A 144,179-nucleotide genomic window follows, 5' to 3' on the forward strand; every position below is an offset into this window, starting at 1 on the left:
AGCAAGTCAAAAAAAAAAAAAAAAACCTCATCTAATTGATGATATACAGTATCCCTGATAAACAAAGCATGACATAATCAATGCAACAGAATAAAACTGGCAATATCACAGTATCAGAAAAAGAATGTTGTGTGCAAAGCAATGGGATTTATAACTGGGTAATTAGGGAAAATATTTTAATAATTGGAACATCAAGAAAGTCATCACTTTTACACAAAAAGTATAAAACACATGTTAAAGATGACATATTAACTCAATATGTCAAGAGAAAAATTGGTCACTTACTGCTTTGGAAGTAAAAAAAAAATGTATAGCAGAATAAATCCTCTCTCATTGATTATTCAGATTCAGATGATAAGTCTAAAGCATTTTAATTCAATTCATTATATCCTGTCACTGACTATACAGTTATAAGATTCAATTAGATTAGAAACTCCTCAAAGTCAGGAATTGAGTATCTAGTGAAGAACTTTTGGTAAATACGGAAGTAGTATATATGATGACTTAAAAATCAGTAGGCACTCAATAAGGGCTTTCAGGCTTCCCTGGACCCCCTTTCTGAAGACTCTGACAGGGCCTCTGCCCTGGCCCCTGGGCAATACATTGACTGACACCCAGCAATGGGTGGACCAGCTCAATGAGGACCAGCAGTAAGACAATCAGGGAGCTGGGCATGTCATCCAGCTATGTGGAGTGGCTAAAAGTCAGGTCCCTGCTAGTCAGGGCCTGAGAAAACATGGCCCACCAGAGAAGGGAATGACAAACCACTTCCATAGTCTTGCCTTGAGAGCTCCATGAACATAATGAAAAGGCAAATAACAACAATACTGCATGGGAACCTAAAACATTACATCCATGAATCAAGGTAAATTGGATGGGATCAAGCAGGAGATGACAAGAGTGAACATTGACATCTTAGGAATCAGTGAACTAAAATGGACAAGAATGGGCGAATTTAATTCAGATGGCCATTACATCTGCTACTGTGGGCAAGAATCCCTTAGGAGAAATGAACTAGCCCTCATAGTCAACAAGAGTCCAAAAAAGTGTACTTGGATGCAATCTCAAAAATGACAGAATAATTTGGTTTGTTTCTGAGGCAACCAGTCAACACTGAATAAATAGATTCTGCTTTAGGCAATTTATGTTCATAAGCTTGAGCCAATACTCCAGAACTTGGTTTCACATAGAAATTTTTGAATTTTACATTCAATTTTTCAAATGGTATTTCTATATAAATGCATAAAATATCTGCATTTAAGTATCTATCTAAGTATCTATCCCCATGCTTACCAGCATACCTCATTGCAAGTATCTATGTGCCAGGTTCCAATTAGCACTGATAAGATACACAGGAGTTTAGCTCTGTAGCTCACTTAGCAAATAGTGCACATACCATAGTCCAGAAGGCTTTGAATAAGTATTTGCCAAAGAGTGCAACACATTTTACAAAGCAATATAACTTGTGGAAAATCACTAGCCCCAGGACAGAATACGATTTCCATCCCTCTGTGATCCATATTTATTTGCAGTGGAGAGTTGTACATTGATCTGTTGTGCAGTGAATCTCTGTCTCTTTGGCCACTATTGATTTCAATTTACCCAATAAGCAAAGTTCACAGACTTAGTTTTAAATGGGTTGAAAGTATATGGACTGCCAAAGAATAACTATTTATCAAGGGAGCCCTGGAGTCATTGGATGAAATTTATTTGCCGGTTGCCTGGCACAGTCGACTACACCTATCAGAGTTAGACGATTATAGGAATGTTTCAACTGAATAAGCTCCTTAATTCCTCCTCCTATTCTAATGCTCCAAGCAACTTCAAGCCATCTACTCTTAACTCTTTTAAACAATCAGGTATCTGTACCTTCTTACTATGTGTAACAAACTGAACTAACAGTCAAAAGAGGGGTCCTAATGACAGCCATTAAGTTACTTTGAGCCTCAGAATATCTGCATGCCACTTTGTTCCAATTTCTTCATCTGTACAATGTATATGGCAGCAGCTGTTCTTTTCAAACTTACCATCATCCTCATCTTCCTCTACTTTACAGGGAAACACTGGAGATAATTGGGGGGAAAATGGACTCTATGTCCTAGCAGGCAGTTATTTCAGTGGCTCTGTTAAGAACATAAAGGGCTCCTGCACTCCTTCTGTAGATTCTTTTAATGTCACATTTGAGCACCCCTTTCAGATGGTAAAAGCATCTGCTTGCAATTCAGGAGACCCGGGTTCAATCCCTGGGTGGGGAAGATCTTCTGGGGAAGGAAATGGCAACCCACTCTGGTACTCTTGCCTGGAAAATTCCATGGATGGAGGAGCCTGGTGGGCTACAGTTCATGGGGTCACAAAGAGTTGGACACAACTGAGCGACTTCACTTTCACTTCCTTAACCAAATATCTCTAATATCTAATAACAAAAATAGGGAGTTGTACTAACTTTAAAGTTATAAGTTTTAGTTCCTAACTTTCTGATCAGAAGATCAGCTCTTCTGATGCTGGTCAGTTCCCACTTGCCATCTACCTTTCCAAATGAACTTAGGGTGCCACTCTCAAACAGAATCAAAGATAAATTCAGCCTGTCTCTGTTCCTTGCCTTTGTACCTCTGCCCAAATCTAGCCTACTTACATTTCACCATTTCTCCCACTGCAATGCCCCGTAAGTCTGACTTCTCTTAATGTCACATATGTCTTCTTTGACCCTTATTATTTAAAAAAATTATCACAGAGATATAAGTAATCACTCCTATATCTCATTATTGACAGAATTATCTTTTAAAACACCAAACTAATTATGTCATTCTCCTCCTCACAAGCCTCCAGTGGCTTCTCACCACTTACAAAGTCCAAAATCATCAGAATGTCAAATAAAGCCCTTCAACATCTGGCATATCTCTTAGATGATATTATTGTTGCTATTTAGTTGCTAAGTCATGTCTGACTCTTTTGTGACCTCATGAACTAGAGCCTACCAGGATCCACTGTCCATGAGATTTTCTGGGCAAGAATACTGCACTGGATTGCCATTTCCTTCTCCTTCCTGACCCAGGAATCAAACCCATGTTTCCTGTATTGGCAGGTGGATTCTTTACCTCTGAGCCATCAGAGAAACCCCACTCTCTCACCTACACTCTCAAAATGACTGAATTCTAGTTATACTTCACTACTCACTCACATAGGTTCGGTCTCCCTAGAAGAAGACTTCTGGATGGGGTGGAGATGTAATTTGGAAGGTGGTGCCAGAATGCACCAGATGGAGATGTGAACTGAAAATGCCAAGAGAAAAAAGTCAGAGTATGCTAATGAGTGATTACCATATGGGCTTATATGTGCACAATTCCTCACAGATTCTCAGTGACCATATGGAGCACACCTCAGAACTATTCTACCCAAAAGGCAAGGACCCTGTGATATTCATCCTTTAACTTCCACCTGTCATATTTTGAGGGCAGTTACAGAGTGCATTAACTCCTTGATACTTCCAGCCTGCAGGCTGAGGACACGCTTGTGGCCAGCCTTCGGGCAGAACTGAAATGCTAGCCAGGACACCAAGAGTAGCGGTAACACGCATAAATCTGCAAATACGCCTGTTCCTTCCTAGCTCTGCCATGCTTTTCTGTCTGTTCATCTTTAACACTGTTTTCTCTATCTGAAGTGCCTTTGCCCTACTTCTTCTCCAGGTAAGAAAGTCTACATCCCTGAAGAAGATGAAGAAGAAGACGACTTTTCACATGTACCAGGCTTGCTGGACTTTGTCTCCTGGGCTGCATAAGATTCTATACAGACTTGTGGCAGAACAGTAGCTTCATATCTATAAATACATTCTTACTTCCATCCCTTCCCTGATCAGTCTCATCTCCCATGTTTGCATTAGTAACAAGTCCTTCACTTTGATTGCATTTCCTCTAACAGAAAGCTTCAGGGTACAGATGCAGAGCATAGAGCTCTAATGGCCTTGGGAGAATATTCAGTTCAATCTTTCATCTCACAGATGAGACGTGTCTTGGTCAGTTTGTGCTCCTATTACAGAATACTATAGACTGAGCGTCTTAAACAACAAAAAGTTTTTTTTCATTGTTTTGAAGGCTGGGCAATCTAAGACCCAGGTGCAGGCCAGTTTGGTTCCTAAAGAGAGCTGTCTTCGTGGTTTACAAAAGGGCATCTTCTCACTGTGTCCTCACATGATGGAGAAAGATTGTCCTTCTCATGTCTCTTATAGCAGGGTCTTTCATTTTTTGCAGTACAGAGAGGCTGAAAATTTTCTCCAAACATAGAAAATCCTTTTTGCTTAATGATCCTATTTTAAAGTTCTCTCTTTTTTCACATTTTTACTGTAAACAAGAGAAACCAAGCCACTCCAACATTTAGCATGGAAACCTAGCTAAGTATGCATTTCATCTTTCCCAAATTCTATCTTTCACAAAATACTAGAACATGAGCACAATTTCTTTGCCACTTTCTGCGTTGCACAATTACACGTTCCTCATTTTCATCTGAGACCACATCAGAATGACATTTATAATCCATTTTCATATGTGATTATTTATGTTAAGATCCAAGGAAGAGGAAATTTGGTCTATATCTCTCCTGTATCCTTTCCAGGCTCTCACCAGTATCACCCTTAAAATTCTCTTTACAACAATCTCACCTTCTTCTAGAATGCACTCAAAACTCATCCAGCTTCTATTAGCCCATTCTGTTTCACCTTTTTAGGTATTTGTTACCCTAAACCGAATGGCTTAAACAAGCATTTGTTTCTCATCATTCTGGGGGCTGGAAGTTGAAGTCAGTATGTCAGCATGGTCAGTTTCTTGATGCATTTCACTCCCTGGTTTACAGACAGCCGTCTTATCTCTTTGTGTTTTCATGATAGAAAGACAGCTAGCCAGTTATCTGGGCTCTTCTTACAAAGGTATCAATCTCATTCATGAGAACTCCATCCTCATGTTCTAGTTACCTCCCAACAACCTAATTCTAAATGCTATGTTGGGATTAAGATTCAACATATGAATTGGGGAGGAGCACAGACATGCAGCACACTGCACATGCCTACCTGGATGCCTATTAACCCCAGTCCTAATTCTGTCTCATCAATAACCCTGCCATCCTTCTCTGATACACTTCCCATATGACGGTATGTTTTATTTATATCATATATTTACTGTATACTGCATATTTGCTGTACAATGTGCCATCTCTTGCTAAGTAAGGAAGCTGCTTAAGATTTAATCTTTGTTTTAAATATATTTAGATCCCTATAGTATCTTACACATGTTTTCTGAATAAATTAATGGATAAATGAACACAAAAGTGAATGAAGAGCAAAAAGAAACCAACCCTCTGCAACTGAGAAAATTAGACATTGTAAACTGAGCGTACTCTTACTTCAGAGATGAGTAACAATTTCACATAAAACTAGTGTCCCTTATAAGAATATAGGTATATAATTCTAAGGTGATTCTCAAACTAATCTTCAAGTAATTTCTGGATGTTTTAATGACTCGATGCAATGGATAGTATTTTTCCTTCCACCATGAGGATAGATAGTACCTGAAAAAAGACGACTTGGTACATTTCTTCCTTCACCCTGGGGTCATACAAATTGGGAGAAAAACAAGCACAAGGCTGATATCAAACATAGTTAAAGTGCTTACTTAAAGTTTTTTGAAGTACTTTTATTGTTACTATTATAATACTGAGCTTAGAGTTCATAATAGTATTTTGGTTTTCCTATTTGCTGTGTAACAAACTCCAGTAGAACACTGAGATACAATAAGCAGAGAGGTCTAAAGCATAAGTTTTAGAAAAGTTAAAGGAAAAATAATCCTGTCTTTTGATACAGCAATGGTAAGAAAATAGAAATAGCTATTTATTTCTGACAGTATGAAGCATTTGAGTCAGTAGATATACTTTGCTTTCTTCCTTTTTATATTTCTTCAAATCTTTAATGATTTTTTTAAGCTTAAAGAAATGTCCCTCATCTATATTATACCTAATCATTGAGAAACTTTCTTTTTGGAAATGATCATTTTTAAGCTTAATTGTATGCTGTGTATTTATTTAAGAATAATTGTCTTCACTCACATCAATGATAAGTATTTCTCTCTGCTTTAAAAAAGTAAAATAGGCTTTTTATACTATTGAGGATATTTCTAGCTTAAAAATCATTGTTTGAAGGGTAAAAAAAAGCTTCTGGAATCTACTTAAGAAGTATAAATAGGAAATAAAATTTGCTAATGATTGAGGGGCTGTTAGCAAATGTGATGCTGCAGATGAAAAACTTTTCAGGGATTTTTTGGGGTGCTTTATCTATTGCTATGAAAGTAAATAATATGCACCAAAAATTCTGCTATTTCATGGAAGTATTATGTCTCAAGACACTTTTACTTAGGGCATTTGTAGAAATACACTTCTTTAACTTGTAAATTGAAAAGTTTCCACTGGAGAGAAGCAGTTGCTAGCCAAATCCAAACATTAATCTTATGCAGAATAACAAACAGTGATGACAATAGCAAAAATATGAGAACAAAAATTTCAATGCTTTTGTAACTTATCTTTAAAATTCAAAGTGTCCCAAACCACAGGACACTTTAGTTGCAATTTAGAAACTGTTGGATGTTGTTTTAGTTCTTTCAGGCAAGCATAACTTAGTATATCAAAGGGTATCCTCAGGGTCTACATGAGTTTTAATGAACTCATAGGAGAAATAATAGAAAAACATTGAGCTTGATCTATTCCCCAAGTGACTTTCAAGAGTTAGAGCAAAGTGTCAATAATTCAAAGGCCACAGCCTTCTGGGAGTCTCTTTGTTCAGGAAAAGACACACCCTGCTGGCTCAATTTTTGGTATTCTCTTTCTCACTAAAAATTCAGCAGTCTTAATTTCTGAAATCAAATTAATATGTTAGTTTCAAACAAAATGAAGAAACTTCATGCAACAAAAATAGAAAAGCAAAACAAAATTTAATTCTTTTTCCAGAAGCACTTATATAGACATATTCATGGGTATGAATGTGGTCTTTGGGAATAATAACCTGAAATTATATATTTTAGAATCATTACCTGATACTATCCCTAGAAAGAAGTTTCTTCCAAAATATATAATATGTATTTCTCTTAAATCTGCAACATTTCAATTTGCTAAGGAGTGAAGTTTTTAATAGTGTGAAAAATTAGAAAGAAAAGCATTTGATCTTGCTTACTCAGCAAAATTTGGCCGGGGGGGGGAAAATTATGTTGAAAATTGAAAAGTCAATGGTAATCACAGACTTTTCTCATCTTTAATTAGGAAATGGGATAAGTATCTTATTCTGTTGCTATTATATCAACAATATTTGATATTTTGATTTGCAAAATATGGATGCGATTACTGCCCAACTTGTATCCACATCTCTTTCAATATAATTTCGCAGATCTTCTCATCAAGAAATTAGTTTTCCTAGTACTTAGCCTGCCTTATGAATTTTCTTAGCTAGTTGAATGTGGCAAAACTGTTATGTGTCAGTTCTAAGCCTAAGCCTTTTTCTGTACCTTTGTATGCAGTCTTGATCAGCTGCTATATGAAAAACCAGAGCTAGTCTCCTAGCTGATGAGAGACAAGAGCATTCATCACCTGGGTTGTTTTGGGTTGTCAGCTAGTCAACCACCTGAAATGTTAGTGAGACCATGCTAGACCAACCAGCCAACCTGCCAGCAAAATGCAGAAATACACAAGCAATCCTAGCAGGGACTGGCTGATCTGGGTCAGATGAGCAGATCTGTTGCCAGAGCTGCTCCAGATCTTTTGGCTCAAAACTCATCAACTCCCCACCTTTAGCAGGAGTGTCCTTGCTCAAAATCTGCCAACCCCATCACCACCTTTAGAAAGAGTGAGCATAAATCTTTAAGTTAAAATGTTTCAGAGATAAGAAAGAAATCTGGGCTGGGATAGGACCTGAGCAGGGTCCATATGACTTAATTTGGTAACAGATTCATCTAGTTAACACTCACTTGTGAACAAACTAAATGGTTATATTATTTTTTAACTGAATTTTTCATATAATTTTTTTTTCAAAATGTGTGCCATGTTGTGTTGGCTTCTGCTATATAGCAATACAAATCAGCCATTATACATACATCCCCTCGCCTCTTCCCTCTCTTGCATCCCCCATCCTGTCCCTCCAGCTCATCACAGAGCGCCAGACTGGGCTCCTGTGCTGCACAGCAACCTCTCACCAGCTATCTATCCTACACCTGATAGTGTATACATGTTAATGCTACTTTCTCCATTCGTCCCACTCACTCCCTCCCTCACTGTATCCCATATGTGCATTCTCTACATCTGAGTCTCCACTCCTTTCCTACAAATGGGTTCATCAGTACCATCTTTCTAGATTCTGTACATATGTGTTAATATACTATATTTGTTTTTCTTTTTCTGACTTACTTCACTCTGTAAAACAGGCTCTAGGTTCATCCACCTCACTAGAACTGACTCAAATGCATTCTTTTTATGGCTGAGTAATATTCCATCATAAATATGTACTACATCTTCTTTACCATTCATCTGTAAAGCCACTAAATTAGTTTGCTTTGTCACAGTGAAAAGGAAAATTCATGTATCATTAGAAAACTTTATTCATTTTATTGAGGCAGGAGATAAATGGGCAGGAGATAGATAGATAGGCTGAACAATTTCTCCCCTGTGGACAGAAACTCCATAATAGCAGAAACTCCATAAAAGCAGGATGATGGAAGAGGCTGAGCCCTGCCCATATAATGGATGAAAGACCACATATTCCTCATCCTTCCAACTACACATGCACAGAAAGTCTCCTTGGAGGTCAAAAAGTATAGGTGACATCACCTCATAGTAAGTGATGCCAGCTAACTGCATATGCCTCTTCACTAGACTCCATCTTGGCTAAAAGCTATGAATGCACGCATGGGGGGACCCTGAGATACACCAAATATGGACTCATAGCCAGGCAAGTCAAAGTGATTGGCCAAAGGAAACCCGGAAGAAATGCCCCATAAAAGTGATTCAAACCACCACCAGAGTGTGACTCTCTCTGAGTCCACCCATGTGTCTATCTATAAGTACTGTACTCTTTTTCTTCCTAATAAGTATTTGTTGTACTACTTTCTGTCTTTGTGGGAATTCTTTTCCACAAAGCTGAAGGACTGGAGCCTTGCCACTGACCACTGGTTGACTGGCCAGTATTCGGTGCTCCTACCTCTGTGACCCAACTTCAATCACTGGCAGTAAGCTCTCATTTAGAGTCTAGCTGAACAAAATTAAGAAAAATATTCCAGTGAAGACATTTATGTTCCAGCTGCTCAAGGTACCTCACTGTATAGTGAAGTAAAAATACAAATTGTTATAAGAACACAAATCTAGAGCTCCTTCTAGTTCTGAATATATGTATGAATGGGTTAGGGGATGAAGTAATACACAAGGATGGGCTCTCTTGTCTCTGCAGTGCTTTTCTCCAATTTCCAGAGATAGTGGGGCAGGGAGTAAGGAAAGGATGAAATTCCAAAGCTTGTTTGTTCCCTGTGCAGATAGAAGTTGATCCAAAGTAAAAGCCTCTTTTACATGCTTTGCAAAACAATGGAAATCAGGTAGGATTCGCACAAGGAAATAATGTGGTTGGTTCAGGGGTTCATAAAATACTCCCATGTGGTTTAGGACATGCTTCCCCCAAATATAGCACCTTGGCACATTGAGTATTTTGAGCTGAAAGAGTTTGAGAACACAGCAGATGGGTGGAGGTCACTCTATCTTCACCTTCCCTGCTTCCCCCTAAGGAGGTCATAAAGATTCCTCTGTCTCCCCCTAAGCAAGTCATAACACTCTTCTGTGATGGGTACCCTCCTCAAACCCAGAAGAGAAGAACAGCCTTCTCTCTGAAGAAATGGACCCTGAGAAGTATTTGAACAAACAGGCCTTGCCAAATTCCCCCCAATTTGTTACACTTCTATCCTGCCCTATCACATTTCCTTCTCCAGGACTGTATATTCAGCACCACTCAGATTTAACCATCTCTTTGAGTTTTTCTTTCTTTAAAGTGGCTCCTATGTTACAAAAAAACAAATATTAATCAAATGTTTATGTTTTTCTCCTTAATCTATTAATCTTTATTTCTCAGTATAACTTTCAGATCTAGCCAGAGACTATAAGAGAATTAGAAATAAATTTAAAGAAAAAAAAACTTTTTTCCTCCCCTAATAATTCTTTTCTAAAAAGATTATTTCTTTTAATATTCACTGCCAGTAGGAGCCAAAGAGAGCAGTGGATGTTGAAGGTGAAATTGTTCACAGTAGATGGACAAATTTTATAAACCCAGATATTGGAGGGAAAAAATCTGGAGAAGATTCCAAGTTCAAGTTATGATACTTGGGCAGCCCCAGGAGTTTGTACCTTCTAAAAGAGAAGGCATTGTTCAAATATTGTAGTATTATTCTCAGTTTACATGGAAACTAAGGCTCAAAGCCGTAAAGCAATTTACTAACAGTTCCTGCATCATAAATTTCAAACACTGCAATCTAAGCAACAATCTCCTATACTTCCAAACAAGGTTTTTTAAGAAAATAGAGCTTCAAAGCTAGTGTAGAATATCTTCTTTGCCAACCTAATTCCTTGAGTCTGATATAAAACCCCTTCTTAGGAATGGAAAAACGTGGCTGTAATTTTATTGTCAATCTATTTGCATTGAAAAATAATATAGGCAATTGGCATCCTTGTTACACAGATCCTCCAAAAAATTGCAGCCATCCTTAATTTCTCTGAGAGGAAAAACAGAAGGTACTGCTACTAGAATTTTTTATTAATATTTTAGCATTTATACCAATGTAGTCACAGCCCTCAAAAAAGATTTTTTAATTTGTAGGTTCTATCAGCTGGAGGCATATTGTCTCTCAAACCTGTGGTTTATAATTTGCACAATCCTTTATTGGGCTGAATCTCAGGAGCTTGAATGATGGAGACATTGTTACACAAAGACGCTCAGGACCTCATAATGTCAAAGCTTCATTTCATTGCTCCCAAAAGTATTAGTGCATATATTTAAAATTTTCATTTATCACAGGGAAATTTAAAATTGATTCATAAAAAATCAAAATTTTCAAGATTTCAAAGGATAGGAAAATTTTAAGCATAACATTTTACTTCTTAAATGCTGTTTTTCCTCCTCTGATTCTGCCACCTCTGTCTATGTTATCTACTTATTGAAATTTTGTGCCCATCTTATGGGTTTATTGATCAATTAACACTCACGGCATTTTGGGGGATCTGTATATACTAGCCACAGATTTTTTCTATGCAGTAAGCATTGTTTACATATGAATTGTAAATTTATCCAACTAATTTGTTGAAATAATTCCAATGAAACTGTGAAGACTAAGGATACTCAAAATTTATAGTTTAGAGTCCAAAGTAAAATAGATTTTCATCTATTATATAGACAGGATTTCATCAATCTTATCTACAAGTGTTTATATGGATATATTTCCTAAAACTGTATAAGTGTTACATTTTTACTCTTTGGCAATATGATGTTACCAAGAAATTGCCTTTTCTTCTGTTACTGTTCTGTCTGTCATCTTCATATATGCTTAGTCCTTACCAGTCTCTTGCATTATTTCATTTTGCTCTGTTTTTTTTTTCCCCTTTCATTTTCCTTGGTATATCAATGTCTTAGCGTAGTGCAAATGAAATACCATATTTTATTGCTGTCAATTTACTGTGGTGTTTTGTAGTTTGGTTGTGTATTAAAATATAATCATACTAAAAAAATTAAGTGAAATATAAGACATTAGAGGACTTCCATATCCAATTAGTAAATCTTTAAATTATAAAGTAAATTATACCCTGAAATAAAAATTAAAGAATAGCAGTATTTATGAGTCTTTGTTATTGGATTAGCATCTTTTTTTGTAATTTTTTGTTTGTGCTTAGCTCATTTATTTCATCATCATTCCAAAATATATTATCATTTTCCTGACAAGAGATTGACAAATGAAAATTGGATAGGCTTAATTTTTCTGGAAAAAATGAACATCTTAATAAATATCTGTGTCATACTGTCATAGTAGCTACATTTACAAAACAAGTGCATTTCCTTGAGAATTGAAATTATATTTTTTGTTGCACACACCCTCAGTCATGTCTCACTCTTGTGACCCCATGCACTGCAGCCCATCAGGCTCCTCTGTCCATGGGATTTTCCAGGCAAGAATACTGGAGTGGGTTGCCATTTCCTACTAAATGGTATCTTCTCAACCCAGGGATTGAACTCACACTGACAGGTGGATTCTTTAACACTGAGCTATTACTGTTTGTTAGGTGTTGGTAATCAGTACCAAGTTGTCTGCTAATAAATTCTAGTTGATAAAGACCAGGGAAATTGACAGAAATAAAATCATGATAAAGACAATACTAAAGTCCCAACATGGGTTTTCTCATATTTCCAAGGAGTTTGTAAAAAGATATTTATTGAACATCTTCTTTATTCAAGTACTATGCTAGGGATACAGGGACAATAAGACACAGCTCAAGAAGCTCTAAACCTTAGACAGATATATAAGTAACGACTCGATGAAACAGAATGTTCAAAGTGCCATTGGAGAGGGACAAGAGGAATTATCCAGCCTGTAAAACTTTTTACTGCTTCATGACTTAATTCCCTTTGTGTGCTTTGGATATGATATGCTTCACCTACCTCATGAATGTTTTTGCAAGCTGATCCCAAAAACACATTGATAAAGCTCTGAAATTTGCTACTTGTGTCTGAAAAGAGGAAGTCCCCAGTGGGAATCAGAGTCTAGAATTCAAACTACAAAACCCTGATGAAGAGAGTGGAACTTACAAAGTAATGGAAGAGATAGATAATGCATAAGCACAGGCTACCTTATCTCCATTTTAAGGAGGCAGCACGGGCCTCCTTCCTTTCCTAGAGACCCGTGAGTCAAGAAAATAGAGTGAAAGGCCAGAGTTCTATCTAGTTTCTATGCTGCTAAAATCAAGATCCACAGTATATGACTTTTTGTATAGCCATTCTCTGCAAATACGATAGAACCCATGTGTGATCAGCACAAAGAAAGGAGCTTGCCGAATCCTTTCTCCAAAAACAGCAACAATCAAGCTTGACAAAACTGTCACAACCATTTCAACACTCTGGAAATCAACCAAAGTCTTAGGGAAAAAACAAAAACTTATTCCAAGAAAAACTACTAAACCTATGGCAGAAACAGTGACAGTCTATAGATAGCCTTCTTGAGCAAAACTTCGCCAATAACCTTGTCCCGGGTTGGTCACTGCAATAGTTCTGTAATATGGCAGGACAAGTCGTGAGAACCAGCCACTTCAATGCCAGCAGGGGCTCACTAGGTTTGAAGCAGAAATTAGAAAAACTGCACATTCAGGCACACAGGCATAAAGCAGTAGGAATTTTAGTAACAGACAGGGAAAGAGGTTGCAGCACCAGTTGGGCCAAGCAATGGAATGACAGACTAGCCAGGTGTTCAATGGGAAGATAAGGGATGGGTTCGACGTAGGGAACCTTGATAAGTATCCACACACACCTGGCGGTCTGGAAACTGTGCTCATGTGCAAGGCTATACGTGCACAGTCGAGTGCAGAGAGGTCCCCAGCCATCCACTAATCCCTGGCTGAGCATGATGCCATGTGCACATGCAGGACCCCATGGAAAGCAAAAGCCTGAGATTGCAATACACTCGCAAGCCCACCTGCAGATTCACATAAAGATTCCATGAAGATGATGAAAGGGTTACTGTCTCAAGGTATTTGAATACAACCTCTATTTAATCATTGGCTGAGTAACTTCCAAGGAGTAACCACTAGGAAGTTAAGCCTTAAAATGACAAAAAAAATTTTTTGAGCAGAAACATTAACAGATGCATTTTGAGGGAGAAACAAACTATACAGATTTAGTTCAAGCAAGTAAGTAAGGAAAGCTTAATAGAATCCAGACTTGCTATATTATCTAGAATGTTATTTTTTTTTCAATTATGAGAGACATACAAATAAACAGGAATGTGTGGATAAAAATGTTGATTTGGCAAAGATTTTAATGTAACTATAAATATACTCAAAGAAATTAAAGAACTTCTTAACAGTTTATTTATAGTACACATTCTATATAATTCACCCACTTTAAGTGTATAATTCAGCGAGTTTTGGTAGATTCACAATGGTAATGTACAACCATTACACAGTCGATTTTAGAACATTTTCATTGCCTCATAAAGAAATGCTGTATTGTATATAAAAAGCCATTTGTTCTCTACTTCATCCTCCAGTTCCAAGGAATGACTAACCTATTTTCTATATCTATGTGTGTTCAGTCATTTCAGTTGTGTCCAACTCTTTGTGACCCTATAGACTGTAGCCTGTCAGGCTCCTCTGTCCATGGGATTCTCCAGCAAGAATACTCAGGTGTGTTTCCATGCCCTCTTACAGGGGATCTTCCCAAACTAGGTATCTAACCCATGTCTCCTATGTTTCCTGCATTGGCAGGCGGGTTCTTTACCACCAGTGCAACCTGGGAAGCCCTTCTGTATCTACAGATTTGCCTATATGAATAAAATCATACAATACCTTTTCTGCACAGCTGCTTTTACTTAGCATAATTTTTTCAGGGCATCTATGCTGCTCCATGTATCTCTTCATTCCCTTATGCTCAAATAGTATTCCATTTTATGTCCAGACATATTATGTTTGTCAGTTCATCAGTTGATGTACATTGGGATTAATTTCATCTTTTGGTTATTATGAATAGTACTGCTATATTCATCTACAAGCTTTTGTGTGTATATATGTCAACATTTCTTTGGGGTATAGGCCTAGTGTGTTGTTGCTATAATTCTGTTTAACTGTTTGAGGAACTCCCAGACTGCTTTCCAAAGTGGTTGCATCACATTACTTTCCCATCAGCAGTATTCAAGGGTTCAGATTTCTCCACATCTTTACCAACACTATTTCTTATCTTTTTGATCCTAGCCACCCTAATGTATGATGTGGTATCTCACTGTAGTTTTCATTTGCATTTCCCTGATGGCTAATCATGTCAAATATCTTTTCATGATCATATTGCCCATTTCAATATCTTCTTTGGTAAAATGCCTATATAGAACCTCTGCCTAGTTTAAAACTTTTGATCACTGTTCAGTTATATGAGTCTTTGTATAATCTAAAATAAGTGCTTATCAGATATCTGATTTGCAGTTAATTTTTTCCCTCTGTGGGTTGTCCTTCCAGGTTCTTGATGGTGTAATTTTAAGCAGAAAAGCTTAATTTCAATGAAGCCAAATTTATATATTTTTTGTTTATTCTGCTTTTGGTGTCATATCTAAGAATCCGTGGCCAAATCCAAAGTCATGAAAATTTACCCCTAAATTTTCTTCTAAGTGTTGTGTAGATTTAACTATTATACTTAGATCTTAGGTTCATTTGTTTTTTGCATATACTGCAAGGTAAGAATTGACTTTTTTTGACATGTGTATATCCCATTGTTCCAGTATCTTTCCTTGAAATACTTTCTAAAAATCTATTAAATGGTCTTGGTAACCTTCTTTTAAAAAAAAAAATGCCTGCAGATGTATGGTTTATTTCTGGACTCACAACATCAATGTATATCCTTATGTCAATACCAGAATTTTACTTTATATTAAGTTTTGAAATTGGGAAGTGAGAGTACTCCAAGTTTGGTCTCCTTCATTAAGATTTTTTCAGCTTTTTTGAGTCCCTGGTAATCCATATGAAATTTTGGAATTATCTGGGTAATATCTACAAAGAAGTCATCTGGGATTCTGATGCAAATTGTACGGAAGCTGTAGTTCAATGTGGGAAGTATTTCTATCCTAACAATATTAAGCTTACAAATCCATTAACATATTATCTCAATTATTTTGATCTTCTAAAATTTCCCACACCAATGTTTGGTAGTTATTGAAGAGTATACTTTTTATACTTCTTTTGTTAAATGTATTCTTACTTTTGATGTCATTGTAAATTGAATTAGAATTGTTTGCTTAGTATCATCTTGAAATGTCCTTACAACTATAGAGAATATTATACATTCTGAATATGGATCTTGTATTCTACAAACCTGCTGAACTTGTTTATTAACTCAAAGTTTTTTAATTGTTCTTCAGGAATTTTTATATACATATTTCTATCATCTGCAAACAGAAATAATTTTCTTCTTCCTTTCCAGTAGAGATGCCTTTCTTTCTTTCTGTTTTTAACCTAATTGCCCTGGCCAGACCTTCTAGAATAAGGATGAATCCAAGTGGAGAGTGCAGGCATTCTTGTCTTGCTCCTTTCTCTTAGAGGAAAGCATTTAGTCTTTAAGAATTAGGGATGATAATTGTTTCAGCTTTTTTCTGAGTTGTCCTCTATCAGGTTGTTGTTATCTAGCTGCTAAGTTGTGTCCTGCTCTTTGAGACTCCATGGACTATAACCCTCTATACTCTGTCCACGGGATTTGCCAGGCAATACTACTGAGTGGGTTGCCACTTTCCTTTTGAGGGGATCTTCCTGACTCAGGGATCAAACCCACATCTCCTATATTGGCAGGTGGATTCTTTACCACTGAGACACCCAATAAGCCACATTAGGTTATTGTTGTTGTTCACTCACTCAGTCATGTCCGACTCTTTGTGACCCCATGGATTGCAGCATGCCAGGCTTCCAGGTCCTTCACCATCTCCCAGAGTTTGCACACACACATGTCCATTGAATGCCATCCAACCATCTCTGTCATCCTCTTCTACTACCTTCAGTCTTTCCCAGCTTCAGGGTCTTTTCCATTGAGTCAACTCTTCACATCAGGTGACCAAAATATTGGAGCTTCAGCTTCAGCATCAGCCCTACCGATGAATATTCAGTGTTGATTACAAAGATAATAAAACCAAAGTAAGGTCATTTGTTTATCTGTGATTGCAGAGACTCTGGCATAGGATTATAAACTGTTATAATGAGCAGACAAAGGATTTGTGGAGAATATTTTCATCTATATAGGCACATGGTGGTGATGGTGATTTAGTCACTAAGTCATGTCTAACTCTTGTGACCCCATGGACTGTAGCCCTCCAGGCTCCTCTGTCCATGGGATTCTCCAGGCAAGACTACTGGAATGTTTCGCCATTTCCTTCTCAGGTTGAGGAAGTACCTTCTACTCCTAGATTTATTGAGTATTTTATTATGAACGGAGATTAGATTTTGTCAGGTAGGTTGAAAGAATGGCAAAAAATATACAACACAAATTATAAGTTTAACAGAGCTGAAATGCCAGACTAATATCAGACAAAATAACCTTTAATACAGAAAAATGTATATTACTAAAGGCCAATTAATAGTGATAAAGTATTATTTCATTAGGGAAACTTAATAATATAAGCATTAAAAAGAATCCCATATACATGAAACAAAAATTGATATAATTGAAATAAGCAGTAGGCAATTCAATAATAATAGTTAGAGACTTTAATCTGAGTTTCAATAACTGATAGAACAGAAAGATAGAAAATAAGTAAGGATAAGGTCAGCTGACCTAACTGACATCTATAAGAATACTACACACAATACCAGTACTCTTGCCTTGAAAATCCCATGAATGGAGGAGCCTGGGAGGCTACCGTCCATGGGGTCACAAAGAGTCAGACACGATTGAGTGACTTCACTTTCACTTTCACACATAGTAAGAGCAAAATATACATTCTTTTCAGTGAATGTGAACCTTCCTGGGAAAGAACATGTAACAGTCCATTAAAAAAGTTTCAATAAATTTAAAATGATTGTAAAATACAAAATACATTCTCCAACCACAACAGAATTAGAAGCAATAAAAGAATTTTGAGAGATCTCTAAGCATTTGGAAACTAACTGTAAATAATACATGTCACAGATGAAATCACAAGTATAACTAATTGAAATGAAAACACAACAGATTAAAATTTGCATGATGCAACCAAAACATATTTCTTAGAGAGAAATATGTAGAAACCCCTATATTAGCAAAATAGAATGATCACAAGTCAATAACCAAAGATCCCACTTTAAGAAACTACAAAAAGTACAAAAACAGAACCCAAAGCAAATAGAAAATGAAAGTGATAGAGATTAGAAACCAAATAGGTTAAATAAAAGCAGGAAAACAGTGGATTTTAAAAATGAATCAAATAAACCAATTTTATTTTGAAAAGATGATCAAAATTAATACATTATACATAGAATGGCCAAAAAAACAGAAAGACACAAATTAGCAATATCAGGAATGCATTTGGACCCTCACACTGCACCATACACAAACACTAACCCAGAATGTACTCTACACCTAAATATAAAATCTAAAACTATAAAATGACTAGAAGAAAACATCACAGAAAAATCCTTGAGAACTTCAGCAAATAGTTATTGGATATAACACCAAAATATGGTCCATTAAGAAAGACTATCAATGAATGAATTTCATCAAAATTGAAAATACCTGCACTTCAAAATACATTAGTAAAAAAACAACAACAACAAAATCAACGCCTGGAAAAAAACTATATACAAATCATATATCTGATAAAGAACTTGTATTCAGAATATTAAAAAAAAAACACCCTTACAAATAAATAATTACCTAATAGAAAAGTAGAAGAATTGCATAAACATTTCATCAAACAAAATATAATAATGGAAAATAAACACATTAACAAATGACCAACATTATTAATTACCAAGGAAGTGCAATTAAGGGTACACTGAGATAACACTCCATATCCACTGCTGCTGCTGCTAAGTCACTTGAGTCGTGTCCGACTCTGTGCAACCCCATAGACAGCAGCCCACCAGGCTCCCCTGTCCCTGGGATTCTCCAGGCAAGAACACTGGAGTGGGTTGCCATTTCCTTCTCCAATGACTGAAAGTGAAAAGTGAAAGTGAAGTTGCTCAGTCGTGTCCGACCCTCAGCAACCCCGTGGACTGCAGCCTTCCAGGCTCCTGCATCCATGGGATTTTCCAGACAAGAGTACTGGAGTTGGGTGCCATTGCCTTCTCCACCATATCCACTAGAATGACCATAATCAAAACGACAAACTATATAAGGTGCAAGTGAGGATGATGGAAACCAGAATCCACACACTTTGTTGGTGGCAGTGTCAAATGTTAGAAGCACTTTAGAAAACAATTTAGCAGTACAGCAGACAGGTCCTAAAGTGGTCCCAAATAATTCCCACCTCCTAATAGTAATCACCTCCCCTTGAGTCTGGGTATGACAGGTGCTATGCCTCTAACCAATAAAACATGGCAAAGGAATATTACTTCCACGATTATATTTTCTAATACCGTAACTACTGTCTTGCTAGCAGATTCTCTCTCTTGCTGACTTTGATGAAGTGAGCTGCTATATTGTGAGCTGTCCTACAGAGAACCCACATGGCAAAGAAGTAAATATATCTTCTCATGGATAGAAAGCAACAAAATGAGACCATCAGTCCAACAACCCGTAAGGAAATAAATTCAGCCAAGAACCACAGGAGCTTGGATGCAGATTCTTTCTCAACTGAGATTTGAGGTAAGACCACAGTTAGTACCTTGACTATAGCCTTGTGAGAGACCCTGAGCCAGAGGACCCATTTAAAGCAAGCCCAGACTCCTGACTCAAAAAACAATAAGATAATAAATATGTGCTTTTTTTTTAGCTACCAAGTTTACAGTCTATTTTTACACAGCAAAATATAACTAATACAGGCCATTTCTTAAAGCTAAACTTAACTTACTATACAACCTAGCAATTTCAATCCCAGTATATGTTCAGGAAAAATGAAAACATATGTCCACACAACTATTTATATGCATTGATTCTTAGCAGCATTATTGTCACAGCATAGAACTGGTAATAATTCAACTCTTCATCAACTAGCGACCAGATAAAATATGATCTATCAATTCTATAGAATCCTAGTCACCAATTAAAATGAACTGTAGTGCAACATGAATGAACCTCAAAAACGTTAAGCTAAGTAAAAGACACGGAGAAGGAGATGGCAACCCACTCCAGTATTCTTGCCTGGAGAATTTCAAGGACAGAGGAGCCCAGAGGGCTTTAGACCATGGGGTTGCAAAGAATCAGACACAACTGAGTGACAAACACACATTCAAAACATTAAGCTAAGTGAAGGAAGACACATACATTTGATTCCTTTCATATGAAATACTCATAAAAGTAAATCTTATAAAACAGAAAGTTCTCTAGTTGACTGGGGCTGGAGATGAGAGTCAAGCTTAACTACATATAGATTGACAGGAGGGATCTTTGGGGTGATGGAGTGTTCTAAAAATGGATTGTACTGATGGTTACCCAACTATGAATTATTAAAAATCACTTAATTGTGCACTTAACAGTGGATGAAACTTATGGTATGTCAGTTATACTTCAATAAAGTGTTTCTTTTAATCCTGATGGAGATCTTACCTTAGAAAGAATTATTTTTACTCCCTGGTCCCTGCAATATTAGTCAGTCAGTTCAATCGCTCAGTAGTGTCCAACTCTTTGTGACCCCATGAATCGCAGCACATCAGGCCTCCCTGTCCATCACCAACTCCCGGAGTTTACTCAAACTCACGTCCATCAAGTTGGTGATGCCATCCAGCCATCTCATCCTCCGTCGTTCCCTTTTCCTCCTGCCCCCAAACCCTCCCAGCATCAGAGTCTTTTCCAATGAGTCAACTCTTTGCATGAGATGGCCAAAGTACTGGAGCTTCAGCTTTAGCATCATTCCTTCCAAAGAAATCCCAGGGCTGATCTCCTTTAGAATGGACTGGTTGGATCTCCTTGCAGTCCAAGGGACTCTCAAGAGTCTTCAACACCACAGTTCAAAAGCATCAATTCTTCGGCACTTAGCCTTCTTCACAGTCCAAATCTCACATCCATACATGACCACTGGAAAAACCATAGCCTTGACTAGACGGACCTTTGTTGGCAAAGTAATATCTCTGCTTTTGAATATGCTATCTAGGTAGCCCCATATAAAAACCCACAGATTACCCTCACCAAACCATCAAAAACTTGCCTAGACAAAACTGACTCCCCTCAGACTGTGGCTTCTCTGAACAATTAAAAGGAGGAACATCAAAGTAACAAAGCTACACACCTTGATGGAAAGAGGGAACTTATGAACTGGGTCTTAAAGAAAAACTAGTCACTTCACTCCAGTACTCTTGCCTGGAAAATTCCATGGACGGAGGAGCCTGGTAGGCTGCAGTCGATGGGGTCGCTAAGGGTCAGACATGACTGAGCGACTTCACTTTCACTTTCACTTTCATGCACTAGAGAAGGAAATGGCAACTCACTCCAGTGTTCTTGCCTGGAGAATCCCAGGGGTGGGGGAGCCTGGTGGGCTGCCGTTTATGGGATTGCATAGAGTTGGACACGACTGAAGTGACTTAGCAGCAGCAGCAGCAGCAAGAATTTTAGAGCCTGAAAGGAAGACAATTGTAAGTAAAAGAAAAAACAGAAGCAGGAAAGAACCAGATATGTTTGCAGAAGACTGCTTCCCAGGTGGCGCTAGCAGTAAAGAGCCCGCCTGCCAATGCAGGAGACATAAGAGACTCAGGTTAAACCCCTGGGTTGGGAAGTTCCCCTGGAGGAGGGCATGGCTCCAGTGAACACACTCCAGTATTCTTGTCTGGAGAATCTAATGGACAGAGGAGCCTGGCGGGCAACAGTCCATGGGGGAGCAAAGATTCAGACACGACTGAAGCCACTAAGCACACATAGCGCACAAGGTGTTTGTTTTAGTTGAAATGTTTCAGAAGGAAGAAAATCTGAAGATGAGAACAATAGGATTCTTAATGTGAGTTAGTCTTTTCAGATAGACTCTCTGTGATCATCATTATCATCATCTCCATCATTCAGTGAACACTAAGAATGTGCACACATAATGTTAAAATATAGAGATGAAACATGCAACATGTATGTCCTATAGGCATAAACATTTTTAAATGGTAAAATTATAAATGAGAAAATACAAATATTTTCAGAGAGGATTCCATCAGATTTCTGCTCATTCCCCTAGCATGGACAGGGAGGAAAATGATGAAAGAAATCTAAGCTATTTTATCTTCTCTAAAAAGTTTTCTCTATTCCAGAAACTAGAGGAGCAAAGAAGTGCACAGTGATCTGACTACTCCCGTGGTTTTTTTTCCTCTCTTTTTTTTTTTTTTTTTACTTTATTTTACCTTGCAATACTGTATTGGTTTTGCCATACATTGAACCCTAAACTGAAACAGATGCATGGCGGCCCTGGGCTGCATGCACCTCCCAGGTCTAAGCCGCTTAGGTTCAGGCAAACTCTTTCTAGGAGGCCACCATCACCCTAATACCAAAACCTGACAAAGATGCCACAAAAAAAGAAAACTACAGGCCAATATCACTGATGAACATAGATGAAAAAATCCTTAACAAAATTCTAGCAATCGGAATCCAACAACACATTAAAAAGATCATACACCATGACCAAGTGGGCTTTATCCCAGGGATGCAAGGATTCTTCAATATCTGCAAATCAATCAATGTAATACACCACATTAACAAATTGGAAAATAAAAGCCATATGACTATCTCAATAGAGGCAGAGAAAGCTTTTGACAAAATTCAACATCTATGTATGATAAAAATTCTCCAGAAAGCAGGAATAGAAGGAACATACCTCAACATAATAAAAGCTACATATGACAAACCCACAGCGAACATTATCCTCAATGATGAAAAATTGAAAGCATTTCCCCTAAAGTCAGGAACAAGACAAGGGTGACCACTTTCACCGCTACTATTCAACATAGTTCTGGAAGTTTTGGCCACAGCAATCAGAGCAGAAAAAGAAATAAAAGGAACCCAAATTGGGAAAGAAGAAGTAAAGCTATCACTGTTTGCAGATGACATGATCCTCTACATAGAAAACCCTAAAGACTCCACCACAAAATTACTAGAGCTCATCAATGAATACAGTAAAGTTGCAGGAGCTAAAATCAACTCACAGAAATCCCTTGCATTCCTATACACTAATAATGAGAAAATAAAAGAGAAATTAAGGAAACAATTCCATTCACCATTGCAATGAAAAGAATAAAATACTTAGGAATATATCTACCTAAAGAAACTAAAGACCTATTTATAGAAAACTATAAAACACTGGGTAAAGAAATCAAAGAGGACACTAATAGATGGAGAAATATACCATGTTCATGGATCAGAAGAATCAATATAGTGAAAACGAGTATACCACCCAAAGCAATCTATAGATTCCATGTAATCCCTATCAAGCTACCAACGGTTTTTTCACAGAGCTAGAACAAATAATTTCAGAATTTGTATGCAAATACAAAAAACCTCTAAGAGCCAAAGCAATCTTGAGAAAGAAGAATGGAACTGGAGGAATCAACCTGCCTGACTTCAGGCTCTGCTACAAAGCCACAGTCATCAAGACAGTATGGTACTGGCACAAAGACAGAAATATAGATCAATGGAACAAAATAGAAAGCCCAGAGATAAATCCACACACATATGGACACCTTATCTTTGACAAAGAAGGCAAGAATATACAATGGATTAAAAACAATCTCTTTAACAAGTGGTGCTGCGAAAACTGGTCAACCACTTGTAAAAGAATGAAACTAGAACACTTTCTAACACCATACACAAAAATAAACTCAAAATGGATCAAAGATCTAAACGTAAGATGAGAAACTATAAAACTCCTAGAGGAGAACATAGGCAAAACACTCTTCGACATAAATCACAGCAGGATCCTCTATGACCCACCTCCCAGAATACTGGAAATAAAAGCAAAAATAAACAAATGGGACCTAATTAAAATTAAAAGCTTCTGCACAACAAAGGAAACTATAAGCAAGGTGAAAAGACAGCCTTCGGAATGGGAGAAAATAGCAAATGAAGCAACTGACAACTAATCTCAAAAATATACAAGTAATTCCTGCAGCTCAATTCCAGAAAAATAAACGACCCAATCAAAAAATGGGCCAAAGAACTAAACAGGCATTTCTCCAAATAAGACATACAGATGGCTAACAAACACATGAAAAGATGCTCAACATCACTCATTATCAGAGAAATGCAAATCAAAACCACAATGAGGTACCATTTAATGCCAGTCAGAATGGCTATGATCCAAAAGTCTACAAGCAATAAATGCTGGAGAGGGTGTGGAGAAAAGGGAACCCTCTTAATACTGTTGGTGGGAATGCAAACGAGTACAGCCACTTTGGAGAACAGTGTGGAGATTCCTTAAAAAACTGGAAATAGAACTGCCTTATGACCCAGCAATCCCACTGCTGGGCATACACACAGAGGAAACCAGAATGGAAAGAGACACATGTTCCCCAATGTTCATTGCAGCACTGTTTATAATAGCCAGGACATGGAAGCAACCCAGATGTCCATCAGCAGATGAATGGATAAGAAAGCTGTTGCACATATACACAATGGAGTATTATTCAGCCATTAAAAAGATTACATTTGAATCAGTTATAATGAGGTGGATGGAACTGGAGCCGATTATTTAGAGTGAAGTAAGCCAGAAAGAAAAACACCAATACAGTATATTAATGCATATATATGGAATTTAGAAAGATGGTAATGATAACCCTGTATGAGAGACAGCAAGAGACACAGATGTATAGAACAGTCTTTTGGACTCAGAGGGAGAGGGAGAGGGTGGCATGATTTGGGAGAATGCCATTGAAACATGTATAATATCATATATGAAACGAATCACCAGTCCAGGTTCGATGCATGATACTGGATGCTTGGGGCTGTTGCACTGGGATGACCCAGAGGGATGGTACAGGGAGGGAGGAGGGAGGGGTATTCCGGATGGGGAACACATATATACCGGTGGTAGATTCATGTTGATGTATGACAAAACCAATAAAATATTGTAAAGTAATTAACCTCCAATTAAAATAAATAAATTTATATTAAAAAATAATAAATAAATAAACAATAAAAAGCTAAAAAAAAAAAAGATGCATGCTGTAAGATCAGAGATTCCAGTTCTAATTACTAACTTTGCCAGCCTATATTTCTAAAGCACTTTCTCAGAAGCACTGATAATGGCTGGTAAAATATACACTACCATTCCAGGCAACAGAGCAAGAGAAACCTAGTAAGAAAGCAGGTAGAGGGCATTCCATGCTTTATGGATAAACAAAATTATCATATTTTTCACAAAGTCATGGTGAGAAAAGGACAGCTATTTTTCAACCTTTAAAAGGAGAAGCTTACAGTTCCCTTTATACTTTGTCTCTTTATACTTTGCAGAAGATACAATGATAATGAGTACATTTCCTTGGAGCTACAATCAGTTGCTGAAATAAAGACTAAGCTAAAGTATCCTTTGCTTCCTATCCTGATGTCACTGATACCAGGGCAAGTCTTATGTTCTAGCCAGGGTTTCATTACTTTCCATTAGCAGTCAATATACCAAACACATGCTTTTAGAAGTCCATGAATTATTTTAAGAATTCATCTGTGTCAAGAAGATTAGGTAATTTCAAAGGAGATGAGTGTCATGCATCTATAACAAAAGCTACCCTTTGATTATTAAACCTAACTACAGCAATGCATGTAGGAATTAGACCTGCCTGAAATACACAATTCAAAATGAAGAAAGGTAACAAGAGCTCCAGTGAAAGTCACTTATAGCTCTTTTCAAAAAACTTTTCAAGCATTTGAAAGAGATTCCAAAATTCTCACTAGCACTAATTGGCTTCTACACAGATACAAACACACACACACAGAGACATAGTCCATCTTGGTTAACTACTATAAAGGCACTAGAAAGTTTTGTTCTGCAGTGTTATAATGCCATAGAGTGAATAAGTCAAACTTAAAGAAAGAACACTGAGAAAGGCTGTGAAAGTGACATTCAACTTGAGGGCCACGGGGGAGCGATAATATCAAGTAAGTAAGCTTGTGTGCTAGATAGGCTCACAACTGCTGCCAGATTACTTTTCAAGTTTTGGTTACTTAAGGAATTTTCCCAGGCAATCTTTTCTTTTCAGCTCATCCTCACTCATCTAATTCAGCTCTGCTAATTAAAATTTGCTCAAATTATTTTAAATAGATACACACTCCTGCCTTAATTATTCTAGATAGAAATATGACAGGAGGTGGGTCACTTTGGGATTTCTGATAGTCCTGGCTCTGAATGGAAATACTACCAACCTTATCTCATGTATAAGAGAATGGAGGGGAAATGGGTTCCAGAGATTCCGAATCATGTTCCAAATGGAACTATGATTATGTTAGCATAAAAATAATCAGTGCACATTTTCCTCTAAATAGTCAAATAGTATAAACAATTTTATTTAAAAATCTTTATTTAGTTTTGCCTTGCCACGCGACATGTGGGATCTTAGTTCTCCAACCAGGGTTTGAACACCTGCCCCCTGCAGTGGAAGCATGGAGTCTTAACCACTGGACTGCCAGGGAAGTCAAAGTAGCAACAATTTTGAAAAAAAAAGAAGAAGGTTTGGGCTTAAAGTAAAATGCCATAACTTCTTGTTCCATAGATTATTTCTGCACTCAGAACTGACTTGGACTAAATTATGTCATATACATGGTTTGACAGCACACTCTGAACAGGCAACTTGTTAATTGTGTGGAGGGTAGAGAACTGAGGATGTCCTCAATAAAACCTTCTGCTGTTGTCCATGCTCCTATCTCCCAGAGAGCCACTGGACTCAACTGAATAGATGATATTGATTCTTGATTTTTATTAGCAGAGATCAGAGTATTTCAATTACTTCTTATCAGAACTGAACTTCCACTGACAAACATTTAATCTGATGTAGAGCTATGCAAAGACAATTTTTATCTGTTTGCTTATTTTCTTAAGTTTCTAAAATTTTATCTTCATTAAGACAGCCCCAGGATACAAGATGGCTGGATGGCATCACTGACTCGATGGACGTGAGTTTGAGTGAACTCCAGGAGTTGGTGATGGACAGGGAGGCCTGGCGTGCTGCAATTCACAGGGCCACAAAGAGTCAGACATGATTGAGCGACTGAACTGAGCTGAAGGATACAAGAACCATCACACTACATTAGTAAAGGACAAGAAAATCAAGGTACAATGATTAAAATATATGAACTTAGCTAAAGGATATTTTATTTCTATCTTAATTCATTTATCATTTGGGATCTTGTAGCAGTTTTAAAGTATACATGAATGTTGGCCACACAGAGCATTTAATGCAGACAATGAGAATGCGTCTCATCTGAGGTAATTATAGGAGCTTAGCTATGCATATAGTGGAGAAAAATTACTAGCAGTATAGCAAAAACCATCCTTATGGATCATGACTAAGGGCCTGGAATTCAAAGAATACCACTAGAAAGTTCTGCTTCATCATTTTGGGCACTATGCTAGGACAAAACTCAAAATGCTCAAACTTGACTGAGCTTTGTCTGAGTTCCTGCAAGACTAGGTTCAGGAAGAGGTTCTGAGAGGCAGGAGCCACCTCACTAATATTTTTCTCTTTCATTTCTTGAATGATTATTTTTTGAGCATCTATTAAGTTAAAGGTTTTGAGGGATACAGGGATAAATGAGACTTAGTCCTTGAGCACCTGGGCTGTACCTTTTTGTGGTAAGAATATTCTAACTTACCTCCTACATACTCTGCTCCCTCATAATAACGTTTCAGAATATTTTTCACTTTAATTGGAGCTTATTCATGTCATTAACAATAAATCATTGACCCCCTACTTTCCAATAGCCCAGTAATTATCTTAAATTTTGAACCTCGGTGTCAGCTCATTATAACTACATTGTATACATGTCAATGCCTGTCTTTGGAACAAAGGAAAGATTTAAAATATAGATAGGATCTATGAAATGGTAAACTACTCCAGTGTTCTTCCTGGAGAATCCCAGGGATGGGGAAGCCTGGTGGGCTGCCATCTATGGGGTCGGACAGAGTTGGACATAGCTATGAAAAGAAGGGAAGCAAAAAGCAATGGAGAAAAGGAAATATATAAGCATCTGAATGCAGAGTTCCAAAGAATAGCAAGGAGAGATAAGAAAGCCTTCCTCAGTGATCAATGCAAAGAAATAGAGGAAAACAACAGAAAGGGAAAAACTAGAGATCTCTTCAAGAAAATTAAAGATACCAAGAGAACATTTCATGAAAAGATGGGCTTGATAAAGGACAGAAATGATATGGACCTAACAGAAGAGAAGATATTAAGAAAAGGTGGCAAGAATACACAGAAGAACTGTACAAAAAAGATCTTCACAACCCAGATAATCACGATGGTGTGATCACTCACCTAGAGCCAGACATCCTGGAATGTGAAGTCAAATGAGCCTTAGAAAGCATCACTACGAACAAAGCTAGTGGAGGTGATGGAATTCCAGTTGAGCTACTTCAAATCCTGAAAGATGATGCTGTGAAAGTGCTGCACTCAATATGCCAGCAAGTTTGGAAAACTCAACAGTGGCCACAGGACTGGAAAAGGTCAGTTTTCATTCCAATCCCAAACAAAGGCAATGCCAAAGAATGCTCAAACTATTGCACAATTGCACTCATCTCACATACTAGTAAAGTAATGCTCAAAATTCTCCAAACCAGACTTCAGTGAACTGTGAACTTCCAGATGTTCAAGCTGGATTTAAAAGGCAGAGGAACCAGAGATCAAATTGCCAACATCTGCTGGATCATCAAAAAGCAACAGAGTTCCAGAAAAATATCTATTTCTGCTTTATTGACTATGCCAATGCCTTTGACTGTGTGGATCACAATCAACTGTGGAAAATTCTGAAAGAGATGGGAATACCAGACCACCGGACCTGCCTCTTGAGAAATCTGTGTGCAGGTCAGGAAGCAACAGTTAGAACTGGACATGGAACAACAGACTGGTTCCAAATAAGAAAAGGAGTTACATCAAGGCTGTATATTGTCACTCTGCTTATTTAACTTCTATCCAGAGTACATCATGAGAAATGCTAGGCTGGAAGAAACACAAGCTGGAATCAAGATTGCTGAGAGAAATATCAATAACCTCAGATATGCAGATGACACCACCCTTATGGCAGAAAGTGAAGAGGAATTAAAAAGCCTCTTGATGAAAGTGAAAGAGGAGAGTGAAAAAGTTGGCTTAAAGCTCAACATTGAGAAAACGAAGATCATGGCATCTGGTCCCATCACTTCATGGGAACTAGATGGGGAAACAGTGGAAACAGTGTCAGGTTTTATTTGGGGGGGCTTCAAAATCACTGCAGATGGTGATTGCAGCCATGAAATTAAAAGATGCTTACTCCTTGGAAGGAAAGTTATTACCAACCTAGATAGCATATTCAAAAGCAGAGACATTACTTTGCCAACAAAGGTCCATCTAGTCAAGGCTATGGTTTTTCCAGTGGTCATATATGGATGTGAGAGTTTGACTGTGAAGAAAGCTGAGTGTCAAAGAATTGATGCTTTTGAACTGTGATGTTGGAGAAGACTCTTGAGAGTCCCATGGACTGCAAGGGGATCCAACTAGTTCATCCTAAAGGAGATGTGTCCTGGGTGTTCATTGCAAGGACTGATGCTAAAGCTGAAACTCCAATACTTCAGCCACCTCATACAAAGAGTTTACTCATTGGAAAAGACCCTAATGCTGGGAGGGATTGGGGTAGGAAGAGAAGGGGATGACAGAGGATGAGATGGCTGGATGGCATCACCAACTCAACGGACATGAGTTTGGGTAAACTCTGGGAGTTGGTGATGGACAGGGAGGCATGATGTGCTGTGATTCATGGGGTCGTGAAGAGTCGGACATGACTGAGCAACTGAACTGAACTGAACTGAAGCGACTTAGAGGCAGCAGCAGCAGCACCACACCCAAGAAGCCCAATACTGTTATGAAAGCAGAAAAGAAGTATATTAAAACCTTAATGTCTGCTTAAGGCTAGTTCACATGCCAGTACTAACATGCCAGTACTAACATACCTGTACTTACATACATACACACACACACACACACACACGTATATACACATATATAAAACAGACTTTAACTGATTATGGGGAATTTTTTTTAGAAGAGAAAGGGGTGTGTGAATATGTTACACAGCAGAAAAGAATTTAGAGAAGTTGATTGTATGACCACAATTCCAGAAACTCAGGGAGCCTATATTCTCTATGCATTACCTACATTTCCACAAAGTTGGTTGGTACCATAGGAATTACTTTCTCTTTTTTAGTTCCACTGACATTTTGTATTGAGTTGGCCAAGAAGTTCATTCAGGTTTTTGGCCCGTCTTACAGAAAAACCTTAATAAACTGTTTGACCAACCCAATAACATTGAGGCAACTGCTTATCCTAACTGGCTAGGAAGTAAATTTGTAAGCCATTTTATGACTTTAATGGAACTAAGTGAAGAGCAACACACAAAGCCTCCTTCCGTGCCACTTGACATCAAGGATGTTTGGAACTGGCCTATACAGAGGTGAGAATGGCACTCAAGAAAGTAGAGGATGGGAATCCATGTCTCATCAGCAGCCAGTTGAAAAGAACCTACCTGGAAATGACTTGGAGATATTTAGGAAGTCATCCTCTGAAAACTTATGGCAAGTGAACACAGGTTTCACAAGATAAGAATGAAATTATAGAATTTTGATACTGTATTCAGATTTAATTCTCTAGAATTGAGATCCATACCTCCAAAAAAGTCCAATAAAAGCTATCAGAGATATTCTATTAAACATAGTAAATTGCAGATAAACTGTCGTTTCAGCTTACTTCAGAAACTTCACTAAAATTACAGTAAAGGAACTAAAAGTATAAATAGAAAAGGAGAATGAACTAAAGAGTAGAGAGCATGCAAGACAGGTCACCAAAATTTTGCAAGATGGACAATAAAAGAATAACAATTGACTTAGGCAAAATTGTGCTGTCTAGAGCTGTATATAGAATTCAATTGGTGGGTCAAATGGTAAAGAATTTACGTGCAACACAAGAGACCTGGGTTCAATTCCTGAGTTTTGTATAGGGAGCAGCAAGCTGATTCATCTATAGAATCTCAGAGACATTCAGGATTTGGAATCAAAAGGCATATATATGTCAACATGATACAAGAAGCTGGTATCAGATATTATTTGAAATTCTAGTTAGACTTTAAAGCCCTGCACCCATACCCAAGCAAGACAAAACTATTCCTCCCCAACTCCTGAAGGGAATGATAAGATGTAGATCTGGAAAACTGAACTATGGAGGCTTCAGAATTAGTGACAATGGGCATAGGCAAGTTCATGGAAAAGGCCCCTAACTGACAAGAAAGGGAATATATGAAATTCTTCATGATGAATGATGAGGCATCCCAACTCTCCTCTACCCACCCACCACCACCCATCTTCATTCACCTTAGTTCCAGGGACACTGGTGGCCAGGCAGGAAACTAGAAGTTTCTTCTTTGGAGAAAACTGAAATCTCCATAGAGAAGAGAGGGAAGAAAAGAAGGGAATGAAAACATTTCCTGATGCTTCTGATGATATTTAGACCCAAAGATATCTGTTCAGTAACTTACGCATGCTATGTATAATTAATGTCAATCCTACCTATCTTATCTTCTCAGCCAAACTATAAGTTTCACAAGTTCAGAGGCCATTTCTCAATCTTCTGTAAAACAGTTATTTTATTAAAGTATCCATTCAGAGCTAATTGTGTTCATCAAAATCTGTCTCTTTTCACTGAGCACAATTTCTACGTACAAATGGAATAAGGCTTTCCAAATGATATGAAAGAAATGATCTCCATTATTTAGAGGGTTCTTCTGCCCTTTTTGATTATCTTCTATGGAAACCAGGGAACACAGATTGTTGTGTGTGGTTGGGGAGATGATACTTTATTTGTCCTCTGGTGCATTAACATTATCCAGAACTCTAGTAGTAAAGTGACTGCTTCAGCCTAACCTGTTGCCATATCCATACTGTTTCTAATTCCTATATAAAAACAAAGCTCCCATGATTATGGAATTCCTTGCACTTTAAGAAACAATAACATTGGAGTCTATGTATTTTGATGCAAATATAAGTGTAAACACACACACATACACATAGATACTGAAGTTCGCCTCTTGAGGCCTAATCAAAATCATCCTTTTCAAGTATATTCTCACTGATATAAATCTCAGTCCTAGCTACATACAGCATTTTAGATTCTTTGATGCAAACCAAGGTTTGAGTCAGTTTTCCATTTTAGTAAGTAGAAACAATTAGTTCAACCCTTGATATCAAACCCAAAATGTACTTTTTACAACTAAGCAACAGGATTGCTTAAAAAAAGTTTCACTGGGCACATTTCCAAAAATAGTTCATTTTTTAAGTACCAAGGTGATGATATCTCAAAGTTGAATTGTGTGTTGATTCTTTTTTTTTTTAATTAATTTATTTATTTTTTGTGTGTGTGAAGCTTTTTTTTGTTTGTTTGTTTTTTTATTTTTTTAGTTTTAAAATCTTTAACTCTTACATGTGTTCCCAAACATGAACCCCCCTCCCACCTCCCTCCGCATAACATCTCTGTGGGTCATCCCCATGCACCAGCCCCAAGCATGCTGTATCCTGCGTCAGACATAGACTAGCGATTCAATTCTTACATGATAGTATACATGATAGAATGCCATTCTCCCATATCATCCCACCCTCTCCCTCTCCCTCTGAGTCCAAAAGTCCGTTATAGACAGCTGCGTCTTTTTTCCTGTCTTGCATACAGGGTCGTCATTGCCATCTTTCTAAATTCCATATATATGTGTTAGTATACTGTATTGGTGTTTTTCTTTCTGGCTTACCTCACTCTGTATAATCGGCTCCAGTTTCGTCCATCTCATCAGAACTGATTCAAATGAATTCTTTTTAATGGCTGAGTAATACTCCATTGTGTATATGTACCCCAGCTTTCTTATCCATTCATCTGCTGATGGACATCTAGGTTGTTTCCATGTCCTGGCTATTATAAACAGTGCTGCGATGAACATTGGGGTACATGTGTCTCTTTCAATTCTGGTTTCCTCGGTGTGTATGCCCAGCAGTGGGATTGCTGGGTCATAAGGGAGTTCTATTTGCAATTTTTTAAGGAATCTCCACACTGTTCTCCATGGTGGCTGTACTAGTTTGCATTCCCACCAATAGAGTAGGAGGGTTCCCTTTTCTCCACACCCTCTCCAGCATTTATTGCTTGCAGATTTTTGGATCGCAGCCATTCTGACTGGTGTGAAGTGGTACTTCATTGTGGTTTTGATTTGCATTTCTCTGATAATGAGTGATGTTGAGCATCTTTTCATGTGTTTTTAGCCATCTGTATGTCTTCTTTGGAGAAATGTCTATTTAGTTCTTTGGCCCATTTTTTGATTGGGTTGTTTATTTTTCTGGAATTGAGCTGCATAAGTTGCTTGTATATTTTTGAGATTAGTTGTTTGTCAGTTGCTTCATTTGCTATTATTTTCTCCCATTCAGAAGGCTGTCTTTTCACCTTGCTGATATTTTCCTTTGTTGTGCAGAAGCTTTTAATTTTAATTAGATCCCATTTGTTTATTTTTGCTTTTATTTCCAGAATTCTGGGAGGTGGATCATAGAGGATCCTACTGTGATTTATGTCTGAGAGTGTTTTGCCTATGTTCTCCTCTAGGAGTTTTATAGTTTCTGGTCTTACATGTGTGTTGATTCTTAACATATTCTAAAGCCCTGTAATACCTGGATAAATATGTTGCCTAGTTCCTCAAGCTTTAATTATATTCCCTTTTAAAAAAACTAATCCCTTGGATGACCATTATATCTAGTACCATGGGCAAGAATCCCTTAGAAGAAACGGAGTAGCCCTCATAGTCAACAAAAGAGTCTGAAATGTAGTACTTGAGTACAATCTCAAAAATGACTGAATGATCTCAGTTCATTTCCAAGGCAAACAATTCAACATCACAGAATGCCAAGTCTATGCTCCAACCACAAATGCTGAAGAAGCTGAAGTTGACAGGTTCTATGAAGATCTACAAGACCTTCTAAAACTGACATGCCCCCCAAAAATGTTCTTTTCCTAATAGGGGATTGGAATGCAAAAGTAGGAAGTCAAGAGATATACCTGGAGTAACAGGCAAGTTTGGCCTTGGAGTACAAAATGAAGCAGGGCAAAGGCTAACAGAGTTTTGCCAAGAGAACACAGTGTTCACAGCGAACACCTTCTTCCAACAACACAAGAGATAACTGTACACATGGATATCATCAGATGGTCAATACCAAAATCAGATTGATTATATTCTTTGCAGCCAAAGACAGAGAAACTCTATACAGTCACAAAAACAAGACCAGGGGATGACTGTGGCTCAACTTACGAACTCGTTATTGCAAAATTAAGACTTAAATTGAAGAAAGTAGAGAAAACTACTAGTCCATTCAGGTATGACTTAAATAAAATACATATGATTATACAAGAGAAGTGACAAATAGATTCAAGGGATTAGATTGGACAGACAAAGTGCCTGAAGAACTACGGATGGACGTTCATAACATTGTACAGGAGTCAGACATGACTTAGCAACTGAACAACAACTTTTTTGAGCTGGAAGCATAAATAATTAAAATAAAAACATGCCCACTTATATGAATTAGCAGTAGTCCTCACAATGTGAAAATAAGCAAGTTAGCATTTGCTATATATGGCTCTTAATTTTTTTATTATATACTTTTTTATTTCCCATATAAGCATATTTATTGCTTATAATTTTTCTTACAGATAAAGGGAAGAGATGCTATAGGTTACCCACAGTAGACTATGTGTTGTAGAATTTTCAGTTTGTGAATCACTGGTGATGAGTCCCTGTGCTGGGAGACTGTATAAAAGTGATGAACTGGAAATAATAATTAACTAGTAAGTCAGCTTAATTTTAAGCTAAGCTGAAGATTCTGCATCAGAATCAAAAAGACTTCACATTCAAGTAACAGATTACATATCACTGTATTAACATGCTCCTAGCATCTAGCATCTGGCATATATTAATACTAGTTGAATGAATGAAAAGTTAATGTTTTAATTTTATTTCCGCATCAGACAATCAGCTTGCTCTACCGTTCCTATTTGAGAACACAGTTGAGAATAAATGTCCTTCTGTGCCAATAAGCACCCTACAGAGTTCCTTCTCCTTTACCCAGTAATATGTCATTATTGGGAAAGGAGCACAACTCAGCTACATATACCTAAAGGTCCAGGCTAGAAAAGAGAGGAGAATGATAAAAGAGAGGAGATCAATGATAAAACAAAAATAAGCCAATGGAAACAAGAAAATTTCTTGTTGGATGGCTATGGCTGCATCTGTGCTTTGTCTTTGGAAAGGAATTTATCTATGCATTGTGGAATTTTACCTGGAAGCAGTAGAATGATAAACCCCACCAGCAATAATGCACTGAGGCCCTAGTTTGTGCCAAGAACTGCATTAGAGGTTTTATATAAATCTCTCATTCAATCCTCACACAGATTCTGTTTTTAAAAAGCCTAGCTTCTTCTGTTTGCTGGTCTCTTTAGTGTCTGCCCTGACACAAGGGGGACAGTGGTGGTCACTTTATTTAGGCTCACTTGTTGTCGTGCTGTGGGGAGGGAGGAACACTGCAAACAAATATCACTGGCATGTGCTCACAGTAATTCAGCCACACTGGGTTTGCCCCCACTCACAATGTGTGTGCTTTCCCAGTCTACACTTCTCAGGCTCTAGGTTGCTCTGCTGGGAACTGTCTGAGGCTGGCCCTGGGTTGCATGCACTCCCCAGGTCTAAGCAGCTCAGGTTCAGGTTCTCGGGTACTCTACAAAGGCGCAGATTTGGCTGGGCCTGCGTTTTGTGCCTGTCCCAGGTCCGAGCACCTCAGGTGACCAGGTGCTTGGCAAGCGCTGTCGCCCCCAGTTGAAGGCTGTGACTCATCGCCTCCCCCATCCCAGCCACTTGGTTTTCTGGATGCACAATGGGCGCGCCTTCTCAGGTGTGCCGTGTCTCTTCTGGGGAGCTGATTTCTGGCTGCAACCCTCCTGGCAGATGTCAATTTTCCAGAATCCCAAGAAGTCTGGGTTAGCAATGAAGTCTGCTTGCAGTTTGGTAGATGATGCCTCTCTGGGGCCGTGATTGCCCCCTTCCAGTTCTGGCTGCCCTCCCCTGCCTGTCTCCAATGGGGGATGGACCAGTCTGCAGCTGGCTAGCTCCTCTCCGTCCTTTGTTCTGTGAGCTGGCCTGGTGGTGTCTTAGGTTAGGGCTTTTCACGGATAGCTATCCCACAGTCTGGGTTGCTATCTCAAGCTAGTTCCCTCAGATTGCCCTTAGGGCATTCAGGCCTGGTCCTTAACCTAAGCAATGCAGCTGCTGCCTCCGGGTCCAGCCCCTGCTTGCAAGAGGGGGATGTGAGCATCTGGGCTGCTGCTCTGCTGGGAGTTGCTGCTAGGCATGTAATCTGTGGGTTGTAATTATTTATTTATTTTTACTCCAAGAAATTTTGCCCTCTGAGATTCCAAGGCTTGCCACAGACCCCATCCTATTCCTCCATCATGTTAGGAGCACCTCTATCAACTTGAAAGAAATGGACAAATTCTTAGAAAAGTACAACTTTCCAAAACTGAACCAGGAGGAAATAGAAAATCTTAACAGACCCATAACAAGCATGGAAATTGAAACTATAATCAGAAATCTTCCAACAAACAAAAGCCCGGACCAAACAGCTTCACACCTGAATTCTACCAAAAATTTAGAGAAGAGCTAACACCTATCCTACTCAAACTCTTCCAGAAAATTGCAGTGGAAGGGAAACTTCCAAACTCATTCTATGAGGCCACCATCACTCTAATACCAAAACCTGACAAAGATGCCACAAAAAAAGAAAACTACAGGCCAATATCACTGATGAACATAGATGAAAAAATCCTTAACAAAATTCCAGCAAACAGAATCCAAAAACATATTAAAAAGATCATACATCATGACCAAGTGGGCCTTATCCAAGGGATGCAAGAATTCTTCAATATCCACAAATCAATCAATGTGATACACCACATTAACAAATTGAAAAATGAAAACCATATGATTATCTCAATAGATGCAGAAAAAGCCTTTGACAAAATTCAACATCCATTTATGATAAAAACCCTTCAGAAAGCAGGCATAGAAGGAACATGCTGTTGCTGCTGCTGCTAAGTCACTTGGGTCGTGTCCGACTCTGTGCGACCCCATAGATGGCAGCCCACCAGGCTTCCCCAACCCTGGGAATCTCCAGGCAAGAACAGTGGAGTGGGTTGCCATTTCTTTCTCCAATGTATAAAAGTAAAAAGTGAAAGTGAAGTCGCTCAGTCGTGTCCGAATCTTAGCGACCCCATGGACTGCAGCCTACTCCTCTGTCCATGGATTTTCCAGGCAACAGTACTGGAATAGGGTGCCATTGCCTTCTCCATAGAAGGAACATATCTCAACACAATAAAAGCTATATATGACAAACCCACAGCAAACATTATCCTCAATGGTGAAAAACTGAAACCATTTCCCCTAAAGTCAGGAACAAGACGAGGGTGCCCACTTTCACCACTACTATTCAACATAGTTTTGGAAGTTTTAGCCTCAGCAATCAGAGCAGAAAAAGAAATAAAAGGAATCCAGATTGGAAAAGAAGAAGCAAAACTCTCACTGTTTGCAGATGACATGATCCTCTACAGAGAAAACCGTAAAGACTCCACCACAAAATTACTAAAGCTAATCAACAAATATAATAAAGTTGCAGGATCTAAAATCAACACACAGAAATCCCTTGCATCCCTATACACTAACAATGAGAAAACAGAAAGAGAAATTAAGGAAACAATTCCATTCACCATTGCAATGAAAAGAATAAAACACTTAAGATTATATCTACCTAAAGAAACAAAAGGCCTATATATAGAAAACTATAAAACATTGGTGAAGGAAATCAAAGAGGACACAAATAGATGGAGAAATATACCGTGTTAGTGGATGGCAAGAATCAATATAGTGAAAATGAGTATACTACCCAAAGTAATCTATATATTCCATGCAATCCCCATCTGCTACCAACGGTTTTTTCACAAAGCTAGAACAAATAATTTCAGAATTTGTATGCAAATACAAAAAACCTCTAAGAGCCAAAGCAATCTTGAGAAAGAAGGATGGAACTGGAGGAATCAACCTGCCTGACTTCAGGCTCTACTACAAAGCCACAGTCATTAAGACAGTATGGTATTGGCACAAAGACAGAAATATAGATCAATGGAACAAAACAGAAAGCCCAGAGATAAACCCACATACCTACGGACACCTTATCTTCGACAAAGGAAGCAAGAATATGCAATGGATTAAAGACAATCTCTTTAACAAGTGGTGCTGGGAAAACTGGTCAACCACTTGTAAAAGAATGAAACTAGAACACTTTCTGACACCATACACAAAAATAAACTCAAAATGGATCAAAGATCTAAATGTAAGACGAGAAACTATAAAACTCCTAGAGGAGAACATAGGCAAAATATTCTCCAACATAAACCACAGCAGTATCCTGTATGACCCACCTCCCAGAATATTGGAAATAAAAGCAAAAATAAACAAATGGGATCTAATTAAAATTAAAAGCTTCTGCACAACAAAGGAAACTATAAGCAAATATAGAAAAGACAGCCTTCAGAATGGGAGAAAATAACAAATGAAGCAACTGACAAACAACTAATCTCAAAAATATACAAGCAACTCCTGCAGCTCAACTCCAGAAAAATAAATGACCCAATCAAAAAATGGGCCAAAGAACTAAACAGGCATTTCTCCAAAGAAGACATATAGATGGCAAACAAACACATGAAAAGATGCTCAACATCACTCATTATCAGAGAAGTGAAAATCAAAACAACCTTGAGGTACCAGTTCACGCCAGTTAGAATGGCTGTGATCCAAAAGTCTACAAGCAATATATGCTGGAGAGGGTGTGGAGAAAAAGGAATCCTCTTACACTGTTGGTGGGAATGCAAACTAGTACAGCCACTATGGAGAACAGTGTGAAGATTTCTCAAAAAACTGGAAATAGAAATGCCTTATGACCCAGCAATCCCACTGCTGGGCATAAACACAGAGGAAACCAGAATTGAAAGAGACACGTGTTCCCCAATGTTCATCACAGCACTGTTTATAATAGCCAGGACATGGAAGCAACCCAGATGTCCATCAGCAGAAGAATGGATAAGAAAGCTGTGGTACATATACACAATGGAATATTACTCAGCCATTAAAAAGAATACATTTGAATCAGTTCTAATGAGATGGATGAAACTGGAACCTATTATACAGAGTGAAGTAAGCCAGAAAGAAAAACACCAATACAGTATACTAATGCATATATATGAAATTTAGAAAGACGTTAATGATAACTCTGTATGCTAGACAGCAAAAGAGACAGAGATGTATGGAACAATCTTTTGGACTCTGTGGGAGAGGAAGAGAGTGAGATGATTTGGGAGAATGGCATTGAAACATGTAAATATAAGAAACGAATCGCCAGTCCAGGTTCAATGCATGATACAGGATGCTTGGGGCTGGTGCACTGGTATGAACCCCAGGATAGTACAGGGAGGGAGGTGGGAGGGGGGTTCAGAATGGGGAACACATGTACATCTGTGCCGGATTCATGTTGATGTATGGCAAAAACTAATAAAATATTGTAAAATAATTAGCCTCCAATTAAAATAAATAAATTTAAATTTAAGAAAAGAATACATTTGAATCAGTGCTAATGATGTGGATGAAACCGGAGCCTATTATACACAGTGAAGTAAGCCAGAAAGAAGAACACCAATGTGGTATACTAATGCATATACATGGAATTTAGAAAGATGGTAATGATAATCCTTTATCAATTCAGTTCAGTTCAGTTCAGTCGCTCAGTCGTGTCTGACTCTTTGCGACCCCATGAATTACAGCATGCCAGGCCTCCCTGTTCATAACCACCTCCCAGAGTTCACTCAGGCTCAAGTCCACTGAGTCCGGGATGCCATCCAGCCATCTCATCCTCTGTCATCCCCTTCTCCTCCTGCCCCCAATCCCTCCCAGCATCAGAGTCTTTTCCAATGAGTCAACTCTTCGCATGGGGTGGCCAAATTACTGGAGCTTCAGCTTTAGCATCATTCCTTCCAAAGAAATCCCAGGGTTGATCTCCTTCAGAACGGGCTGGTTGGATCTCCTTGCAGTCCAAGGGACTCTCAAGAGTCCTCTCCAACACCACGGTTCAAAAGCATCAATTCTTCGGCGCTCAGCCTTCTTCGCAGTCCAACTCTCACATCCATACATGACCACAGGAAAAACCATAGCCTTGACTAGACGGATCTTAGTTGGCAAAGTAATGTCTCTGCTTTTGAATATATTATCTAGGTTGGTCATAACTTTTCTTCCAAGGAATAAGCAGCTTCTTATTTCATGGCTGCAATCTCCATCTGCAGTGATTTTGGAGCATAAAAAAATAAAGTCTGACACTGTTTCCACTGTTTCCATCTGTTTCCCATGAAGTGATGGGACCAGATGCCATGATCTTCATTTTCTCAATGTTGAGCTTTAAGCCAACTTTTTCACTCTCCTCTTTCACTTTCATCAAGAGGCTTTTTAGCTCCTCTTCACTTTCTGCCATAAGGGTGGTGTCATCTGCATATCTGAGGTTATTGATATTTCTCCCAGCAATCTTGATTCCAGCTTGTGTTTCTTCCAGTCCAGCGTTTCTCATGATGTACTCTGCATATAAGTTAAATAAGCAGGGTGACATTATACAGCCTTGACATACTCCTTTTCCTATTTGGAACCAGTCTGTTGTTCCAGGTCCAGTTCTAACTGTTGCTTCCTGACCTGCATACAGATTTCTCAAGAGGCAGGTCTGGTGGTCTGGTATTCCCATCCCTCAGAATTTTCCACAGTTGATTGTGATCCACACAGTCAAAGGCTTTGGCATAATCAATAAAGCAGAAATAGGTGTTTTTCTGGAATTCTCTTGCTTTTTCCATGATCCAGCGGATTTTGGAAATTTGATCTCTGGTTCCTCTGCCTTTTCTAAAACCAACTTGAACATCAGGGAGTTCACGGTTCACGTATTGCTGAAGCCTGGCTTGGAGAATTTTGAGCATTACTTTCCTAGCATGTGAGATGAGTCCCATTGTGTGGTAGTTTGAGCATTCTTTTGCATTGCCTTTCTTTGGAATTGGAATGAAAACGGACCGTTTCCAGTCCTGTGGCCACTGCTGAGTTTTCCAAATTTGCTGGCATATTAGTGCAGCACTTTCACAGCGTCATCTTTCAGGATTTGAAATAGCTCAACTGGAATTCCATCACCTCCACTAGCTTTGTTCGTAGTGATGCTTTCTAAGGCCCACTTGACTTCACATTCCAAGATGTCTGGCTCTAGATTATTGATCCCATCATCATGATTATCTGGGTCGTGAAGATCTTTTTTGTACAGTTCTTCTGTGTATTCTGGCCACCTCTTCTTGATATCTTCTGCTTCTGTTAGGTCCCTACCATTTCTGTCCTTTATTGAGCCCAACTTTGCATGAAATGTTCCCTTGGTATCTCTAATGTTCTTGAAGAGATCTCTAGTCTTTCCCATTCTGTTCTTTTCCTCTATTTCTTTGCACTGATTGCTGAAGAAGGCTTTCTTATCTCTTCTTGCTCTTCTTTGGAACTCTGCATTCAGATGCTTATATCTTTCCTTTTCTCCTTTGCTTTTTGCCTCTCTTCTTCTCACAGCTATTTGTAAGGCCTCCCCAGACAGCCATTTTGCTTTTTTGCATTACTTTTCCATGGGGATGGTCTTGATCCCTGTCTCCTGTACAATGTCACGAACCTCTGTCCATAGTTCATCAGGCACTCTATCTATCCGATCTAGGCCCTTAAATCTATTACTCACTTCCACTTTATAATTATAAGGGATTTTATTTAGGTCATACCTGAATGGTCTAGCAGTTTTCCCTATTGTCTTCAATTTGAGTCTGAATTTGGTAATAAGGAGTTCACGATCTGAGCCACAGTCACAGATGTTTAGAACAGTCTTTTGGACTCTGTGGGAGAGGGTGAGGGTGGGATGATATGGGAGGATGGCATTAAAACATGTAAATTATCATATGTGAAACAAATCTGCAGTCCAGGTTCAATGCATGATACAGGGTCCTCAGGGCTGGTCCACTGGGATGACTCAGAGGGATGGGATGGGGAAGGAGGTGGGAGGGGGTTTCAGGATGGGGAACACATGTACACCCATGGCTGATTCATGTCAGTGTATGGCAAAACCAAAACAATATTGTAAAGTAAAAATAAATAAATAATTAAAACTGAAAAAAATAAAAAGTCTAGCAAATTGATAGCAAAACACAGCCAACTCCTCTTAGCTCTATTCTTTCCCAAAACCACAGATATAGTACAGTAGTACCAGTAAGGAAATTAGGATTATAACTACCTAGAATGTAGTTTGAGCCCTGGCTCTATCACTTACAGATATTATACTGCTGGGCATATATTCAACATTTCTCAGGCTACACTTCCTTGTTTATAATAATACTTTATCCTATTCAGTCGGTTCAGTCACTCAGTCATGTCCAACTCTTTGTGAACCCATGAATCGCAGCACGCCAGGCCTCCCTGTCCATCACTAACTCCCAGAGTTCACTCAGACTCGTGTCCATCGAGTCAGTGATGCCATCCAGCCGACTCATCCTCTGTCGTCCCCTTCTCCTCCTGCCCCCAATCCCTCCCAGCATCACAGTCTTTTCCAATGAGTCAACTCTTTGCATCAGGTGGCCAAAGTACTGGAGTTTCAGCTTTATTATCATTCCTTTCAAAGAAATCCCAGGGCTGATCTCCTTCAGAATGGACTGGTTGGATCTCCTTGCAGTCCAAGGGACTCTCAAGAGTCTTCTCCAACACCACAGCTCAAAAGTATCAATTCTTCAGCGCTCAGCCTTTAGGCAAAATGATAGGATACTGAAAGAGGGACTCCCCAGGTCAGTAGGTGCCCAATATGCTACTAGAGATCAGTGGAGAAATAACTCCAGAAGGAATGATGGGATCGAGCCAAAGCAAAAACAATACCCAGCTGTGGATGTGACTGGTGATAGAAGCAAGGTCTGATGCTGTAAAGAGTAATATAGCATAGGAACCTGGAATGTCAGGTCCATGAATCAAGGCAAATTGGAAGTGGTCAAACAAGAGATGGCAAGAGTAAACGTCGACATTCTAAGAATCAGCAAACTAAAATGGACCAGAATGGGTGAACTTAACTCAGATGACCATTATATCTACTACTGCAGGCAGGAATCCCTCAGAAGAAATGGAGTAGCCATCATGGTCAACAAAAGAGTCTGAAATGCAGTACTTGGATGCAATCTCAAAAACGACAGAATGATCTCTGTTCATCTCCAAGGCAAACCACTCAATATCACAGTTATCCAAGTCTATGCCCCAACCAGTAACACTGAAGAAGCAGAAGTTGAACAGTTCTATGAAGACTTACAATACCTTTTAGAACCAATACCCAAAAAACATGTCCTTTTCATTATAGGAGACTGAAATGCAAAAGTAGGAAGTCAAGAAACACCTGGAGTAACAGGAAAATTTGGCCTTGGAATGCGGAATGAAGCAGGGCAAAGACTAATAGAGTTTTGCCAAGAAAATGCACTGGTCATAGCAAACACCCTCTTCAAACAACACAGGAAAAGACTCTACACATGGACATCACCAGATGGTCTACACCAAAATCAGATTGATTATATTCTTTTCATCAAAGATGGAGAAGCTCTATACAGTCAACAAAAACAAGATCAGGAGCTGACTGTGGCTCACATCATGAACTCCTTATTACCAAATTCAGACTCAAATTGAAGACAATAGGGAAAACTACTAGACCACTCAGGTATGACCTCAATCAAATCCCTTATGATTGTGGAAGTGAGAAATAGATTTAAGGGCCTAGATCGGATAGATAAAGTGCCTGATGAACTATGGAACGAGGTTCATGACATTGTACAGGAGACAGGGATCAAGACCATCCCCATGGAAAAGAAATGCAAAAAAGCAAAATGGTTGTCTGGGGAGGCCTTACAAATAGCTGTGAAAAGAAGAGAGGCAAAAAGCAAAGGAGAAAAGGAAAGATATAAGCATCTGAATGCAGAGTTCCAAAGAAGAGCAAGAAGAGATAAGAAAGCCTTCTTCAGCAATCAGTGCAAAGAAATAGAGGAAAAGAACAGAATGGGAAAGACTAGAGATCACTTCAAGAAAATTAGAGATACCAAGGGAACATTTCATGCAAAGATGGGCTAGATAAAGGACAGAGTTGGTATGGACCTAACAGAAGCAGAAGATATCAAGAATAGGCGGCAAGAATACACAGAAGAACTGTACAAAAAAGGTCTTTATGATCCAGATAATCATGATGGTGTGATCACTCATCTAGAGCCAGACATCTTGGAATGTGAAGTCAAATGAGCCTTAGAAAGCATCACTACGAACAAAGCTAGTGGAGGTGATGGAATTCCAGTTGAGCTATTTCAAATCCTGAAAGATGACACTGTGAAAGTGCTGCACTCAATATGCCAGCAAATTTGGAAAACTCAGCAGTGGCCACAGGACTGGAAACGGTCCGTTTTCATTCCAATTCCAAAGAAAGGCAATGCAAAAGAATGCTCAAACTACCACACAATGGGACTCATCTCACATGCTAGGAAAGTAATGCTCAAAATTCTCCAAGCCAGGCTTCAGCAATACATGAACTGTGAACTTCCTGATGTTCAAGCTGGTTTTAGGGAAGGCAGAGGAACCAGAGATCAAATTTCCAAAATCCGCTGGATCATGGAAAAAGCAAGAGAGTTCCAGAAAAACATCTATTTCTGCTTTATTGATTATGCCAAAGCCTTTGACTGTGTGGATCACAATCAACTGTGGAAAATTCTGAAAGAGATGGGAATAACAGACCACCGGACCTGTCTCTTGAGAAATCTGTATGCAGGTCAGGAAGCAACAGTTAGAACTGGACCTGGAACAACAGACTGGTTCCAAATAGGAAAAGGAGTGTGTCAAGGCTGTATATTGTCTGTCACCTTGCTTATTTAACTTACATGCAGAGTGAAGGTGAAGTCGCTCAGTCGTGTCCGATTCTTTGCAACCCCGTGGACTGTAACCTACTAGGCTTCTCCGTCCATGGTATTCTTCAGGCAAGAATACTGGAGTGGATTGCCATTTCCTTCTCCAGGGGATCTTCCCGACTGAGGGATCAAACCCAGGTCGCCCGCATTGGAGGCAGACGCTTTAACCTCTGAGCCACCAGGGAAGCAGACAGAGTACATCATGAGAAACGCTGGACTAGAAGAAACACAAGCTGGAATCAAGATTTCCAGGAGAAATATCAATAACCTCAGATATGCAGATGACACCACCCTTATGGCAGAAAGTGAAGAGGAGCTAAAAGCCTCTTGATGAAAGTGAAAGAGGAGAGCGAAAAAGTTGGCTTAAAGCTCAACATTCAGAAAACGAAGATCATGGCATCCGGTCCCATCACTCCATGGGAAACAGATGGGGAAACAGTGGAAACAGTGTCAGACTTTATTTTTGGGGGCTCCAAAATCATTGCAGATGGTGATTGCAGCCATGAAATCAAGAGATGCTTACTCCTTGGAAGGAAAGTTATGACCAACCTAGATAGTATATTCAAAAGCAGAGACTACTTTGCCAACTAAGGTTCGTCTAGTCAAGGCTATGGTTTTTCCTTTATCCTATTATGTGACTGGTATGTTCTAAGATGTATGATATACTCAGTTCAGCACATAAAACTTGGCAAAGAATTGCAGAAGCTATTCTTTATAATGCAAGATTTTACATGTCAGAGCGTATTAAGGAGTCTTTTATGCTCTATGTGCATTTTCAGAGCTCCTTCAAAGATAGACTGACTATGTGACCCAAGCATCCTAGCCACAGCATAGCAGAACCAAGATCCACTCCTTTCCCAAATGCAGCCAACAGCTTTTTAGCCAGCAGCATTTAAAGTGATCTAGCATGACAGCTTTGTCAAATAGAGTCAAAAGTGTCTAATGCAATAATATCTCTGTGTTGGAGATTTTGAATATATAATCTTTAGACACTATCAGAAGTCGGTGGTAGCTGGAATTTCCCAAATACTTATATACTGAGAATGTAGTACACAGAAGCCAGTAGCAATAGAAGTCTTGCCACTTCTATTAACCAGAGGCCATGAGAGCACTTAATTAGCTGATATAACTTGAGGTACCTCTGGTCACTAAAACCAGAAGCAATTTATCTTATTCAGAGTATATTTAGTATTAGAATTATGAGCAAGGGGACCAAGTGAACACAGTTGATCAACAACCTAACTACAGTATTGAAGCATATTTCCTAATCTGAAAAAATTACAAAGAGGAACATGATGTCTATATGATATTTTAGGGGAAAAAAGAGTTAATAACAAAGGGAATATGTGATTTTTTTCCCTCAGGACAGGTAAGTGTTTCTCTGGGATTGTGTTCACAACAACTGCACAAATAGTAAAGAACAATGAAATGGTCAACTGACTATGCCAGCCACCTCTTTCAATGTACTGCCAATTGACAAATAATTTGTAAAATGTCACAGGAGGCATTTAATTAAGCCTATAATAGCAGTTCCTGTTAGCTTTGTCTATAATTATTCTTTATTTCCTTAACATAAACAAATTAGCTTTAATAGTATGTCAGATGGTGTTTTCAGTCTCCACAGGACTTCTAATTTGTAGACTTTTCAGTTGTTGAATTATCAAAACTGTCCATAAAGCATGCTTCTCAGCCCCATGCATCTGCTTCTCTGGTGCTCTCTGGCCCCTGAATATCTATTAATTTACTTTCTTCACACTGGGACAATTTTTTTGTTTGTTTTCAAAGGGATAATTTCACTTTCTAAGAATAGATGTTACATGGTGTCAAGAATGTGGTAGAACTCCAGGATACTAGTATAATTTTGAAAAGTTCATGCATGTTAGAAAATTTCTGTGTCTAAGACAACAATGTTCCTCAACTGTTTAATGCAACTGAAAGAGAAGATACATTTTAGAAAGTGAAAATATTTTCTCTGTCAAGTAGTTTAAAACAGTGAGTTACTACTGTCATCTAAACAATTTATAGGAGTGTCATATTTCATATTCATGTCTATGAATATGAAATAGCCACTCAAGCAAGAGCTAGGAATAACTGAATACATTCCCCCAACTGTGAAATAGGGGGTACATAAAGTGTTGCTGAGTATCAGGGTGTTAGTAGTCATTCAAATACTACCACTGCTGCCTATCAAAGTAGGTCATGAAACACAGGCTGCTCTGATTCATGACAAAGAGATAGAAAGAGAAACAGAGTCCCCTCTCCAATCCCTCTCATTCCCTCTGAATTCAATGTGGTGCTGGTATTTTGTTGATATTTTTACTAAATCACATGGACCTGAAAAGGACTGCCTGGTCAAAACAATGTTGGCTGTGATCTCAACGAATTATTTCATAACTGTCATTAGTCTCTGATTCTAGCTCAACATAATGAGGTGTCCCCTCTTTACAAATTTGTACTCTGTTTGTAATCCCAAGGTCATCTTACAAATGGAATTTCAATGTCTTAGTATATTTTGGTACCAAGTGACTCACCATAAGTGAGTACCAAGCCTCCTCAACCTTCCCTTAGTTGTTGCTGTTAGTTGCTCAGTTGTGTCCGACTCTGTGACCCCATGGACTGTAGCCCACCAGGCTCCTCTGTCCATGGGATCTCCCAGGCAAGAATACTGGAGTGAGTTGCCATTTACTTCTACAGGGGATCTTCCCGACCCAGAGACCAAACCTGCATCTCCTGCATTGGCAGGGCGATTCCTTACCACTGAGCCACCAGGGAAACTCTAATCGTCTCCTAAATGCTTCCTAAAACTTTTATTCCTCTTATTGTCCTATGCCCATCCTATAAAGCACTGGGTTTAAGATTTCTCAAGTTTTCCCAAACTTTGAAAAACCGCATATTTTAGAAGTCATTTGGGGACAAACAAAATGTTCCAGATGTACACCCATGGCAGATTCATGTCAATGTATAGCAAAACCAATACAGTATTGTAAAGTAAAAAAATAAATAAAGAGAATAAAAATAGCTACAAATTTTAAAAAAAAAAAAAGAAGAAGAGAAAAGAATGTATGAGAGATACCAGTGAAAAGTATAATCATAGTAATCAATGTCTTCCTTAGGCAAGCATGTCAGAGGATAGCATCTTCTGTGAATGTTAACCAAGCCCATCGGTAGAACCATGCTCAACAAATAACCCATATGAAGATTCCAATGTCTGTCTCTCTTTCTTTCATAGTTCATTTGTGGAATCAGAGGTTCCATTCTAAATTGCAAAGAAACTGTTGCTTTAGCAGTATCTCTATTTTTCAATAATCCTTCAGCTTATATCAGAATCATAAAGATCAGTTGGACCATCTTCCAGAGTCTTTATGATAATGACTTTTAATACTCCCAGGCATCTGAATTCTTCCAAAATGGAAATACCTTCTACATTCTCTCTATCCTCTTCCAGTGTTCACTGATGCTTGTTTCTGGAATATTTAAATATTTTAACTCAACTTGATTCAGTTCTAGAATGACAAGATTTAAGTGAATCCAGAATCATTAAATGTCAACAACAACAAAACTTCAAAGTAGGAGAATAATATCTAACTGCTAAAGTTTTCAAAATCTGGTGTTATTTATTGCCTGTCTCCTCTTCTCTTGGTGACAGTTTAGTGTGCCCTATGAAAAGGAAAGGAGAAACACACACACAGTTCCTGCCTGAACATACTAGCCTTCATATCTAAGTTTTTAAGTAAATGAGAATTTTTTTTAATGTAGCAACATTTTCCTCAGTAAATGTTCTAATTTAATACCTAGAGAGGTTTATTACACCATTCTTCTATAACTTTGTTTTATTATGACTTCCTCCCAGTCCAGGAGAAGAACTCAATGTCAGGCAATATCTAAATAACATAAAAACTTCTTTTGTCTCCATTCCACATGAGCTAGGGAGCAACGCTAAAAGCCATGCATTTGCTGTTATTATAAAGAAAGATGTTTTAATAAACTATGTAATACATTGGAAAAGACCCTGGTGTTGGTAAAGATTGAAGGCAGGAGGAAAATGGTATGACAGAGGAGAGATGGTTGGGTGGCATCACCGACTCAATAGATGAGTTTGAGCAAACTCTGGGAGATGGTGAAGGATGGGGAAGCCTGCAGCACTGCACTCCATGGGATCACAAAAAGTCAGACATGACTGAGTAACTGAACAACAGCATGTAATACTGGGTGTTATAGCATCAAAACTCTAAAGGTTTTATAGAGATAGGGCCAAATTTATCGATTGTTTCAACTGTCCAATTCTCTATAGATTTCCACATGCTTTTGATTACAATGCTATGTGACAGATTATAACCATCATTCTGAATGCACGGGTGATTATGTTTATTTTTTAAGTATTAAACTCAGAAATTTTTATGCCCTTTTCCTGTTGGAAACTTCTAACTATTGACCCAAGTACATTCAGTGCTAAGACCCTAGCTTAAAACAAAGACAGTATTACTTAGCTTTTGGTTGCAAATTTAATTTTCTCCATCCATAGTCATCTCTAATAGTCTTGACAGCTAGGCCATGTTTACAGAGGAAGTCTCCCCTTTACATCTAAATCCAAAAGTTATTTAGCTCATTGGCTGTTTTTAAGTATTATTTTTGGAAGGTTAGACGACAAAGGAATATTTCCCACTTGAGAGAAAGAAGAAGTAGAAAAACTGTGTGTTTTGGATTGGGAAAAATTGTGGAAGGGTAAGACTCAGGGAACTATAGCCCCAGAGTTTCTGGAGAGAAACGTGGTTGAAAAAAAAATCTGGGGAACTCTCAGGTTTTCAAGCTAGTGATATGCATCCTTATAATACGGCACAGAAGAAAAGAGCTCCAAGGACAGAAATGGGTTGGGATAGATGGCCCTGGAAGATTGAATCCAAGTCTCTCTGATCTTCTGTGTTATGTCAAAAGAATCTCAGTTCAGTTCAGTTCAGTCGCTCAGTCGTGTCCAACTCTCTGCGACCCCGTGAATCGCAGCACGCCAGGCCTGCTTGTCCATCACCAACTCCCAGAGTTCACTCAGACTCGTGTCCATAGAGTCTGTGATGCCATCCAGCCATCTCATCCTCTGTCGTCCCCTTCTCCTCCTGCCCCCAATCCCTCCCAGCATTAAAGTCTTTTCCAATGAGTCAACTCTTCGCATCAGGTGGCCAAAGTACTGGAGTTTCAGCTTTAGAATCATTCCTTCCAAAGAAATCCCAGGGCTGATCTCCTTCAGAATGGACTGGTTGGATCTCCTTGCAGTCCAAGGGACTCTCAAGAGTCTTCTCCAACACCACAGTTCAAAAAGAATCTAGATTATCTCAAATGTCCATGAGTGGGCTGTGGAGCTCTTTTCATCATAACAAAGGACAGAAGTCTCACTGGAGCAGAAAGAAAAAGAAACTCAAATGCTTGATTAGACAGTGTTGCAGCCAGCTTCAGGGGTTAAACAAGGCTTTCAAGAACATTGGAAAAATCCATCATACCTTTCCTCTGACAAAAGAGCATGCTAGAATGTCTATGAGTCCAGACTTTGTTGTAGTGACTGTAGTCAAGGTCAACTGGAACGCAAGACATGTTAGCCTTCTAACATGTCTCCCTTACCACCACTGTGGTGAAGCTTTTCACAAGCTTTCTCCACAAGCAGGGAGGCATGAAGCAGGAGAGAGACAGACCTAGAGAAGTGTTTACTCAAATTATATTCAATTAAACTGAAACAGACTGCTTAAGGTCAGAAGAGCTGACTCTAATTGGCAAGTTTTCCTTTCTCTTCTATTGGCAGAAAGGGGGCTTAGGAATATGCAGACAGTTGCATTTTTGCACATTTTAAAATATATATTATTCCCTCTTTTCTAGAACTGTATTTCCATTCTTATTAGCTTATATTTATTAATGTTTCTATTAGATGCTACAACTGCATCTCCCTGAGTGGTACCTATTATGTCAATCTGTACAGATAAACCTCTCTCATTAGTCAACAAATCCACTCATTCTACCTGATAGCACTATCTTTTAAATCTGCCCAGTTTCCTTCATCACCACTGCTACTCATATGGATTATTGCAAGAAATTCCTAATGGTCTTGATTTCCATGCCTTCTGAATTTTTTCAATTCCATTCCTAGCCAACACAACCCCAGGCCTCTGTTTCACTCTTTATATACTGCATTTGAAATAATCTCTCAACCAGCAACTCTGTTCAATTATTGCTCTGCTTCAAATCCAATGGTTTTCAATTTTCCTGAGGATAATCCAAGCATATTTTAATGATATATCATTCAGGGTCCTAATAAAAAATACATGACACGTTCAAATTAACATCATTTCAGGTAGATCCTATAAATGACTTTATTTAGATAGTAGTATAGGGTGTGATGTAAGGAAATCATAAGGAATAGTGTAGTGGGGTTGCACCATGTCAATATGGCTAAGCTAAAAGCACATTTTTCAAAATCTCCTTCACTGTATGGTTCTGGCTTTGAATCGACCAGAAGAGAAATTTATTTTGAGATTTGGAATACAGAAGTGAGGCAGAGACCATTACAATCTGATGGCAGATGTTTTAGACTGGTAAAGAACAGGTACAGAGATACATATGGGTCCCAGCTGGTCCATACTCCAGGTCTTCTTTCCTAACTGACTCCAACAGGGAGCCTGGGCTTGTAGACTCTTCCCCCAGCTCACCATCAATATTGTAGTCCAGGTGTTGAAAATGACTAGTATCAGATTGCCTGACAAACTTCGATGTGTACTCCTGTATCAGTGCTTCAGAAGAACTGATTTAAGACTTCTCTCTAATTCTCTCCAATAGGCCGTTACTCCACCAGCTTCTCCCACCATTGTGGAAGCTCTAGTTCGTGTATGCAAAGTCACCTCTGTTTTATCTGACTCTTTGCGATCCTATAGATTGTAGCCCATCAGGCTCCTCTGTCGATGGGATTCTCTAGGCAAGAATACTGGAGCTGGTTGCCATGCCCTCCTCTAGGGGATCTTCCCAACCCAGGGATCAAACCCACATCTCTTATGTCTCCTGCATTGGCAAGTGGGTTCTTTATCACTGTTGCCACCTGGAAAGCCCATGGACCATTATTCTCCCAGCTTCTCCCACCATTGTGGATGGTCTTACTCCCATAATAAATCCCTTATTTTATAATTCCCATAGCATTTCTGCTTCTCTGACTTTTCGGAGCATTTGAGAGTCTGGGATTATTGCTATCCCTAGGCAAAAAGAAGAGCAGATAATTGGGTAGAGGAAGTCTTCTTGAGATAAGGAGAGACTTTGAGCTATGGAATACTACTGCAAAGCTATTTCATAGGAAGTCCAGCACGGAAATAAGTACCCTGATTTAGCTCTCTTCCCACATTCCAGCCTACTGCCTGGGATCCTCCTTGGCAGAAACTGCAGGCTTGGGAACCATTGATATAACCGATATTTTCTGAGCTCCAGTGCAGAGAGCAAGTGACATATTGGAAGACATTCAAGACACATATTTTATGTTACACATTATGGCCAGTAAAACTAAACTTGGTGAATGAAAGTAAAGAAATAGAAAAAAATTTAAGGCAAAGAACAGGGAGATAAAGATTGAGGGAAAAGACTCAAGAATTGATTAGATGATATCAAATGATCTAATATACATGCAACTGATATACCAGAAGAAGACAAAAAAAGTGGAGCAGAAAAAAAAAATTTTTTTAACAACAAGTGAAAGTTCCCAGTTTATTGAAGCTTAGTATTTTTCAAAAAGAAGATATTAAACATCAAATGGAATAAACACAAAGAACCTGTTATGAGGTGCATCATAGTCAAAATGATAAAAATCAAAGATAAGGAACAACTCTTAAAAGCTGAAACTCCAATACTTTGGCCACCTGATGCAAAAAAACTGACTTATTGGAAAAGACCCTGATGCTGGGAAAGATAGAAGGCAGGAGGAGAAGGCGACAACAGAGAATGAGATGGTTGGATGGCATCACCTACTCAATGGACAAGAGTTTGAGAAAGCTCCAGGAGCTGGGGATGGACAGGGAAGCCTGTCCAGACATAAAGGAAGAGACTTCTTTTCAATCAGACCTGGCCCCTAAGTTGACTGAGCACATTTAGCAAGTAAACCTTGGTAATTCTCATGTCAACAACAAGTCAATGTCACTGTATGTGTGTGACAACATGTAAATAAGTGATATGTCTGTTTATGAGAAAAGTGGAACAATGAAATAAAAGACTGTGGAGCTAGAAAAAATAAAGTTCAATTACATTCTTCATGTATAAGTTGCATGAACTTTGGTAAGGCAGTTTTTCTGAACTTAAGCTTCCTATTTCAAAATACTGACATATAAAAGTATAGTTCAGGGTTACATTATACAAAAAATGTAAACATAGCAAATATATTGGAGAACTATAAATCCAAGACAAAACCTCCTGCCAACTCAGAAAACTTCACAAAAGTAGAATAGAAGGGTTTTATTATTGAATGAACATTAAGGCAGAACATCATGCGTGTCACAGTCTGCTAAGAGATTGCAAAGACAGAAAGAAATCTTCCCCTTCCATGCAGCCAAGAACATACAGCCCATTACCCACATGTTCTTGAGATGAACAGTAACTAGTCCTCAAGTAAGACAACTTAATAGTACCATGTGTCAGGCAGAGTTCATGCTAAATTCACCTGGTAACTACCGTGGCCGTATGTGTTTGCTAATTAGTTTTAGCCAAGGGAAAAATAAACTCCTCATATCTTTATGACATGAGGTAATCCTATAACTTGGAGCAATGGACTCCCTGAAGTTAGACCTTCCTTGACCCTCTGACAGAGACAAGGAGACAGGGGTGCTATTTTTATTGATGATTACATTTTAAAGGATTGGCTCCCAGGTCCTTGAGAAAGAGACTCTTTGGCGGATTTTTAACTGTATTACATATCAGGTGAGCATGTTTCTGACTGTTTACCAAAATTAAAACTGGTGCATAAAGTCTCCATTTGTACATAAACAAGCAAGTGTTTATTTTGTCTATCAAGCAGCAGTAAAAATACAAAATAAAAGAACTGTGAAGTTCCTCAATATCATAACTGATTCATGAAATAAATATTACTCCAGAATAATGCCTGAACAGAAACACTGAAGCAAGAATTTACCTGTAATTTTAAAGACCACAATACAAAACTACAAAGGCTGAAGAATACCTGCTGACTCCACTTCAGGAGATTAAATAGGCAAAAAATGTATTTGTGACTCTCATAAGGCAATTAGACAGGCTATATCAGCATTAAATGGCTGCAGAAAAGATGCACTGTGGGCTTTGGGGCTGTTCTTTCACTTCAGAAGGATGTGCATTAAGTGGGCATTATTGCAGTCATTACACAGGGCCTTACCTGTATCTCACACAATACAGTCTCATGACCTCTTGTTTCAGTGGCAAACCCATCTTGGTGCAGTCTCAAAGTTCCTGGGGAAAGAAGGGAAAATAAACTGGAGTTGAAGTAAATTCCAGGTTTAGATAGGACTGCAGCCAGTATAAAATCACAGTAAAATCATATTTTTATACAGATCCTTATTAACATCTGTAGAAGAAAAGCAGTGGCATACTGAATTGTCAAGTATAGCATTTGGAGGACAATTGCTAAGCATGACAGGAACCTCAATAAGCTGAATTCTGTCAGTCTGACAGCTTGCTGGAAGCAACAAAATGTCAATTCAAATGAGGTTGCAAACTACAAATTCCTTAAAATGGCAAGTAAATTCAGTCACATGGAGAAAATATTGTTTGACAAGCTACAGTTCAAAATAACTTAATAAATTGTAGTAACAACAAAAAAACAACATGGCCTTTAAAAAAATTTAATAGAATACAAGGAGGAGTTGGCCAACTGACAATTACTTAAAAAGAGACTAATACACTGAGTAAGAGATTATGTAGAAAAAAAGAAAAATATAAAAGATTTAAACACCACAATTACAAAGCAAGACCTCATGCTCATATATTAACTTCCTTCATCTAACAGTCGAAGAATATACACACTTTATAAACATATTTTGAATACTCCCCACCACCAACCACATCTCAAAATAAATCCCAACGAATATCTGGGGACAATATCTTAAAATCACATTATTTGGCCATGATACAACAAACTGACAACACAGAAAGGCCCCCCAAATAATATTTGGTTTTAAAAAAAATCATTTATCTTATAATTCATAGATCAAATAGGAAATTACAAAGAAAATAAAATAGGCCTCTGTGACAACTGATTAAGGAAAGAGACAAAATACAAATAAAATACAAAATGAAAAAGGAAACTGGCTAAATATAAAGTAGTTAAAGGATATTTAAAATATAATTATTGGGGAACACTGTTGGGGGTTGTCAGGTAAAATCTGCAACTGAAGGCAAAGAGAGACCAGAAAGTGAGGCAGACCACTCCAAGTTGGTAGATGGCAGCTTTAATGAGCAACAGAACTTATATACAGGACTTATTTTTGGTGGTCTCATGCAAATCTCCAGCCCAGCCCAGCAGAATCTTAAGAGCTTATATAGATGTCTTAATTAGGTTCAACCACATATTCAGCCCAGGTGGTCACAGTAATTCCTTATTCTTTCAAGGTTATGTCCTAGAAACTGAGTCCCACTGTGGACAGAATGTACTTTCCTGCAAAGCAGAGGTGGTGTAGGGCCTCCAATTGCCAGGGTCAAGCTCACAAGATCTCCTCTAACAATAGTCAGCTATACTCTGATCAAGATCATGACCAAAATCAAATGGATAAACTACTCAAACATTTTTTAAAAGCCAAACCTGTTGCAAAAGATACCAAAACTTAAGTTTTGAAGATATTGAAATAATAATTGAAATGTTGGAGGGTAACCATTCTCAAAAAATGTTTGGAGGTAACTATTCTCAAATGTTGAGTAGTGTCTGATTCTTTGCCATCCCATGGACTGCAGCAAGCCAGGTCTTCCTGTCCTTCACTATCTCTCAGAGTTTGCTCATATTCATATCCATTGAACTGGTGATGCTATTTAACCATCTCACCCTCTGCTGCCCTCTTCCTCCTTTGCCTTCGATCTTTCCCAGCATCAAGATCTTTCCCAACGAGTCAGCTCTTCGCATCAGGTGACCAGAGTATTGGAGCTTCAGCTTCAGCATCAGTCCTTCCAATGAATATTTAGGGTTGATTTCCTTTATGACTGACTGGCTTATTCTCGTTGCAGTCCAAGTGAACCTCAAGAGTCTTCTCCAGCAACATAATTCAAAAGCATCGATTCTTTGACACTCAGCCTTCTTTATGGACCAACTCTCACATCCATACAGGACTACTGCCATAGCTTTGACAATACAGATCTTTGGCTATGTAATGTCTCTGCTTTTAATATGCTGTCTAGGTTTGTCATAGCTTTCCATCCAAGGAGAAAGTGTCTTTTAATTTCATGGCTGCAGTCACTATCCACAGTGATTTTGCAGCCTAAGAAAATAAAATCTGTCACTGCTTCCACTTTTCCCCCCTCTATTTGCCAAGAAATGGTGGGGCTGGATGCCATGATCTTAGTTTTCTGGATGTTGAGTTTTAAGCCAGCTTTTTCACTCTTTTTCAACTTCATCAAGTGGCTCTTTAGTTCCTCTTCACTTTGTCATTAGAGTTGTATCATCTGCATATCCGAAGTTGTTGATACTTTTCCTGCTAATCTTGATTCCAGCTTGTGATTCATCCAGCCCAACATATCCCATGATGTACTCTGTATACAAGTTAAATAAGCTGGATGACAATAAATAGTCTTGTCGTACTCCTTCCTTAATTTTGAACCAATGTCCAAATATTCTCAAATATTCAGTATAAATAGAAGGTTTCCTAATTTAAACTAAACAAATATTGCCATTTCCTTTAGCCTCTGTCGGGCTGCACCCTACAAGCTGGAAGTCTTGAAGCTGTCCAGCTAGAGACCTAAAAAAGAACCCAGTGACAAAAAACAGCCAAGTTTTATTGGACAGAGCATCTTACATGTCTGAAACGGAGTGTCCTGGAGCGACCCCTACTGTGCTCAGCAGATGGCAGGCAGGACACAGGCAGCCCTCTTCACTACTTGGGGAGAAAAAGGCTACCATTTATAGGGGGAACTGATGTCAGGTTAACTCATCCATTACCAGGGAAACCAGTGTCTGAGTCAGGGGACAAGCATGTAGGCAATTACTGATTAAGCCTTATAATTCAGAGGATTGGATAGTCATATGAGGCCAGGACTGGTCAAACAGGGAATACACAGGTAGCAAGAGAATAGTCATCTTGAATGGCCTGACCACAGAGCCTCAAAAGAGAAGTGGAGGGGAGCATAAGAAAATATTTTGTTACAAACATATTTCAAAGGTAATTGAAGTGAAGTGAAGTCACCCAGTCATGTCTGACTCTGCGATCCCATGGACTGTAGCCTACCAGGCTTCTCCGATCATGGGATTCTCCAGGCAAGAATACTGGAGTGGGTTACCATTTCCTTTTCCAGGGGATCTTCCTGACCCAGGGATCGAACCCGGGTCTCCAGCATTGGAGGCAGACGCTTTAACCTCTGAGCCACCAGAGAACATTAATGACAATTTTCCATTTGGGGTTGAGCTTATCTATGACCAGAAGTATTTCCATAACAAACTATGGGAGAGACTAGGAATAAACCTCCTTGAGCTCAGAAATAAATCTCCAACAGTCTATATAAAAATTAAAATTTACACTGCAAAGGTGAAGAAGCAAATACAGTAAAACTTGCTGCAATTAATTAATACATATAATTTGAAAACTAGCACAACAGGTGACTAGTCTGCATGGATTAGATGAGCATCTCAGCACCCACTCAAGGGGATAAAACACCTTGTACTCTAATCAAGTGACTTGCAAATGGACTTTGGAAAAAACACGCAGCCCCTTTCTGATCATTGAAGCCTCCCAAGTTCACAGCCTTCAGTGCCCTATGTTTATATATCTATGCTATTCTAATAACCCACAACTGTTAAGAAGGAACTTAATTATTTTATTAAGAGATGGAGCTTACCAAACCAACAGATAATCCACTACGATTGAAAAGTATGCCTCTCCTAAGCTATTCCTTAAAGCGAAGTGTAGTTCCCAGACCAGAAGCATCAGCATCACCTGAAAAGTTGTGGGAAATGGAAATTCCAGAGATCTACTCTAGATTTACTAAATCAGAAACTCTGGAGGTGGCACCCAGCATTCTGAGTTTTAACAAGCTATCTAGGCAATTCTGATCTACATTTAAGCTTGAGAACCATTGGCCTAAAAGTCGACTCAAAGAAGAAGTTACTAAAGGTGTCTGTACAGTACAGGTTGTCAAATGGTATTGTTTTCTACAATGTGCCCATATTTACCTGTCACTTCAAGGAATTTTCAGTGTGCAACCTGATTTGTGTTATATTTTTCATTCCTGCAGCAAACTCTAATACTGATAGCAGGCAGGTTGTTGAGGTTCCTATCGTGCTCAGCAGTTCCTCCAAATGCTAATACCTTGGCAATTCAGTATGCCCCTGCTCTCCTTTTCCAGACATTAAAACACAAATGCCCAGGCCCAATGCCAGAAATTCTTATTTAATAGATCTGGAACAAGGCTTTGATATCAGTATCTTTAAGCCCCCACAGTACGTGCATGCATGCAACACACACACACACACACATACACATCCTCCTAATATATAGCCAGGATTGAATACCACTGGCATTTGAAACCATTTCTATACAAAGGTTAAAGGATTCAGGTAAATCAACTGGTGGTCTGTGTGAGGAAAGTGTAAATAATTCGATAGTACATACCCGTGGTGTTCTTCTGCACCCTGCCTCACCTCTTCACTTTCTGAGACCAGATATGGGCAAAATTGGAAGAGAAGAAATAATTAGGAGCATGAAGCTCCACATCACTATGTTCCACTTTTGTTCACTCATGCATGTGCATGCTCAGTCAGACAAGAGCGATGCTTTGGACTGCTTTGTGTTGCTATGGACTGCAGTCTGCCAGGTTACTCTGTCCATGAGATTTCTCAGGCAAGAATACTGGCATGAGTTGCCATTTCCTTCTCCAGGGAATCTTCCTAATGCAGCAATCGAACCTGTGTTTCCTGAATCTCTTACATTGGCAGGCAGATGAGACCCACTGAGACCCCTGGGAAGCCCCTTGTAACTCATATATATGAGTCTATACTCCAGAGAAAGCATCAAACACAAGTCATGGAAAGTAGAAACTTTTTTTTCAAAACCAGGAAGTTGCCTATTATACAAATTAGCACACTTACAGGACATTACTAGTAGTACTATTGTAGTAATCAAACCTTTATCTTATAAGAACATATCTTCAGGGGAGTGACTTTCAGCTATTTAGACACAATCTCTGAGTATTCCATATTTGAAGAGAATTAAACATCACTGTTCTTATCCCTAGGTTTGAGAGGAAATAAAAACTTGATAAGTTATGATGAAGATAAGCAAGTGTCTTTTTTTTCTCTTTTTCCTGAATTTATTTTTCCAGTTATGTTTGTCATCTATTATTCAATCAGAAGTTGACTTCAGATCTTTTTGTAATATGTTTCAAAGACTCTTTCTCAAATGGTTTAGCTGGACCACTAGCCTGATACCAATCCTTGACCTCTCCGCCCTTTAATTAGATGAATCAGATGAAAATGTTGCCCAAGGGGCTTGGGTGACTCCAGTAGCTGGACAGGATAATAGGCAGAGGAAAAGGCATCAGACTAATACCGCCACAGAACACAGGGGAAAGCCTACATTTCACTCAGTAGTTGTGTAAAATCTTACAGAAAGCTTACAACACTGTGATTTTTCTTTTGTGCTTTTCAAGAGCTAGCTTGGCAGGACTAAGTAGTTTATTGCACCTTGAGTTTCCCATGAATCTAAAAGGAAAATTAAAATCTGTGCTGAACCACTAGTGTTTAAGAGATAATGTTAACAGAGTAAAATATGTTATCTGACCAGAGGCCTCCTCACACTATATAAATCTTAGGTAGCATCAACATAAGCCAAGTTTTATAGCTTTCAGTATAAATGTCTAAAACCTCATTTTTTAGACTAACTTTAGCTAACCATCTGAGTTGAGAAGCCAACTTATGCAACTATTCAAGCAGAGCAGACTGTCAGCACTACAGAAGAAAGCTAATCATAAAAGGTAATATCTATGTAAGACCTCAGTGAGCTCTTCAATCATACCAGCTGATATTCATCAGCAAGGTAAATTGTGGCTCATCCCTGGAAAACTGCCTAGAGGCAAAAAAGTTCTGCAGGGAAGACAAAGTCAGAAAGATGAGGAGCAATGAAGACACATGTCATAGATATTTGAATTGAGTAAATATTCTCCATTTATATCTGTTTATCTATGAAGGGACTTGAAATATCAAAGGTTGTTAGTACTCAGTTATTTTAAAAAAAAAAATCCTCTTCGTGGATCACAGCCTTGTCATGGCAAAGGGGCTTGCATAACTCAGTAAACCTCTGAGCCATGCCATGCAGGGCCACCCAAGAAAGACAGGTCATAGTGAAAACTTCTGACAAAACTTGGTCTATAGAAGGAGGAAATGGAAACCCATTCCAGGAAAAAGATATGGAAAAGAAGAAGTAAAACACTCACTGCTTGCAGATGACATGATCCTCTACATAGAAAACCCTAAAGACTCCACCACAAAATTACTAGAGCTCATCAATGAATATAGTAAAGTTGCAGGATATAAAATTAACACACAGATATCCCTCGCATCCCTATACACTAATAATGTGAAAGTAGAAAAAGAAATTAAGGAAACATTCCATTCACCATTGCAACAAAAAGAACAAAATACTTAGGAATATATCTACCTAAAGAAACTAAAGACCTATATATAGAAAATTATAAAACACTGATGGAAGAAATCAAAGAGGACACTAATAGATGGAGAAATATACCAGGTTCATGGATCAGAAGAATCAATATAGTGAAAATGTGTGTACTACCCACAGCAATCTACAGATTCAATGCAATCCCTATCAAGCTACCAGCCATATTTTTCACAGAACTAGAACAAATAATTTCAAGATTTGTATGGAAATAGAAAAAACCTCTATTAGCCAATGCAATCTTGAGAAAGAAGAATGGAACCGGAGGAATCAACCTGCCTGACTTCAGGCTCTACTACAAAGCCACAGTCATCAAGAGAGTATGGTACTGGCACAAAGACAGAAATATAGATCAATGGAACAAAATAGAAAGCCCAGAGGTAAATCCACACACCTATGGACACCTTATCTTCGACAAAGGAGGCAAGAATATACAATGGAGTAAAGACAATCTCTTTAACAAGTGGTGCTGGGAAAACTGGTCACCCACTTGTAAAAGAATGAAACTAGATCACTTTCTAAAACCACACACAAAAATAAACTCAAAATGGATTAAAGATCTAAACGTAAGACCAGAAACTATAAAACTCCTAGAGGAGAACATAGGCAAAACACTCTCCGACATAAACCACAGCAGGATCCTCTATGATCCACCTCCCAGAATTCTGGAAATAAAAGCAAAAATAAACAAATGGGATCTAATTAAAATTAAAAGCTTCTGCACAACAAAGGAAAATATAAGCAAGGTGAAAAGACAGCCTTCTGAATGGGAGAAAACAATAGCAAATGAAGCAACTGACAAACAACTAATCTCAAAAATATACAAGCAACTTATGCAGCTCAATTCCAGAAAAATAAACGACCCAATCAAAAAATGGGCTAAAGAACTAAACAGACATTTCTCCAAAGAAGACATACAGATGGCTAACAAACACATGAAAAGATGCTCAACATCACTCATTATCAGAGAAATGAAAATCAAGACCACAATGAGGTACCATTTCACACCAGTCAGTATGGCTATGATCCAAAAGTCTACAAGCAATAAATGCTGGAGAGGGTGTGGAGAAAAGGGAATCCTCTTACACTGTTGGTGGGAATGCAAACTAGTGCAGCCACTATGGAGAACAGTGTGGAGATTCCTTGAAAAATTGCAAATAGAACTGCCAAATGACCCAGCAAGACCACTGCTGGGCATACACATGGAGGAAACCAGAATAGAAAGAGACACATGTACCCCAATGTTCATTGCAGCACTGTTTATAATAGCCAGGACATGGAAACAACCTAGATGTCCATCAGCAGATGAATGGATAAGAAAGCTGGGGTACATATACACGATGGAGTATTACTCAACCATTAAAAAGAATACATTTGAATCAGTTCTAATGAGGTGGATGAAACTGGAGCCGATTATACAGAGTGAAGTAAACCAGAAAGAAAAACACCAATACAGTATACTAACACATATATATGGAATTTAGAAAGATGGTAATGATAACCCTGTATGCGAGACAGCAAAAGAGACACAGATGTATAGAACCGACTTTTGGACTCTGAGGGAGAGGGAGAGGGTGGGATGATTTGGGAGAATGGCACTGAAACATGTATACTATCATGTAAGAAACGAATCGCCAGTCTATGTTTGATACAGGATACAGGATGCTTGGGGCTGGTGCACGGGGATGATCCAGAGAGATGATATGGGGTGGGAGGTGGGAGGGGGTTTCAGGATTGGGAACTCATGTACATCCGTGGCAGATTTATGTCAATGTATGGCAAAACCAATACAGTATTGTAAAGTAAAATAAAGTAAAAATAAAAATTTTTTAAAAATATACCAAAAAGCCCCCCCAAAAAAAATAATAATAAAGATATGCCAGAAGATGAGGCCCCCAGGTTGGTGTGTGTCCAGTATGCTACTGGGGAAGTTCAGTTCAGTTGCTCAGTCCTGTCTGACTCTGCAACCCCAAGAACCGCAGCATGTCAGGCCTCCCTGTCCATCACCAACTCCCGGAGTCCACCCAAACCCATGTCCATTGAGTCGGTGATGCTGTCCAACCATCTCATCCTCTGTTGTCCCCTTCTCCTCCTGCCCTCAATCTTTCCCAGCATCAGGGTCTTTTCCAATGAGTCAGCTCTTCGCATCAGGTGGCCAAAATATTGGAGTTTCAGCTTCAACATCAGTCCTTCCAACATCCAGGACTGATTTCCCTTAAGATGGATTTGTTGGATCTCTTTGCAGTCCAAGGGACACTCAAGAGAGCAGAGAGCAATTATGAATAGTTTCAGAAAGCAGGAAGTGGCTGGGCCAAAGCAGAAATGATGCTCAGTTGTGGATGTTTCTGGTGATGAAAATAAAGTCCAATGCTGTAAAAAACAATATTGTATAGGAACCTGTAATGTCAGGTTCATGAATCAAGATAAACTAGATGTGGTCAAGCAGGAGATCGCAAGATTGACCATCGACATGTTAGGAATCAGTGAACTAAAATAGACAGTAATAGCTGAATTTAATAACAATGACCATTATATCTACTCCTATGGGCAAGAATCCCCCATTTAGAAGAAATGGAGTAGGCCTCAGAGACGACAAAAGAGTCTGGAATGCAGTATTTGGGTGCAATCTTAAAAACTACAGAATGATCTTGGTTCATTTCCAAGGCAAACCATTCAACATTAGAGTAATCCAAGTATATTCACCAACTACTGATGCTGCCAAAGACGCTAAAGTTGACCAGTTCTATGAAGACCAACATGATCTTCTAGAACTAACATCAAAAAAAAAAAAAAAAAGTCCTTATCATCATAGGGGATTGGAATGCAAAAGTAGGAAGTCAAGAGGTACCTTGACTTACCTAGAGTAACAGGCAAGTTTGGCATTGAAGTACAAAATGAAGCAGGGCAAAACCTAACAGTTTTGTCAAGAGAACAAGCTGGCCATAGCAAGAACCCTTTTCCAACAACCCAAGAGATGACTTTACACACGGACATCATCAGACAGTCAAAACCAAAGTCAGCTTGATTTTATTCTTTGCAGCCAAAGATGGAGGAGCTCTATATCATCAGCAAAAACAAGACCTGGAGCTGACAGAGGCTCAGATTATGGAGTTGACTGAAGCTACTGATTTCAAAATTCAGGCTTAAGTTGAAGAAATTAGAAAAAATCACTAGGCTGTTCAGGCGTGACTTAAATCAAATTCCTTATGATTATACAGTGGAGGTGATAAATAGATTCAGGGACTAGACTTGATAGACATAGTGCCTGAAGAACTTTGGATGGCAGTTCATAACATTGTACAGGATGTGGTAGTCAAAAACATTCCCAAGAAAAAGAAATGAAAGAAGGCAAAGTGGTTGTATGAGGAGTCAGTAAAATAACTGAGGAAAGAAGATAATCGAAAAGCAAAGAAGAAAGGAAAAGATATACTCAGCTGAATGCAGAGTTCCAGAGAATAGCAAGGAGAGATAAGAAAGCCTTACTAAGTGAACAATAAAAAGAAATAAAGGAAAACAATAGAATGGGAAAGACTAGAGATCTCATCAAGAAATCTGGAGATATCAAGGAAATATTTCATGGAAGGATGGTCACAATAAAGGACAGAAACAGTGAGGACCTAACAGAAGAAGCAGATTAAGAAGAGGTGGAAAGAATACACAGAAGAACTCTACAAAACAGGTCTTCATGACCCTGATAACCATGATGGTGTAGTCACTCACCTAGAGCTGGACATCCTGGAGTCTGAGGTCAGGCTGACCTTAGGAAGCATTACTTTGAACAAAGCTTGTGGAGGTGACAGAATATCTGCTGAGAAATTTCAAATCCTAAAAGATGGTGCTGTTAAAGTGCTGCACTCAATATGTTAGAAAATTTGGAAAACTCAGCAGTGGCACAGAACTGGAAAAGGTCAGTTCATTCCATTCCCAAAGAAGGACAATCACAAAGAATGTTTGAACTACCATACAATTGCACACATTTCACATGCTAGCAAGGTTATGCTCAAAATCCTTCAATCTAGGCTTCAGCAGCACATGAACCAAGAACTTCCAGATATACAAGCTGGGTTTCAAAGAGGCAGTGGAACCAGAGATCAAATTGCCAACATCCACTGAATCACGAAGAAAGCAAAGGAGTGCCAGAAAAACATCTACTCCTGCTTCACTGACTACACTAAAGCCTTTGACTGTGGAAAATTCTTAAAGAATATGCAGGTCAACAAGCAACAGTTAGAACCAGACATGGGAACAATTGATTGATCCAAACTGGGAAAGGAGTACAAAAAGGCTGTATATTGTCTCGTTGCTTAACTATCTTACATGCATGCAAAGTACATCATGTGAAATGCCATGCTAGATGAATCACAAGGTGGAATCAAGATTACCAGGAGAAGTATCAACAACCTCAGATATGCAGATAATACCGCTCTAATGGAAGAAAACAAAGAACTAAAGAGCCTCTTGATGAAGGTTAAAGGGGAGAGTGAAAAAGCGGGCTTAAAACTCAACATCCACAAAACTAAGACCATGGCATCCAGTCCCATTACTTCATGGCAAATAGAAGGGGAAAAAGTGGAAGCAGTGACAGATTTTATTTCTTGGGCTCCAAAATCACTGAGAATGGTTACTGCAGCCACGAAATTAAAAGACGCTGGTTCCTTGGAAGGAAGGCTATGACAAACTTAGACAGCATATTAAAAAGCAGAAACATCACTTTGCCAACAAATGCCTGTATACTCAAAGCCATGGTTTTTCCAGTAGTCATGTATGGATGTGAGAGTTGGACCATAAAGAAGGCTGAGCACTGAAGAATTAATGGTTTTGAACTGTAGTGCTGGAGAAGACTCTTGAGAGTCCCTTGAACCGCAAAGGATCAAACCAGTCAATCCTAAACAAAATCAATTCTGAATATTCATTGGAAGAATTGAAGCTGAAGCCCCAATATTTTGGTCACCTGATGAGAAGAGTTTACACACTGGAAAAGATCCTGATACTGGGGAAGATTGAAGGCCAAAGGAGAAGGGTGAGGCAGAGAATGAGATGGTTAAATAATATCACCAACACCATGGATATGAATTTGAGGAAACTCCAGTAGATAGTGGAGGAGAGCAAAGCCTGGTGTGCTACACTTGTTGGGGTGGCAGAGTCGGACAAAACTTAGTGACTGGACAACAACATTTTTAAAATGGTCAAACCTGGAAACAAGAGCTTCTCTCATTCTCTGAAATGCAATCAAATAAAGAGGTAATAACAATATAATTTATTTTTAAGTCTCTTTTCCTTACTAATAAATACAAAAATTTTCCCAATAGCCCTATGTGAAGGACAAAGAAAGAGAAAATTATTCCCCATTTTGTAGATGAGAAAACAAATTATTGACTTGCTTAAATTAGCAATAAAATGAGGTTTCCTATTTCACAAGGGACACTAAAAGACCTAGTGTGAATCACACAGAAGGAATCTGATTGTAGTCCCAATGCACAGAAATAGGATTTCCTCAACATTTGGAAACAATCACATTCTGTGAAGCAGCAAGGTTCATATGCATATTTTTCAATCTCAATCTATCCTTCTGTGTCCCTTTACCTGTGGCAAATATAGATGTTATGGGGAGAGAGGTGGGAGGGGGGTTCATGTTTGGGAACGCATGTACACCCGTGGTGGATTCATGTCAATGTATGGCAAAACCAATACAGTATTGTAAAGTAAAATAAAGTAAAAATAAAAATTAAAAAAAAAAGAAAAGAAAATTAATAAAATGGACAACTGTGTCTAAACTATTGTAATTAACAAACTTATTTAGAAAGTCTAGAATTTAAAAGTCAGAGAATATATCCAGGGAAGTACAATGAAATATTGACATCAGTTCAGTTCAGCTGCTCAGTCATGTCCAACTCATTGCAACCCCGTGGACTATAGCACACCAGGCTCCCTTGTCCATCAGCAACTCCCAGAGCTTACTCAAACTCATGTCTATTGAGTCAGTGATGCCATCTAGCCTTCTCATCCTCTGTCATCCCCTTCTCCTGCCTTAAATCTTTCCCAGCATCAGGGTCTTTTCAAATGAGTCAGCTCTTCGCATCAGATGGCCAAAGTATTGGAGTTTCAGCTTCAGCATCAGTCCTTCCAATGAATATTAAAGACTGATCTCCTTTAGGATGGACTTGTTGGATCCCCTCTCAACAGTCTTCTCCAACACCACAGTTTAAAAGCATTAATTCTTCAGTGCTCAGCTTTCTTTATGGTTCAACTCTCACATCCATACATGTCTACTGGAAAAACCATAGCTTAGATGAAACTGTCATTAAAGTAATGTCTCTGCTTTTTAATGCTGTCTAGGTTTGTCATACCTTTTCTTCCAAGGAGCATCTTTTAATTTCATGGCTGCAGTGATTTGAATTTTAAAAGGTAGGATAAGTAATGTGCCAAGTGAAATGCAATAATCAAGAACAGAAGGGGAGAACAAGATGGTGGAGGAGTAGGTGGATGTGGAGTACTTCTCTCTCCAAGGATACATCAGGAATACACCTTCAGACACAGAAGTATATGCAGAACACCAGCTGATAGTAGACAGGAATACCTGAGTAGCGGAAAATAATATATAGAACCACACAAAACTTGGTAGGATGAAGGAACTAGGGGGAAAAAACAGGAGTGTCAGTAGGATGGGACCTGCCCTGGGCTGGTGGGGGAACTGAAGCAGGGGTCCGATTCTGACAGCAGGACAATTGTCTTAGTTAGAGGAGAAACATTTAAGGCTGAGAGTGAAACAGCTGATTTGTGGCAGCCTAAATGGAATGAGAATCAGGTAGTCCTTGCCACAGCCATACATACCCTGGACAGGGATGCAGGTCCCCTGGAAAGTATAGTGGCTGGGAGCTGGACTTTAGGGGTTGTGGAGCAATCCCAGGGCAAGGGCTGTTTTTGACTGTGAAGAGACATATTGAGGGGATGTGAGGGAGGAGATTGTTGTGGGAAATACCTGTGGAGGAAAGCCGGGCAGCCATGGAAGCAAGGCACTGCTGAGTCATTTGACGGAGGTGGAGCCATCACCATAGCCTGCCTCTCCCCACATGCCAGCATCGGCAGCTGAACAATAGAGAGGCTGGCCCATCAAATGCCTGATGCACTGAACTACAGAGTAAGACCTCACCTCACCCAGGGTGCCCCTTTAAGTGCCTGATGCACCAATCTACAGAGTAGAAGCCCAGCAAGGGGAGCCCCCTCTATGTGCCTGACACTCTGAACAACAGAGGAGGACCCCAAGCAAGGGAGCCCTCTAAGTGCCTGAACGGGTGGAGCTACAGAGAAAGACTGGCCAAAGAGGCCTTCTGATTGCCAGCTACAAGAGGCTCAAAAAAAAGACTCTGATAGGGCCATAAATCCTGTGGCAGAGGCAGTCCATGTCCATGCACACTTGTTGCCACCAGGGTACCACCTCCATGCTCAGCTCTCACTAGGGCAGAGCTGCCACAGGCAAAAAAATGTCTTGCGTCTTTGCATGCTGGGTCACTTTGGTAGTGTCCAACTCTTTGCAACCCTGTAAACTGTGGCCTGCCAAGCTTCTTTGTCAGAGAGGGGGTTCTTCAGGCAAAAATACTGGAGTGTATGGGCCAGTACTGGTTGCCATTTATTTCTACAGCACTATATTTCCTGCTGCCCTAACTACCAACTCCCCTGAGTACCTGGTGCTGCCAGAACCCCTGAGACCCAAGCAGCTGTATCATCTCCACACCTGGCCCTCACAGGGACAAACCCAAGTCCTCCAGGGCAGCCTCAGAAGCAAACTCTAGTGGGCGAACCACATGCAGAGGTGGAAATAAAACCACAGTTGAAACCGAGGGGCAGTGTGGCTAAGGAAGAAGACCCAAAACCTTCCCACCAGCTATAAAAGCTGCAGATTAAATCCACGTGATCAGCTAGGCAGACTCTGTGTCTATGCAATATATAAAAGGTCATCGAGAGCTCCCACAAAAGAAAATGCACTAGTTCTGATAGCTGTGGACATTGGAGACAAGAACACACAGGAGTAGGACCAGATTAGAATCTGAGCTGTCCCCAAACAGATCCAGATATCAGCACAGCGTTGGAGGGCATCCTAGGGAGGTGAGTAGACTGTGACTCCCAGCAAGCAAAAGGACACTGACAACAGTGACTCAAGAAAAACATTTATTATTCTTGTTTTGACTTGTTCTGTAAATTCTTTTGGAATTTTTTTCCTCTTTCCCCCCTCTATTGTAGCTGTCAATATTATTGGCACTATGAAATCTAATTAAGCTTTTGAGATTTTTTTCCCCCCTTCGGTCACATTTTTTATAGTTGTTATAAACCTCTGCTTCTGCATTGGGCTTTTGCTGTTCTGTGGAGTTTTCCTTTTTTTTTTTTTTTTTTTTTTTTGTCTCCATTTTTAATTTTTTAAACCTATTATTTTTTTTCTACATTTATTCCTTTGTTTGCTTTTCTTACTGTTCTTTTCCCCTTAGAGTTAATCTTTAATGTATATAAATCTTCTTTATCTATCTCGATTTAAAGTTGCATATCTATTCTTTCTTTTCTTTCTTTATTTTTCTTTTAACATATTTGTTAGTTTTATTTTCATTGCTTTATTCCCCAATTAGCACCTTGCTTTAGTTTTGTTTTCAGTTTGTGCTTTAGTCAGTTTTGTTCTAGTAGATATAATATTTGCTTTCCTTTGTTCACCAGGTCAATCTATTGTACTTTATTTTTCTTGGGCTGTTTTGATTTTGCTTATGGGTGTATATGTATATGTGTATATTCAGTCACACTGTTTATTGTTCTTATAAACTTCTGTCTCTGTGTTGGGCTTTTGCAGTTCTGTGGAATTTTCCTCTTTTTTTTTTTCCTTTTATCTTTCTTCTTTCTTTTATGTTTTTATTTTTTTATTTTTATTTTTATTTTTTTTAACCGATTATATTTTTTCTACATTTATTCCTTTGCCTTTCCTACTGTTCTTGTTCCCTTGCAGTTAATCTTTAATATAAATCTTCTTCATCTACCTCTAATAAACTTTGTATATTTATTCTTTCTTTTTTCTTTCCTTTCCTTTCCTTTTAACATACTTGTTAGTTTTGTTTTCATTCTTTTATTCCCTGCTTTGCACCTTGCTTTAATTTTTTGTTTTTTGTTTGTTTGTTTGTTTCCAGCTTGTGCTTTACTTAGTTTTGTTCTAAACTGGTAAATATAATTTTTTATTTACTTTGTTTGTCAGGTCAATCTACTGTGGTTTATTTTTGTTGGACTGTTTTGACTTTGTTTATGGGTTTATATGTACCTGTGTATATTCCATTATTTTAATTATTATTTGCCTGATTTTGCAACTGCCATTTGTCTGGGGTTCATCTTTGGTTTCTCATTTTTGAATATTTTAATCTCACTTAATGCCATAACAAACCACCTGTGGAATCTTTGTTCCTGACCAGAGATCAAGCCCTGAGCCTTTGGAGTGGGAGCACTGACTCCAAGACCCTAGACTACCGGAGAAGTAACCCTAAGAAGTATCAAATAGTGAGAACTCAAACAAAGGAAGCTGCTTGAATACAAGACCCAGCATCACCCAACCACCAAAATACAAACCCAATCATCAGGACACAGGATTACCACCTCACTCAGCCTTGCCCATCAGAGGAAAAACAGACAAACAAACAAAAGCTCAGCAGAAATCTCACGCTTTACAAAGCTTACCCAAACCAATGGACCAACCTTAGGAGGGAAAAAAACAAAAGTAAGAAAGAAATCCTTGAAGCCTGGGAAAAGGCGATCTCAAACACATAAAGTTAAAAAAAAAAAAAAAGAAAAGAAAAGAAAAGCAGAGAAATGCTACACAAAGGAAGGAAAAAACTAGAAACACAGAAGTCCAAATAAATGAAGAGGAAATAAGCAAACTACCTGAAAAAGAATTCAGAATAATGATAGTAAAGATGATCAAAAATCTTGAAAACATAATAGAGAAAATGCAAGAATCAATTAACAAAGACCTAGAAGAATTAAAGAATAAACATACAGCAACAAGGAACATAATTATTGAAATTAAAAATACTGTAGAAGGAATCAATAGCAGAATATATGAAGCAGAAGAATAAATCAGTGAGCTGGAAGATTAAATGGTGGAAATAACTTCTGAAGAGCATAATAAACTAAAAAGAATGAAAAGAACTGAGGATAGTCTCAGAGACCTCTGGGACAATATCAAATGCACCAACATTCGAATTATAGGGGTCCCAGAAGAAGAGAAAAAGAAAGGGTATGAGAAAATTTTTGAAGAGATTATAGTTGAAAATTTCCCCAACATGGAAAAGGAAATAGTCAATCAAATCCAAGAAGCACAAAGAGTCCTATAGGGGTTAAACCCAGGAAGAAACACACCAAGACACATACTAACCAAACTAACAAAGACTAAACACAAAGAAAGAGTATTAAAAGCAACAAGGGAAAAGCAACAAGTGTCAAAGTATCATACAAGGGAAACCCCATATGCTTAACAGCTGATCTTTCAGCAGAAACTCTGCAGGCCAGAAGGGAATGGCAGGATATATTTAAAGTACTGAAAGGGAAACATCTACAACCAAGATTATTGTACCTAGCAAGGATCTCAAGCAAAATTGATGGAAAAATAAAAAGCTGTTCAGACAAGCAAAGGTAAGAGAATTCAGCACCACCAAATCAGCTTTACAACAGATGTTAAAGGGACTTAAATAGTCAAGAAATACAAGAGAAGAGAAAAGAACTCCAAAATCAACCCCAAACAATTAAGAAAATACAAATAGGAACATATATATCAATAATTACTTTAAGTGTAAATGGATTAAAACCAAAAGAAACAGACTGGATGAATGGATACACAAATAGATCCATATGTATGCTGTCTACAAGAAACCCACCTCAGACCTAAAGACACATATAGACTGAAAGTGAGAGGATGGAAAAAAATATTCCATGCAAATGGGAAGTATGCCATTGCAAAGATGGAGTAGCAATCCTCATATCAGACAAAATAGACCTTAAAATAAAGATTACAAGAGATAAGGAAAGACACTACCCAATGATCAAGGGATCAGTCCAAGAGGAAGACTTACCAATTGTAAATATCCATAAACCCAACATAGGAGCACCCCAGTACATAAGACAAATACTACAAGACATAAAAGGAGAAACTGACTGTAACATAATAATAGTAGGAGACTTTAACACCCAACTCACACCAATGGACAGAGCATCAAAACAGAAAATTAATAAGGAAACACAAGTCTTAAATGATACATTAGATGAGATGGATCTCATTGATATCTTCAGGACGTTCCATCCAAATGCAGAAGAATACACATTCTTCTCAAGTGCACATGGAACATTCTCCAGGATAGATCACATTTTGGGTCACAAATCAAATCTCAGTAAATTCAAGAAAATCGAAATTGTATCAAGCATCTTCTCTGACCACAACACTATGAGACTAGACATCAGTGCAAGGAAAAAACTGTGAGAAACACAAACACAAGGAGACTAAACAATATGTTTCTAAATAACCAACAGGTTACTGAAGAAACAAAAAGGGAAATTAAAAAAATTCTAAAAACAAATGACAATGAAAACACAACTCAAAACCTATGGAATGCAGCAAAAGCAGTTTTAAGAGGGAAGTTTATAGCAATACAATCCTACCTCAAGAAACAAGAAAAATATCAAATAAACAACCTCACTTTACACCTAAAACAACTGGAAAAAGAAGAACAAAAAAATCCTCAAAATTAGTAGAAGGAAAGAAATCATAAAGATCTGAGCAGAAATAAATGAAAAAGAAATGAAAGAAACAAAGGATTAATAAAACTAAAAGCTGGCTCTCTGAGAAAATAAACAAAATTGACAAACCTTTAACCAGACTCATCAAGAGAAAAAAGAGAGAAGAATCAAATCAATAAAATTAGAAATGAAAAAGACATTCAACAGACATGTTGCATTCAACAGACAATGCAGAAATGCAAAGCATTATAAGAGACTGTTATGAACAACCAAATGGCAATAAAATGGATAACCTGGAAGAAATGGACAGATTCTTAGAAAAGCTCAATCTTCCAAGACTGAACCAGGAAGAAATAGAAATTATGAACAACCCAATTACAAGCACTGAAATTGAAGCTGTGATCAAAAATTTCCCAAGAAACAAAAGTCCAGGACCAAATGGCTTCACAGGAGAATTCTATCAAACATTCAGAGAAGAACTAATGCCTATCCTTCTAAAACTCTTTCAAAAAACTGCAGAGGAAGGAAAACTTCCAAACTCATTCTATGAGGCCACCATCACCCTGATACCAAAACCAAAGACAACACAATAAAAGAAAACTATAGGTGGCCAATATCACTGATGAACATAGATGCAAAAATCCTCAACAAAATTTTAGCAAACAGAATTCAGCAACACCTCAAAAAGCTCATACACCATGATCATGTTGAATTTACTCCAGGGATGCAAGGATTCTTCTATATTCACAAAACAATCAATGTTATACACCATATTAACAAATTGAAAGATAAAAATCATATAATAATCTCAATAGATGCAGAAAAAGCCTTTGATAAAATTCAGCACCCATTTATGATTGTTAAGTCACTTCAGTTGTGTCCGACTCTGTGCAACCCCATAGATGGCAGCCCACCAGGCTCCCCCGTCCCTGGGATTCTCCAGGCAAGAACACTGGAGTGGGTTGCCATTTCCTTCTCCAGTGCATGAAAGTGAAAAGTGAAAGTGAAGTTGCTCAGTCGTGTCCGACTCTTAACAACCCCATGGACTGCAGCCTACCAAGCTCCTCCTTCCATAGGATTTTCCAGGCAAGAGTACTGGAGTGGGGTGCCATTGCCTTCTCCCATTTATGATTAAAACTCTTCAAAAAATGGGCCTAGAAGGAACCTACCTCAACATACGAAAGACCATATATAAGCCTACAGCAAAATTCTCAAAGGTGAAAAACTGAAAGCATTCCCCATAAGATCAGGAACAAGGTGGTCCACTTTCACCACTATTATTCAACATAGTTTTGGAAGTCCTAGTTACAGCAATCAGAGAAGAAAAAGAAATACAAGGAATCTAGATTAGAAAAGAAGCTCTCACTATTTGCAGATGACTTGATACTGTACATAGAAAACCCTAAAGATAGTATCAGAAAATTACCAGAGCTAATCAGTGAATTTAGCAAAGTTGCAGGATACAAAATCAATAGATGGAAATCACATGCGTTTCTATATACTAACAAGGAAAATTCAGAAAGAGAAATTAAGGAATCAATCCCATTCACCATTGCAAAAAAAATGAATTAAATATCTAGGAACAAACTTACCTGAGGAGACAAAAGAACTGTACACAGAAAATTATAAGACACTAATGAAAGAAATCAAAGGCAACATAAACAGATGGAGAGATATGTCATGTTTCTGGGTAGGAAGAATCAATATTATGAAAATGACTATACTACCAAATGCAATGTGCAGACTCAAAGTGATCTCTATCAAATTATCAATGGCATTTTTCACAGAACTAGAACAAAAAATTTCACAATTCATATGGGAACACAAAAGACCCTGAATAGCCAAAGCAGTCTTGAGAAAGAAGAATGGAGCTGGAGGAATCAACCTTTCAGATTTCAGATTATACTACAAAGCCACAATCATCAAGGTAGTATGGTACTGGCACAAAAACGGAAACACAGACCAAAGGAATGAGATAGAGAGCCCAGAAATAAACCGATGCACCTATGGGTAGATTATTATTTTGAGAAAGAAGGCAAGAATATACAATGGGGCAAAGACAGACTCTTCAATAAATGGTGGTGGGAAAACTGGACAGCTATATGTAAAACAATGAAATTAGAACACTTCTAACAACATTCACAAAGATAAACTCAAAAATAATTAAAGACCTAAATATAAGACCAGAAACTTTAAAACTCTTAGAGGAAAACATAGGCAGAACACTCAATGACATAAATCACTGCAGGATCCTCTATGACTCACCTCCTAGAGTAACAGAAATAAAAACAAAAGTAAACAAGTGGGACCTGATTAAACTTAAAAGCTTTTGCACAGCAAAGGAAACTATAAGCAAGATGAAAAAGCAACCCTCAGGATGGGAGAAAATAATAGAAAAGGAAACAACTGACACAGTATTAATTTCCAAGATATACAACTAAATGCCAGAAAAACAAACAACCCAATCAAACAGTGGGGAAAAGACCTAAAGAGACATTTCTCCAAAGAAGGCATACAGAACATAATAAACACATGAAAAGATGCTCAACGTTGCTCATTATGAGAGAAATGCAAATCAAAACTACAATGAGATATCACCTCACATTGGTCAGAATGGCCATCATAAAAAGTCTACAAACAATAAATGCTGGAGAAGGTGTGGAGAAAAGGGGAAGGGTCTTGCACTGTTGGTGGGAATGTAAATTGATACAGTCACTATGGAAGATGGTATGGAGATTTCTTAAGAAAATAGGCATAAAACCACCATTTGACCCAGCAATCCCAGGTGTATACCCTGAGGAAACCAAAATTGAAAAAGACACATGTATCTCATTGTTCTTTGCAGCACTATTTACAATAGCTAGAACATGGAAGCAAGTTAGATGTCCACTGACAGATGAATAGATAAAGAAGTTGTGGTACATATACACAATGGAATATTACTCAGCCACAAAAAGGAACATATTTGAGACAGTTCTAAAGAGATAGATGAACTAGAACCTATTATGCAGAGTGAAGATAGTCAGAAAGAGAAAGATAAGCATCATATTCTAATGCATGTATATGGAATCTAGAAAAATGATACTGAAGAACGTATTTACAGGGCAGCAATGGAGAAACAGACATAGAGAATAGATTTATGGACATGGGGAGAGGGGAGGAGAGGATGAGAGGTATGGAAGGAGTAACATGGAAACTTACATCACCATATGTAAAGGAGAGAGCCAAAGGGAGGGAATTTGATGTATGGCTCAGGAAACAGGGGCTCTGTATCAACCTAGAGGGGTGGGATAGGGAGGGAGATAGGAGGGAGGTTCAAAAGGAAGGGAATATATGTATGCCTATGGCTGATTCATGTTAAGGTTTGAGAGAAAACAACAATATTTTCTAAAGTAATTATCCTTCAATAAAGAAGGAAGGTTCTTAAAATAAAAAAAAAAAAAAGAACAGAAGGAAATTCCTTTAACATCATAAATGCAATCTACATTACTACAACAGAACCTAAAGGGAATGTCATAGTTAGTGACAGAAACTGTACAGAATTCCCATTCTTTACAAGGAAAAAATGCCTGCTACTATGGAACTAGATCTGATAGAGTATCTGATGAACTATGGACAGAGGTTCATGACATTATACACAAGACAAGAATCAAGACCATCCCCAAGAAAAAGAAATGCAAAAAAGCAAAATGGCTGTCTGAGGAGGCCTTACAAATAGCTGTGAAGAGAAGAGAAGTGAAAAGCAAAGGAGAAAAGGAAAGATACCCATTTGAAAGCAGAGTTCCAAAGAATAGCAAGGAGAGATAAGAAAGCCTTCCTCAGTGATCAGTGTAAAGAAATAGAGGAAAACAACAGACAGGGAAAGATTAGAGATTTCTTCAAGAAAATTTGAGATACCAACAGAATATTTCATGCAAAGATGGGCTCAATAAAGCACAGACATGGGATGGACCTAACAGAAGCAGAAGATATTAAGAAGAGGTGGCAAGAATACACAAAAGAACTGTACAAAAAAGATCTTCATGACCCAGATAATCACGATGGTATGATCACTCACCTAGAGCCAGACGTCCTGGAATGTGAAGTCAAGCGGGCCTTAGGAAGCATCACTACGAACAAAGCTAGTGGAGGTGATGAAATTCCAGTTGAGCTATTCCAAATCCTAAAAAATGATGCTGTGAAAGTGCTACACTCAATATGTCAGCAAATTTGGAAAAATTCAGCAGTGGCCATAGGACTGGAAAAGGCCAGTTTTCATTCCAATCCCAAAGACAGGCAATGCCAAAGAAGGTTCAAACTACTGCACCATTGCATGAATCTCACACACTAGTAAAGTAATGCTCAAAATTCTCCAAGCCAGGCTTCAACAGTACACGAACTGTGAACTTCCAGATGTTCAAGCTGGTTTTAGAAAAGGCAGAGGAACCAGAGATCAAATTGCCAACATTTGTTGGATCATCAAAAAAGCAACAGAGTTCCAGAAAAACATCTATTTCTGCTTTATTGACTATGCCAAAGTCTTTGATTGTGTGAGTCACAACAAACTGTGGGAAATTCTGAAAGAGATGGGAATACCAGACCATCTGACCTGCGTCCTGAGAAATCTGTATGCAGGTCAGGTAACAACAGTTAGAACTGGACATGGGAACAACAGACTGGTTACAAATAGGAAAAGGAGTATGTCAAGACTGTATATTGTTACCCTGCTTACTTAACTTATATGCAGAGTATGTCATGAAAAATGCTGGGCTGGAAGAAGCACAAGCTGGAATCAAGACTGCCAGGAGAAATATCAATAATCTCAGATATGCAGATATTACACCTTCATGGCAGTAAGTGAAGAACTGAAGAGCCTCTTGATGAAAGTGAAAGAGGAGATTAAAAAAGTTGGCTTTAAACTCAACATTCAGAAAACTAAGATCATGGCATCTGGTCCCATCACTTCATGGCAAACAGATGGGGAAACAGTGGAAACAGTGGTAGACTTTATTTTGGGGGGGCTCTAAAATTACTGCAGATGATGACTGTAGCCATGAAATTAAAAGACACTTGCTCCTTGGAAGAAAAGCTATGACCAGCCTAGACAGCATATTAAAAAGCAGAGACCTTACTTTGCCAACAAAGGTCCATCTAGTGAAGGCTATGATTTTTCCAGTAGTCATGTATGGATGTGAGAGTTGGACTATAAAGAAAGCTGAGAGCCAAAGAATTGATCTTTTGAACTGTGGCCTTGGAGAAGACTCTTGAGGGTCCCTTGGACTGCAAGGAGATCCAACCAATCCATCCTAAAGGAGATCAGTCCTGAGTGTTCATTGGAAGGACTGATGTTGAAGCTGAAACTCCAATACTTTGGCCACCTGATGTGAAAAGCTGACTCATTTGTAAAGACTCTGATGCAGGGAAAGATTGAAGGCAGGAGGAGAAGGGGATGACAGAGGATGAGATGGTTGGATGGCATCACCAATTCAATGGACATGAGTTTGAGTAAACTCCGGGAGTTGGTGATGGACAGGGAGGCCTGGCATGCTGTAGTCAATAGGGTCACAAAGAGTCGGACACAACTGAGCAACTGAACTGCATTTACTATCCAACATTTACTAAATATCTTAACAATTCAGTAAGATAGAGGAGGTTAATATCTGAAAGAAAAAGTTAAAAACTATCATTATGTTGAAGTAATGAGTTATAACTTACAAAAAAAAGCCAAATGAAAAAGGCAATTAGCTCCACTTAGAATTTATTAAGGAGATGATATAGACATTAGCCCTAAAATTAATAACTTTCTATTTATCAATATCCAATTATTAAATTTAATGTTTTAGGTTTCATTTTTAACTCTTTACATGAACTAATTATAGATTGACAGAAAGTTATAGAAATACTACAGACAGTTCCCACATACTCTTTACTTGGTTTGTCCCAGCCTTCTACAATAAGAATATTATAGCAAAACAAGGAAAACTGATATTGGTATATGGTGTGTGTATACCCCTATGGCATGTAATCCCACCTTACAAACAAGAAACAGAACTAAAAGGTAGGCTGCAGTCCATGGGGTCGCTAGGAGTCAGACACAACTTAGTGACTTCACTTTTACTTTTCACTTTCATGCATTGGAGAAGGAAATGGCAACCCACTCCAGTGTTCTTGCCTGGAGAATCCCAGGGACGGGGGAGCCTGGTGGGATGCCATCTCTGGGATCACACAGAGTCGGACACAACTGAGGCGACTTAGCAGTAGCAGTAGCAGCATGCTACCTTGAAAAGATGTAGGTATGATCTTACCTATCTCCTTCCCCACCATCCCTATCCTTAACAGTAATCAATTTGTTCTCCATCTCTGTAATTTCTTTATATCAATGATGTTAAATAAGTGGAATCAGATAGCATGTGACTTTTTCATTTTTTTTCCTGTTTAGCATAATGCTTTTATTGAAAACTGGAATATTATAATGTAATAAGCCTGGAAATCAGACTGTCTCTGTCCTTGGAGTCTGTTTATGTAGCTTATGTAGATAAAACTGTTTCTTTATTTAGTGACTTTGTTTTGGGACTTCTCCAAACTATTCTTGTTAAGATATACTCTTTTGTTATATGTGGTCTCTGAAAGGAACTGTTCATTTAGCTTAGGTTCAGCTAGTATTTTGAAAGATTTCCTTGAATGCCAGAAACCAGCTGAGGTTAGCAGGAGACAGAGAGAGAATCACTTCGAATATGTAAGTGTATCAGATTATCATGGTGTTTGTAATGGGATAAGCAAATTATTTAATTAAAAAGATAAGTTGAATTGGAAAGCATATCTCCAAATATATGTTGTTACAGAAACATCTAAAGCAAGGTAACTCTGAAAGCATTGAAAGTTCACTATAAAGTCATTTTGATTATACTTAACCAGATCATATAATTAACTGTGCACAAATAGAACCAGTTTAGAAAGGGGAAAAGATCTAAATTAAAACTTATGCATTAGAAAATATATGAGGAAAATGAGCCAAAAGGCCAACTGAAAATGAAAAAAAGTTATATCCAACACATGTGGTAGATGAAGGGTAAGATTTTCTTAATGTTAAGATTTCCTTAAGATTCTTAAAAGCGGATTAAAACTCAATAGAAGAAAATTTTTTTCAAGCAGGTCATAGAAAGGGAAATATAAATGCATCTGAATACTTGAGAAGATGCTCGGTTTCATTCATTATTAAGGATGTATAAATTAGTTTTGCAATGAAATATTACCTTTCAGCTATCAAAATGACAAAGATAAAAAAGACTGGTAACAGATTTATTGAGAAATATAAAAATTTTGCTTTTAGTTCATAAGTGTAAAACATAAAATTAAACTTTTTATTAAATAGAGACGTATTATTCAAAGTATCATCCTTTCTAGAAAATACAAATTTAAGGGGCTGTACTGCCAAGAAGATAGCCAAACTGAGAATAAAATTAAAGGTGAACACTGTGTACAAAAAAAGAAACAGCTATGGGCTTATTTTTCAAAGGATACTGCCAGACATAACACAATGTCAGGGGTATTCAAAGCATAAAATTAAATTTTATGTTTTACACAAATTCCATTAAGCTATTTATAATATTTCTATTTCTAAATGTTTTTCAGGTACTGTAAGATCTGTAGAGGTATAGGTCTTCTTGATTAAAACCTATCTTCATGTCAGTTGCATATTAATTATTTTGTGCCTTAGTTTGAATGCTTGATCATCACCATCATGTTATACTATATCCCAGATTTTTAAACCTATGTCAAGGTCTTGAAAGGGATTCATTGATATAGTAGCATCACTATAATTCAAGGGAGAAAAAAAAGTGAAATATTGCTAAAGTTAGTAAAACTGTGATTATGGCAGTAAACTGTGACTGTGGCAATTCCCCACTGGAAGACACAGATGCACAAAAGGAAATACAAATAAAAATTGAAATGGCGATAATCAGAAAGTCTGATTTTATTTGGATGAGCAATCCATTTTACCCTTTTACAATGTGGCATTGTCTGCAGAAAACATATCAAATAGCCTTCTGAAGCCACTGAAATTCACATATCATTCTAAGACAAAACAGTGTCTTTCCTAGCAAGTAAATTAATCTTTTCTCAGAATGTGTACAAAATAATGTTTTCCAGTATCAAGTTCATTCATTTCATGACAAAGAAGACTAAAAATAGAGAAGTATTATTCAAAAGCATTATTCATCCTTTCTAGAAAATACAAATTTAAGGGGCTATACTGCCAAGAAGATACCCAAACTGAGAATAAAATTAAAGGTGAACACTGTGTATAAAAAAAGAAACAGCTATGGGCTTGTTTTTCAAAGGATACTGCCAGACATAACACAATGTCAGGGGTATTCAATATAGGTGAGCAGGGACTACCACTCTGTTCATGATGATAGACACAGCTTTACAACTATGCATGACTACTGACAAAGTGTACGAATTTGTTCCTGGTATATGGGCAGTATATATACAAAAAACTTTCTGTTATACTCTTAAAACGTATTAAAGAGTTGATTCTAAGCAAGTATTTTCTGAGCTGTGATGGAGTCTGGAAAAGCATCAGTAGTGAACAATGGAGCTGTACACACAGCCTGGAGAGAAAGCACAGTAATGGAAGGTTTCCCCTGAACCATTTCACATCGTGCTTCATATCCACAGAATATGATAAGTCAACACATGCCTCCTGATCTTGATGCTTGGTTGAAAAACATAGAATTATGAATATATTTAATTGAAGGGACTGTATCATTTTTCTTTTTTGTCTTTTAAAATTTTTATTTAACAATGGAGTATACTTGAACAACAATGTTCTGAGTCTCAGGTATATGGCAAAGTGATTCAGTTATCCATACATGTGTATCTATTCTTTTTCAAATTCTTTTTCCATTTAGGTTATTATAGTATACTGAGCAGAGTTCCCTGCGCTATACAATAGGTCCTTGTTGGTTGTCTATTTTAAATATAGCAGTGCATCAATCTCAATCTCAATTGTGTCTCAAAGCATCAGCATCAATCTCAAACTACAATCTATCCTCCTTCCACCCACCCTGGTACCATAAGTTCCTTCTCTTGTGAGTCTGTCACCATTTTGAAAATAATTTCATTCGTATCATTTTTTTTTAGTTTCCATATATAAGTAATATCATATATTTGTCTTTCTCTCTCCTAGTTATTTCACTTAGTATGATAATCTCCAGATCATTCCATATTGCTGCAAATGGTATTATTTCATTCAATTTTTTCAATCTTATATCTGAAGAAATATCCAATAATCATAAGACTATTTTCACAATAGTCTTAAGTCTATTTCACAAGAAGACTAACTCACCTCAGACACGCAGGTGACACCACCCTTATGGCAGAACGCGAAGAAGAACTAAAGAGCCTCTTGATGAAAGTGAAAGAGGAGAGTGAAAAAGTTGGCTTAAAACTCAACCTTCAGAAAACAAAGATCATGGCATCCGGCCCCATCACTTCATGGCAAATAGATGGGGAAACAAGGGAAACAGTGGCAGACTTTATATTTGGGGGCTCCAAAATCACTGCAGAAAAAGAAAATCACTGCAGATGGTGATTGAAGCCATGAAATTAAAAGATGCTTGCTCCCTGGAAGAAAAGCTATGACCAGCCTAGACAGCATATTAAAAAGCAGAAACATCACTTTGCCAACAATGGTCCATCTAGTCAAAGCCATGGTTTTTCCAGTAGTGATGTATGGGTGCGCGAGTTGTACTATAAAGAAAGCTGAGTGCCAAAGAATTGATGCTTTGAGCTGTGGTGTTGGAGAAGACTCTTGAGAGTCCTTTGGACTGCAAGGAGATCCAACAAGTCCATCCTAAAGGACATCAGTCCTGAATATTCATTGGAAGGAAGGATGTTGAAGCTGAAACTCTAACACTTTGGCCACCTGATGCAAAGACCTGACTCATTGGAAAAGACCCTGATGCTGGGAAAGATTAAAGGCAGGAGGAGAAGGGGATAACAAAGGATGAGACAGTCGCAAGGCATCGCCGACTCAATGGACAAGAGTTTGAGCAAACTCCAGGAGTTACTGATGGACAGTGTAGCCTGGCGTGCTGCAGTTCATAGGGCTGTGAAGAGTAGGACATGACTGAGCAACTGAACTGAACTTATTTTCCAATGAAACATACTTTCTGTTCAGGTCAAAGACAAAATTTACTGATCACTTTCTAGGTAACAGACATTCTACTTCTCTTATTTAGTTCTCACCACAAACCCTGCACAGAAGGTATTGCTCTTATTTTTAATAAGGCAATAAAGACATACAATAGTTAAACAACTGACTCTTTGCTTTTTAAAATCCACCTTAAGATTTAAAAGAACTGTTTTTATTATATTAGTAATTGAAGTTTATTTATCCTTATTGCCAAATTCGGATGTAAATTGAAGTAGGGAAAACCACTAGACCATTCAGGTATGACCTAAATCAAATCCCTTATGATTATACAGTGGAAGTGAGAAATAGATTTAAGGGTCTAGATCTGATAGATAGAGTGCCTGATGAACTATGGACGGAGGTTCGTGACATTGTACAGGAGACAGGGATCAAGACCATCTCTATGGAAAAGTAATGCAAAAAGGCAAAATGGCTGTCTGGGGAGGCTTTACAAATAGCTGTGAAAAGAAGAGAAGTGAAAAGCAAAGGAGAAAAGGAAAGATATAAGCATCTGAATGTAGAGTTCCAAGAATAGCAAGAAGAGATAAGAAAGCATTCCTCAGCGATCAATGCAAAGCAATAGAGGAAAACAACAGATTGGGAAAGACTAGAGAACATTAGAGATACCAAGCTTCAAGAACATTAGAGATACCAAGGGAACATTTCATGCAAAGTTGGGCTCAATAAAGGACAGAAATGGTATGGACCTAACACAAGCAGACGATATTAAGAGGTTGCAAGAATACACAGAAGAACGGTACAAAAACGATCTTCATGACCAAGATAATCACGATAGTGTGATCACTCACCTAGAGCCAGACATCCTGGAATGCGAAGTCAAGTAGGTCTTGAAAAGCATCACTACGAACAGAGCTAGTGGAGGCGATGGAATTCCAGTTGAGCTATTTCAAATCCTAAAAGATGATGCTGTGAAAGTGCTGCACTCAATATGCCAACAAATTTGGAAAACTCAGCAGTGGCCACAGGAATGGTAAAGGTCAGTTTTCATTCCAATCCCAAAGAAAGCCAATGCCAAAGAATGTTCAAACCACTGCACAATTGTACTCATCTCACATGCTAGTAAAGTAATGCTCAAAATTCTCCAAGCCAGGCTTCAACAGTACGTGAACCATGAACTTCCACATGTTCAAGCTGGTTTTAGAAAAGGCAGAGGAACCAGAGATCAAATTGCCAACATCTGCTGGATCATCAAAAAAGCAAGAGAGTTCCAAAAAACATCCATTTGTGCTTTATTGACTATGCCAAAGCCTTTGACTGTGTGGATCACAATAAACTGTGGAAAATTCTGAAAGAGATGGGAATACCAGACCACCTGACCTGCCTCTTGAGAACCTATATGCAGGTCAGGAAGCAACAGTTAGAACTGGACATAGAACAACAGACTGGTTCCAAATAGGAAAAGGAGTATGTCAAGGCTGTATATTGTCACCCTGCTTATTTAACTCATATGCATCATGAGAAACGCTGGGCTGGAAGAAGCACAAGCTGGAATCAGATTGCCGGGAGAAATATCAATAACCTCAGATAAGCAGATGACACCACCCTTATGGCAGAAAGTGAAGAGGAACTAAAAAGCCTCTTGATAAAAGTGAAAGTGGAGAGTGAAAATGTTGGCTTAAAGCTCAACATTCAGAAAACGAAGATCATGGCATCTGGTCCCATCACTTCATGGGAAATAGATGCGGGAAAAGTGGAAACTGTTAGACTTTATTTTGGGGGGCTCCAGACTCACTGCAGATGGTGATTGCAGCCTTGAAATAAAAAGATGCTTACTCCTTAGAAGGAAAGTTATGACCTACATATATAGCATATTCAAAAGCAGAGACATTACTTGCCAACAAAGGTCCATCTAGTCAAGGCTGTGGTTTTTCCAGTAGTCATGTATGGATGTGAGAGTTGGATTGTGAAGAAAGCTGAGCACTGAAGAATTGATGTTTTTGAACTGTGGTGTTGGAGAAGACTCTTGAGAGTCCCTTGGACTGCAAGGAGATCCAACCAGTCCATTCTAAAGGAGATCAGTCCTGGGTGTTCTCTGGAAGGACTGATGCTGATGCTGAAACTCCAGTACTTTGGCCACCTCATATGAAGAGCTGACTCATTGGAAAAGACTCTGATGCTGGGAGGGATTGGGGGAAGGAGGAGAAGGGGACGACAGAGAATGAGATGGCTGGATGGCATCACTGACTCTATGGACGTAAGTTTGAGTGAACTCCAGGAGTTGGTGATGAACAGGGAGGCCTGGCGTGCTACAATTCATGGGGTCACAAAGAATTGGACACGACTGAGCGACTGAACTGAACTGAAGTTAAATTTAGTATGTACTTTATTTTGTGATAAATAAATACAAGGCTCTTTTATAGTCAATGCTGTTGCTGTTTGTTGCTTATCTGCTAAGTCACATCTGGCTCTTTTGCTGCTCCATGGACGGTAGCCCACCGGCCTCCTCTGTTCATGGAGAGGCAAGAGTACTGGACTGGCTTGCCAGTTCCTTCTCCAGGGGATCTTCCCAACCCAGGGACTGAACTCACATCTCCAGCATTAGCAGATGGATTCTTTACTACTGAGCCCCGAGGAAAGCCCATAGTCAATACAGTTTTGTACAATACCTGAGAGGTTGAGACTGACAACCTCTCTTCATAGGTAAGAATTTGATCACAAAGACAGAATGTGAGAGAGATTCTGCTCCCTAAAATAAAGGAAAATAGGCATAATTCTGAGTATACATTGAAATTGTGGGCATGAATTGGATCAAACTCTGGGAGATAATGAAGGACAGGGAAGCCTGGCATGTTGCAGTCTATGGGGCAGGTTGTAAACAGTCAGACAAAATTTAGCGACTGAACAGCAGCAACAACAAACACACTGAAAACTTTAAAACTGTTCATGTTTGGGAACACATGTAAGAATTAAAGATTTTAAAATTAAAAAAAAATAATAATAATAATAATAAAAAATAAATAAAAAATAAAACTGACAGTGTAAATCCTGACAAGAGCAACTATCAAGAAAATTTCAGATAGTCATTGTCATGTATACAATCCCATGTGTATGTGCAAAGTTACTTCGGTCATGTCCAACACTTTGCCACGCTATGGACTGTAGCCCGCCAGGCTCCTCTGTCCACAGCATTCTCCAGGCAAGAACACTGGAGTGGGTTGCCATTTCCTTCACTAAGGAATCTTCCCCACCTACGGATCAAACCCACATCTCTTAAGTCTCCTGCATTGGCAGTATGTTCTTTACCATTACCTCCACCTGGGAAGCCAGAATCCCCACTACCTCAAAATTAATTTAGAAGGAAATAAAAATGCTCAACAAATACTCCATGTATCTGGAAAAGTTTAAAGACATTTCAAATAGCTACTGAGTGAAATAAGAAATTGTAACTAAGATATTTAAATCTAAATGATAACAAAACAGTTTTATACTGTTTTTTAACACAGCTTTTGCAATGGAGTAAAAGGGGTTTGATTCTTATAATAGGAAAAAATGGCTGAAAATAAATAAATTAAGCATCCAAATTAAGAACTTATAAAATATTTGGTAATCTACATGTTCAGTTCAGTTCAGTCGCTCAGTCGTGTCTGACTCTTTGCGACTCCATGAATCACAGCACGCCAGGCCTCCCTGTCCTTCACCAACTCCCAGAGTTCACACAGACTCATGTCCATTGAGTCAGTGATGCCATCCAGCCATCTCATCTTCTGTCGCCCCCTTCTCCTCCTGTCCCCAATCCCTCCCAGCATCAGAGTCTTTTCCAATGAGTCAACTCTTCACATGAGGTGGCCAAAGTACTGGAGTTTCAGCTTTAGCATCAGTCCTTCCAAAGAAATCCCAGGGCTGTTCTCCTTCAGAATGGACTGGTTGGTTCTCCTTGCAGTCCAAGGGACTCTCAAGAGTCTTCTCCAACACCACAGTTCTAACGCATCAATTCTTCAGCACTCAGCCTTCTTCACAGTCCAACTCTCACATCCATACATGACCACTGGAAAAACCACAGCCTTGACTAGATGGACCTTAGTCGGCAAAGTAATGTCTCTGCTTTTGAATATGCCATCTAGGTTGGTCATAACTTTTCTTCCAGGGAGTAAGCATCTTTTAATTTCATGGCTGCAGTCACATGTAGTAGATTGAAAATGGCCTGAAATGGTTTACCACTGTTTCTAATAACTACTTTGATTATCAGAATAATGTGAAAATAAACATCTGCCAGTTTTAAATCTCAGAGGCATATCATGTAAAAAGTTCAACGACTCTTCTGGATAAGTCACACAGAGACACCCTTAGACTATGTGAAAAGCAAGAGAAACTCAACTGAGCCTAGCCTTCCAGCTGTCATTTTGAATCTTTAGAAAATACCAGCCATCACTTGACTAGCAAGTGATCTCAGACAACACCATATGGAAAATTAGAATAATCGAGCCAAGTCCTTCCCAAATTCCTGGCCCACATATTCATGCACAAATTAAGTGATCATTGCATGTTAAGCCACTGAAATTTATGGTGATTTGCCATACATAAATAAGTGAACAGAAATTGGTTCCCAGAAGTGCTGCTATAACAAAAAACTGAAACATGTTGCAATGCCTTTGGGAGTCAGCAGCAGGTGGAAGAAGCTAGAAGAACTGTGAAGACACTGTTGATGGAAGGAGAAGGGCACTGAGGCAGTGTCACTGAAAAGATGAAGGAAGGGGAGAGACAGACTACAATATCCACCTCGCTGATGTTTTAATCTGATACATTTTTTCTCCAATTACAGTTTCCTGGGTAACATTTTTTCTTATCCACCAATCTCTTCTTGCCTGAGAAAACTACAACCTAATTTTGTTTTGTGTGTAGATGAGACTGCCTACTCTTCTCTTTGGAGAGGTTCAGCTTCATTGCCTTTTGTTGGCTACTATTCGTTTAACCAAAAATAGCCACACAGTCTGTTAGTATTAATACTTAATCTTCACTCCTCATGTTTTCACAGAGACAGAAATGATTTGTACACTACTGACCAGGAGGGGGCTGTCTGACTCTCCCCTGGCCCTCTTCATCTCTTCCCATGGAGGAAAAGGAGACCTGATGGGTTGATAAGTTCAAGCAAAGAATTCAGCTGAGTCCTTCTAGAGTCTCTCCTTCATTTCTTTCTGCTTGGAAAGACTGCTGTGTGGTAAGCTTACCTGGGAAGGCTGTTCTGTACAAAAGGAGACCTGCTGTTGTGTATCTTATCTTTCATTTAGTTCTAAACTATGGTGGGGACAGTTCAGTTCAGTTGCTCAGTCATGTCCAACTATTTACGACCCCATGGACTGCAGCACGCCAGGCCTCCCTGTCCATCACCAACTCCTGGAGTTTACTCAAACTCATGTCCATTGAATTGGTGATGCCATCCAACCATCTCATCCTCTGTCATCCCCTTCTCCTCCAGCCTCCAATCTTTCCCAACATCAGGGTCTATTCTAATGAGTCAGTTGTTCACATCAGGTGGCCAAAGTATTGGAGTTTCAGCTTCAACATCAGCCCTTCCAATGAATGTTCAGGACTGATTTCCTTTAGGATGGATTGGTTGGATCTCCTTGCAGTCCAAGGGGCTGTCAAGAGTCTTTTCCAATACCACCATTCAAAAGCACCAATTCTTTGGCACTCAGCTTTCTTTATAGTCCAACTCTCACACCCATACATGACTACTGGAAAAACCATAGCCATGACTAGACAGACATTTGTTGGCAAAGTAATGTCTCTGCTTTTTAATAATGGTGGGGACTAGGTTGGCATAAATATCCTATACTCCATTCCCCCCAAATTCAATACTTCTAAGGTGTTTACCTGTTCTTAGTTACAGGAACCTATTCACTTGATCAAATCTATATCCACTCAATCGTACTCCAGAGCAGATATTTTTAATCATATAAGCTTAGGGTATCTGTGAGCACCATGAAAATATATGTATAATTTTGTATTCATTTGCATTTTTCTAGGAGAGAGTCAATAGACTGGTTTCATCATATTTTCCAAGAGGTCCACAGCCTAACTCTTGTCAAGGACTACTGCTCTTGAAACATTCCAAAGAGCTCCAGTTTGCTCTCCAAATAGTTAGTTTTAATCAGTTGCAGAAATAAAGGATCCTTTCCTCTGTCAGAGTATTCTCTGACTGGTGTTTCCTTTTGGTGATCTTACTTTTGCAATATCAATGTACCTCAAATTTAGGAAAATAGGAAGAAGACCAACCTCAAAAAGCTAAATATGGAAATGACCTTCCACAGTCTATAGACCCTGGGAAGGAATGTGTTTTTAGAAACATAAGATGATGCATATATTCTGTTAACTAATGCCACCAGTAGGGCATGGAACAGTATTCCATTAGCAAACACGTAAGTATTTTTGCAACAAAACATGAATATGCATACAAAGTGGTATAGGGAAAGGGAAGTCGCTCAGTCGTGTCTGACTCTTTGCGACCCCATGGACTGCAGCCTATCAGGCTCCTCTGTCCATGGGATTTTCCAGGCAAGAGTACTGGAGTGGGGTGCCATCACCTTCTCCGATGAAGTGGTATAGAGACTATACATAATGTCACCTCAGTTCAGTCAGATTTTTGCATAAAATGAGTTACAAAATACTTCTTTTTCAGTGATCTGGGGGGAACATGTAGTTAAGGAATTGTGAACCTATAACAACACCATCCCTGCCCTCTTTTAATCTCCTATTGTCCAAGACTAAATAATTCTAGTTTCTTAAATACATCTTTGAAAGTCTGTTTGTCATCAATTATCGCTACAGCTGTCCTTTTTCAGCATAATCTAGCAAGCAATAGAATTTGAGAACACTGTACATTATTATGCAATGGGGTTTGGAGGGAAGATTACATTTGGCTTCCCAGGACTGTGATGATACCAGAACACAGTCAACTTTATATAGCTTCAAGGATAACACAATTTGCTTCTGCATTACTCTTCCTAGAACCTTATTATTAATCCTTGATATAAACTTCAGCCTCCAAACATCTGAAAAAGTCATCTTGTTCCTACAGCCCTTGGTAATAGGCCCAATGACCCTTCTATCCTACAACAAAATGAGCTGTCCAAAAATGGAACAGGCTGTCTTAGAGTATAATGAGTTCCCTTTTATTAGAGGTATTTAGGTGGAAGCTAGACAATAAAGTGAGTGTGCTCATAATACTGAACAAGGAAACAATGAAAGAAGTTCATTTAAGCCCTATGTGACTGCAAATTTCATCTTGTAAACCTACTTATACAGAATTCATAACTAAACCTTATTCCACATGCTCCAACTTATTACCTCACACTTGGGCAGTGAAAACTATGATCTCAATCCTTTTCTTGCCCACAAGGAGAATGAGTATCCTATTTGTACCCGTAGGGTTCTCATGCCAGAGATCTGCTCTTCCCCAGAAGGGGTAGACAACTAGAATCCATTTCAATTCAAATCTGTTAACAAGTATTTATTACTAATTTGTTTTATCTCTAATAATAACTGCATAGAGTCTGCTGAGGAAACATTTACATGATGAGAAATTACATATGAGAAATTTACATATTATTTACTACTTGGAGGACCACACTAAGGACAATATAACCATCTGTGAAACAATATGTTAAATTCCTTAGGCAAGAATACAGAAGAAATTTAAATAAAGAAAATTTAAAAGTAAGGCACTCAGTTCGAGAAGTCTAGAGTCTTGTTATGGGCTGGGCCAAAGAGAAAACTAGATGGCATTTGTAATCAGAGGACCAGCTTTCTATTTTTCAGTCTTTCAGTCCAAGATTCTTGCTGGATCTCATTCTCTTCAAAACTTGGTATCAGGAAAAATTCTGACCAGATTTTCTCATTTTTTATTATATTCTATTGAGAGTTCCATAGCATTTTGAACTGTACTAGGACACTTAATACACCCTAAATATATTGTAGCAATTATTATCAATATAGCATTGCATTTCCAAGGAGTATATTGAGAGATAAAAAGTTATAATAGAAAAGAACTTAAATGATATATTATTTTATGCTTATAAAGATGTTGCAAAAGGACACATGCATCATGATATTAACTTTGGAACAAACAGGAAACTGCTCTATGGTCAGATATACATGGTGAGAAATATATAATATATAGATGTATATGGGAAAAGTACTTTTCCCACATAACAATAGTAATTTTTCTCTGGGAAAGAATGAAGTGGAACTGTGTATTATAACATTTAAAAAACCAACCAAGGTGTATACACTTTTTTCATAAATATTTGGCAACATGTTGTGCCGGCTGGGGATTACAAGAGAAAATGGCCAAGGATAACAAAGTTCCTCAGCTAGATTCCATTATACAATCAATGATTTTTAAACATCATTTATATTCAAGTCCACACTGGTGCCACGGTTGCTCCAAATACGAACATGACAGAGTCCTTGTCCCTAAGACGCTTGTGTTCTTACTCTCAGACAAAGAAAACAACCAGGAATGCAGGACCTTCCCTTGGATGTTGATGAACCCTCAAGATGAACAACAGCTAGCATGTTGCAGTAACCAGAAATGCTTGTTTTATCAAAATTGGGCATTCAGCCCACATTTCCAACTATACTTCTGCTTATGTGTAGTCTAGTACAGTGAAATAAAATTAGGGCTTCCAGATGGATATCCTGGGTATATAAGTGTTGGCTCTCATGCTAGACAGGACATGGAAAAGTCTTTTTACTTCTCTAGGTCTCAGTCTGTTCATCTGTAAGTTAGGGATCAGCAGTAATGCCTACATTATAGTTAATGTGGTTATTAAATATGTTGTTTTTTCTAAAATAGGTTCTTTATTGTTTTTAAATTGGTATACAAAAAGATTTTAGCACCAAGTAAGTACCCAGCACTATGCGAAGTACTAATATTTCAGAAATACATAAATATGGGCTTTATCCTCAAGGAACTTGCAGGCTGTTTTGAGAGAGATACTGGTAATTAACTGCAAAACAAGATATAGCAAATGGTAACAAACTGTTACAAAGACTCAAAAGAGGGAGAGAGTAATTAGAAATTTGTTGTGAAATTAAGGCAAGCTCATGATGAGCTAAAGTTAGGAGATGAGCAAAAGCTCTTAGAGAATAGTGATATGGCCTTGTGTCTAAAGTAGGGGACACAAGGTAACAGAATTTGGAATTAACAGACACATACTATTATATATAAAATAGATAAACAACAACAGGTAACAAAAAGTGGGAGACAAATTCTCAGAGTGAGGTTGTGCCCAATTTTATAAGATACTGATGAGGAAAAGAGTCAGAGTTTATTGGCCATGTGGAACCATCACAGCTTCTAGGGCAAGAGAGAAAATAATACCTTGGTTTCACAAATATTAATTTTTTTTGAATATAAATTTATTTATTTTAATTGGAGGCTAATTCCTTTACAATATTGTATTGATTTTGCCATATATCAACATGAATCTGCCACAGGTATACATGTGTTCCCCATCCTGAACCCCCCTCCCTCCTATCTCCCCGTACCATCCCTCTGGGTTGAAGACAGTATAAATAACAAATTGAAAAACTTAAACTGGGTATATTAGTAAGGATTATTTCTAGGCATCTGGATAAGGAATGATCTGACACTAGATAGAGTGAGACATTGGGTCAGGGTTGTTTGAAGAGAATGGTTGAACTGGAGAGCTATTTCAGAGGAAAAAGAAAGAAACTTCATAACTGATTGAATATAGGAAGTGAGAGAAATCAAAGATGACTCAGAGGCTTCCACCAGGGGAACTGTGTGGATAGCAGTGCCATTAACCAAGCCACAATGCTCAGAAAGAGAGATGTGTTTTGGAAAGTGGAAGAGAATGAGTTCAATTTGGGATGAGTTGAGTTTGACAAGCCAGCAGGATATCCAGATGGAAATGTCCAGAAGGCTGGGCACAGATGCACCGTAAGCAATTTACTTTGCCTTTCTTTCCTCCACTGCAAAATGGATGGGATATTGCTTTCCACTTCTCTCCAAGGACTGTGGAGAGGATTAATGAGGCAGTGTGCACATTTATTCCACACCAAGGATCAACGAGAGCTTGGAAGACTATTAGGTTGAGTCCCATTATGGTAACTTGGAAACAAAGCTGCTTTGATATGAAAGCCATTGAAGGAGGAGAATGCAAACCTGCAAGACCACTTTGTAGGATATAACTGTACTTCAGACAGCCAGTCCAAGCACAGCCTTGATGTGGGCGAGCACTAACCTGTTTCCAGCTGAAAGCGATGAAAGTGAAGCAGCTTTCCTATTGTCTGCATTTCTTTTCGAATTCCTTTCCATAGCCCAAATGTGAGCTCAGAAATTAAACAGAACCCTTACAATGCTTTCCAGTGAAACTCATTTCACAATTTCTCCCATCATCAACAACTTTGATTTCTGAAGCAAGCTACTGGTAATTGACTCTGTCCTATATAAGAGTAACTTTGTTTTATAAATAAGTCCCACAAATAAATGGCATAGCAACCCACTGGAGAATCATCACAAACAGAGGAGACTGGCAGGCTGTAGTCCGTGCAATCATAAAGAGTTGGACACAACTGAGTGACTAAGCATAGTGCATCAGGTGATAAGGGGCTTCCCTGGTGGCTCAGACAGTAAAGAATCTTCCTGCAATGTAGGAGACCCAGGTTCAATCCCTGGGTTGGGAAGATCCCCTGGAGAAGGGAATGTCTGCCCACTCCAGTATTCTTGCCTGGAGAATCCCATAAACAGAGGAGAGCCTGGTAGGCTACATTCCATGGGTCGCACAGTCAGACACGACTGCGCGGCATATTCGTCTTTCTCTGACTTCACTTAGTCTGATAATCTCTAGGTTCATCAATGATGCTGCAAATGGCATTATCTCATTCCCTTTTTATGACTAATATTAGAAAAAAATGTTATGGTTACCAAAGGAGTAAAAAGGGGTTAAATTAGGAATTGAGATTAACAGATACACACTGCTATATATAAAATAGATAAGCAATAAGGACTTACTGTATAGCACAGGGAACTATATTTAATATTTTATAATAAAATAACTATTAGTATAATCAAAAAGATTCTGGAAAAAGATATATATTCTGTATACCTGAAAATAACACAACATTATATATCAACTATACTTCAACAAAAAATTGAAAAGAAGGGTAATTTTGTATTGGCTCATATGCCAGTGATTAGCAACACTCAGGTCACCAGGGAACGTATGCTCAAGTCCATTGCCAAGCCAGCAGCTCATATCTGAGATGTTCTTTCTGAAATGTGGGCTCAAGCATAGAATTATGCCTATTCATAAAATCAGAACTTTCCAGAACACCTCAAAACCATTTAATTTACAAATTTTGTTTCCTCTTCCTATCTTTCAGGGAGGGCAGAGAAACAAACTACAATGAAAGATAAATGATACGTAGGGAGAACATGTTCTTTGAGGGCTCTGATAGATCTGATTTCCAATTTGTCACTTATTGTATCCCCTTGCTTCTGGTCTTTCTGCACCTCGATGTCCTTAAATGTAAATTGTAGTGTCATGAGGATTGAATTTTTGCCACTAGTTATCTATGTGACCTAGTACAGATTACTGAGACTCTTTTCACTTTGGCTTTCTCTTCTATCAAATAAGGATAATATTAACTGCCATAGTTTATGTAAGAGTTGGATGACATAAAATTAGACTTTAGGTTTGGTTCTGATACATAGTTCTTTCTAAATAAATGTCAGTTGTTATACTGTTGGCAGTGCTGCTGCTGCAATAACATGAAGCAGGTGGCTAACTAAAGATCCTCAATGAAGGTAAATTTAACTACAGAATGTGAGTAGGGATATTACGACAAGCAGCTCCCATGTAATTCAGGTTACAATATACATCAGTGGTCATTTTAAATAGGAATATAAATCACTGAAGGACATCCATGGATAGATGAAAATGTTACCTGCTTTGCTTTGCCATTTAATGAGGAAACCTAATAAGTGGGGTGTGTTTTTTAAATGCTAAAATTAAATAGAAATTTGGAATAAAAAATAATTATGGTAGAGCCAATTTCTTCATTCTCAGTGGTGGTCTCCTAGCTGCTCATCGTGAGGGTCTTCAAAGCAGGTTCAAGGAGCCTCTCTTGGCCTAGGAAAACCTGAATATGAGGTTGGGCATAAATGATGTTGGGCATATCTGTAGCAGCTGGAAAATCATCAGAGATGACAAGAAAATAACAGATGCCTCTCAACTTTCATTCCAGGGGTTTCAGGAAAAGGTAGAGACACCTTGAAAGTCAGAAAGACTCCCTTTGGTAATAATTTTCCTCTCTTTCCTTGACAAATGTTTCCTCTCTTTCCTAGACAATGTTTTCTTGTCTAGTATTGCATTTGTTGCATGTTGGCACTTTAGAGTAGCTAAACCTTATACTCCTTAAAGACAAGGTCATTTGAGAAAGAATTAGGAAGTAGGCAAAATTTCTTCTTTCCTTCTGTCCCTGAGGTTCATGTTGTTAGAACTAGAACTAACCCTTGTCTTCCGAACCTAAATCCACTACTAGCCAGGATCAGACTTAGTAGCTGTTTCTTCTTAAGACTGATGATTCTGCACATGTGCCTAATTTTAGAGTTTTCTAACCATCCTCTGCCATTGCCCTCCCCACCCAGGCAACTAGGTTTATCCATCCTAAGCCTCAGAGAAAACCCAGTAATCTGTCTGTCCTCAGGAATTTATTGTGTTTCAATAAAAATCTACTATATTCCCTGGGGGAAAAAAAGAATAATTGGTCTTAATGATATAGATTCTGTTTAATCTTTTACTACATTTCATTAGATTTTGGAGGGGTTAGTCCACATCTATCTTCCACTGCACCCCTACCCATAACCCTTCTAAAAGACAGAATGGCATCTAGGGAAGAAAAGAAGAAATATACATGCTAGAATAAGGCTTTCTCATCAACTCTTTAAGTCATACCATGGCCACCATGATTTATTCCATCTCTTTGTAGGACCTGTGTTAGTTATATGAAAACAGAAACTATACATAATAACAGCAATGACTATAATTCCAGCCAAACAAATTAGTTTCAAGCACCCAAATGCAAGTTATTGGTGGTGTGAAAGGCAAGGAATCTGCAGTGGAAACAAAAATTTATATCACACTCAAAATTGGTCTTATATTTAGGATGCGCTTTTTGCTACATATGTTGCAAAACCTATTCTTCTATGCAGGATGCCATTTTCTTCAAATAACTGATGTGCCATCTTGCTGAATAGAGGACTGAAAAAAAAAACATTTAGAATGCTTATTTTGATTTTGATATCCATTGTTAACCCCAAAGTTTCAAGGTTGAGATGCTGCCTTTTATTTTACTATAATATTGCTGTTAAACTTGTAGTACTTTCAAAGCTGATTGCACTGTTGGCCAGATAACTGCTGTGGAGGCTTAGCTTTTATCAGTTAAACTGAAAATTAATATTTTCACACATGATTTTGCTTGAAGAATATCAATGTTAGAAATTATTTGTAAAAATATAAAGTCAGTTGACTGACTTCAGTAAAATTTTGCTTCCAAATTCTGGACATTATATAAGCAAAATAAAAAAAAGGATTACTATCAAAGGTGACAGTGCCTGGAAAGATCAATAAGTATGCAAATATTAGCATCTCATCGTGCTGTGCTTGGTTGTTCAGTCATGTCTGACTCTTTGTGACCCCATGGACTGTGGCCTGCCAGGCTCCTCTGTCCGTGGGAATTCTCGGGGCAAGAATACTGGAGTGGCATCTTATCATAATGTTCCTCAGAAAGAAATGTATTACAAATTTTTTCTATATCTAGTCCCCAAAATGGATTTTTAAAACAGAGTTCCAAAGATAGCAAGGAGAGAAGAGAAACCCATCCTCAGTGATCAATGCAAAGAAATAGAGGAAAACAATAGAATGGGAAAGACTAGAGATCTCTTTAAGAAAATTAGAGGTACCAAGGGAACATTTCATGCAAAGGTGGGCTCAATAAAGGACAGAAATGGGATGGGCATAACAAAAGCAGAAGATATTAAGAAGAGGTGGCAAGAATACACAGAAGAACTATACAAAAAAGATCTTCACGACCCAGATAATCACAGAAGTGTGATCACTCACACTCACCTAGAGCCAGACATCCTGGAATGTAAAGTCAAGTGGGGCTTAGGAAGCATCACTATGAACAAAGCTAGTGGCGGTGATGGAATTCCAGTTGAGCTATTTCAAACCCTAAAAGATGATGCTCTGAAAGTGCTACCCTCAATATGTCAGCAAATTTGGAAAACCCAGCAGTGGCCACAATACGGGAAAAGGTCAGTTTTCATTCCAATCCAAAGAAAGACATTGCCAAAGAATGCTCAAACTACCGCACAATTGCACTCATCTCACATGCTAGTAAAGTAATGCTCAAAATTCTCCAAGCCAGGCTTCAGCAATACGTGAACTGTGAACTTCCAGATGTTCAAGCTGATTTTAGAAAAGGCAGAGGAACCAGAGATCAAATTGCCAACATTCACTGGATCATCGAAAAAGCAAGACAATTCCAAAAAAATATCTACTTCTGCTTTATTGACTATGCCAAAGCCTTTGATGTGTGAATCACAATAAACTGTGGAAAATTCTTCAAAAGATGGGAATACCAGACCACCTGACCTGCCTCCTGAGAAACCTGTATGCAGGTCAGGAAGGAACAGTTAGAACTGGACATGGAAAAACAGACTGGTTCCAAATAGGAAGAGGAGTATGTCAAGGCTGTATACTGTCACCTTGCTTATTTAACTTATACGCAGAGTACATCATGAGAAACGCTAGGCTGGAGGGAACACAAGCTGGAATCAAGATTGCCAGGAGAAATATCAATAACCTCAGATATGCAGATGACACCACCCTTATGGCAGAAAGTGATGAAGAACTAAAGAGCCTCTTGATGAAAGTGAAAGAGGAGAGTGAAAAAGTTGGCTTAAAGCTCAACATTCAGAAAACAAAGATCATGGCATCCAGTCCCATTGGGAAACAGTGGAAACAGTGTCAGACTTTATTTTTCTGGGCTCCAAAATCACTGCAGATGGTGATTGCAGTCATGAAATAAAAAGACGCTTACTCCTTGGAAGGAAAGTTATGACCAACCTAGATAGCATATTAAAAAGCAGAGACATTACTTTGCCAACAAAGGTCCATCTAGTCAAGGATATGGTTTTTCCAGTAGTCATGTATGGACGTGATGGCTGTACTATAAAGAAAGCTGAGTGTCGAAGAATTGGTGCTTCTGAACTGTGCCAGTCCATCCTTCAGGAGATCAGTCCTGGGTGTTCTTGGAGGGACTGATGTTGAAGCTAAAACTCCAATACTTTGGCCACCTGATGCGAAGAGCTGACTCATTTGATAAGACCCTGATGCTGGGAAAGATTGAGGGCAGGAGGAGAAGGGGACGACAGAAGATGAGATGATTGGATGGCATCACCGACACAATGGACATGGGTTTGGGTGGACTCTGGGAGTTGGTGATGGACGTGTAGGCCTGGCATGCTGCGGTTCATGGGGTTGCAAAGAGTCGGACGTGACTGAACTGAACTGAAAAAAAATTCATATTCAATAAAACCATTATGATAAGGATTATAACAACAAAATTGTTGGACTTTCAGAACTGGGAGTGATTCAGAATTAGCTGATCTTTAGTAACCCACTCCAGTATTCTTGCCTGGAGAATCCCATGGATAGAGGAACCTGGTAGGCTGCAGTCCATGGGGCCACAAAGAGTTAGACACAACTGAAGCAACTTAGCATACATGCATAGTAACTCTGGAAGTGTCTCTAAAAGTCAGCCATTGCCGATTGCCTGGCCTTCAGCCAACTGGTGATGTTACCAGTAAGTGGTTTTCAGAAATGTGGTTGAAGAAGCAAATTTACAGTGACTGATTGAGATTGGATTATAGTTAGCTTTCTTGAGTCTGAAGTATAGGAAGTTTTTATTTTAAGAGCAGAGAATCTAGAAAATAAACCGTAACTTAGCATATTGTTATAAAAAGTGAAGAATCTAAATTTCTTCCCCATATACCAGCAATGACAATAGGAATTTAAAATTAAAAATACAACATCATTTTCCTTAGTACCAAAAAAAATCAACAAACCATTTTATCCTGAAGCCTTTGCCTTACATCTACCCTGTAGAACTGGAGAATGGTATGTGTTGAAGGAAAAGGAGACCTTGTCAACAGTCAGAGATGGAGCAGCCTTGGGCATATGGCAAGCTGGAATATCCTGTCAAGATGATGGGGAAAAGCAGAGACTGACATAATATTTGAGGCTAAGGATGAAATCACTGGGCACAGAGTAGCTTAGTACATATTATAAAGTCACACATAGTACAAGAAAAGAGTGACCTGGATATTGATACACAAGTGATAGAATCATGTTTGGGGCATTATATGAGGGTGTCAGTTCCGTTCAGTCACTTAGTCGTGTCCGACTCTTTGCAACCTCATGGACTGGAGCCTAACAGGTTTCCCTGTCCATCACCAACTCCTGGAGCTTACTCAAACTCAAGTCCATCGAATCAGTGATGCCATCCAACCATCTCATTCTCTGTTGTCCCCTTCTCCTCTCACCTTCAATCTTTCCCAGCATCAGGATCTTTTCTAATGAGTCAGTTCTGTGCATCAGGTAGCCAAAGTATTGAAGTTTCAGCTTCAGCATCAGTCTTTCCAATGAATATTCAGGACTAATTTCCTTTAGGATTGCCTGGTTTGATCTCCTTGCAGTCCAAGGGACTCTCAAGAGTCTTCTCCAACACCACAGTTCAAAAGCATCAATTCTTTGGCGTTCAGCTTGCTTTATAGTCCAACTCTCACATTCATACATGACTACTGGAAAAACCATAGCTTTGACTAGACAGATCTTTTTTGGCAAAGGTCTCTGCTTTTTAATATGCTGTCTAGGTTGGTCATAGCTTTTCTTCCAAGTAGTATACGTCTTTTAATTCATGGCTGCAGTCACCATCTGCAGTGATTTTGGAGTCCAAAAAATAAAGTCTCTGTCTTCATTGTTTCCCCATCTATCTGTCATGAAGTGATAGGACAGGATGCCATGATATTATGGTTGGTAGCTGTTCCCTTCCCCACGGGATGTTCCCAACCCGGGGATCGAACACAGGGATCCCACATTGCAGGCACATTCCTTACCGCCTGAACCACCAGGGAAGCCCATATGAGGACATAGACATCTCAATAATAGAAGTGGTCAAGTCAGGTGGGGACCAGAAATCAAGCCCAGTTCAGAGAAAGTCTCAGTGGGAAAAGAAAGGAGTTGGGACTCTGCTCCTACACACTGGAGTTCTAAGGACCTACGGTGGAAACTAGTTGCCATGGCTTTGACACTATGTCCATCACATGAGTAGCAATGGAGACTGTAGATTAAAGCTCATTAGTTGCTAGGCTTCTCTCCTTCCAGTTTCACTAGGCATTTTGTGGGTTTTCCAGACCACAATCTGGTGGGGGGAAAAAAGCTCATGATACCCTATATTATTTTATCCTCAATAATTTTTAAATTAAGTAAAACTGAGCCTGCAAGTAACAGGCTCTAGTATATACTGCTAGGTTGAGCAGAGGTAGTCATTTTCTGAAATATCTGATAGGAAGAGTAATTTCTGAAGTGTTGAAGTGTTGAACTGCTTGCTAGATAGTACATAGCCGTGTGGGATTTCTCATGGGCAACAGGTCCACCCAAAAGCACTGGGAAATATGGTTTGGCAAAGACTGGAAGCCTTGGATTGCTCTTTAATGCCATCCCTCGTAACATACACTTTTAACTGTTTGCAGACACCTTGACTCTTTTCCTAGTGAAATCTGGGATCCCAAGACCACCTCTGTGTCTACTGTTCTCCTGAATCCCAATTGTTCCAAGCTCACCTCTTAACTGTGAAAGCCAGTTCAAGCTACATGCTAAACAGGGGCTAAAAGAAGTGTGTGCATCTGTGTGTCTGACAAAACTCGCATCTCCTAACTGAATATGATCATGTTGCTAAGTCATGCATGACTAGACAACATAAAACATAGTCATTGTGTTTTGACAGGCCATGAGAAGCATCAAAACTAGTGGTTTCAGATGCCAGTCAAGGAGCTTTCCTCCAGATATGACACATATCAATCAGACTGATGAGTTTTCACAATCATGATACTTTACAGGACCAAAAGCTCACAAATTATAGACATATTTCTTAATTCTATTCTATATAAATATTTCCCAAACCAGTTTTAGTGCCTTCCCATGGAGCACAATCAATGCATGCTTGCTTGACTGAATCAAAATAAATTAATTGAATTGACTCATACAAAGTAAATGCTCAATTAATTTATGTTTTGTATTGATTTGAAGACATCTTCATTCTAAAACACAATAAAATAATTTTGTACAAGAAAACCTTCAAGTTGTATGAAATAATCTACAAAAAGAAATAAACAAGAGTTGAAAGCATAGAAAAAGACTGAAGCCAGTTCTCTACAATCACGGGAAAAAATGGACTGAGTATGAAACTGTATTCTAAATTTTTTTCTGCGATCCATTATGTAAGCCTCAGAATTTTCCAGTTCAGACAACCACATTTTACTACATTCTCATTTTTTTTTAATTTTTATTTTTACTTTACTTTACTTTACAATACTGTATTGGTTTTGCCATACATTGACATGAATCTGCCACTGGTGTACATGAGTTCCCAATCCTGAAACCTCCGCCCACCTCCCACCCCATATCATCTCATTTAGTTTGCCTGATGGAGCATAAACTTGTGTACTGTATAACACATGAGAGTAAGACTATAATTATTTAATTAAGAAAGAAACTAATAAAATACACAATTTAAAAACAATACTTCTGCTTTCAGATTCTGTATCTTGGTTCATAACTGACTGTTAACAATTAAACCAGTCTGTGCACAGCCTTCAGCAAGTCTGATGGTTGTGCCTATACTAATCAGGGACAAAGCCTTGATATTCAGGTGATTGAATAAGTTATCAACTATTCAGATAATAAGTGATATATTAGGTCAAGAGTGAGGTGATAGATTTTTTGCATCTTTTCATTCACTAACAAATATTTTTAGGGCCAGATAAGAAGAAGGTGGAGGAATAGGATGGGGAGACCACTTTCTCCCTCACAAATTCCTCAAAAGAACATTTCAATGCAGAGCAAATTCCATAAAACAACTTCTGAATGTTGGCAGAGGACATCAGGCACCCAGAAAGGCAGATCATTGTCTTCAAAAACAGGTAGGAAAAAATATAAAAGACCAAAAGAGAGACAAAGGAGGTGGGGAGGGGAGGGAGCTCTGTCCCGGGAAGGGAAGCCCATCCCGGGAAGGGAATTTTAAGAAGAAAGGTTTCCAAACACCAGGAAACACTCTCCTTGCCGAGTCTGTGGTGAGCCTTGGAAGCACAGAAGGCAACATAACAGGAAGGAAAAATAAATAAATAATTTAAACCAACAGATTACAAGCCCAACAGTAACTCCCCCAGTGGAAAAGCAGCACAGATGCCTGCATCCGCCACTAACAAGTGGGGGCAGGGCAGGGAGGCACAGCAGGCGTGGGCTGCAGTGCTTTGTAAGAATTGGGCAGGAACACCCGCGAGTAACCAGAACGAACTAACTTGGGCTAGCAAACCAGACTGTGGGATAGCTACCACGCAAAAAGCTCAAACATAAGACACTGCCAGCACCACGCACAGAACAAAGGATGGAACGGAAATAGCCGGCTGCAGACCATCCCGCACCAGGGACAGGCAGCCAGAGCCATAAGGGCTGGAAAGGGGCAATTGCAGCCCCAGAGAGACTTTACCTACCAAACTGCAAGCAGGCTTCTTTGCTAAGACTTCTGGGGGTGCTGGACAGTCACCATCTGCCTCACAAGGGGTGCCAGCGGTCCACCCAGAAAACTGAGCAGCAGAGACAGGAAAGGCGACAAGTTGCAGCAACCGCACTCGCCAAACACCTGAGATACTCGGACCTGGGAAGGGCACAAAACGCAGGCCCAACCAAATCTGCGCCTCTGAGGGCTACCTGAGTGCCAAACCTGAGCAGCTTAGACCAGGGAGGTGCACGCAGCCTAGGGCCAGGATCAGACGATTCCCCCTGAGCATCGTAGAGCCGGAGGGGTTTGTGCACCGTGAGCAGGGACAGGGCCAGTGGGGCTGAGACACTCTGTGCACACGACAGTGTTATTTGTTTGCAGCATCCCTCCCTCCCCACAGTGAGACTGAACAAGTGAGCCTAAAAAAATAAAAAAGTGTCCACCACCGCCCCCCCATGTCAGGACGGAAATTAGACACTGAAGAGACCAGCAAACAGAAGTTAAACAGAGGGAACCACCTTGGAAGTGACCCCCCACTGCCCACAACACCAGAGAAAGTGCCAGCAATATCTTTACTATTTTTACAATCATTCCATTTTTTTTTCTTTTTTCTTTTTTTGTTTTTTGGTTTTTGTTGATGCTGTTGTGGGGTTGTTTTTTCTTCTTTTCTTTTTCTTCTTCTCCTTCTTTTATTTTTTTCTAACATAAAAATTTTTAAGTCCTCTATTTCTCCTCTAATTTTTATTTCTATACCCTACTATTACATTTCAAAAGAAAAAAGACTCTATTTTTTAAAGCAAACACCATATATAGCCTTTGTGTGGTTGTTGTTGGTGCTTTTTAATAATTCTTGTGGCTTCGTTTTTTCTGTTGTTGTTTTCTTGTTTCTTTTTTCTTTTTTCCTTCTTCCTCTTTTCTTTAATATTGTATTTTTGAAACTCCAACCTCTACTCTAGATTTTTAATCTTTGCTTTTTGGTTTTTGTTGTCAATTTTGTACATTTAAAAACCCAAACTTCACTACCCAATTTTACCTGAGAGCAAGATTACTGGATTGACCACTCTCTCCTCCTTTGGACTCCCCTTTTTCTCCACCAGGTGGCCTCTGTCTCTTCCCTCCCCCTTCTCTTTTCTATCCAACTCTGTGAATCTCTGTGTGTTCCAGATGGTGGAGAACACCTAAGGAACTGGACACTGGCCGGATTTGTCTCTCTCCTTTTCATTTCCCTTTTTTATCCTCCTGGCCACCTCTGTCTACTTCCTCCCTCTCCTCTTCCCTGTATAACTCTGTGAATACCTCTAAGCGGTCCAGACTGTGGAGCACACATAAGGAAGTGATTACTGGCTAGCTGGCTCTCTCCTCTTTTGATCCCACCTCATTTCATTCCAGTCACCTCTAACTACTCCCTCCCTCTTCTGTTCTCCATGTAACTCAGTGAAACTCTCTGGGTGTCCCTCAATGTGGAGAAACTTTTCATCTTTAACCTAGATGTTTTATCATTGGTGCTGTATAGATGGAGAGTCTAGAGGCTACTGTAAAAATAAAACTGAAAACCAGAAGCAGGATGCTTAAGTCCAAAGCCTGAGAACATCAGTGAACTCCTGAATTCAGGGAACATTAATCAATAGGAGCTCACCAAACGCCTCCATACTTACACTGAAATCAAGCTCCACCCAAGGGCCAAGAAGTTCCAGAGCAAGATATACCATGCAAATTCTCCAGCAACACAGGAACACACCCCTGAGCTTCAATATGCAGGCAGCTCAAAGTTACTCCAAAACCACTGATGTCTCATAACCCATTACTGGTCATTCCATCGCACTCCACTGAGAAGAAATCCAGCTCCACCCACCAGAACTCCAACACAAGCCTCCCTAACCAGGAAACCTTGACAAGCCACTGATACAACCCCACCTACAGTGAGGAAACTCCAAAATAAAGAGAACTCCACAAATTCCCAGAATACAGAAAGGCCACCCCAAACGCAGCAATATAACCAAGATGAAGAGACAGAAGAATACTCAGCAGGTAAAGGAACAGGAGAAATGCACACCAAACCATACAAAAGAGGAAGAGATAGGGAATCTACCTGAGAAAGAATTCCAAATATTGATAGTGAAAATGATCCAAAATCTTGAAATCAAAATGGAATCACAGATAAATAGCCTGGAGACAAGGATTGAGAAGATGCAAGAAAGGATTAACAAGGACCTAGAAGAAATAAAAAAGAGTCAATATATAATGAATAACACAATAAATGAGATCAGAAACACTCTGGAGGCAACAAAGAGTAGAATAACAGAGGCAGAAGATAGGATTAGTGAAATAGAAGATAGAATGGTAGAAATAAATGAATTAGAGAGGAAAAAAGAAAAACGAATTGAAAGAAATGAGAACAATCTCAGAGACCTCCAGGACAATATGAAACACTCCAACATTCGAATTCTAGGAGTCCCAGAAGAAGAAGACAAAAAGAAAGACCATGAGAAAATACTTGAGGAGATAATAGTTGAAAACTTCCCTAAAATGGGGAAGGAAATAATCACCCAAGTCCAAGAAACACAGAGAGTTCCAAATAGAATAAACCCAAGGTGGAACACCCCAAGACACATATTAATCAAATTAACAAAGATCAAACACAAAGAACGAATATTAAAAGCAGCAAGCGAAAAACAACAAATGACACACAAAGGGAATCCCATAAGGATAACAGCTGATCTTTCAATAGAAACTCTACAGGCCAGGAGGGAATGGCAAGACATACTTAAAGTGATGAAGGGAACTAACCTACAGCCCAGATTACTGTACCCAGCAAGGATCTCATTCAAATATGAAGGAGAAATCAAAAGCTTTACAGACAAGCAAAAGCTGAGAGAATTCAGCACCACCAAACCAGCTCTACAACAAATGCTAAAGGATATTCTCTAGACAGGAAACACAAAAAGGGTGTATAAACCTGAACCCAAAACAATAAAGTAAATGGCAACAGGATCATACTTATCAATAATTACCTTAAATGTAAATGGGTTGAATGCCCCAACCAAAAGGCAAAGACTGGCTGAATGGATACAAAAACAAGACCCCTATATATGCTGCTTACAAGAGACCCACCTCAAAACAAGGGACACATACAGACTCAAAGTGAAGGAAAAAGATATTCCACGCAAATAGAGACCAAAAGAAAGCAGGAGTGGCAATACTCATATCCGATAAAATAGACTTTAAAACAAAGGCTGTGAAAAGAGACAAAGAAGGCCACTATATAATGATCAAAGGATCAATCCAAGAAGAAGATATAACAATTATAAATATATATGCACCCAACATAGGATCACCGCAATATGTAGGACAAATGCTAACAAGTATGAAAGGGGAAATTAACAATAAACACAATAATAGCGGGAGATTTTAATACCCCACTCACATCTATGGACAGATCAACTAAACAGAAAATTAACAAAGAAATGCAAACTTTAAATGATACAACAGACCAGTTAGACCTCATTGATATCTATAGGACATTTCACCCCAAAACAATGAATTTCACCTTTTTCTCAAGTGCTCACGGAACCTTCTCCAGGATAGATCACATCCTAGGCCATAAATCTAACCTTGATAAATGCAAAAAAATTGAAATCATTCCAAGCATCTTTTCCGACCATAATGCAATAAGATTAGATCTCAATTACAGGAGAAAAACTATTTAAAATCCCAACATATGGAGGCTGAACAACACACTTCTGAATAACCAACAAATCACAGAAGAAATCAAAAAAGAAATCAAAATATGCATAGAAACTAATGAAAATGAAAACACAACAACCCAAAACCTGTGGGACACTATAAAAGCAGTGCTAAGAGGAAAGTTCATAGCAATACAGGCATACCTCAAGAAACAAGAAAAAAGTCAAATAAATAACCTAACTCTACACCAAAAGCAACTAGAAAAGGAAGAAATGGAGAACCCCAGAGTTAGTAGAAGGAAAGAAATCTTAAAAATTAGGGCAGAAATAAATGCAAAAGAAACAACAGAGACCATAGCAAATATCAACAAAGCCCAAAGCTGGTTCTTGGAAAGGATAAATAAAATTGACAAACCATTAGCCAGACTCATAAAGAAGCAAAGAGAGAAAAATCAAATCAATAAAATTGGAAATGAAAATGCAGAGATCACAACAGACAACACAGAAATACAGAGGATCATAAGAGACTACTATCAGCAGTTATATGCCAATAAAATGGACAACGTGGAAGAAATGGACAGATTCTTAGAAAAGTACAACTTTCCAAAACTGAACCAGGAGGAAATTGAAAATCTTAACAGACCCATCACAAGCACAGAAATTGAAACTGTAATCAGAAATCTTCCAGCAAACAAAAGCCCAGGTCCAGACGGCTTCACAGCTGAATTCTACCAAAAAGTTAGAGAAGAGCTGACACCTATCCTACTCAAACTCTTCCAGAAATTGCAGAGGAAGATAAACTTCCAAACTCATTCTGTGAGGCCACCATCACCCTAATACTAAAACCTGACAAAGATGCCACAAAAAAAGAAAACTACAGGCCAATATCACTGATGAACATAGATGCAAAAACCTTAACAAAATTCTAGCAATCAGAATTCAACAACACATTAAAAAGATCATACACCATGACCAAGTGGGCTTTATCCCAGGGATGCAAGGATTCTTCAATATCTGCAAATCAATCAATGTAATTCACCACATTAACAAATTGAAAAATAAAAGCCATATGATTATCTCAGTAGATGCAGAGAAGGCCTTTGACAAAATTCAACATCCATTTATGATAAAAACTCTCCAGAAAGCAGGAATAGAAGGAACATACCTCAACATAATAAAAGCTATATATGACAAACCCACAGCAAACATTATCCTCAATGGTGAAAAATTGAAAGCATTTCCCCTAAAGTCAGGAACAAGACAAGGGTGCCCACTTTCACCACTACTATTCAACATAGATCTGGATGTTTTGGCCACAGCAATCAGAGCAGAAAAAGAAATAAAAGGAATCCAGATTGGAAAAGAAGAAGCAAAACTCTCACTGTTTGCAGATGACATGATCCTCTACATAGAAAACCCTAAAGACTCCACCAGAAAATTACTAGAGCTAATCAATGAATACAGTAAAGTTGCAGGATATAAAATCAACACACAGAAACCCCTTGCATTCGTATACACTAATAATGATAAAGTAGAAAAAGAAATTAAGGAAACAATTGCATTCACCATTGCAACGAAAAGAATAAAATACTTAGGAATATATCTACCTAAAGAAACTAAAGACCTATATATAGAAAATTATAAAACACTGATGAAAGAAATCAAAGAGGACACTAATAGATGGAGAAATATACCATGTTCATGGATTGGAAGAATCAATATAGTGAAAATGAGTATACTACCCAAAGCAATCTACAAATTCAATGCAATCCCTATCAAGCTACCAGCCATATTTTTCACAGAACTAGAACAAATAATTTCAAGATTTGTATGGAAATAGCAAAAACCTCTTATAGCCAACGCAATCTTAAGAAAGAAGAATGGAACTGGAGGAATCAACCTGCCTGACTTCAGACTCTACTACAAAGCCACAGTCATCAAGACAGTATGGTACTGGCACAAAGACAGAAATATAGATCAATGGAACAAAATAGAAAGCCCAGAGATAAATCCACACACCTATGGACACCTTATCTTCGACAAAGGAGGCAAGAATATACAATGGAGTAAAGACAATCTCTTTAACAAGTGGTGCTGGGAAAACTGGTCAACCACTTGTAAAAGAATGAAACTAGATCACTTTCTAACACCACACACAAAAATAAACTCAAAATGGATTAAAGATCTAAACATAAAACCAGAAACTATAAAACTCCTAGAGGAGAACATAGGCAAAACACTCTTCGACATAAATCACAGCAGGATCCTCTATGATCCACCTCCCAGAATTCTGGAAATAAAAGCAAAAATAAACAAATGGGATCTAATTAAAATTAAAAGCTTCTGCACAACAAAGGAAAATATAAGCAAGGTGAAAAGACAGCCTTCTGAATGGGAGAAAATAATAGCAAATGAAGCAACTGACAAACAACTAATCTCAAAAATATACAAGCAACTTATGTAGCTCAATTCCAGAAAAATAAACGACTCAATCAAAAAAATGGGCAAAAAAACTAAACAGACATTTCTCCAAAGAAGACATACGGATAGCTAACAAACACATGAAAAGATGCTCAACATCACTCATTATCAGAGAAATGCAAATCAAAACCACAATGAGGTACCACTTCACACCAGTCAGAATGTTTGCGATCCAAAAGTCTACAAGCAATAAATGCTGGTGAGGGTGTGGAGAAAAGGGAACCCTCCTACACTGTTGATGGGAATGCAAACTAGTACAGCCACCATGGAGAACAGTGTGGAGATTCCTTAAAAAATTGCAAATAGAACTGCCTGATGACCAGGCAATCCCACTGCTGGGCATACACACCAAGGAAACCAGAATTGAAAGAGACACATGTCCCCCAGTGTTCATCACAGCACAGTTTATAATAGCCAGGACATGGAAACAACCTAGATGTCCATCAGCAGATGAATGGATAAGAAAGCTGGGGTACATATACACAATGGAGTATTACTCAGCCATTAAAAAGAGTACATTTGAATCAGTTCTAATGAGATGGGTGAAACTGGAGCCAATTATACAGAGTGAAGTAAGCCAGAAAGAAAAGCACCAATACAGTATACTAACACATATATATGGAATTTAGAAAGATGGCAATGATGACCCTGTATGCGAGACAGCAAAAGAGACACAGATGCGTAGAGCGGACTTTTGGACTCTGAGGGAGAGGGAGAGGGTGGGATAATTTGGGAGAATGGCATTGAAACATGTATACTATCATGTAAGAAACGAATCTCCAGTCTATGTCCGATGCAGGATACAGGATGCTTGGGGCTGGTGCATGGGGATGACCCAGAGAGATGTTATGGAGAGGGAGGTGGGAGGGGGGTTCATGTTTGGGACCGCATGTACACCCGTGGTGGATTCATGCCTTATATGGCAAAACCAATACAGTATTGTAAAGTAAAATAAAGTAAAAATAAAAAAAATAAAAAACAAATATTTTTAGTATCTACAATGTGGCTTGTAATTTCATTTTTCCATTGTTAGCACAGCTCAGTTCAGTTCAGTCACTCAGTCATGTCCGACTCTTTGTGACCCCATGAATCGCATCACGCCAGGCCTCCCTGTCCATCACCAACTCCCAGAGTTCACTCAGACTCACGTCCATCGAGTCAGTGATGCCGTCCAGCCATCTCATCCTCTGTTGTCCCCTTCTCCTCCTGCCCCCAACCCCTCCCAGCATCAGAGTCTTTTCCAATGAGTCAACTCTTCACATGAGGTGGCCAAAGTACTGGAGTTTCAGCTTCAGCATCATTCCTTCCAAAGAAATCCCAGGGCTGATCTCCTTCAGAATGGACTGGGTGGATCTCCTTGCAGTCCAAGGGACTCTCAAGAGTTTTCTCCAAAACCATAGTTCAAAAGTATCAATTCTTTGGCACTCAGCCTTCTTCACAGTCCAACTCTCACATCAGTTCCTATCAAATATTTGATATTTTATAAATTGTTGCCAAATCAAGCTATAAGAATATTTGTAACTGACCCATGTCAAAATCATTTTAGTGATTCTAAGATTAGGAAAGCATTTAGACAAAGAAAGAGCACTTCAGAATATTATAGACTAATTCATTAGCAGATTATGTTAATGTTATTGCCTACAGCTGTTCCAGTGGAGTAATTTTTGGTAACTATGCTGCACACAACAAAGAAAAAAATTATTGAAATGTAAAAATCCATTTATGTTTTAGAAAGGCACTAAAGGAAATGGTACCCCACTCTAGTGTTCTTGCCTGGAGAATCCCAGGGACAGGGGAGCCTGGTGGGCTGCCGTCTACGGGGTCACACAGAGTCAGACATGACTGAAGCGACTTAGCAGCAGCAGCAGAAGCAGCAGCAGCAGAAGCTTTTTATAGTTTATAGACCATACAATGCAAAATTTGATTAGTTCAGCACTAAATTATTCATGTTCTATATAACTTCACTGAAATACCAAAAATCTCACCTTGGATAAATTTAAATAAGCATTTGCTAATTTTAAAAAATAAAAAGATTATCAAAGGTGCCAAGCATATGCTGTGCTAATAAGATGCCACCACATACAAGGATACCTCAGTTAATGAAACTCTAGACTCAAAGGTTATTTTTAATAGTAAAGAAAACTGACTTTAAGTCAAATAAACAGCATACCTTTTAAATCATGAAATGGCACTTTGGCATAGTTCACATGCTCAGGCCCAGAGAGGCTCATAAGATGAATCTGTGTGTAGTTGCACCTGACATAATTACACACACACACACACACACACACACACACACACACACACACATACACACACCCCAACATACACAGCATTACACCAAGCAAGAGAAGCTAGGAAGTTTCCAGGGTTCTCATCTTTTCTTTCCTGAAGCAAGTTCCCTTCTCCCATCATCTCTATGATTTCTCTAGCTCCTTAAATTCCTACCAGTTAGATGTAATCATATTATGAAGCTCTACACACTGGAGTAAATACCAATGGAAATATGTGCCACTTCAAGATGTAGCCCCTAAAGACATCCATATACATCCCTCGCTGCCTTTCTTCCTTTCGTGGCCAGCTGAAATAGAGATGATCCTCCAGTCTCTGTAGAGAACTTGGGAGCTACATAGTAAAGACAGCAAAGCCTCCACAAACCAGGCCCTTGGATAGCTACACGAAGGAAGGCTGTCAGGCCAACCTAGGCAAACACCCAGTACTCTTAGCAATAAGTAAATTTCTTTTGGTTTGACCCTCTGTACACATTGGGATGTTGTTTGTTATAGCAGTTAGCCATATCTACCAAAACACTGTCTAACGTGAAGATCTAAATCTAGACATGCTTCCTTGGTTTAGCATTCTCTGGGCCTGCTTCTTCAGAGGGCATATTGAAAGAACTAAAATAGCTATAGCTACTTGAGATGCTTTTCCCCCAAGATCTTCAAGTGGAAGAACTTCTGCCAGATTTAACCTGGATTTTCCCATTTTCAAGTCTAAATACTCTCTCCATTTCTCCTTCCCTGCAACTTCTCCATTTCCCCTAACCACAGACCAATTCTCTTTACTCCTATTTCCAGTTTAAGCCCTTCTTTTTTTTCTGCCCTAGGACTTATATGTATACTTTATACTTTTGACATTTTGGCCATAATTTTCATTATTAGCGGCAACATTTTCTTTTTCTTCTACAACCTAATCAGCTGGTGCATGCATGCGAGTGTGCTAAGTTGCTTTAGTTGTGTCCAACTCTTTGCAACTGTGGATCTTAGCCCATCAGGCTCCTAGTCCATGGGATTCTCCAGGTAAGAATACTGGAGTGGGTTGCCATGCCCTCCTCCAAGGGATCTTCCCAGCCCAGGGATCAAACGCACATCTCCAGGTCTTCTGCTTTGGTAGATGGTTTCTTTACCACTGGTGCCACCTGGGAAGCCCAAACAACTGATAATGTTATAGAAAACACTTGTAACCACTTTTGAGCTTTTCCAAAGAAAAGTAAGACAATCCTCCCACCAGGCTCCTATGTCCCTAGCTTACACAGTAAGATAAGTAAAACAACAAAGCATAGTATGGAGCTCTACTGAGAGGAGGGAGGAAGGAGTAGTAGGGGTTAGACAGGGAATCCAGTTGTTTCATGGACATGACCACTTACCAGCATCCCCTGGTGAGTGATACTTCTATGATTCTTCTGCGTTCATACATTCTTAAAGATAATGAGATAATGCAAATGAGATTTATCAAATAAAAATTATATTAAGAGTTAAGAGAATACCAAGAAGAAAGGCAGAGTCCTTTCTCACCGAAGGCTTATGGCCTAATTAGAGACACAAGATGTACACATTTATGTTCCCTGGTGGCTCAGTCAATAAAGAATCTTCCTGCGATACAGGAGACCACCTGCAATGCAGGACACCTGGGTTCGATCCTTCATGAAAATCCCCTGGAAAAGGAAATGGCAACCCTCTCCAGGATTCTTGCCTGGAAAATCCCTTGGACAGAGGAACCTGGCAGGCTAAAGTCCATGGGGTCACATGAGTTGAACATGATTTAGCAACTACAGTGGATGATTAAGTGCCAAAATATATCACACAGATAATATAGGGCTTACAATGTTTCAAAGATAGAAGACATCAGTGTGAAGTGCATCCATCAAGAGACATTTCAGATAGCCATAAGAAAATGTGGCAAGAATACACAGAAGAACTATACAAAAAATATGTTCATGACCCAGAAAAGCACGATGGTATGATCACTCACCTAGAGCCAGACATCCTGGAATGCGAAGTCAAGTGGGCCTTAAGAAGCATCACTACGAACAAAACTAGAGGAAGTGATGGAATTCCAGCTGAGCTATTTCAAATCCTGAAAGATGATGCAGTGAAAGTGCTGCACTCAGTATGCCATCAAATTTGGAAAACTCAGCAGTGGCCACAGGGCTAGTAAAGGCCAGTTTTCATTCTAATCCCAAAGAAAGGCAATGCCAAAGAAAGTTCAAACAACCGCACCATTGCACTCATCTCACATACTAGCGAAGTAAAGCTCAAAATTCTCCAAGTCAGGCTTCAATACATGAACCATGAACTTCCAGATGTTCAAGCTGGATTTAAAAAGGCAGAGGAACCAAAGATGAAATTGCCAAAATTCACTGTATCATCAAAAAAGCAAGAGAGTTCCAGAAAAACATCTACTTCTGCCTTATTGATTATGCCAAACCCTTTGACTGTGTGGATCCCAGCAAACTGTGGAAAATTCTTCAGAGATGGGAATACCAGACCACCTTACCTGCCTCCTGAGAAATCTGTATCAGGTCAAGAAGCAACACTTAGAACTGGACATGGAACAATGGACTTGTTCCAAATTGGGAAAGGAGTATGTCAAGGGGGTATATTGTCACCATGCTTATTTAACTTATATGCAGAGTACATCATGAGAAATGCCGGGCTGGATAAAGCACAAGCTGGAATCAAGATTGCCAGGAGAAATATCAATAACCTCAGATATGCAGATGACACCACCCTTATGGCAGAAAGCAAAGAGGAAATAAAGAGCCTCTTGATGAAAATGAAGGAGGAGACTGAAAAAGTTGGCTTAAAACTCAACATTTGAAAAACTAAGATCATGGCATCCAGTCCCACTACTTCATGGCAAATAGATGGGGCAACAATGGAAACCATGAGAGACTTTATTTTGGGGGGCTCCATAATCACTGCAGATGGTGACTGTAACCATTAAGTTAAAAGATGCTTGCTCCTTGGAAGAAAAGCTATGAACAACCTAGACAGCATATTAAAAAGCAGAGACATTACTTTGCCAATAAAGTTCTGTCTAGTCAAAGCTATGGTTTTTCCAGTAGTCATGTATGGGTGTGAGAGTTGGACTATAAAGACAGTTGAGTGCCAAAGAATTGATGCTTTTGAACTGTGGTGTTGGAGAAGACTCTTGAGAGTCCCTTGGACTGCAAGGAGATCAAACCAGGCAATCCTAAAGGAAATCAGTCCTGAATATTCATTGGAGGGACTATTGCTGAAGCTGAAACTCCAATAAGTTTTGCCACCTGATGCACAGAACTGACTCATTAGAAAAGATTCTGATGCTGGGAAAGATTGAAGGCAGGAGGAGAAGGTGACGACAGAGAATGAGATGGCTGGATGGCATCACCGACTTAATGGACATGAGTTTGAGCAAGCTCCAGGAGTTGGCGATGGACAGGGAAGCCTGGTGTGTAGCAGTCCTTGGGGTTGCAGAGAGACAGACATGACTGAGCTACTGAACTGAACTGAACTAAAGTGGTTTATTTTTCCCTCCATTTTATTCAACAGCATGGAAAATTTGATCCAGCCCAGGAATTAGAAAGCCTCCCCTCTGCTGTCAGATATAGCTTACCTGAAAATGAGACTGTCAGAGATCAGAGGGTAAAAGCTCTAGCTGGCTCTTGTCTTCATTATGAGTTCTCCTCTGGGGAAAGCTATAAAAGAGCACAGCACTTACATATCTGAAATATAATGAAATGACATGTTTTTAAAAGGTCAAGATGCAAGAATGTAACATAAGTATTGTGTTAAACTTATATTTTGAAAATCAGTAATCTTAAAGCCTTTGCAGAAAATTAAAGTTAAATGATAGATAGACTGACATTAAAAGCCCTTGAAAAACATTATAAAAAAATGGAATATAACAAAATCCAACCCCGCTGAAGGTCTAAGGTAAAATTTCTTATCTCTAGAGTCTTTTATCCTCATATAATTTCCTTTTGAGTCATAAAGTCTGACTTAGCACAATGTTTTAGATCAATAACTGTGCAAAGAGTCAAATATAAGGATCCAAGTGAAATAATAGAAATCACATTCTTTAACTTGCAATTACACATCTATTCAAACTCTTACAAAGTAAATACTTGACATTGAATGTATTTCATTTGGCTGGCTGCTTTTAATTCTGAGCTCTTTCTAGAGGAGACTGACTTCCCTGTAGGACTTCTCGAGAGGCAAAAAGTGACATATAAAATGCCATCAACAAACTCAGTTTGTGAAATACTAGTTGTGAGACCCAAAGCTTGGAGGCTGACCTCTTTAATGGTTTACCCAAAAGATGGATTATCAAAAAAATCAAGGACAATATATATTTTTAAAGCTTCAAAGTCAAACACTCATAGTATTTTAATTATTATTATTGGTGTTATGCTATTAATATACAGAAGATTATTTAGTTCTTCATTTAAAATTAAATTACATAAAACCATGCCCCATCTCTGTTAATACCCTAAAATGTCTCATCCTTTTGCTCCTTCTTGAAGGCACACACAACCTGACAAATTCCTACTGCTAATTCAATAGTCATCTTAAAGCATCATTTCTTTTGGAAAGCCTTTCCTAGACTCCAGGCAAAATGAGACAGTCTATCATTTTTAGTCACCTGATATTTTGCATATTCTTTCATTTTAACAATCATAAAATTTCATTACATTTGTGCATTTTCCACTAGGATTTCTTTTTTTTCCACTCTTTAAATTCTTTTCTGATTGAAGTAGAGTTGAAGTTCAATATTATATAAGTTAAAGGTGTACAATATAGTGTTTCACAGTTTTTAAAGGAGTTGCAAAGAGTCAGACATGACTGAGTGACTGAACAATGACAAAATACCCCCCTTAAAATTGTTATAAAATATTGACTCTAGTCCCTGTGTTGTAGAATATCACTTGTGTGTGGAATCTAAAAAAATACAAAAATGTAGTTAACATAACAGAAAAGAAGCAGACTTGCAGATAGAGAACAAACCACTAAGATTTCTTGAAGAGAAGGATTGTTTCTTATTCAAATTTGCTTTCTGGTGCCTCATAAGTGGTTAGCATAAAGCAGGAATTTAACAAATATATTTTTCTTTTTTTTTAATTTTTATTTTTACTTTATTTTACTTTACAATACTGTATTGGTTTTGCCATACATTGACATGAATCCACCACGGGTGTACATGAGTTCCCAAACATGAACCCCCCTCCCACCTCCCACCCCATATCATCTCTCTGGATCATCCCCGTGCACCAGCCCCAAGCATCCTGTATCCTGCACTGAACATAGACTGGCTGCTTACAAGAGACCCACCTCAAAACAAGGGACACATACAGACTGAAAGTGAAGGGCTGGGAAAAGATATTCCACGCAAATAGAGACCAAAAGAAAGCAGGAGTAGCAATACTCATATCCGATAAAATAGACTTTAAAACAAAGGCTGTGAAAAGAGACAAAGAAGGCCACTACATAATGATCAAAGGATCAATCCAAGAAGAAGATATAACAATTATAAATATATATGCACCCAATATAGGAGCACCGCAATATGTAAGACAAATGCTAACAAGTATGAAAGGGGAAATTAACAATAACACAATAATAGCGGGAGACTTTAATACCCCACTCACACCTATGGACAGATCAACTAAACAGAAAATTAACAAAGAAATGCAAACTTTAAATGATACCATAGACCAGTTAGACCTAATTGATATCTGTAGGACATTTCACCCCAAAACAATGAATTTCACCAAGTGCTCACGGAACCTTCTCCAGGATAGATCACATCCTGGGCCATAAATCTAACCTTGATAAATTTTAAAAAATCAAAGTCATTCCAACCATCTTTTCTGACCATAATGCATTAAGATTAGATCTCAATTACAAGAGAAAAACTATTAAAAATTCCAACATATGGAGGCTGAACAACACGCTTCTGAATAACCAACAAATTACAGAAGAAATCAAAAAAGAAATCAAAATATGTATAGAAACAAACGAAAATGAAAACACAACAACCCAAAACCTGTGGAACAAATATTTTTAAATAAAAGCATAAAAGAAGGGAACTAAATTATTCAGTAAGGAGATCTGTGTTTTAAAGCATGTACTACATTATACAAAAGGACAAGAAGGTACTAAACCACTAGGAAGTACAGAATTTATACAAGTTGTAATTATAATAATAATTAGTGTTAAGCACATTATTTATGACAGAATCTATAATATAAACCCACAACCAGCTTGGTTAATTTAAATCATACAGTTAAATGGGAGGACAAATGAGTATTTGAAGAAACAAGTGATTGGTGAGTGATGTTAGCAGAAGGCTTGTACACACTATAAGAAATATGTATTTACATTATCAAATAATCTTCTGGAAACATGTCATGAAAATGTTTCCCTTATGAATCTAAGTAACTGATCGTTAAGCTGTAACACTCTAACTGAGCTCCATATTTAGCCAACTGAGCTCCATATGTAGCCCTTTTCACTACTGAAATACATCTGTGCCTGATGTAATTCACGAAAACTGTGCAATTAAGGTAAAGACCAAGACCTGAAAGTGTGTAAGTACTCGTTGACCTCTTTCATTCCTAAGAAAGATGAAAGTGACAAAATCACACTGTATTGCAGAATGTACTTCCCAGCATTTTTCAAATCTTAACATCTCATTTCTAAATTATATAGGTAGGTGCATAAAATGTGTAGCTTTGTCATGACTTTGTCACCTCAGATGAAATAAAATGCTGCGGCTCTCACTGATTCTTTCTGGCGCTCTCTTTGTTCTGGTCTCATAATAATTTTCTCAGGTGGAATGCTTTCTTTCACATTAGTCCACGGGCTAGAAATACCAAAGTGTCTAAAAAATTATTGTCAGCATTGCTCAATATTATCATGTACTGCATCTGAATTCAAATAATCCCAACATAGACCAAAATATTCATTTCTAATCCCACATTTTTTCCTTAACAAAATGCATCAAAGATTTTGAAAAAGACATAAAACACCACCATGAGTGGTTTGGCTACAAAGAGCTCCACAGGACTGCTAGTTCTGCCAACTTGGGGAAAATCCATCCTACCTAGTTTTATCCACTTACAAGGGAAAAAAAAAAAAAAAATGATGTCACCAGTTCTATTGACTTACAAAGAAAACACCACAGCCATAACACAATAAAGAAGAAGATGCTGAAAGCTGGAACGAGGCAGCAGAATTTAGGGAACTCAGGACGGATGACAACATGGCAGTGAGTACCCTGGGTTTCCTCAGTGCCTCCTCATATATCCCACCTTGGACATTAAGCTCTCAACTCAGAACTACTAATAGGCATGACTCTTTTAAAAAAAGATTCAAGGAAAACCTATTTATATCACACTGCTTTCTACATACATTTGCTTACCTAGAAACAACATATGTATATTCATGTTTGAAGAAGAGCTCTCACTCAGAAAACATCACCAAGAACATGGAAGTCAGCTCTTTACCTACTACATAAGAAACAATCAAAAACAAGTTTCTCTATAGACCAGTGGTTCCCAAACTCTGGTTTTAATCACAGTCTCTTAGAGGACTGGTTGAAATAAATTGCTGGAATCAACCCCTCCAAAGTTTTAACTCAGTAGATCTGGAGTGAGGTCCAAGAACTTATTCTTCTGAAAAGTTAGTACCAGCATAACACCAAAGGTAATACCAATGAAACTTATCTGAACAATGCAATGCCCAACTTAATGGTAATGTTTATATTCCCACAATTAAGCCACAATCTCAGCTACAAATATTCTGCTAATGGATAACTATATTCTATGTGTATCATACCAGGAAGACATAATCCTAGTCTAAGTGGATAATATTGTTTGCCTAGAAGGGAGGGAATATTTTCACTATCACCTTGAGAAGAGGTAGGTTTGGGAGCAGGAAATGGGCATATAGAAGGCAAGCCTTAGAATACATATAAAATATGGTGAGGGACTTTCCTGGTGACTCAGATGGTAAAGAATCCGCCTGCAATGCAGGAAACCCAAGTTTGATTCCTGGGTAGGGAAGATCCCCTGGACAAGGGAATGGCAACCCCTCCAGTATTCTCACCTGGAAAATCCCATGGACAGAGAAGCCTGGCAGGCTATAGTCCATGAGGTCACAGAGAGTCAGACACAACTGAGGGGACTTAGCATGCATGAATGTTAAGCCAGAGAGATTCTCCCCACTTGGGTACCATGGCTGTTGGAGTCTGAATACAAGAAGTATAGAGATGAAGCCCTAAAGTCATGGAAGTTGGTCTTTAAAAAGCTTGGGGAGTGGCACCACAATCTGGGGGAAAGGAACAACAGCAGACATTCTGGAGTTAGATAGTTGATTCCTATGAAGAAAAAAGAGGACAGGGTTTTTTGATCTATGGAATAACAGTAATACATAGCTGATCCTGTGTCTCATCCCTTCTGGGACAATTAGGAACCAGGGAAGTAATTTATATGCAAGCTGAAATGTGTGGACATTAAAGATCCCATAATGTATGGAGTTTGGAGGCACTCTTAACCAAGATTAGCACTAGAGATTATCTATCCTCAAAGAACCATATAGTCTCTGCAGGAATATAGATCAGCCGAAGAATTGATGCTTTTGAACTGTGGTGTTGGAGAAGACTCTTGAGAGTCCCTTGGACTGCAAGGAGATCCACCCAGTCCATTCTGAAGGAGATCAGCCCTGGGATTTCTTTGGAAGGAATGATGCTAAAGCTGAAACTCCAGGACTTTGGCCACCTCATGCAAAGAGTTGACTCATTGGAAAAGACTCTGATGCTGGGAGGGATTGGGGGCGGGAGGAGAAGGGGACGACAGAGGATGAGATGGCTGGATGGCATCAGTGACTCAATGGACGTGAGTCTGAGTGAACTCCAGGAGTTGGTGATGGACAGGGAGGCCCGGCGTGCTGCGATTCATGGGGTCGCAAAGAGTTGGACAAGACTGAGTGACTGAACTGAACTGAACTGAGGCTTAATAACATCAGTGATTCCATACTAATTTCACAACAGGGCAGGACTAAATGAAAAAGTCACATCACGTGGCAATAGATTTTTATGGCAGTAGACTGGTAAGACCTCAGAGCTCTTTTCTGTTGGTGCCAAAATGTGAACCACTTTGGGAATGCGGAAGATTCCGAGGTTCTTGGGCAAATTAAGAGGAAGGGGAACCCCAAGAGGGAAATTCTAGGTTTCCTGATAAAGAAGAAAATTGGGTACTGAAGTGATTAATTGAAAAAATTAAGGAGATGTGACCAAAGAGGTCTTCTGAATTAGTGGAGCATTTCATACCAATTACATGGTTGTTGTTAAATTCCCTGTGGTTTGTTGGCTGATTGGTTAAATCATGACACTAGGAAATAGTGGATAGGAAATTTAATTCTGCACTTAAATAGCCCAGCTATGCTCATTATCACAGACCCTGGATTCCTCCTAACACTGGCCAGGCCTTTTAAAAAAGGATGGTGATAATCCAACTCAAGAACTCGAAGAGTTTATGGCAGATGAGTACAAATTCATTACCGTAGCTGAATAAATAGTCCCAAAATGCACCTGATGTTAGTGGGCAATTATATTATCTTGGCATTTCAAAAAAAAAAAAGCAGAATTCCAAATTGACTGAGAAATGCCATTTTGACTCTTACAGAGATCCTTGAAACTCGTTCGAATATTTACCAGATACCACTACATATGCATGTTTAGTTGTATCCAGCTCTGCTACCCCATGGACTGTAGCCTTCCAGGCTCCTCTGTCCATGGGATTTTCCAGGCAAGAACACTGGAGTGGTTTGCCATTTCCTTCTCCAGGGGATCTTCCTGACCCAGGAATCAAACCCAGTTCTCCTGCATTGCAGGTGGATTCTTTACTCTCTGAGCCGCCAGGGAAACCCCCAGAAAACACTGTGCAAGTCAGTCTTATGAAGTGATTGTACTGCTTTATGCTCCAATGAACAGTAAAGGAGAATTCCAGTTGCTCCATATAAGAATCAACAATCAGTGTTTTCCATTAAACTGAAGCAAATTTGGTTGTATAGTGATATCTCATTCTGGTTTTGATTTTCATTTTCCTAATGGCTGATGAACTTAATGACCTTTTCATGTGTTTCCACATCTTCTCCCACTATGTAGGTTACCTTTCCCCTCTTCCAATAGTATCTTTTTATGTACAAGTTTTAATTTCAAGACTGTCAAATATTAATACATGGATTTTTTTCTTTTTTGTTTCATGTGTCCTGTTAAATATTTGTCTATCCCAAGGTGAATAGCATTTAACTCTGAAAAGTTCGTAGCTTTATCAATCACAATTGGATTTTTGAGTCATTGCTATTTTGAATAAAACTTTGTGTATGGCATGGAGTGAGTCAAGGTTTATTTTTTTCCCATATGTATATTCAATTGATCCAGTACAATTTATTGAAACTACCATTATATGCCCCACTGAAACACAGTAATTTCTTCACTTAAATCAGTAAATTATTTAGACATGACTACTTCTAGAGTATTTTTTCCATTTGCATTGTCTATCTTTGCATAATATCAGACTGCTAAATACTAGGATTTTTTAATATCTGCAATCTTATAGTCTAATTCCTCTCAGTTCGTCTTCATGATGCTCTTGGCTATTACAGGTACTTTGCATTCTCATATAAATTAGTGCTAGTTTGTCAATTTCCACCCAAATTAAAACTGGAATTTAAATTGAGATTACATTGAATCTATTGGTCAATTTACATAAAATTGAAATGTCAGCAATATGATCCAATTTAATAATCCAATCCATGAACATGGGATACTTCTCTATTTAGATGTTATTAATTTCTCTCGGCAATGTTCTATAATCTCCATTATAAAGGCTTTCACAATCTTTGTTAACATTATCCTTCAGCATGTATTTTTTCATGTCATAACTTTAATTTTCTAAAATTTGATGCTAGCATATAACAATAAAATTAATTTTTATATATTGACCTTTATCTGGCTGCTTTGAAAAATTTATCTACACATTCTAATTCTTTATATTCTTTTGGATTTCCTCTGTACAGCATCATACAATCTATGACTATTGAGTAACAGTTTCACTTCTCTCTTTCCAATAATTTTTATCTTTTATATTTTTCTTTTTCTTGCCCTATTTCACTGGGCTAAGACTTCTAAGAATGATGTCAAACAGACTGGTAACACAAGGATGGGGGCCTTCTTGTTATGTCCCTGAACTCATAGAGATTGTGCTCAATATTTCATCATAAAGTATAACATTTACTATAGGCTCTTTTGGTAGATACATTTTAATATATCGAGAAAGTTATCTTTCACATTTTCTGGAAACTTACTTTCAATAGAAATTAAGCAAAACAACTTTAAAGAAACTACTTCAGGAGTAAAAGTCTAAAAAAAAAGTGTAAAATAAAAGTAATAAATACAGAAACTGGTAAATTGGTAAGCATGTGGGTAAACATAAATCTTAATTTAATTCAAATTTTAAATAATATCTGATTTGTGGGAGTTTAAATAAATATAGATAGGAAAATGCAGAAGCTTAAGTTAAAAGCTCCCTGCTTTTACTACAGGAAACAAAAATTAAAAAAATATTCATATTCTCTCTCTCCCCACAAGCTCTCATATTTTCTGAGAAACTAGACCCAGAAAAATCAACCATGTCTAAAATTCAAGTAACTGATACCAGAATCTAAGCATAGCCACAAACATTTCTAATGGTGCAACAGAGAAGGACTGGATGTCTACAGCATCCCAAGACTCTTCAGCAAATATTCACTTCCTGAAAGAGAAGTTCTCTGTAACAAAACTGATGTGAGAAGGGCTGAGATGTAACAGAACTCTAACTTCTCAGTAATGAAGAAAGAAGTTGCAGAAAGTGCCCAGGGGAGCCACAGTGAGCAGCTTTCAGAAAATACTCCTTTAAAAGTGAGTCATCACTTGGGCAGGCAACAGTCCCTTAATGATGGTTGCCTCTGAGGCAGCCTGTGAAACTCGTCGAGAGTCACACGAGAAGTCATCTGAGCCAGACTACTCTGGGTTCAGAGGTATCCCCTCTACACAGAAGCATCAAACTCTGCGGAAACAAGCTGTAGCTACAGCTATAGAAGAGCCTCTGAACTTATCTACAAAACAGAAACGGAGTTACAGATGTAAAAAAAAAAAAAAAAAAAAACTTATGGTAACCAGGAGTAAGGGAGGGAAGGGATAAACTGGAAGATTGAGATTGACATATACACACTATATTATATATAAAATAGATAACTAAGAAGAACCTACTATATAGCACAGGGAACTACTCATCACTCTGTAATGGCCTTTATGGGAAAAGAATTTTAAAAAGAGTGGATACATGTATACATACAAGAGATTCACTATGTTGTATACCTGAAACTAACACCACTGCTGCTGCTACTGCTAAGTCGCTTCAGTCATGTCCGACTCTGTGCGACCGCATAGACAGCAGCCCACCAGGCTCCCCCATCCCTGGGATTCTCTAGGCAAGAACACTGGAGTGGGTTGCCATTTCCTTCTCCAATGCATGAAAGTGAAAAGTGAAAGTGAAGTTGCTCAGTTGTGTCCAACTCTTCACGACCCCATGGACTGCAGCCCACCAGGCTACTCCATCCATGGGATTTTCCAGGCAAGAATACTGGAGTGGGGTGCCATTGCCTTCTCCCAACACCACACTGTAAGTCAACTATATTCCAATTAAAAAAAAAATTTAAAGGACCTCTGAGCTGAGAGGCTTGGAAAACTTCCTAGGCCACTCCCTCCACCATCTCTACAAAATCTTCCTGCTAATACTCTAAGAAAACTCAATTCTATCACCTTAGAATAACAACAAAAATATATTTGATAACATATAATCAGGGCTTCCCTAGTGGTTCAGTGGTAAAGACTCTACCTGTCAATGTAGACTCAGGTTTGATCCCTGGATCAGAAGGATCCCCTAGGTCAGAAGGATCCTCTGGAAAAGGAAATGGCAACCCACTCTAGTATTTTTGCTTGGGAAATCCCATGGACAGAGGAGCCTGGCAAGCTACATAGTCAATGGGGGTCACAAAAAGTTGGACAGGACTTAGCAACTAACCAACAACAACATTATCAGAAAAGGGGGGAAATGAACAGCATAACCATTTTACAGATGATGAAAATTCACCAGGAAAATATATTTGCAAAACAGATAAAAAGTATAAAATAAGATTCTGCTTTCATCTCTGACATGTAAGGAATTTGGGAACAAGATTTCTATCCCTATAGGAAAAACTTTATTAAACTGAAAATCAAGGACATTTCTCTATCAGAGAACTGAGGTTTCAGGCCATTTCACCGAGCTGAATTCTGGAGAAGCAGGTGCATCCAGAGAGGTATAGCTCCTGAGATATGCTTACCTGGAGCAGAAGCTGTGGGATGTCATGAGCTGGTATAAATGAATATTAAATAAAAATAATTTTGACAAATTACTGAAGACTAGGTGTGGAACGCTTGAGAGTGAGAAATGTCTGAGACCCACAGTCATTGGGGAACCCCCTCACACTGATAAATTAATTAAGATTTGTTATATAAATATCATTAAATACAAAATCTTAGAGTACAAAGTTTAATTGGGGTCTAAAGATTACTTTTAGAGCCTTGAGCATAAGAACACTTGCTAACAGTTTTTTACTATAAAATAGTCCATATGAAGTTGAAAATTAATTTTAAAATATGTATCTACATTACCATAGCAGTTATAAAAATCAGTTTATTATAACCAATAATTCTGAAAATAGCTAATTTTAATAAGAATAAGGAAAATTAATACTATTATAGCAATACTATTGCCATCCCAGTAAAGAAAACAGACACTAAAATGACTTGAGAATAAAGGATTTATTTGTATCTGATTAGTTTATAAGACTAGTCTTTTAAACACTTTAATTTCTAAGACAAAACCTTACTAAATATTGTTAAAAATTTAAATGATTTTTTGTTATTAAATGTTATAAAAATATTAAGGGAATGATACAAATCTAGAAAAATAGGCATAGACTCTCTACTTGAGAAATTATAAAATAACAATGAAAGAAATCAAAGATCTAAATTAATGGAGAGATAGTCTATTTTATGGATTAGAAAAGTTCATATTATTAAAATATCAATTACCCCCAATTTTATAAACAGACTAAATATAATCAAAATCAAAATCCCAGCATGCTCTTTTTATAAATGTTCATAAATGGATTCTAAAATCTACCAGGAAAGGCAAAAGTACTAGAAGAGCCAACACAGTTTTAAAAGGAAGAACAAGTTGGTGGACTAACCATAACTCAGTTTCAAAAGTAAACATAGTTAATTAATCAATATAACATGTATCAGTAAAAGTGTAAGCCAGTATATCAATGTAATAGAATAGAAAACCCAGAAATAGACCCACACAAATATAGTCACTGATTTTTGACAAAGATGCAAAAGCAGTTTAACTGAGAAAGGATGTTTTGGGTTTCAGCAAATGGTTTTGCCAATTGGATACTCACATACAAAGGAAAAAAATGAGGCTCAACACAGACCTCACAGCTTAAAATTAACTCCAGATGGATCATAGACTTAAAAGGAAAACACAAACAATAATACACCCAGAAAAAAACAGGAGTAAACCTGAATGACCTTGGGTTTATTGAGTTTTCAGATACAACATATCGCAGGCATGAACCATGAAAGGGAAAAATAATCAGACATATTAAAATTAAAAACTTTTGCTCTATGAAAAAAATTACTAAGAAATTAGAAGGTAAGTCTCAGACTGCAGAAAATATTTACAAATCACTCATCTGACAAAGGATTTTTATCCAGATATGCAAAGAACTCTTCAGTTTAGTTCAGTTGCTCAGTTGTGTCCAACTATTGGCAGTCTCATTGACTGCAGCATGCCAGGCCCCCCTGTCCATCACCAATTCCCAGAGTTTACTCAAACTCATGTCCATGATAGAGAATGAAATGGCAACGCACTCCAGTATTCTTGCCTAGAGAATCCCATGGACAGAGAAGACTGGTGGGCTGCTGTCCATAGGGTAGCACAGAGTCGGACACGACTGAAGCAACTTAGCATGCATGCATGCATTGGAGAAGGAAATGGCAACCTACTACAGTATTCTTGCCTGGAGAATCCCAGGAACAGGAGCATGGTGGGCTGCTGTCTGTGGGGTCGCACAGAGTCGGACACGACTGAAACGAAGCAGCAGCATTAGCATGTCCATTGAGCTGGTGATTCCATACAATCATCTCATCCTTTGTTGTCCCCTTCTCCTCCTGCCTTTCTTTCCCAGCATCAGGATCTTTTCAAATGAGTCGGCTCTTTGCATCAGGTGGTCAAAGTATTGGAGTGTTAGCTTCAACATCAGTCCTTCCAAAGAACATTCAGGATTGATCTCCCTTAGGATGGACTGGTTGGATCTCTTTGTAGTCCAAGGGACCCTCAAGGGTCTTCTCAAACACCACAGTTCAAAAGCATCAATTCTTCGGTGCTCAGCTTTCTTCACAGTCCAACTCTCACATCCATACATGACTACTGGAAAAACCATAGCCTTGACTAGACAGACTTTGATGGCAAAGTAATGTCTCTGCTTTTTAATGTGCTGTCTAGGTTGGTCATACCTTTTCTTCCAAGGAACAAGTGTCTTTTTATTTCATGGCTGCAGTCAGCATCTGCAGTGATTTTGGAGCCCAAGAAAATAAAGTCTGCCACTGTTTCCACTCTTTCCCTATCTGTTTGCCATGAAGTGATGGGACTGGATGTCATGATCTTCGTTTTCTAAATGTTGAGCTTTAAGCTAGCTTTTTCACTCTCCTCTTTCAATTTCATCAAAAAGCTTTTTAGTTTCTCTTCATTTTCTGCCATAAGAGTGGTGTCATCTGCATATCTGAGGTTATTGATATTTCTCCCAGCAATCTTGATTCCAGCTTGTGCTTCTTCCAGCCCAGCATTTCTCATGATGTACTCTGCATAGAAGTTAAATAAGCAGGGTGACAGTATACAGCCTTGATATACTCCTTTTCCTATTTGGAGCCAGTCTGTTGTTCCACGTCCAGTTCTAACTGTTCCTTCCTGACCTGCATACAGGTTTCACAAGAGACAGGTCAGGTGGTCTGGTATTCCCAACTCTTTCAGAATTTTCCAGTTTATTGTGATCCACACAGTCAAAGGCTTTGGCACAGTCAATAAAGCAGAAATAGCTGTTTTTCTGGAACTCTCTTGCTTTTCCCATGATCCAGAAAATGGTGGCAATTTGATCTCTGGTTCCTATGCCTTTTCTAAAACCAGCTTGAACATCTGGAAGTTCACGTTTCATGTATTGCTGAAGCCTGGCTTGGAGAATTTTGAGCATTACTTTACTAGCGTGTGAGATGAGTGCAATTGTGTGGTAGTTTGAGCATTCTTTGGTATTGCCTTTCTAGGGAAATATAAATCCAAACGACAATGAAACATCACTAGACACCTATTAGAATGACTAAAATCTGAAACACTGACAATTCCAAAGGCTAGCAAGGAAACTGAGCAGCAGAAACCTCCATCACTGCTCAAGAGAAAGCAAAATGATATAGCCAGTTTAGAGGAAGCTTGATGGTTCTTATAAAATTTATCATAGACTTAAATATTCATGCTCTTAAGTATTTACCCAATTGACTTAATAACTTATTTCTACACAAAACCAGCAAGCAAATTTTTAAAGCAGTTTTATTTGTAATCACAAAAAAAACCTTCAACTATCTTGATGTACTCAATAAGCAAATACATAAACAAACTTTGATGCATTGATGCATAAATAAATTTCGTAAATTGATTCCGTGGACTACTCTTAAGGAAGCAAAATCAATGAGCTATTAACCTACACAAGCAAGGATGAATCCTAAGTATGCATTAAAAGAAGCCAGCCTGAAAATGCTACATACTATATGATTCCAGCTAAATGTCATTCTGAAAAAGGCAAAAAATGGCTACCCATTCCAGTATTCTTGGGCTTCCCTGGTGGCTCAGACAGCAAAGAAGCTGCCTGCAATGCAGGAGACCTAGATTCAATCCCTGGGTTGGGAAGACCCCTTGGAGAAGGGCATGGCAACCCTCTCCAGTATGCTTGCCTGGAGAATCCCATGGACAGAGGACCCTGGTGGTCTACAGTTCATGCCTCTGCAAGGACTCGGACACGACTGAGCGACTAAGCACAGCACATAGCTATAGTAAGATCAACGCTTGCCAGAGGCTCAGGGGCAGAGGAAGGTAGCGTGAGCTACCTTCTCCAAAGCACAGGAGACTAATTAGTTTTTAGCATGGTAAGTCTATTCTGTATGGTATTATAATTGTGGATATAGAACATGATACCTTTGTCACAAGCCATAGAATTTTAAGGCACAAAGAGTGAACTTTACTGTATGCAAATTTTTTAATAATATTTTAGAAGTTTCAGGGATCCCAGGATAGAGCCAGTTACATAGGCTCCAAACAAAAGGTTTTCAACTTCCAAGAGAACAGGGTATGTTATTTAAATGAGTCTTTCCTGAAGAACTATTAAGAGACAAATTTAACCTACTTCACCCAAAAAAATGAGTGAAGAAAGATCAACAAAAGGACTAGTGAACCAAAACTTCAGTAAAAATATAAATAGAAGAAGTGATCTCAGAAACAATTATCTGGTTCCTGATTTTAAAAAGAATGTTCATATTTGCCTTCATTGCCTCTGCACCCTATGGACTTGCAGTGTCTTTTATTATGTGAGGAAATTATTTTCTATTCCTAATTCACAATGAGTTTTTATATCATTAATCGATTTTGTGTTTTTTTCTGTATATATTATTATTTTTATGTCTATCTTCTTTAATCCCTTCCTTGTTGTCCTGAGCTAACTCCTACATAGCTATAGTATTTTAGGTAATTTTTTACATTGCTGCTTTAAGTATATACCCACTTTTTAAGAATATTTAAATCCACCTGTAGCATTGGAAATGTTTTCCTACATTCTATTCTTAGAATAATTCAAGAGATATTGAAGCTTTCAGAAAATTGAGTCTGCTAATATTTTGATATGTAAATTTTAACCACTGTTCAATTTTTAATGGTTATAAATATATGCAGATCATTTTTAACTCAGGTTTGATCAATTTTATTTTTAAAATATTTCCTGTTTTATTGTTATTAATTTAGTGCCATTAAGTGACTTTTATTGTTTTCTTTTTATATATGAATCTATGAGTCATATCCTCTGCTTCACTTCTAACAGTATTTTATAGCTTGAACTTTTTAAGTTGATAAATAGTAGTTTCTCTGTAGAAAATCATAGCATAGAAATATAATGTATAAATTGCAAGCCTGTAGAAGGAAATGGCAACCCACTCCAGTGTGCTTGCCTAGAGAATCCCAGGGACAGAGGAGCCTGGTGGGCTGCCGTCTATGGGGTGGCACAGAGTTGGACACGACTGAAGCGACTTAGCAGTAGAAGGAAAATAAATAGAATGAAAAAAGTCAATCCAAAAGAAAGCAAGGAAAAAGAAAAACAGAATCCAAGATAGAGTGAGACAAGTAGACATCAAAAACTAGGATACGAAAATAAAAGCAAGTATGTAGTTATAAAAATAAATATGAATAGATGAAGCTCACAAAGCTAAGAGTTTAACTCAGGATACAACAACAACAACAACAAAAAAGAATGAATATTATAATATGAAGCCTATGTTTGTAAATTGAATGCCTACTAACTTGTTGCAATGTTAATTAAAATAAGGCATTTGTGCTTGCCTGACTAGAACATTCTCCTTTAAAACACAAGGAAAAATAAAAATATGATGAACAGCCCACCTTCCCACAAAAAAAGAACAAACCCAAAGCATATAGAAGGACATAAAGATAAAAGCAAAATTAATATTAATGGATATAAAACAATGATATAAAAGACTTTTTTAAAGTAGATATTATACTCTAAAATTACTAATAAAACAGACAAAACCCTGATGAGAGTCACCAATAAAAAAAAGAGAAGGCACAAATTAACAACATTTGGAATAAAAGAGGTAAATCATATATAAAGTAAAAATTTTAATATAAGCAATCTGTTAACATAATAGATAAGTAAACATGAAAATATAGATGTCAAATGCCAAAAACTTTTTAAAACTGGCTCAAGAAGACTTCTGCTATTTATGTAAACATTACATAATTTGAATAAGAAGTTAAAAACAGTCTCCACAAAGAAAACCACAAACCCAGACAGTCCAATTAGTGAGTTTCTAGAAACTGTCAAAGATAAAATATTCCAACTTACAAAACTTTTCTAGAGTTTTATTTTTTTAAAAAAGAGGCCCAACTCCTGAAATTGTTTATGAAACTAGTGTAAATAGATACCACAACCACACAAGTATCAGAAAACAAGAGACTAACCTCATTCATGAACACACATTCAAAACCATAAACAAAATAATCTAAACTTTAATTATATTTAAAATATAATAAATCATAGGCAAGTTTGTTTTAAATACAGGAATGCAAAGTTGGCTAACTTTTTTTTAATTCACTTGTTTTAATTGGAGTCTAATTACTTTACAATATTGTAGTGGTTTTTGCCACACATTGACATAAATCAGCCATGGATGTACATGTGTTCCCCATCCTGAACCCTTCTCCCACCTCTCTCCTCATCCCATCCCTCAGGGTCATCCCAGTGCACCAGCCCCAAGCATCCTGTATCATGCATCGAACCTGGACTGGCAATCTATTTCACATATGATAACATACATGTTTCAAATCATCCAATCTTTGCCTTCTCCCACAGAGTCCAAAAGTTTGTTTGTTATATCTGTGTCTCTTTTGCTGTCTCACATATAGGGTCATCGTTACCATCTTTCTAAATTCCATATATATGCATTAATATACTGTATTGGTGTTTTTCTTTTTGACTTACTTCACTCTGTAAATAGGCTCCAGTTTCATCCACCTCATTAAAATGGATACAAATGCATTCTTTTTAATAGCTGAGTAATATTCCATTGTGTATATGTACCACAGCTTTCTTATCCATTCATCTGCCAATGGACACCTAGGTTGCTTCCATATCCTGGCCATTGTAAACAGTACTGCAATAAACAGTGGGGTACACATGTCTCTTTCAATTTTGGTTTCCTCGGTGTTTATGCCCAGCAGTGGAATTGCTGGGTTGCATAGCAGTTCTATTTCCAGTTTTTTAAGGAAATCTACACATTGTTCTCCATAGTGCCCGTACTGGTTTGCATTCCCACCAACAGTGTAAAAGGGTTCCCTTTTCTCTGTACCCTCTCCAGCATTTATTGTTTGTAGACTTTTTGATAGCAGCCATTCTGACCATTGTGAAATGGTACCACGTTGTGGGTTTGATGTGCATTTCTCTGATAATGAGTGATGTTGAGCATCTTTTCATGTGTTTGTTAGCCATCTGTATGTCTTCTTTGCAGAAATGTCTGCTTAGTTCTTTCGCCCATTTTTTTATTGGGTCGTTTATTTTTCTGGAATTGAGCTGCAGGAGTTGCTTGTATATTTTTGAGATTAATTCTTTGTCAGTTGCTTCACTGCTATTATTTTCTCCCATTCTGAAGGCTGTATTTTCATCTTGCTTATAGTTTCCTTCATTGTGCAAAAGCTTTTAAGTTTAATTAGGTCCCATTGTTTATTTTTGCTTTTATTTCCATTACTCTGGGAGGGGGGTCATAGAGGATCCTGCTATGATTTACGTCAGAGAGTGTTTGCCTATGTTTTCCTCTAGGAGTTTTATCGTTTCTGGTCTTATGTTTAGATCTTTAATCCATTTTGAGTTTATTTTTGTGTGTGGTGTTAGAAAGTGTTCTAGTTTCATTCTTTTACAAGTGGTTGACCAGTTTTCCCAGCACCACTTGTTAAAGAGATTGTCTTGTCTCCATTCTATATTCTTGCCTCTTTTGTCAAAATTAAGGTGTCCATAGGTGCATGAGTTTATCTCTGGGCTTTCTATTTTGTTCCATTGATCTATATTTCTGTCTTTGTGCCAGTAGCATACTGTCTTGATGACTGTGGCTTTGTAGTAGAGTCTAATGTCAGGCAGGTTGACTCCTCCAGTTCCATTCTTCTTTCTCAAGATTGCTTTGGCTATTTGAGGTTCTTTGTATTTCCACACAAATTGTGAAATTATTTGTTCTAGCTCTGTGAAAAATACTATTGGTAGCTTGATAGGGATTGCATTGAATCTGTAGATTACTTTGGGTAGTGTACTCATTTTCACCATATTGATTCTTCCGATCCATGAACATGGTATATTCCTCCATCTATCTGTCATCTTTAATTTCTTTCATCAGTGTTTTAGTTTTCTATATATAAGTCTTTTGTTTCCTCAGGTAGATTTATTCCTAAGTATTTTATTCCTTTTGTTGCAATGGTGATAGAATTTTTTCCTTAATTTCTCTTTCTCTTTTCTCATTGTTAGTGTATAGTAATGCAAGGGGTTTCTGTATGTTAATTTTATATCCTGCAACTTTACTGTATTCATTGATTAGCTCTAGAAATTTTCTGGCAGTCTTTAGGGTTTTCTACATAGAGGATCATGTCATCTGCAAACAGTGAGAATTTTACTTTTTCTTTTACAATCTGGATTTCTTTATTTCTTTTTCTTCTGATTGTTGTGCCAAAACTTCCAAAACTATGTTGAATAGTACTGGTTAGAGTGGCCACCCTTGTCTTCTTCCTGACTCTAGAGGAAATGCTTTCAATTTTTCACCACTAAGGATAGCACGGGTGGCTGCAACAGGCGCACATAGAGCGGGCGGCTGTGACCAGTACACATAGCGCGGCTGAGAGGAACTACCGCATATCCGAGGTCAGGGGCAGTGGCCGGGAGGAGCTAGCCCACGCCCGAGGCCAGGGGTGATGGCCCGGGGGAGCTACACCACGTCAAAGGATCTGTGGATGCATGTGCACAGGAGGGCCTAGAGGAGCTATTCGATGTTCAAGGTCACAAGGGACAGCAGTGAGGAGATACCCCTTGTCCAAGGTAAGGAGCAGTGGCTGCACTTTGCTGGAGCACATGTGAAGAGATACCCCACGTCCAAAATAAGAGAAACCCAAGTAAGATGGTAGGTGTTGCAAGAGGGCATCAGAGGGCAGACACACTGAAACCATACTCACAGAAAACTAGTCAATCTAATCACACTAGGACCACAGCCTTGTCTAACTCAATGAAACTAAGCCCTGCCCCTGGGGCAACCCAAGATGGGCAGGTCACGGTGGAGAGGTCTGACAGAATGTGGTCCACTGGAGAAGGGAATGGCAAACCACTTCAGTATTCTTGCCTTGAGAACCCCATGACTTCCCTGCCCCTGGGATTCTTCAGGCAAGAACACTGGAGTGGGTTGCCATTTCCTTCTCCAATGCATGAAAGTGAAAAGTGAAAGTGAAGTCGCTTAGTCATGCCCAACTCTTACTGACCCATGGACTGCAGCTTACCAGACTCCTCTGTCCATGGATTTTCCAGGCAAAAGTACTGGAGTGGGGTGCCACTGCCTTCTCCGCATGAACAGTATAAAAAGGCAAAATGATAGGATACCGAAAGGGGAACTCCCCATGTTGGTACGTGCCCAATATGCTACTGGAGATCAGTGGAGAAATAACTCCAGAAAGAATGAAGGGACGGAGCCAAAGCAAAAACAATACCCAGTTGTGGATGTGACTGGTGATAGAAGCAAGGTCTGATGCTGTAAAGACAATATTGTATAGGAACCTGGAATGTCAGGTCCATGAATCAAGGCAAATTGGAAGTGGTCAAACAGGAGATGGCAAGAGTGAATGTCAACATTCTAGGAATCAGTGAACTAAAATGGACGAGAATGGGTGAATTTAACTCAGATGACCATTATATCTACTACTGTGGGCAGGAATCCCTTAGAAGCAATGGAGTAGCCATCATGGTCAACAAAAGAGTCTGAATAGCAGTACTTGGATGCAATCTCAAAAATGACAGAATGATCTCTGTTCGTTTCTAAGGCAAACCATTCAATATCACAGTTATCCAAGTCTATGCCCCAACCAGCAACGCTGAAGAAGCTGAAGTTGAACAGTTCTATGAAGACCTACAAGACCTTTTAGAACTAACACCCAAAAAAGATGCCCTTTTCATTATAGGGGACTGGAATGCAAAAGTAGGAAGTCAAGAAACACCTGGAGTAACAGGCAAATTTGGCCTTGGAATGTGGAATGAAGCAGGGCAAAGACTAATAGAGTTTTGCCAAGAAAATGAACTGGTCATAGCAAACACCCTCTTCCAACAACACAAGAGAAGACTCTACACATGGACATCACCAGATGGTCAACACCAAAATCAGACTGATTAAATTCTTTGCAGCCAAGATGGAGAAGCTCCATACAGTCAGCAAAAACAAGACCAGGAGCTGACTGTGGCTCAGATCATGAACTCCTTATTGCCAAATTCAGACTAAAATTGAAGAAAGTATGTAAAACCACTAGACCATTCAGGTATGACCTAAATCAAATCCCTGATGATTATACAGGGGAAGTGAGAAATAGATTTAAGGGTCTAGATCTGATAGATAGAGTGCCTGATGAACTATGGAGGGAGGTTCATGACACTGTACAGGAGACAGGGATCAAGACCATCCCCATGGAAAAGAAATGCAAAAACACAAAATGGCTGTCTGGGGAGGCCTTACAAATAACTGTGAAAAGAAGAGAAGTGAAAAGCAAAGGAGAAAAGGAAAGATGTAAGCATCTGAATGCAAAGTTCCAAAGAATAACAAGAAGAGATAAGAAAGCCTTCCTCAGTGATCAATGCAAAGCAATAGAGGAAAACAACAGAATGGGAAAGACTAGAGATCTCTTCAAGAACATTAGAGATACCAAGGGAACATTTCATGCAAAGATGGGCTCGATAAAGGACAGAAATGGTAGGGACCTAACAGAAGCAGAAGATATTAAGAGGTGGCAAGAATACATAGAAGAACTGTACAAAAAATATCTTCAAGACCAAGATAATCACGATGATGCGATCACTCACCTAGAGCCAGACATCCTGGAATGTGAAGTCAAGTGGGCCTTAGAAAGCATCACTACGAACAAAGCTAGTGGAGGTGATGGAATTCCAGTTGAGCTATTTCAAATCCTGAAAGATGATGCTGTGAAAGTGCAGCACTCAATATGCCAACAAATTTGGAAAACTCAGCAGTGGCCACAGGACTGGAAAAGGTCAGCTTTCATTGAAATCTGAAAGAAAGGCAATGCCACAGAATGCTCAAACTACCGCACAATTGCACTCATCTCACACGCTAGTAAAGTAATGCTCAAAATTCTCCAAGCCAGGCTTCAGCAATACATGAAACGTGAACTTCCAGATGTTCAAGCTGGTTTTAGAAAAGGCAAAGGAACCAGAGATCAAATGGCCACCATCTGCTGGATCATGAGAAAAGCAAGAGAGTTCCAGAAAAACAGCTATTTCTGCTTTATTGACTATGCCAAAGCCTTTGACTGTGTGGATCACAATAAACTGTGGAAAATTCTGAAAGAGATGGGAATACCAGACCACCTCTCCTTCCTCTTGAGAAACCTATATGCAGGTCAGGAAGCAACAGTTAGAACTGGACATGGAACAATAGACCGGTTCCAAATAGGAAAAGGAGTACGTCAAGGCTGTATATTGTCGCCCTGCTTATTTAACTTCTTTGCAGAGTACATCATGAGAAACGCTGGGCTGGAAGAAGCACAAGCTGGAATCAAGATTGCCGGGAGAAATATCAATAACCTCAGATATGCAGATGACACCTCCCTTATGGCAGAAAGTGAAGAGGAACTAAAAAGCCTCTTGATGAAATTGAAAGAGGAGAGTGAAAAAGTTGGCTTAAAGCTCAACACTCAGAAAACGAAGATCATGGCATCTGCTCCCATCACTTGATGGGAAATAGATGGGGAAACAGTGTCAGACTTTATTTGGGGGGGCTCCAAAATCACTGCAGATGGTGACTGCAGCCATGAAATTAAAGGATGCTTACTCCTTGGAAAATAAGTTATGACAAACGTAGATAGCATATTGAAAAGCAGAGACATTACTCTGCCAACAAAGGTCCATCTAGTCAAGGCTATGGTTTTTCCAGTAGTCATGTATGGATGTGAGATTTGGACTGTGAAGAAAGCTGAGCGCTGAAGAATTGATGCTTTTGAACTGTGGTGTTGGAGAAGACTCTTGCGAGTCTCTTGGACTGCAAGGAGATCCAACCAGTCCATTCTGAAGGAGATCAGCCCTGGGATTTCTTTGGAAGTTTGATGCTAAGGCTGAAACTCCAGTACTTTGGCCACCTCATGCAAAGAGCTGACTCCTTGGAAAAGACTCTGATACTGGGAGGGATTGGGGGCAGGAGGAGAAGCGTACAACAGCTGATGAGATGGCTGGATGGCATCACTGACTCGATGGACATGAGTCTGAGTGAACTCTGGGAGTTGGTGATGGACAGGGAGGCCTGGCATGCTGCAATTCACGAGGTCGCAAAGAGTCGGACATGACTGAGCGACTGAACTGAACTGAACTGAACTGAACTGAACATGATGTAGAGGATCATGTCATCTGCAAACAGTGAGATTTTTACTTCTTCTTTTTAATCTGGGCTCCTTTTATTTATTTTTCTTCACTGATTGTTGGGCTAAAACTTCCAAAACTATGTTGAATATTAGTGGTGAGAGTGTCCACCCTTGTCTTGTTCCTGACTTTAGGGGAAATGTTTTCAATTTTTCACTGCTAAGGATAATGTTTATTTAATTTACTACATTAATGGATTGAAGGAAAGAACAATGGATTGTTATCAATAATGAAGGAAATCACTCAAAATTCATTATCCTTTTATGATAAACAGTTTATCACATAACTAAAATGAACAACAAAAAAATCAAGCTAGTTAAAGAATAGACTCTTATCTGATAAAATGATAATGTACTATTTTTTAAATGTACAGGTGACAAAAATATGAGTAGATATGTGGTCAGGGGCTTTATCTAATGTGTTAAATGGAGACATTTTAAGGGAATATTTTGGGGAATGTTAAAGGATTTCAAGCAGATTCTCTGTCCATTTTGAAAAGATAGCTCTACGGGATATGCAAGAGAGAAACTATAGATAATGGTCTACAATCTAGTGATTTCTAGTGTATAACTAAAATACAGAGGAATTAGTTTGGAAAGGAAGGGAGCAATATAAGAGGTATTGAAGTAAAGCCAAGTAAAAGATATATTAATCTGAAACTCCCAATTTATCTTATCAGTTCAGTCACTCAGTCGGGTCTGACTATTTGTGACCTCATGTACTGCAGCACACCAGGCCTCCCTGTCCATCGCCAACTCCTGGAGTTTACCCAAACTCATGTCCATTAATTTGTCCTATACACATTAATATATATAAAATAGATCATCAGCAAAGACCTACTGTACAGCACAGGGAATTCAACTCAATATTCTGTAATAACATATATGGGAAAAGAATCTGGAAAAAGTAAACATATATGTATGACTGAATCACTTTGCTGTATACCTGAAACTAACACAACATTGTAAATCAATTATACCCCAATATAAAATAAAAATTAGATAAAAAACAATGTAGAAGACTCATAAAACATTGCCTGTGAAGGGAGGAAAAGCAGAAATAGTGAATATGTTTAACATTATCGATTGCATGGTAGGGGGATGTGTAAGTCTCACTACCTGGAGGTGGGACATAGAACTACCCTATAAGCAGCTATATGGCCAAGGGTACAGCTCAGCAGAACTGTGAGTGAGTGGTAACAGTAAGTATACTGCTTGAAGCCATTCATTTAGAGAAGGTCATCCAAAGACAAATTACAGAGGTATATTTAAAAGAAAAACAAAAAGAGGAGCACAAAAAGGAACTAAAAATGAACAGCCAAGGAAATCAGAGGAGAACTAGAGGAGACTTGTCATTGAAGGTTTTAAGAAGAAACTGTTCAACCATATACAATACTACAAAACTATAATTCCCTTCTGTTGCCTCCTTTTCACCAATCATAAATCTTCAGATTGTACAAGATCTTTTGCAAAGGCCATTAATGAATATCTGTCAGCCAGCGCTATCAGATTCTGATCAAGAAAAAACCACACATGTTTATTCCTGCCTCTTACTTGCCTTAAATGAAAGCTAGTTAACTTCATCTGTCCAAGCAGAGTAAAATAGTTGCCATTAAGGAGGCATTGGTTAGGACAAATCCTCCACTAACTGAATTATACATTAGACAGCCTACTGGAAAATATTTCGCACACAAAATGAGACAAATAGTACAACTATAATGGAGAATGGACTTCCAGTTATTGAGCTTGATAAAGGAAGAATAGAACCCAACCAAGGCAAAACATTAGGATAAAAGAACTGTAAGTGGAAAATAGCAAAAACTGCCCAAGGGAGATTAATGTTAAACCATTTAAATCCACCTTAGAGCTAATTTCCAAGAATTTAATCAATTGTGATTTTTTTTTCTCAGAAAGAAGAAACTGCAACATTGATAAAAGGAGGAAAATACATACTATGTTATTACTGTTTCAACAGCCATCACTTAATTCCAGTCCAAACACAATTCTACTCCACAGAAATAATGTTTTTAATAGTATCAGACTGTCTTTCATTTAATAATATTCCCAAGAGAGGGAACCAAAAAACTGTGGCTTTTCGATTCTTCATAATCCTGAGTGGTCATATACTGATTGGATTTACACAAGCACTCAAAGTACCTATACAATTTGAGACAAAAGTTTGGGAAGGTTGGTGAACCAGGCTAGCAACATAATGATTGTTGATATATCAGACTTAAATATCTGGTAACCAGATAGTCGGTGGCAATTTCTCCTGTAGTCCCAGAATTGTGTCCAAAGCTGAGGAAGGCAACCTACAATCCAAAGCCAATAAATTATCCCTAGTAACAAAAGTGTTATAGAAGTCAACAGAGTTTCAGTAAACAGCCATAGATTAATTATATCAAATCTTCATGATGATATGCACACCCTGCTTTATTTAAAACAGACAACTAGCAAAGACTTACTGTACAGCATGGGGAACTCTGCTCAATACTCTGTAATAACCTAAATGGGAAAAGAATTTGAAAAAGAATAGATTCATGTATATGTATAACTGAATCACTTTGCTGTGTACCTGAAACTAACATAACATTGTTAATCAAATATACTCCAATATAAAATTTTTTAAAAAAATTTAAAGAAAAGAAAAAAACAATGAGAGGAAAATGTGTTGCTTTGTTGCTAAGTCTCTTCAGTCGTGTCCAACTCTTTGCAACCCCATGGCCTCAAGCCAACCAAATTCCTCTGCCCATGGGATTCTCCAAGCAAGAATACTGGAGTAGGTTGCCATACCCTTCTGCAAGGGATCTTCTCAACTCAAGGATCAAGGCAATGCACCAGATCAAGGTTACTCAACTTGGGCTCAAAGAACATCCAAATAGGTTAGCAGATATTATCAGAGAAGTGGTTTGTTCAGTTTTGTAGAGAAAGTTCTATAAGTAGTCAGTCAAGTTTCCAGGTGAAATTTGAATTCCTGCTTTGAGATCCTGCTGCTGCTAAGTCGCTGCAGTCATGTCCGACCCTGTGCGACCCCATAGACAGCAGCCCACCAGGTTCCTCAGTCCCTGGGATTCTCCAGGCAAGAACACTGGAGTGGGTTGCCATTTCCTTCTCCAATGCATGAAAGTGAAAAGTGAAAGTGAAGTCGTTCAGTCACGTCTGACTCTTTGCAACCCCATGGACTGCAGCCTACCAAGCTCCTCCGTCCATGGGATTTTCCAGGCAAGATTATCTATGTTTGGGTTAATGCTCACACTGCCTTTTCTTTCAAGTCATCAGACAGTATATAAAGCTTTCTAAATTAATGTATTTCATAACATGTTTTGTAATGAACTTTTAGAGCTTGTAGTATACTTGCAGCTAATAATAATTTCATAATACTAAACTAAACATTTTAAAAGCATGTTAATTTCTATGTTATCAATCAGACCTTAACATCTTTATGCATAATGAAGATATCAAAAAAGTAGAACTCTTCTAAAAATTACCAGAAAATGTAATGTACAAGATGAGGGCTCATTTAAATGCTAATAAAATCTATCTTTTCACATATCAGACATTTTCAGAGTTAACCTTATTTGGCCATAATTTATAACAAAATAATAAAACTGACTTTCAGAAGAGTTTAACTTTTTACATTTAGAAGATTATAATTATCCTTTTGTCCTCTGAGGCTTATAATTTGATAGCATGCCACTCTTAATAAATAGACCAGTTTTGCAATTCTAATATAATCCTATCACATTTTATTATTAGATGATCATTAACACTTAAACCCAAAGATTTATTCTTGCCCTCTGTTAATATATACTGTCATTGCTTATAAAAGAAATTGAAGGAAACAGAATGTGTTTTTCCTGGGAAGAGGGATGCAGTTTGTAATAAACTGACAAGTAAACCTCATGAATAGCTTCCACACAGTATCCTCGTTTTTATCTAAACATTTAACCAGTTCAAAAATTTTTTAAATAAAATAAAAATACCAATAGGACATAATGAGCCCAGGCACAAACCATATAGAGAGGGAATCTACTGGGACAGTATCCTTGTTCAGACAACTATAAAGTACCACCTTCTGGTACAATGAATGAAGCCTCTCTCCTTAAAATGGGCCAAAAGCAAATTCAGAGTCTTAATTTTAATTCAAAGGGGCTCTACTGTGAAGAAGTGACCATCTTGACACTAATGGCATAGAACAGAACAGGATAGAATACTTATAGGAGACCTAATATAATAAAACTGAAAATCTGAAGGAGATCAAAACAGAGACAGTTCTCTCATCTGACCAAAGTTTTCACTATTTTCTTAGAAAGGAGGAAGCAAAATACAAATCCCAAAACCCTAGTATATAATATTTTAGTCGTTGCATCTACAAAATAGCTAAATTCTATAAAGTTCCAAGTCTATAATTTGTGTTCCATTATTTACAGCATATCTTGTATTGTTCTGATGAAGTCCCCCTAGGACTAGAAATTATAGTTATGTGGCCTTTGTGGACCCTGTTGAACTAGGACTGATGCCCAAAATGGGCAGATCATCCAAGTAAACCTGCCTTACAGAACAGTACCGTAACATTTATTCCTGAGTAACAGAAATGTAACACTTGAGTTTATTTATTCTTTGAAAGTCATTCATTGAGCACCTAGAATGTGTACTGTTCTGAGAAATACAGAGATAATAAATCATGAGTGGGTAAGGAGAGGGTTGCTAAGGCATATGAATAAATGCCAGGATGATGACATATCAAAATCTCCTGATTCCCCCGCATAGCTACTTCCCACCAACTATTCTGTAATGGCACTGGGCCACACATCTCTTACAAACATTTCTACTTTATTATAGTAAGTTACTAGGGAGAAGGGATTGATGTTCAAGTATGTATTCCCAGAGAATTACAAATATAATGAGTACTTTGGAGTATGCTTTAGGAATTAATGAATTCAAAGAAGAGAAACTTATTATCAGTTCATGTAATCTGGAAAGATGTCAAGAAAAAGCAGGCAACTCAACAGAAAATGAAAGAATGAAGAAATTATGTTACAGAAACTAGTGGGAGGTAATTTAGGAACAAATGCCTCTGGTCTGGATTATGTAGCTGGAAGTTCTGCACCCTCCTTCAGACTTCTCCCCTATGATCTTCTCCTAGATTGGCCTTCGAAAGTTAGCACCTACAAAAAAAATGAACAATTACTGAAGACAAAGGGAGCTGATTTTTATTTTAATTTTCCAGACATGCCCAGGTAATGGAGGAAAAAGATAAAGTTTCTATTTGAATTTTCCAAACAAATTATAGCTGTACACAGAGCAATATTTTTCAAATAAGTCCTGTTCTCTTAGGACAATTTGTCTGTGTAACTGCATGTTAAGGGCTCAATTGGGTCCCCTCAAAAATTCATATGTTAAAGTCCTACCACCCTCATACCTTAGAATTTCATTGTATTTATTAGGAGTCTCTAAAGAGGTAACTGAATTGGAATGAGTTCATTGATGTGGGCCCTAATCCAACATGATTGATGTCCTTAGAAGAACAGGAAGTGTGGAATGGGCACATAGAGGGAAGAGGATGCAAAGGCAACAGGGAGAAAACAACGATCTAACAAGTCCGAAAGAGAGGCCTGGAACATATTCTTCCCTCAGAAGGAGCCAACCCCACCAATGCTTAATCCAGGACATCCAGCCTCTAGAACTGTGAGAAAATAAATTCCAGTAGTTTAAGTCACCAGGCCTGTGGCACTTTGTTTCAGCAGCCCTAGAAAACCAATACACTACATTTAAATTTTGGAACCCTAATTTAGCCATGTTTCAGCTGGGTTTACCTTCATTCCTCCCAGGTGGTTGGAAAACTCTGTCCATCTTCAACACTCAGATGAAGTGATCAGAAGAAGGTGGAGGGCCTCCCACTTTTGCATGGAGGGGATATTAGGGCAAACCAGTAACCTTGGAGATAACTGATCCCCCATTCTGACTTTCTCCCAGAGAACGCAAAGTCATCCCAGCCACTGAACTATCTCTTAGGCAAAAAATATATATATATATTTCTGTAACAAGGCAATGACCTCTACTGGAAGTTGAGTGGGATTACAGAGAATTCCAGTTAGTTCCAAGCCTGAGGGAGAAAAAATAAAATAAAATAGAACAGGCTAAAATGTTAAGAAGCTATGACCTCAGGGAAATTTGTAAGGGAGAACACTGTTACCATCAACCATTAAATGAGTATAAATTAAAAGGAAGTGTAGCAGAGCAGAAACAGAAAACCTTCAAATCATGTGTAGTTTATTGCTGCTGAGGGCACAGTGGGCGAGAGGGAGGAACACACGCACTCAGGGGTGTCTCCATGTTGAGAGTCCTCTGAAGGATTTCTAGCTCCTTGCTACCCAGAGTGTACTCAGGGGACCAGCAGCAAAGGCCCCAGCCCAGAGTTGCTGAATGAGAGTCTAAACTTTTTAACAAGGTTCCCAGGAGATCTGCTAACGCATTAAAGCTTAAGATGCACCTTATTCACAAAGGTGAGATTTTAGTGCTCCTCTAATTCCAGGTGAGAAAAGCCAAGTCAACGTAAAAGAAGGCATCATATATGACCCAGTTCTGGGTTCTAAGCTCGTGCATTAGTGCATGTTATCCAACTATCCATAAAATACACAAATCGAATAACACGTTTAATTAGCCTTTTTTTTTTAATTTTGAAATCTTAAAATTCAACTAATGACAGATTGGAACTCTCTGATTTCCAGGGTTTTCTATGGAAATGCTGATCCTTCTTGCCCTCGTATTAATCATCTTATGTCAGGGAAGCAGGGAGTGTGGATTTGAACTCTTCTTAATGAATGTATTTCACATACCAGAATTACCTCGGCAATTTGCTCAACAGCTTTAGAAGCCACTACTAGGTTGTAGTTCAAATTCATTTCATCTGTTTCTTAAAATGGCCATATTGCTCATCTTCACACTATTGTAAAGCATGGTACCAAGAAACAGTTATTTTTGCTATCAAAAAAGACATATTTTTTCTTGTAAATGCCCCCCTAAACCAGGGTATATTAATCTGCTTAAAACTGCAGTTTAGTTTTGGCGAATGTTTAATAACCAACTTTCAAAGTAAAAGTTGAAGCCTTAATTTGTAGAACTTGTGATTTGTCATAGTGTAAATTCTCCAGTCTTGAAGAATATCAAGATACCAATATGATCATGAAGCCAGGGAAAGATGTGCACAATTTCCTGATGGTAGTACAAGCAGGCACCACCAGCTACTTCCAAAATACTGCCAAATACCTTCCCCTTTCCCAGACTATTTCCTGTATTAT

Source organism: Budorcas taxicolor, chromosome 20 (genome assembly GCF_023091745.1).
Source record: "Budorcas taxicolor isolate Tak-1 chromosome 20, Takin1.1, whole genome shotgun sequence".
NCBI classification, from domain to species: Eukaryota; Metazoa; Chordata; class Mammalia; order Artiodactyla; family Bovidae; genus Budorcas; species Budorcas taxicolor.